Source organism: Acartia tonsa, chromosome 5 (genome assembly GCF_053477335.1).
Source record: "Acartia tonsa isolate MP-2025a chromosome 5, ASM5347733v1, whole genome shotgun sequence".
Classification (NCBI taxonomy): domain Eukaryota; kingdom Metazoa; phylum Arthropoda; class Copepoda; order Calanoida; family Acartiidae; genus Acartia; species Acartia tonsa.
The window spans coordinates 35,987,788-36,112,833 of record NC_137264.1 but is presented as its reverse complement, the minus strand read 5'-3'; the positions used below and the strand labels follow the sequence as shown (position 1 = coordinate 36,112,833).

At 32.4% G+C, this 125,046-nt stretch overlaps 2 protein-coding genes across 2 annotated transcripts; one reads left to right on the top strand and one right to left on the bottom strand.

Moving 5' to 3' along the window:
* The first annotated feature begins 27,595 nt into the window (after positions 1-27,595).
* Positions 27,596-66,357, top strand: LOC145319389 (uncharacterized). Its single transcript, XM_080161506.1, has 10 exons — positions 27,596-27,648; positions 30,768-30,956; positions 31,322-31,397; positions 32,188-32,259; positions 32,749-32,854; positions 33,410-33,474; positions 63,489-63,591; positions 64,398-64,550; positions 65,604-65,752; positions 66,233-66,357. Exons 1-10 carry the CDS (start codon positions 27,599-27,601, stop codon positions 66,278-66,280), a joined length of 1,011 nt encoding a protein of 336 aa, XP_080017632.1. The 5' UTR covers positions 27,596-27,598; the 3' UTR covers positions 66,281-66,357.
* On the bottom strand, positions 66,291-69,779 carry LOC145319388 (uncharacterized). The gene is made up of 5 exons (XM_080161505.1): positions 69,666-69,779; positions 68,861-68,904; positions 68,039-68,110; positions 67,277-67,388; positions 66,291-66,915 (listed from the first exon to the last, which is right to left on the bottom strand). Exons 1-5 carry the CDS (start codon positions 69,748-69,750, stop codon positions 66,785-66,787), a joined length of 444 nt encoding a protein of 147 aa, XP_080017631.1. The 5' UTR covers positions 69,751-69,779; the 3' UTR covers positions 66,291-66,784.
* Positions 69,780-125,046: the final 55,267 nt, after the last annotated feature.

Sequence of the window (125,046 nt, the reverse complement as noted above, 5' to 3'; positions counted from 1 at the left end):
GTATAAATTTATAAAATTCCTTTAAATAGATATTTTTTACTGCTTATAATGTCCTGATAATTGTAATCAGAAATTCTGCGTTATTTGATTTGTTAATGAAATAAAAAAGAAATAATTTGAGTGTCCTTTTAATCCTTGTATCCAAGTAATAAGGAAAAATATGAATAAAAATTTATCATTCATTGACCCCTTCAAAACTAGATCTGCCCTAGAATCAGGGAATAAAGGGATAGGACAATATTTTTTGCAATACATTTGTGAAGAATTATTTTTTTGAGGGGGGGGGGGGTAACAGGGTACATTCATTATAGAGCCAATGTTTTCTCCATATATGCAAAAAATCACAAAGTTATTTTAAGAATGATTACTAAAAAAACAACTTATATAACCAAAAAAAAAATATTAACATTAATATTGAAAAAGTGTTTTATGAAATTTAGAATTGCATATCAGCCTTAAAAAAGCATTTTTATTAAATTCATGAAATTTTGTTTAATTTTCACTCCCACCTTATGACCTAATTTTTAAAATATGGTAGGGTGCAATTTTACGCATTTTTGTACATTTCCCCCCCTTTTTTGCAAACAATAGCAAAATAGAGGGCAGGTACTCAGGGATCTAGGTATATGTAAATAACTTTTTCCACCAGCAAAGCTCTTTAAAATGAGTTTTCGTCCGTTCAGGGCTGTTAAAAGACTAGCTTTTACTTCCTTGCATTCTGTTGGATTTTAGAAATTTTAGAAATTGTTTGAAATTAAACCTGACATATTGTCATATTTAGTGTTTATCTTAAAAAATTAATATTATAATATTAATATAACAACAATAACAATAATAAAAACAAGTTTACAAATCCTTTAAGCATGAAAATACAAAAAGAAGGTATTGCAAAACACAGCTTCTCTTATTTTCTTCATGTATTCTCGTCATCAATGTGCATACATTTCAGGACAAAAATATAAACCTTACACAAATATCAATTTCTTGAGCCTCCCTGAAAATAAATCCATTAACTATAAATTCAAAGTAGTACGATGTCCGTCTGTCTAAAGCTTAAGATCTCGATATTAAAAATTCATTTATGCTAAATTTAGTTTTATTAAATAACTTATTTCCAATGAATATAAAAAAATACTGACAAACATGCAAAATGATTGAAAGACATATCGTGTCATCGATTTCTTCACATAAAATTATAATTGTATATCTCAGCAATCCGAGATCACATTTACTGGAAAGCATTATGGACGGATTGACAGACATACAGAGCAGTAAGTAATGCATATTTATCACTGGGAATTTATTAATCAAATCTATCAATTAAAACATCTATCTTGGATAGATGTTCAAAAAACCAAATAAAAATGTCATTTCTGACAAATAATAAAAAAACCGACTATATGGACAAAGTGAGTTATAAGGTAGATGCTCAGAAGACAAGAAATTCATGACATTTTTTCCACCAACTATTTTATTTTCACAAAGGCAATAAATTTAAATTATATATTGAATAAATGTTTTTTAGTCTTTACATGAACCGCAATTTAATGCATTAAGTAATGTTTTCGATTTTTAATATCATCCTAAAAGAGCAAAAATTTAAGCATTAAGTTTTAAAGAAGCTGCACTACTAAAACACGAATATTTTGCTGCATTGAAGAAACAATTTGGAAAGAGCCTAAAATGCTGAGCCCTTGAACCCTTCAAAATTTTTCAAAAGTTCATCCTTAAAATTAGCTACTATAATTTCCATGCGGCCTACTAGAGTGCAGTTTTTTCTTTGAATTTGCAATATTTTGTACATTTTACACTTTATAAGAAAACTAGCAGCATCGCCCCCCTAGCCTCTAGGGGCTTTGCCCCAAGAGGAAATTTAAAGAAATTAAGTACCTCTGGTGCTGCAACCAATACATTTTAAATTAACTATCTAATAAAAAAAATTAAAGGGGATTTTTTTGGTTTTACTTTGTATTATAGAAGGTATACATATACATATATTATACAATGGCTATGATGCCTGCCAGTCTGCATCACCAGAGCTCACTAACAGTAACCGCTTGACCAAAAGATTCTTTTATCTTTAATGAGAGCTCTTTTTAGGTCCTTAAGAGGTTTTTGTCTATTTTTGGAAAGGCTAGATTTAAGGTACCCCTACTGGACTTTAGGGGACAAACCACTAGTCTTTATGATAACATAAAAAGATGTTTGTGTGGTTATGTGTGTTTGTTTGTACATCTCGCTAACCACTGAACTCATATGTTTCTCATTTACAGGGTAGATTCCCATAGGTCTTAGGAAGGTTTTTACCTAATCCAAAAAAATGTTTTTAAAGAGAAGTTTGAGATCCTGATGATATTTCTCCCTCGCTTAACTGAATGGCATCTATTTTAATATTTTGATTTTTAAAAGCGAAGCTTTTCTATAATTACGGTCGGTCCGTCGTTAATTTAGGCATGTTAGAATTGTCCTATCGATTTCAAACTTTGCATGATGATTCCTATAGTAGTTAGGTTCGATTTAAAAAGCGTAGCAATTCTATAATTATTATCAGAATGTCCGTACGTCCATTTTAAACATGTCGATTTTTCTACTTTTTTAACAAAAAAATTTTATGTGATGCAATTATCCGTTTGATCTGATTTTTGGTATATTGATTCCTGGGACAACAAAGAACCATATTATAAGCGAAGCAACTCTATAATCAAGTCCTAAAAATGTAAGTATGTCCATAAACATTATCCCGTATCAAGCAGTTTTTCAACAAATTTACTTACAATTTTGCTTCGACTCATATTTTTACATTCTGACTATTCAGTTCAGACACTATAAAATGTTAATGTCCGTTAGTCCTACCGTTTCAGTGCTTCGCTTTTATGAATGTTGTCATCCTTGTTATTGACTTACCATGTATATAGCTAGAACCCAAGAACCCAATGTCTTACAAGAAACAATGTCCTATAAGTAATAAAGGACAGGTATAACTGAATATGTAAATGAAAAATGAATCGTAAATTTTTCTTTATTTCTTTTTTAAGTCATAATCATAATATGTTTAAAGTGTTCAAGCGGCTGCGCACCTAACAGTTTAAAGACTAAGACTTATACCTAAAAATAATCTTGTGATCTATTAGATGCTTTCCTAAAAAAGAGAAACCAAAAATGTTTATAAAATAGGATAAATTTATAGAGGATTAATTCATCATCATCATTTATGCATATCTTTACCCCTGAATAAAAGAGAAACTGTATCATGTATTTGTACATATAAAAGTGTCCTTCCTTCATGATTTATTGTTCACATACAATTGTTCTTGTTTAAATAAAACCATTGTTACAATTATATTGTTTTTTTTTCATACCAAGATCAATCAACCGCAAGGGATCAGTGGCAGCCGCGAAATGCAGCTGCGGATCACAAATATCAGACACCTATCCAACAAGGCATCAAAGGAATTTCAAATATGCGAAAATAGTTAGTGTTCTTTCTCTTTTTGCATATTGTCAACATACAAACTTTTGATTTCATCTTTGAAATATTTACAAAAACCACTAAGCCTTATATGCGGCTAACGATCCACATTTTTTACGGTGTAATTAAAAGTAAAACCAATAAACACATGCATTCATAAAATATATTATAACCTAAACTCTAAGCTGTAAATTTTTAATGAATTAGTTTGAACTCCTTTGCTTTCTTCCGTTCTTGTTAACTTTAGCACTTCCCTGAAAATAAACAATAAATAAGATTTACGGAAAAAGTGGATGGTTAAATTAGCTAAAATTCAACTTGTATTTATAATTAATTACAAGTAAAGTAGAAAATCCCATTATTTTGATTTGAATGGTCACTTGAAATATCATATTTTGTGATTTATATTACCATTACCTCATAAGGGCAGGATTCTCCTTCGATGTTTAAGTGAACATCTAGAGAATCCAGAGCATCATCCGCGCGTGTAATACGATACTCTAACACCAAAGGACATCAGGTTTTAGTAACATCCATCAGAAAACCAAACCTTTGATTGCACGACCTTTTTCTGAGAAGTCCTAACTGTGCATGGTAATGAGTTGCGCCTGTTTTGGACCAAAGCATTACCCCTACTCTAACTATTAATGTCGCGCACCTGACATAGAAGCAGTAGGAACCATTTTTTAACGTCTTTAGTTATGACGCGGTGTTGGGTCGAGATTCGAACATGTCACCTTCCAAACGACGAGCGGATGCGCTACGTGTTAGGCTCCGGTCGCGGGTTTGTGATATATATAGTTTATACATTGAACTCTCAATGTCTATGTTATAAGTGAATTATCTCTAAAATAAAGTTCTAAAAATAAAAGTATGTCCTTAAACAGTATCCTGTATTTATGCATTTTACAACATATTATCTACTTACAATATCTTTAGACTTAATCTTAGACTATTCTGCTTATTCAGTTCTGACACTCTACAAGTGTTAATGTTAGTTTGTACCACCCGTTCAGAGCTTCCCTTTATGGATGTTGTAATCCTTGTTTTTCGATTAAAATAAACTGTGCTCCTTATAAACATATGATTTTTGTTTTATTATCATTTGGAAAAGAATAGTTATTTCTCGCATCGTATTATAAACAGCTTTCAGTGGATATAAAAATAACCATTATAAGATCAAAATCAGTTTTTTAGCCCCGAGATGCCGAAGGCACGGGCTAAAAAACAGGATTTTATCTTATGATTGTACTTTTTATATTCGTAGAAAACTGAATATAATACGATGCTAGACATTGGCTTTTCGTATTGATGAGAACTGGTTCTAATTACTGGTTTCGAATGAATACGAGAAAATAACTTAAACTTTATAAACCTGTCCCCAAATCCTAATTTTAGCCAATTTACCAATCCTTAAACAAAGCCACTTCAAATTCCCATGATCTTTTGTCACTCATTTCCAAACAATATAAATACTGCTGCTGCTCTACTTTTATTTGTCAACTATTATTTTAGATCATAGCAACTCTATAATAATCTATCTGTATTCTCATTTCCAAACAATATAAATACTGCTGCTGCTCTACTTTTATTTGTTAACTTTTATTTTAGAGCGTAGCAACACTGTAATAATCTATCTGTATTCTCATTTCCAAACAATATAAATACTGCTGCAGCTCTACTTTTATTTGTCAACTTTTATTTTAGAGCCTAGCAACTCTATAATAATATGTCTGTATTCTCATTTACAAACAATATAATTACTACTGCTGCAGCTCTACTTTTATTTGTCAACTTTTATTTTAGACAACACAGTAATAGTGTCTGACTGATTATGAAGTAACAAAAAAAAATCAGCCAATGAGAGGCCGTTATTGACCAATGGTAAAATTTATAGTGGCCTCTCATTGGCTATTTTTTTGTTACATCATAATCAGTCAGACACTATTACTGTGTTCATTTTAGAGCATGACAACTCTATAATAATCTATCTGTATTCTCATTTCCAAACAATATAAATACTGCTGCTGTCCTACTTTTATTTGTCAACTTTTATTTTAGAGCATAGCAACTCTATAATAATCTGTCTGTATTCTCATTTCCAAACAATATAAATACTGCTGCTGCTCTACTTTTATTTGTCAACTTTTATTTTAGAGCTTAGCAACTATATGATAATCTATCTGTATTCTCATTTCCAAACAATATAAATACTGCTGCTGCTCTACTTTTATTTGTCAACTATTATTTTAGAACGTAGCAACTATATGATAATCTATCTGTATTCTCATTTCCAAACAATATAAATACTGCTGCTGCTCTACTTTTATTTGTCAACTATTATTTTAGATCATAGCAACTCTATAATAATCTATCTGTATTCTCATTTCCAAACAATATAAATACTGCTGCAGCTCTACTTTTATTTGTCAACTATTATTTTAGATCATAGCAACTCTATAATAATCTATCTGTATTCTCATTTCCAAACAATATAAATACTGCTGCTGTCCTACTTTTATTTGTCAACTTTTATTTTAGAGCATAGCAACTCTATAATAATCTGTCTGTATTCTCATTTCCAAACAATATAAATACTGCTGCTGCTCTACTTTTATTTGTCAACTTTTATTTTAGAGCTTAGCAACTATATGATAATCTATCTGTATTCTCATTTCCAAACAATATAAATACTGCTGCTGCTCTACTTTTATTTGTCAACTATTATTTTAGAACGTAGCAACTATATGATAATCTATCTGTATTCTCATTTCCAAACAATATAAATACTGCTGCTGCTCTACTTTTATTTGTCAACTATTATTTTAGATCATAGCAACTCTATAATAATCTATCTGTATTCTCATTTCCAAACAATATAAATACTGCTGCAGCTCTACTTTTATTTGTCAACTATTATTTTAGATCATAGCAACTCTATAATAATCTATCTGTATTCTCATTTCCAAACAATATAAATACTGCTGCTGCCCTACTTTTATTTGTCAATTTTTATTTTAGAGCGTAGCAACTCTATAATAATCTGTCTGTATTCTCAATTACAACCAATATAAATTCTGCTGCTGCTCTACTTTTGTTTGTCAACTTTTATTTTAGAACGTAGCAACTCTATAGTCTATAATAAAATGTCTGTATATTCTCATTTAAAAATAATATAAATATTGCTGCTGCCCTACTTTTATTTGTCAACTATTATTTTTCAGCCCCCTAGAGGCTTCAGGAAACGCTACTTGTGCATTTTATCTATTTTCCATAAATAACCAAAAGGGTCAATTTTATATAGAATTTCAAAATCAAATTAGGGCTGTTGCGAATCAATTTAGTGCGAATATCCTTTACACTGACTTAACACAAATTAGTATGCTGTGTTATTCGCATATCATCACATTCTCGTCGTTTTTATAATCGCTAAATTACTAAGAATAATATAAGCTTCTAAATAGAGTAAACTAGAAGGGAAAAGTCAGTTTGTATTTAGATATGTAGTAATGGATATATTATTACTGGTTTCTTTCATGTGAACCTAGTAATAGTGTCTAACTTTTTATCTTTGTGACAAAAATCCATCTCTTCTTAAGGGGTTTCCTTTCCCATCTCCCCTCCCATCCTTCGATTTTTGTTACGTCACAAAGATAAAAAGTTAGACACTATTACTAGGTTCCTTTCATGTTCTCTAATAAAGTGAAACTTGCAACGAGCTACTATAACGATATCTCCATTTCACCCCACCCCATCCCCTCCTGAAAGAACTGACGAGTTCCATGTTATCAAGCTAAATTGACAACTATTTTTTTCTTGTCATAATATCTACGTGTATTCTATATTCATTTATTTTCTTCTGAGGATTTACTAGTGCGGAAATGAGTGCACTCCTCGCCATGACAATAAAAAGTCGTAGAGTAACTTTGGTTGTCTATTCACTAAGAAATTTTAATAGAGTTTGAACTCAAAATAAAAAAATATTTTCTTCACAATTATAAATTTTAATAATTTTAAAAGTAATAACCATGTAAAATTTATAGATATTAACTGAATGAATTGTTTGAAAAGTATTTTTATTAATCTAAATAAAAGTTTAGTCGTCAATACCATAAAATGTCTTTTTCTTTCCCATAGTGCGTGGTAAGGTGAAAATACAGAAAGTAAAACCACTTTCAGTTTTGTTCACACTATGTCAAACAAGGAGCTCTTTAGCTGCGCAGCCTCGCTATAGCAAGACGATGTCTGTCCGTCAGTCTGTCACTAGCTACATGTCTTGCTATCTCTTGTCTTGTATAAAAGTTAAAATTCATATTTAGTGATTTATTGACACTTCCTGCAAAAAAAATAGATTAATCATCTGATCGTTATTGCTTTTTTTATTTCATAAATAACGTTGTTTTTCCTTACCAATGCTGGGCTACCTTTGACTAGACTTTTCCTTGTTTTGCTCACACATTTTCACGCTCATGACAAAATACTCGTTTTCTCTCTTTCTATCTATCCACTCTATAATTTGCTATCTACTTAATCTTAATTCTTCTTGTAAAACGTGTATATAACCAAAACAAAGCTTCACTAAATAGCAGAAAATGGATCCTTTTTTATCCACCTCTATCTATGACTGCATATATAGTGTTATCTCTCTCTCTCTCTCTCTCTCTCTCTCTCTCCTTCTACCTCCCTCTCTTTCCCTATCTCTCCCTTTCTCTCTCTATCTCTCTCTATCTAACTTTCACTCACTTTCTCTCTCTCTCTTTCTCTCTCTCTCTCTCTCTCTTTCTCTCTCTCTCTCTCTCTCTTTCTCTCTCTCTCTCTCTCTCTCTCTCTCTCTCACTCTCTCTCTCTCTTTCTCTTTCTCTCTCTCTTATTCTATATATAATTTTTTTATCTCTTTTATCTCTTTTTAACACCTTTTAATACTCACTAAGATTTTACTCAATAAATGTTTTAGGAAATCAATTGCTTTCCTGTAAACACACTTTCTTGCTTTTCCCTACATTTAATAGGGAGGATAAGACATCGAAATACAAACTTTAGTCTTAAATACGATTACATGGGTATAATGAAATCTTTACAGTTTATTCCTGTAATAAAAAAAAAATAATTTACAGTTTAATGTCCCCTCCCTCCCTGCTTAGAACCAACTATCATTAAGCTTTTTATATGCAGATATTATCCCTCCGATATTTAGTGAACCAAGCCATACCCCGTCTCAATTTTACGTTTCAAAGAAAAGATAGAAGAGGAAAGTGGATGGAATGGGCAGGACCAGGGCAAGGTGTTCGTTTTCAGCCCAGCTAAATTCTCAACAAAATCTCGTAAAATCTCAAAAAACATTAAGGGAAAGAAAATGTGTAAGATACCCATTCTGTCTTCTGTCAATAATACAACTTGGTGGGTTATCTTTTATTCAACTTAACCTAACCTAAAACCTAGAACACTAAAACAAAAAAGCAAAATAATATAAATATATTTACATGCAATGGCGTCCAGAGGGTTTTTTTCAAGACAATTTTCTCTTCCGAAAAATTTGACACAAAAATTTGTAGAGGTTGAACACCAAGAGTAGTGAAATCCATCCCCCTTAATTTTGCTTAATTTTGACAGAGGTTGAATAAACCCCCCAGCTGTAATACATGTTCTATAGAAACGAAGTCGGCGGTCGGGCTAAATGGTCCAATGAATGGAAGTGGAAATTGCGAATAAGCCTTTAAAGTATTTTATTACAGCCGCTTTTGGTTACTACTAAAGAAATCTTACGTGTGTGTATTTACAAGCCGTTAGTTTTACAGCATTGCATGTTTTGGTCAATTTTACTTTTTAGTTTTTAAAAGCGAAGCTGTTCTATAAATAGGGTAGTTTCGTCCGTCCGTAACGTGTATTCGTTAGTTTTAGCTTGTTAGGTTCAACTTTATAATCATTACCAGAAAGGCCTTTCGTACATTTGAAATATGTTGATTATTAATGATATAATTAATTATCTTAATCATCTAATTTTTGGAATATTGATGATTCCTAGGACAACAAAATAAATAATAATATTATAAGAGAAGATTCTCTATAATAAAGTCCTAAAAATGTAAGAAGAACAGTTACTAATTAATTGGAGCCTAGCTGTAAGTACTTATTTTCGACATTGTTTCTATATGTCATTGTCCAGTTCATATCTCTTCTTACCCCCACTCACACACATACAAATGAAAACACGCTTGCAGCAGTGACAACTGTAAAAAGATATTAATCGCACCGTATTATAGATTAGTTTCCGCAGATGTTAAAATGAAAAGTTTTAAGATGAAGAACTATTTTGTTACCCCGAGTGCCCGGGCTAATAAAAACTGGTTTGACACTCCAGTATAACATTTTATAACATTAATTTTAATATTTGTGGAATATTTTTAAAGCATTACATTTACTGCATAAAAATATAATAAGACAGCTATGTGTTTTCTGTACCTAAATTATGCAATCAATGATATTTTGATTTTAAAGAAATCTTTTTGTAACTAAATGTATTTTTTTCTGGAAAATTTTTTATTTATCTGGTTCAGGTTCATTTGATTGCTCACAAAACCATGAACTCATGAAAAAGGATTAAAAGACAGAGTAAAACTTAGAAACAAAACATTAAAAGATTAGTCTTTATGTTTAATTTTTTAGTGGCACTATAATAAAAGATTAGAATCATATATAACAGAATGACTGTTTGTCTGTTCTTAAGTCAGCTAATATCTAGTATACGGCTTAGCCACAAATTTACAAGGAAGGTTTAAGGCTATTTGAAGGGAAAGGGGGGGGGGGGGCGGTACGACAAAGATTCGAATCATTAAAGTCAATGTTTTAAATATTGTTTTTAAAAATTTCCTTTGGGATTTGGGTTATAATAAAATCTATAATAAAGGACCATAAAAGAAAAAAATGAAAAATAGAAGAGAAGGGGAAAAAAGAGAAGGGTAAAATTCGACGAACCAAAATTTCTTAACCCCCCACTCCCCCTCTCCCCTCACCATACTACTCTTTTTTTCTTCCGTTCGCAATTTTATCGCTAAGGGCTGCGTAGGATACGGTATACTAATAAAACAGAAAAAAATATTAAAAGAATAGCAAATGTGCAAATAACAAGACGAAAAAAATATCATGTTTCAGACGTTTACTATATTTTGTTTTCTAATATTTTATCTTATTTTCTTTTATAATTTAAAACACAGAAAAAAAGATTATCCAAAAAATATCCAAGTTTTATTCCACTATATAAAGTAGCAAGGTTTTTTTCCGAAGCTTTAGGGTTTAATAAAAACGGAACGGATATGAGCTTTTTGGTCCTTGAATGATTTTTGGCTATTTCAGTTTCAAATTGAAGCCTTGAAGTGGTTTTAGGCTATTTATCTACACATTCCTTATTTCTTAGATTACTAAAATATTAGCCGCGCCCCTATATGCTAGGGAAGGACAACTAAATTCATAAAAAGTAACAAATTACTTTTTTTACATCGAAAATAATTTACAGTTTTATTTGCGCTTCTTTGCGCGAAGGCGAGCGTAAATGAAGAAAACTCACCCTTATACTCCTTCTCTTATATGCCGCGCTTTTTCATCATCTCTCTCTCTCTCTCTCTCTCGCTGTCTCTCTCTTTGTATATGTCCTATATCTCTCCTTTACTCTCTATTTATGATATTGCTCAGTACTAAACTGTACTTGACATGGTAAAAACTCTAAAGTGCCGCTAGGGAAGAAATCCATATAGCTGTTTTTTTTCTTTCTCTCGGTGTTTGTGTGTGTTTTTGATTTCTCTAAAATGCATTAAATAGTTTAAAGGAACTTGGAAGGAAAATTAATTTCTAGTTATATTATTTATTTATATGTAATTCTAAGTGAGACTGTTCTATGCTATCTATAAGATGTGATTGTCCAAGGCTTTTTATTATTTTATCAAGAGTCTGCGCCACTAATATCTAGAGGCTTTTTATTCTAGACAAATAGACTAAGTCCATCACAAAACAACTTAGGGTAATGAAATGGCTTAATGCCATTTTGTAGCCCATGTCAAGCTTTCTCTAAAGAGTGAACCTTAATAGTTATGAAACTTTATATCCTTGTTTTATGTTCTTCTCAGTAACAAGGTGAATGAAGGGGTTTATGTTTTTAAATATTAAAAAAATTACTATTTGATTATATAAACAATACTGTTTTTAGATATAAAATGCTGTTCAATGTATTTTCTGTTGTTTGTTGTGTTTTTGTCAGTTGAATTTGAAGTGACCACTGCCAAAAGTGAAACTTTCAGCGAAGACATTCTATTCAGGTAGTCAAACTAGAATCTTTACGTTCGTATATACTATTTTTAACAATTTTCTAAAGTAGCAAAACTTCTTTATAACTATTATTGTCTGTATATCGTTTGTCCTTTACCCTGTATGTCCCTAATGCTCTAGTTAGAATATGATTTATTAAGCTGCTGTTTAAGATACGACACTTAATTTTTTTGAAGTTTCCACTGATCAATGCGCATATATGTCGATTAGTGTATCAATTGCGCTAGAGTGATAATAGAATAGGTAATGTATGTAGAACTAGCTGCTTTTAAGACAGATTTTTTTGTTAAAAATGCCTTACAGGAGAATATTCACATGACATTCTAAAACATTAATACTTCTGACTCTAAATTGACAAAAATGGCATAATGCTCTTTAAATTGTGGATTTATGACTGAAATAAAAATCTTAGAAACAGACAATTATACTCTATAAGTGTTATTTCTTTAGACAAAAGCTTGAACACGCACTAAACAGTTACCTTCCAAAACAAATAATCCAGGTAATTTTTTTTTCAAATCGTATTAGTAGCGAAGCTATTCTATAATTTGAAATTCCCGTATTATGTCCGTCCATTGGTGTTTTGTGAATATAAATTGATATAAAAGAAAAAATAAATAATTTTTTTTCATTTCTCTAAATTTTGAGGGAAGAAGCTCATTTTGGAAGACAGGCTTTGAATATTTTAATAACTTGTGACTTTTTCCATAGCCTTAAGGGCTTCAATAACAGAGGAAAGATTGTGTGATTGTATTTTCCCGCCCGGGCTATATGTTAACATGGGGGTTTGATCAATCCTCACTCTTTTAAAATAGATAACCTAAAATCTTATTACGACCAATATTAAGATTTCCTAAAAACGTATCAAAAAATTTTATGACAAAGTTGAATTTATAAAGAGATATTAAAATTTCCTATTGTCCATTCATTGAATTCCTGCATATAACAGCAGACCATCTTCTGTAATTATTTTCTCATTTGCCTTCAATGTCAAATATAAAATCACTGAGAGCAAAACGTTTACAAAGTCAGTGCCTGTACTTCTTACCGGTATGTTTAGAAAAATCTTATTTTGATTAAGTATCTTTTTTTACTTTGGAAGTCTGGCTGTAATTTCTTATGATTCAAACAATTTAAATTGATTAAATGGATTAATTTATGCTACCTATCATAGTACTAAAATCTAATTGCTGTCTTACAATTGCACATGAGTAGTCTAGTCTATTCTAGATCTTTTTTTCTAGTAAGTCTTATATATGAAATCTTTGTATAAATATTGCAAGAATATATATGGGACGTTAAGCCTTGCGTAATAAGGGTGTTGTCATCCTTGTTTTCCTAAGATTTCTCCCATGTGAATCTAATGATACAAGAAACTCCCCTTGATTAGATATTCAAGGATAAAATAAAACAGAGTATTTTAAAAGCGAAGCTTTTCTACAATGAGAGTCGGACAGATTGTCCGGAACTGATAGCTTTTTTCGTTAATTTTTATCTTTGCATAGGGATTTTCCTGTGGTAGTTAGGTAAGATTTTAAAAAGCATATCAACTTTATAACTGTTACCAGAATGTCCTTACGTCCATTTTTAGCTTTTTTTACCAACATTTTTTTGTGATATGATAATCCGATTAATCAGATTTTTGGAATACTGATTACTGGGACAACAAATTACAATATTATAAACGAGGTATCTCTATAATCAAGTCCTAAAAATGTAAGTATGACCTTAAACATAATCCTGTATTCAACAAATCTACTTACAATTTTGTTTCCACTTTTACACATTTATATTTTAATCATTCAGTTCTGACACTCTATAATTGTTAATGTTTGTTTATCCTACCGTTTCAAAGCTTCAATTTTATGGTCATCCTTGTTCATTAACTTTTTCGCATGTATATCAGAATGTAGTTGGTTCGATTCCCTATTTTGAAATCTATAATATCTATATTTATTCAGAAAGGCAATTATTAGAAGAAAATTTAACATATTTTTAAAGATTGGGGTTACTCTAACAAAATCTACAAATAGCCTAAAGCCTGTCCTCCATGAATTTTAAAATAACTTACTGAAAAATCTGAAAATTACTAAAAAATTGAAATTATACAAGAAATTCCTACTACTTAAATATAAACACATCACTATATAGTCATTCTAAAATTGAAAGGCATTTATTTCCAATTTGTTTTTGTCATTCAAAAAGTAAAGAAAATATAATTAAAAAGAAAGTCTTTACAATTTTCTTTTTATATTATAGACAGAACTACAACTATTTGATGGTATGATTTTTAATAGATTTTTAAAAAGAGAAAATAAATTATGGCTTTTATTTATTTTGATTTTCTTTAAATTTGCAATGTTCAAATTTCTAATGTAAGCACATATAAAATATATTTGCTTATGTGTGTGTGTGTATATATGTATCGGTGTGGGGTGTTTGTAACTCCAAAGCTATTATAGGTGTTTTACTTTTTAAACTCAGATTTCAATATCTAACAAATCATTGCAATCAAATCATTTTTACTTAGTATTAAAACTAGAATAATTATATTCTTAAGGAGTGCAGGAATATATCAATATTTTAATGAAGAATAACTTTAAACTGTAATCAGTTAAGTTTAAAACAAAAATAGTCTTATTATGATAATGAGCGAACATACACTATTTTTTCCTAGCTACTATACTGAACTCATTTATTTGCGGCAATGATGGGACACAGCTATTATTTTGTACCAACCAATATTAGGATGAAACTTTGACCTATGCAATAGACATAGGAGTTATAGAGTAACAAAGACAATCATGTCCATAGGTAGCACAACAAACATTATGTATGAAAATAGAATTAAAATTCTTTTATGAGTCTGTATGGATAAATATTGAAATGATTATAAGAGAGAGTTGTACTTTGTAAACCAAGTAATTTTACTTGTACAAATACAGTAGATACTGACTAATTATGTAAAACAACGAGGGAAGGGGACCAAGGGCTGTCTATTGTATAGTTGCCCAAAGTTTTCTAATAATATTTTCTTATTCGATGGCGTAACAATTTTAGGGACTTCATTTTTGATTGGTTCCGAACGTTCTAACCACTAATTACAATCTACAGAGGGGTAATTTTGTGTATCATCATTGGGGATGTACATCAATTTATCGGCAATTGTATTATCCCTTTATATCCGTGTATATAAACGGAATCATAGACTGTGACTATATTGTAGTTGCACCACTAATAACTAAATAGATATAGTTAGAGACGACATAAAATATAAATAGGCAATCTCTATTACACATAAGTCTATTGTAAGTGAATTATTATAATAACCGCAGCACGAATTTCCTTTGCCCTGCATTCTTCTCTTTCTGCGCTATTTATTATACCCAGGGAAAAGGTATAATTTCCTTTGCCCTGCATTCCTTTATTTCTGCCTAGGCAGGCAAGGAACCTAGCGCTGCGGCTAGGAAGGCAAGGGGGCCGAGCGCTGCGGCAAGGCAGGCAAGGGTGCCGAGCGCCGCGGCCAGAGTTCATAGTTCTGTCGTGCCCTGCATTATTCTATTTCTGTGCTATTTATTAATACTTTTAACCAATTCTAAAAGTAGAACTTTTCTATGATTAGGGTCGTTCATCTTTAACAGATAGCTTTGTTAATTCAAACTTGTGAGAATTGCCTTATCAATTCAATCCAGGCAACTTAACTTATTCTTTACCTAGTATATATGGATGGTCCAATGAAATGCTGAATATCAATCCATTTCTATCCTTGTATTGATATATATAATCGTTTAAATCTTGGTGTATCAATTCTTCTTCAAATACATTATCTCTTATCCCTGATTATAGCTTTTTTTCAACCAATATTATCATTAATTGGGAAGGATACAGCTGAGGTTTTAATAGAGAAACTTTTTTACATGTAGGATGTTTCTGTAAGTTTTGTAATCTTGCCAAATAAATTTTGTAATTATATTTTTCAGACGGACTTTAAAACAAAAATTTAAGAAATTTATTAATTTCTTTGGTGAATTATGATTGACAAATCATTTGCTGAATATGGTTCATTTCTATAGAGTTTGATTATATCTAGATTCCCACCCTCCCCTTTCCCCCTTTCTGGAAGTCCTGAAAAGCCAATTTAGAACAAAGAAGAAATTGAGGATGGATTAATAGGGCACTTCCCATAAATATCTAAGAATTTTTTTTTTAGATATTTTGCTTCAACGGACGAATAGATACGAAACTAATTTGTATTATTTTTTACTTTTTTTTCCATTCTAAAAATGAATGGGTTGTAATTATATATGAAATTAGTGCTCAGAGGTTAGATTCAGGAATATAGGAATGGGACAAAGTAAGATTCATTACAGTATAATTTAATAATTCTTATCCTCCTTCCTACCAAGTGATAGGACATTGGACAATAAGTTTTATAACCAAATATTCTTATTCATTGGCTAAAAAACTTAAAGTTTTTGTTCCATTCTAGAAGTGTCCAAACTTGTAATCTACTGTTAAGAAGTAAATTTGTTTTTCATAATTTGGTATGAGTGAGATTATTTGTGTTATTTATGTGTTATTTATCCTCCATTGTCTTATTCCTTAAGATCCCTGGCTTGATGAGACCTAATTTGTTTTAATATTTCATATAGTGAACTTGATAACCTTATTTTCTGCACGACGCATATGTATAGTAGCGCAGCTACATCATATCTAGGGTATGTCCGTATGTCCGACGGACATTAAATCTTGAAGCTGCAAGTTGGCCGCACAGCGGCCGATTTCAATAGGATGATCAAACGATAGTCATTTAGGGAACAGGTTAAGACATCCAAAAAAAGATACTATTTAATTCATCATCTATGATGTGAAACAATAACAATAGCAATGCATAATATTTAACTGTTTTATTATTACATATCAGACATTATAAAAAATCTGAATTTCTCAACCATATGGTGAAAAAAATACATCGCAGTGTCATGTCAGTCATTGCAGGCACAAAAATTAAGGTAAATAAACAAAATAAATTCTAGAATGAAAATCTTATGTGCACATTACATGGGACTGTTAGTTGCACAATAAACTAGTACCCAAAACAGGCTCTCTAATTCGTTGGCTTAAAAAAGGATACTTTATAATAAATAAGGGATAATTTTATATTATCATTGGGTTTTTACTTTTACATAAATTTATCGTCCAATGTCTTATCCCTTGAGATCCACGAAAAGACACAACATATTGAAATTTATTTGAAATTTATTTTGTTAATAAGTTGTTATTAAATGTGGACATCATTTTCCTTGATAAACCGTCTAGTGTAGAATTTTTTCTTTCAAAACCTCTTTTAAATTTACGTATCAATTTCAATAATTTTAGCAAAGTACCCCCTAGATTATGCCTTAAAGGGACTGTTCAAATTTTCAATAAAGCAAGTCAATGTTCTAACCCATCGTAAAGTTTTTTTTAAAAATTATCCCCAGCCTCTTACTTTTCCCGTTATAGTTATTATTATTTTTTTTTTGTGAAAAAATATTTTATTTACTTTTCATGACTTTGTAATGCAGCGGTGAAATTTTACTTTGGCTTTTTTTTCTTTTGAATAGAAGCTACTTTATAAGTATTCGTAACTTTCTTTTTATATTGATAGAGTTGAGGGCGCAGCTATAATTTTAAGTTTAAAAGAATTAGTAAATAATTGCATAATAAAATTTAAGTTTAATTAAAACCAGTGGCGTGCACAGCAATTTGCCAGGGGAAAGGGGACCGCGAGTAAGTAAAAAGAGGAAGGTAATTTTTGCAATTTCTTATCTTATCCCCTTCCACAAACAAATGAATAAAACACCAGAAATTTAAAATTACTTTAAATGAACATTAAAATTAAAGAGCTGACTAAAATTTTGCTGACCGTCAGCAGACAGTTTGATCATCTGGAATGCGGAGATACCTAGTTTTAGAGTAGCTTACACAAATAAAGTCTATCAAGAGATAAATTGATGTACTTTCCCAGTGATGACAAACTGAATAACCCCTTTTGAATATTGAAATAATCAGCTGAAGAGTTTGGATGCAGCTAATTTAAAACAGAATAAATTACAGTCAATATCTCCTCTCTCCCTTTGTACTTCTGATATGTATTACAGGTTTTTAAATAGCAGGAAATTAAACATTACAAACAGATTAGGATTACATTCAGATTATGTATTGTCAAGTTTACTATTCAAAGGGATTAATTTAATTCAATTTCAATCGTGTATAATTTATTTTGGGATAAAGCTTCTTAACAAACCAAATTGTTAGTTTATCTTCAATATAATTAAAACAAAAAAAGCTTGTAATCATAATGGCTCGATAAAAGGAAAATACAGTCATAGTAAATTGAAGAAATAAAAACAAAATTTTATTTTATTCCAAAATGATTTTTGCATTAAAGTCATAAAAAAGCACTTAGAATTATCAATATAATGAATCTGTTTTAAAAGTCTTTCTAACCAATGAATGTAATCCTCCCCGAATAGAAGAATGTATTTTAAATCCCAATTTTGTACTTCCTTAAGATTTCTAATAGGATTTTTAAGTTTTAATCATATATTCGCTCCATACCTATATATGTAGCTTTTAATTAATGTAGTCTTGTTGTTTATGGACGTTATAAAGCTCTATTTAAAGTAGCTGTGCTTCTAAAAATATGACCAAGGGACGAATATTATAAATGATATACAAATGAAAGAAATTGGCTGAGTCATATTTAGTAATCAAAGTGGTATTCATACTTTATTGACCACATTTTTTTCATCAAGTAATTTGACATCTTGTAACATTTAAAAGTCCACATCATTTAGCAGTAAAAAATGATTCCACACTCTAAAAAATACAATAGTCTGCATTACGTTGGTTGAATGAAATTCAAATACTGTATTAACATCTATTCAGGGATAAGGGATAGGAAACGTAGGAAAATATTATTTCAGGCTTATTTCAAGCCTAGGCCTAAAAAACTAGTTTTGGGATGGCGCAGTAGTTCGTTATAAACAGTAATGAAATAGCTGTGTGTGTGTGTGTAGATAAAGTATAGAATAAAATTCAGGTAGCTAGTCTATATATTAATGGCTTTTGTTAAAATCACATAATGATATTTTTTTTTGTCTCTTGCATTTTTATTAAAGAGTAAAAATTTTATTTAAAAATATTATTTTATCATTTCTTATTAAGATTCGAAATAAATAAATAAATTTAGTACAATAAGTAAATAAGTACTTGGGTAACCTTCTATCAATAATCTTGTTCTATGTTAGTAGAATAATGTTTTTTTTGTACTTTTTAGCATTTAATAGTACATTAGTTGTTTCATTCAATTCCGTATACAGTTTTAAAATTTAAAATACAACATTTCATTTATAAACTACCAAATGAATAAATTCGTAGCTACCTACTTTCCAAAAATTATTACTCTATATTTGTTTTTTATATATGGTATTTTTTAATGTATTCTCTGGGCAGATTTGATATCTAAGTTGAAGTGATCGAACACCTTTTCTAATTAATTCCTATATTTATTTCTTAGCAGACAAGATAATTTTTTTTATTGCCGCGTTTTATTATATTCTCATCCGCCAATTGGTGATTGGTTGATACAAAACAGGCCGATTCTTATTGGTTTAGAGCAATAGCTACTTGGGAGCGTCCGCCAGTTTGATAGGAATTTGTAAAAGTTGCAATATCCTTTTAGAATCTAGGCCGGGACCTAATTAATGGCCAGGTTTCCTATCCCTTATCCCTGCATCTATTAAACCAAAAGGCAAAAATATAGAATAACCATTTCCTCTATGACGGAATGAAGGCAGATGGACAAACAGACAGACAGACATGTAGAAGCATCGCCTTCTGATTATTATGCTTTATTTAATCATGTAATTGGCACAGTTACAATTAGAATTCAACTCCATTAGAATGCTAAGTTAAAATAAAAAGTTAAGATATCTCTTCCGCATTATCAACCGTTTTGCGATTGCCATAATTAAAATAGAAATGAATGAAGTTCTCGCTGAATTGTCAAAATAATGTAGTAGATGTTTACAATAATGGATCATATAACATAACTGTCTTTTGAAATTAAAAAAATGCATGTTTGATCCATTACCATTTTTAACAATTGACTGCAAGAATAAGTTGGTTTAAAATACACTGTACAATGATCATTTGCTATTCTAATTTTGTTAGATTTACGCAGAATTGTGGCACACCATAGGACAATCATGTGCAAATTTCTGGAATTAGGGATCAGTAAAATAAACTAAACTAAAATATGTCCTAAATTATTAATTACTAGTTGCTTCCATCTAGCCTCAAAGGGAGGATAGGAGAGGTCAAGAAAACAGCATAAAGGGGACAATTATGCTCATAGTAAGAAAAATAGCAACTTATTAACTATTTATTTGAACCATAGATTACAAAGTAATTGTTTGAAAAGATTTTTAAACATGCAGTTATAATGAGTAAATTTTCAAAAACCTTTTGGTTGTTCCTTTCCCCTAATTTTGTATACATATTCTATTACCCAATTAAGTAGATCAAAGCCTAGTTACTTGCTGGGTGTCAAAGTTCTTCTGTCATGGAACAAAACATCAAATTTTGTGGCTGTGGCTTATATTTTAGTGTAAATTCACGATATTATTTAATTATAAAACCCGCCAATTAACTGCAGTGTTCTGAATTGTACTCGAACAATAATATTTGTACTAATTACCAGCTTATTGACCTAGTGCTTCTTTTAAACAATAAATATGTCCTTTTTATACTTTACTAGTTGATGTGCTCCTAGCATCTAGGGGCTCTTTATTCCAAGGGTTAAAAAGGTAGCAAAAAAGTAGACTAAACAATACTAAGGCTTAAATCTAAAAATAAAAGTTATCTAAAACCATCCCGTGACCTAAAAGGGAGAACTAATTAAGTTCAGTAGTTTTTGTAATCTCAAGATTCAGGCAAAAAAAAACTTACTAATATTTTTTTTCTTCTTCGTAGATCTATTGTTTTTCATATTTCCATTTCAATTCAACTAAAAGTCAGTTGGACATACCCTGAATAAATGGAAGTGGAGCTCCTAAAAATCGTGTCTTTTACAACCTTATAAAAAGCATTATAAACTATTTTCAATTTCAGGAGGCACATATCAAACAGCAGGAGGCGCCACTAGTTCCCCATAGCCAGAGTCGTCAACTTGTCCTACCAATTCGTCAGGGTCGTCAAATTCAGAGCAGTGATGGCGGTGCAACTATGTACCTTCCCCTCGGGGGTCAAGGACATGTGAGGTAACTACTTCATTTTACACAAAATTTGCATTTTTACACATTAAAACAAAATTTTACATCATTAAAGCATATAAGAAGGGAAGGGGGGGGGGGAAAGAATCTAGGCCCCAGGTCTAGGAAATAAGATACAAATTAAGATTTCAAGTCTGATAAATAGTCAAAACTATGCAATTATACAATATATTTATTAGTAAAGTTTTTTGTTATATAACAAAACACAAGATTAAAATAACAAACTGACGTTGTACACTAATTGTACATAAAAGCCACAATCAAACAATGTATGCAAAACTTAACTACTGCAAAAGGACACACCATACCACAACACACACACACACATTATCAAACGTCAGGGTTGAAAAATTGTTAACAACTAAGCATGTAATTTGTAATAATGGAAAGTATGCATATTAATAGAATTAATCTAAAGAGTAGCTGCTCTTCTAAAAGGGTCAAAAAGTGGTTAAAAAGGGGTTGTTATTGGGAATAGGAATAGTGGTGGTGGGGTAAATTTATATGTATTGATTTGAAATTGCTTGTTTAAAAACTTTACCATCGAGGTACAAAACTTGAGGCTTTTAAGATTTTTTAACGAATATTTTGTTGAAAAGTAAATTTTTGGGCACTACAGGCTGGTAGCTTTTAATAATAACTAATTAAAATATTAAAAGAGACTCTCAAACTAAATTTATAAAGAATTCACGGGGAAAAAAAGATGTTTCAATTCCGTTGTTTTTCCTTGAACCATGCTTGGCAGGGTGAAACACACAGAAATTTGCACACAACAAATCAACATTCACATTATCCTTTCACTAATTAGCTACATCCACACACACACACACACACTCATTGACACAAGATACATCAAATATGCATGAATTCAGGGAGAAAGGAGGTGTAGCCTTGGAGTTTATTGGAACGTCATACCTAAAATCGAAGCAAATTTGTTTTATGAATTTTTTTTTGGATTTTATAAAGGAGTGGGGACAAAATACCTTGTTTAAAAATAGCTTTAAAAGTTTTAAAATAGCTGATATTAAAAACATCTACTATAAAAATACCTAGTTTAAAAAAACCTAATTTAAAAACACTTAGGTAATTAAAAATGTCTAACTAAAAATACCTAATTTTAAATTAGGTGTTTTGACATATTAGGCATTTTTAAAATTAGATATTTTTAAATTAGGTATTCATAAATTAGATATTTTGTCACATTAGACATTTTTAAAATTTGGCATTTTTAAATTAGGTATTTTTAAATTAGGTGTTTTGTCCCCACTCCTTTATAAATGCCATTATTACTGAGCAACGGTATTTATGTATGAAACAAGGCTGTAACTCCGTTCTCCTTGAGATGAATGCAAAGTTGTGTAAGCGGTTTAACCTTGTTTATCTATCTGCTCTGATCTGACTTTACAAGAGTTAATTGGTATCTCAAGGTTTTTTAGATGCAAAAGTTAATTAATCAATATTCATGTTAATTAAACTAATCTTTCAATCTTAAAGAAATTTTTTTCCTCTTTTGAATGACTGCTTTGGTAGTTTTTGAATTAGATAGAGTTATTTTATGTACTCGTTCATTCTTTACAGTTAAATTACTATATATAAAAAAAATATTATATCTATCATATAGTCTTTTTTAAGATGACAATTATATAATACTCCACTTGAAATATGTCAGATTTTATCCCCCGCCCTCTTTCTTGACAAATTTATTCCCCCAAGTTGGTATATCATAAATCCCTGAAAACTAAAAAAAAAATTTTCTTTGATAATATAATATTGGATATAGGATATACGTGGATAAATTAACAGGAAAAAAATTTGGCTGCACTCATTTATTGATCAGTACGCCCATCCAGTAGTAAGGGAGGGGATGGGGTAAAATGGTGGATGGGAGGTGTCGTTATTTTAGCCAGCTAGGGATATTTTTTTATCAGAGTACATGAAAATCTGGTATAAATCCAAGTAGTAATATATCGATATGTACAGTGCAGTGTGAGTATTTTTTTCTAACAATTTTTTTTGTTGCAGGTGCCCTACTGCTGCGGATGCTGCTGCTGTCAGGTAGAACAACTTTTTAGCTGCCGCAGCTGCTCTTTAGTCAGGGTATGTCTGTACGTCTGTCCCTCACTTCGGCTCAGTTTGCTTTAGGTTGCTGATTTACGATAAAATCATGACCATAATCAAACCCCCAAAAATAATATTTTAGAAAAAGTAAAATCGAACATATATCTAACTTACTTAAATTAGTTTAATATATAAGTAAAATGTTTTGATTCGAGGATATACAATGTTATTATACTAAAAGTCATCATATCTTATTTAGTAAATTATAGACGAAATTAGGGGCAGCGGTTGGAAGTGTTGACACCCCGCTGAAAAAAATATATTAAGACATATATGCTATGTGTTTACGATAATGTCGACGCAAAGAAAATGGTGTTAGGATTTAACACTTAAACCAATTATATCCGTATTCTCTTAGATCTTAAGCATCAGAAAAGAAACCTACAGGATATATGACATAAATTCTTTTATGTTATTTTACGATATAAATTCAAGTGGTGCTTTTTGTATTAAAAAACTTTTAAAATTATCTTGGCCCTAAATCAATTATGGATCAATTACACATTAATTTTGGTTTCAATTTGATTTAATCCCCCAACCCCCCCTATCCCCATCCGCCCAATTTTTCCTCTTTCTCACATTTCCTCTATTTTCTAGAATTAAGAAGAAGTAAAATAGTCATTTTCGTTTTAAGTAGAATTACGTTCAAGTTAAATATATCTTTGTACAATTTATGTATTCCTATTTTGAGATAGGTGTGTTTCCAGCATCATATAAGTATAAATATTTAGTTTGAATAACAAGATTTTTATTCAAAGCAATAATTAACCCCTTCTAATCAAATATTTTAATTTGCTTTTACTCCATATTTTACCAGAAAGGTGGGGACATTTGACTATAAAGAATTATGTTACCCAACATGTACACGTTCACTCACAAGGTTTCTCGAAATCTTTGGATACGTAGTCATTTTTTTACATTTTTTTGATAAACTTTAAATTTCTTTATCCTAGCAATAACAGAGCTCTAATTTCCAAGAAATTGAATCCAATCTTTCTAAATACATGTCTTCGTGTTACCACTAAGTCATGACTTTCAGTGGCCAATGAAAATATCTTTTATCATAAAAACTTAAATGACTATTTTATAAATAGCACAACAAAAACAAAGTAATACTATTATTTGTGAATGTTTTCAAAAATTGTGAATAAATTTCAAATCCTTATTCGATTTTTATCAATTATTCAGATTTTCAAAATTTATAAATAAAAATGGAGTGGTAATACTTAAAAAATTTGTATGTAACTAGTGACTTGCGGGCATGTTTTATTTATAGCGCTACTTATAACTCCTCTATCAAGTTGCTAAATTGTAAAGACTCTTTCTCTGGGTAAAATGAAAGTGAGATATCACCAAAGAATAAAAATAGATGAAACAGACGTGTCAAGAAAGTTTGGCATACCACCCGAAACAAATTGACCTCCACTAACGTAACTGGACTCAAGTGTTCTAGGACAAACGCAGGAGTCCCAAACGTCGGAGTGGACAAACGCAGGAGTGTTAAAATATTAATTTAAGTTAGTATTTCTATATAGGTTAGGTTAGGTTAAGATATGAACATACAAATAAGCCCCCCGCATGGGTTAGGCATTTAAAAACCTAAAATATGGTTTAGAATAGGTTAGGTTAGGTTAGTTTGTCCACTCTGACGTTTGTGACTCCTGTGTTTGTCATAGGACCGACTCAAGGACGTCAAGAGGGGTGGAATGGCCGGGGCAAAGTTATTTAGATTATTCCCCCTTCCTCCCAAACTTAAAAAACCGTCATTTTCACACCCCTCCGAAAAAATAGACATCCTTGATTATCCTTTTTTTATATTTCATCTCAACTACCCCTCAACCCCTCAAAAAAAAACCTGATTATTAATGTATATATTAACTTATAGACATAGTCTTATATACCTAACTTCTTTTCTATTTGAAATTATTCCCTGTTATCAGAAGCCAAGAGACACAAAACCAATTTGCAGAGATTTAAAAAGAATTTCTCTTCGCTTTTTTTTCACTTTTGGGGGTTCTGTGAATAGAAAGGATGTTAGCTTTAATGTGTCAATACATGAATAGAGAGAAAATAGAATTTGGGCGTCCGAGCTTCTTTTCAAGTAAAATTGTATTCATGATTTCTTATAACTGCAAAAGGGGAGCGTGAATCCATGAGAAAAAAAGAAGGCAGTTCATCCTAATACATGTATTAAGGAGGTGTCAACTCCCCCTTACACCACCTTCAGTAAACCACGGGCTTAATTTATCCCTATGTTAACATAAAAAATACTAGCCCGTGCACAGGAATTTGTCAAAGGGGGAAAAAGGTGGAAGGATTCTTCTGATCAATGCCTTATCTATGAAGAGTGTTAACATCCCAACCACTAACACAAATAGATTATGAAATCCTTTTATACTTTTTGAATGGCTTTCAATGAGATCCGGACAGGGTTTAATCTATTTTTGGTATGGGTATATTATCTACTCCAAAAGAATTAACAATCAGGATAACATAATTTAAAAATAACTTTTTTATTCTATTTTTATTTCTTAACGTTTTAATACTTTTTAATTATGAAATTTAATTGATGAAATAAAACTCACAACCATGACTATCTTGAGTTTTAAGATTACGTAGATTATTAAAATATTAAACTTACTGAAAACCATCAAGGCATATAATATCATAAATCTTTTTAAAAGCAAAGTTAATCTATAATTCACTTTGTCTGTCAGACTGCAATGATATTGGTGAAAATTGATTTACTCGGCTGGTTTATAAGATCTTACATTGGTCTGTCAATCATGCTCTTAAAAACATTGAACTTCATATGTGGTTTACTTAAATAGTTGTTATCAGGGAATCAAAGCTGGCCATCAAATTTCGCATTGGAAATGTATATTTCTTGGCTGTTATTTAAGATTATTTTAATTTGATAATGTTGAATAAAATTACTTATTTTCTGTGTTATTTTAGATAACTTTTAATGTATGATCTGCTCTAGTTATTAATGCTTTCATACTTTTTCAAAAATTCTAAATAAAGTTTAAGTAAATCAAAACAAAGGGTTCAAACTCGATAATGCTAGGTATAATGAAAATTATATTAGTGTCCAATTAACTGTTTTTAAATTGTAAGATTCTTCATATTATGTACATAATTGTCTAATTGTAATTAAAACACTTGGAGGATTTATCTTAAGAATACCCGATACAGGCCATAACTGCACAAATGCCTGTTGTTTAAATCTATCAGAATAAAGTTTTAAATAACAAATAGCTAGTACGATTTTGTGGAATTTAAAAAGTTGAATTCAATTATAAAATCTAACAGAAATATATTTTATATTTCAGTATAGCTCAGATGACATTTCTGTCGACGACACTGAATATTCTGTCGATAGTTATCAACGTGAACAACAACATCAACAACAACAACAATAATAATAACAAGTTGAACATCAACGCTCAGAGTAATAACAACATTGTGACCAATACTAATGTCAACAATGGAAACCAAGTAAGGATTAAATAGGATGCTTTCCTTAAAAGTATAAAAAAGTAACAGGATCTGTGTCTGTGTGTACTAAAGGATCTCGCAAACCACTGGACCGATATTGTTCTCCTTTGCTTTTCATAGGTCCTGTGAGGGTTTTAACTTATTTTGGAAGATAAATCGCCCCAAAAAACAAAAAAAAATCCCTTCTCCATCAAGTACCCCTGACAGCATTATTGATCGTTCTAAATTATTAGAAAGATAATTTTTGGTCCAATGCATGTTTTAAGCTATTTTTTGATGGAATACATCAATTGTCCCCCTCCTCAAAAGAAACATTGCCAAAAGAACCCCCTCCAAAAAAGTTTTTTTAGGTACTTTTAAGATTCTGAAATACTCGTTAATCTATCATTGGACATCGAAATCCTTGTTGTTTTTTATAATAGGAAATGCCAATTGAATTTATCAAAGTATTTTTTTGCGATTTCCTTTTAATATATTTACAAATTACTCAACTGCAGAGTGATTCATTTTTTATTTGGTTTCATGGTTTGTTAATTTCATGTTAGAGCCTATCTTTTCTAAAGATTTCTTTTTTTTATATGAAATTATAACTACATACCGAATCATTGTTTGTAAGAAACTGTTCTATATATTTGGATACATAACTCAATTTGTCGTAGATTTATTTTGAAAAAAAGATTATGATTTTCAGGCGGACGGAAATAAATTTTTCTTATGGTCTAGAAGATCTTTGTTAACTCAATAAGTTCAATAGTTATTGATACCTTAAGCCCCGGACAAATAAAAACCTTACTAATTTATATAATAGGATTTTACTAATCATAATATGTTATTTTACCATTGAACCTAATTATTGTTGTTTATTTCTAGGTTAATGTTATGGTGCCTGTGCTTAATCCTTAATGGATACACTACATACGCAAGGTAAGTTGTAAACTTTTTTATCGATTTCTTTAGCGTTCATGGCATTTTCCCCCGTATTAGGCTAAGATAAACTGACATTTAAACCTTATATGACAATCCGTTCATTCGGTAAAAACCGTTGTCGAGCTGCCATTAGCATATAAATAAATCCTGTATGTCATTACTGGCAAAACTCGCTACATGTAACTTTTGTAACTATTAATAAATTGAAAATAGATCTCCTCTCAAAATTTTAAAGTATTGAAAAATTGAATTGGAAGTTGAATAATTTATCTACCATTGTCCATTCCCTGCCTGTATAAGACAGTTATTATTCTGTGAAGGTCAAGCATAATACAATATTATCATCTGAATTTTGCACCATATCAAAAATATATAAAAATCGCAATTCCCCTCAAATTAAATAGTGTAGCATCCCCCCCCCCCCCTGAAAAATAGAATATTTGTTAAGCTCAATATTATTGCTTAATTTGGGTTTACGGTAGACTCGCAGTGTTAAATCTCAATACAGTTATAGGGATATCCTCAGAGACTCTTAACTATGATAAACAAAATAACCACTTCTGTAGATTAAAACTATTGATGGAAAGGTTTGGACACTACTAGTTTAAAACTAAAGTAACCTCTAAATGGACATAAACCAGACCTTACCTCTAATTTTTATCATCCTCCATATTTTTCAAGCTATCTATTTTTATTTAAAATATAGCTCTGAGTTGGTTCGTGTGGTCCAGTATCGTTTTGAGGAAAAGTCCTTAAAATTGTTTCCCCTAAAATTGCAAATCCACTCGCAAACCGCCATGCACGGTGTTCACAAAACTAAGCAAATTTTTTTTTTGGTTTACTTATTTCCATGGATATTGATAAAATTTTAGGTGGAATGTTTTTTTTCAAAAATAAATTAGAACGACATAAAAGATTTAAAAGTGTTATCTTAAAATCATCTTTTCTTATCTAATAAATTTTCTTCAAATATTAAACTATGAAAAAAAAGAATAAATAAAGTATAAATTTTGCATTAATTTATTCTAACCGCCATGCACATTGCATTTTATATAAAAACTTTCACTTTCTAATACACATCCAAAACAGGGAAATTGCAGGGCTCGGCAGCCGTACTTTAATCACCTGTAAACCGAAAGAGAATCGACTTTTTATAACTTAAAAATCAGATTATATTATGGAAATCTTTGTGTCCATTACAAAGCCCTCAAAAAATTAAGTTTTTTTATCCTAAAAGCCAAAATTTAAATGTGGTTTCACCAAATCTTCGTATAAGAACGAAGCCTATAGAGCAAGAAGGGGTTGAGGTGTGTTAATCCCCCCCCCCCCGCATAAAAAAATGGAAATACATTAGATTCCAAACCTATAATCCCCAGGGAGTAAGGGAGGGGACAATGGATCGAATATTCAATTTTTAGGAGTCTCAGACTTTGGGGACTGGCTTAAAGGGAATGTGCAAGAATTTAGCAGTTTCTGACTGAGTTTGGGGACTTGCGCATAGAATGCCGCTACTCGTTATGTATGTTTTGAATATTGCAGACGGGGAGAAGGGATAAGGGAAGTGAGGGGAAGGGAAATAAACACTCGTTGTGTTAGTTTGGAATGTAGCAGACGGGGAGAAGGGAGAAGGGAGGTGGGGAAAGGGGCAAGGGAAATAAACGGAATAAAAAGGGGCAGTCATATTCTTGCTAGCAGCTGGCAGGGTCCAATAATATTTTAATATAAAAATCACACCAAAAAACCTCAATATATTTCATCAAAAACAAGTTGTGATTTCACTTTTCATGACGCTATGGAAATCTATTATTCAATTAACAATCCCTTTATAATTTCCTACAAATTTATTGGATTAAACTGGATTTCATGCCCTTTCTTTGATAACTCTTATATTGAATTAATTGCCCATTGTCCCCTCCCTTACTCCCTGTATAATCCCTCATTTTATCCTTCACCCCCCACTTAAAAAATCTTGGACGTCCTTGCTTTAGCAGTCATAGGCAATGGTACTAGTACCTAAATAGGGAAGTATGTTTAACTTTATCACCCCCAAAAAAGGTTAAAGGGTCGCTCATGCTTCCCCTAGGGTCAAAGCCTCTAGAGGCAGAAGCTGAAAGTAAAGTAATTATTAGCTAAAATGTAGTAAAGATTTTAATAATACAACAAAAAAGAAAAAAAATAATGTTTAAAAAAGGGTTTTATAAATAAAATAGAACAAAAGAAGTCTTGAGAATGAGTCGTAGAATTATTTAAAACAATAAAACTAAGACGTGTATACATGATAATGACTCTACAAAACTGTGTTTAATTAACTATCTCAGCTTCTACAGTAAGAGCCGTGAACTCATAAGTGTTTACTACTGGCATTGTAAGATTTCTATTCGTAGCTCTGTAAATGTGTTTTATTGGCTAGAGATCATATAGTTAAAGCTGTGTACGCATTACTGTATTGAGAAACTTCATTATTTAGACTTCAAAATGTCTTTTTAATATTTTATGAAAACATGATATTCTTTACCGCCGACTATATTCACACCTAAAAAATACTTAGAAATTAAGAAAGAAAAAAAAAATTTCCTTTCGAAGTTTTGAATAATATACAGGTTGGTAAACAACTGCAACGGTCCAGAGGAAACAAAAAAATGTATGTTCTTTACGAAATCATATCGTTTGTGGCTCTAACTGTAGTAATTAAAGCATGTATTACATACATAAAAGTCTTCCTAGAAATTTCTTAAAAACATGACAACTAATGTACATACATTGTTCTTATATAATTTTCTTGTACAACCCTTCTTGAGGGTATAAGAAAGATGTCTAACCCTTTTCAATACACTAGCCTCTAGAGATTTTTCCCCAAAAATTATAAACAAAATTTTTAGAACAACGCTTGGTTGAGCCCCCCCCCCCCCCGCCTACCCCTCCTCCCCCCATTGACAGTGGTGGGCATAGAAAAAATTGGGCTCCTTTTTCAGTAACTGATATGCACTTTTGGGAAAGCACCAGAGTTTATTTTTGAAAAAGAAGGAACACAACAGCAACAAATAGTATTTGTGTCATAATAATACAACCGTAATACAATTAAGATATTTAAAATAAACGTTTAAAAAATGTTTTAGATTTGAAATCATCAATGCGGAAGGCAAATACCCAACCATTGTTATGTCTCCATCCGCAGCCGCACCCGCGCTCACCGACGAGACGGACAAATCATCTGGTGGCAGTGCTGCAAGCGCCAGAAACCTGCAGCTGGCCTCCAGTATTGGTTCCAGGCATTTTGATCTGACTGGAGCTAATGGCAGAACAGGAAAGTGCAACATTATTCAAAATTACTTATTTTGCTTTCTTTCTTAATTTGATTTTTTTCCAATAAGCGAAACTAGTCTGTCAGAATGGTGTCAACATGTCACTGATGAATGTCGCATTAAAATTTTGTATCTAGAAAGGAGAGGGAGAAGTTGACCCTTCATTTTCAAACTTAGTTTTGAAATAAAAAGCAGAAGAAACCCTTTTTAGAGGGAATCTATTTTCAAGGGCGATTTTTTTGTGAAAGTAAAGATACCCATCCCAAAATAGAACCTTCCCTAAACCTTCTACAGACAGACAAACGGTTGCACAAACATCATGTTACTTTTATATATCTATAAGTATAAAAATGTTGAACTGGCCCAGGTTCTACTCGTAACCTGGCGGAAGGAGGAAGAGGTTCAACAAAAGTACAGAAAACTGCCCAACAAAAACAGGAAGAGGTAATAGATATAGAAAGTCTAGATGATCATTCTCTTAATTGAAACACAGTGAAAGGACAATCTGACAACCTTTTTGGTCAGAAAAAGTACTTATTTCGGTATGAAAAGGCAGGTATTTTTTTGCATTTCATATTGAAATTAATAAGTCAGTTAAAAAAGTTATTTTTCTGAGGATAAAGCTTTGCTGGGAGAAATTAATTTTTAGAAATTTTTGTTTGAAAGTCCTAACTATGCATGACGTTTCTTACTACAACGTTAAGCTCCATACATACCAGCAATATAAATTATTATCAATGTTGTATGTATACATCAGATTTTATCGAGGCTACGTTTTACTTTTGAGTAACATATGTAGGTCTTTTAACCTACTCCATAACTGCAATACACAGTAAATTATGGCCGACTAATTGATGTACATCGCCAAATGTTAATACACAAAATTAATCCCTTCTGTAGATTACAATTAGTGGTTGGAAGTGGACACTCAATGTAATAAACCAACCAAACAAAATTCATTAAAAGTACCCAAAATACTTAAGCCTATGAATAAGAAAACGTTGTTTTAAAACTTTGGGGCTAGTGTAATAAACAGACCATTGTCCCCTTTCTCTTTGATTAAGATACATCGGATTTTCATAGGGACTGCGTTGTACTACGTTAAACAAATGTGGGTTTTAGAATGTTAAATAAACAGCTAATCCATAACTGGGGTACATAGTAGTTTACTTGCAAATTACTGTCTGATTATGTAAATAATTATTCTTGTTAACACAATCTTGTTGTAATTTAGGATGATTTTATCAAGACTCTGCAGTCAATGGTCACTGGAGATATAGTCAAGCAACATTCCAAGGCTCTCAAGGTAAAGTACAGGGATAAGACAGTGGATTAAAAATTAATATACAAACCAAATTAAATTTTCATACGCTTACAAAATTACTCCTTCTGTTTAAATTTCAATTTCTGGTGAAAGGTATGGATACCGCTAGTTAGGAATCTAACCAATCAAAATTCAGAAATGGTACCCAATGTTTTTAGAACCAACGATTAAGATTAAGCAATAATAACACTTTTGGGTACCGGTGAAATTTACAAAACTGGTTTTAATCTTGTAGTTTTTCCTTTTAATATCCGCAGAAAACTGCGATAAAATTGCATTATCCATTTTTTATTGATTTCTCTTATATTGCAAATGAATTAAACAAACTTCATAGGATTAGAGCCTTCTTTAGGATAGAAATAGGTTATTGCAAAAAAAAATATAATAAGGGGATGTAAGGGGCTCGGTGGTTCATTTTTATGTATAGGAAAAGCACCTCTCTTTGTACATTTGATGTTATTTTTTTTCTAGGAGTCAAAGTACAGAAAACTGGAAACTACAGAGGAAGATCCCTTTGTCTGGAAGTTCTTCATCCGTCCTACAGATCTTGAGTCACTTCTACAAGACAAATCAAGGAAGAAATATTTTTCTACATAAACTATTTTTTTAAATTTTTGAGTAAATTTTTGTATATAAGACAGTCTCAGTCTTTTCTATTTTATAAACAACTTAATGAATAATAATTAAACTATTGAAAGTCTAAGACTTAGGCTGTTAACCAAATAATGATGTAGTTATTACAAATTATTATGATTCAGAGTGTTAAAATAAAAATATTATCTAATTCAGGTTGAAAAATTTTGTATTTTAAATTATTGTTTGTATTTGTTATATTTGCCATTTTAAAAGATTTAGAATAGATTTTAGACTAGTTATAAGTATCATGTTAATCTCATTTTTATTTAATTAAATTTAGTTTTAGTTTTAAGAAGTGAATCTACCCATAATGATTTTTCATCAAAACCTAGTAAAAATAAACCTAAAATATTGTAATCTTAGCCTTTAGTAAAACTATTTAAACAAGCTTAGACTCATAATAGTGTAATGTAAAATGTAATAGAAAATAAAGTTTAGAAGTAAAGTTTTTGTTGTTTGTTGAATTAAAATTGAAATGAAAAATATTTGTGCAGGATTACTGGGTTAGTAAACAATGCTGTAGATGCAGATATTAAACAAGTTACAAAAAATAAAATTCAGGTACAAAATAAAAAGTTGAAACTGGTGGCTTCGCCCATAGTGAGAAATTAGATGGAATAATAATTTTCAAATGTCAGTTTCTTTAGAAACTCTCCCCCAAAAAAACGTCTTAAAAGCTTCCCTGACTAAGATAATTTAATCGGTTCATTGATTACCAAAATTAATATAATTGAAAAAGAACAAATATATCCAAAACAAAATGTATCACTTCTAAAAATAGTTGTTAAAAAAAATAATCTGTATTGAAACGGTGCAGTGGTAAATAAATAAGACCGAGGATTAACGAAGTCGAAAAAAATTCTCATACAAAATTATTGTTTTTTGTTTCATAAATTAATTTCAAACAACGCTAAATGAAATTTTAAATTAAGGATCGACAGCTGTTCATCTTTAGTGTTGAGACTTCGCTGTTGCAGCAGCTAATTACAAATTTTAGCAGTTAAAAATAAAACTGACAGTGAAATCTCTTAAATTACTCCATATAACATCAACAAAATAATCATAGTTCAATTCAATAGACTTTAATAGGAAGACGATGAAATGGGTTTCTTCGCATTTTGACAGTAGATTTTGATTATTTTAGGTAAGGTCAGGTAAATGTTAATGATTGCCCCGCAGGGTTAGGATGATACCCTAGTAGTTTTTAAATCTGAAAAGTAGTGACAAAACCTTGTCTAATCTGAGTTTTGACAGGTTTTCCTCAGGTTTTAATCTGCCCGCCCCTCATCAATCAACTCTGACATTTGATTACATTTCGTCAGATTGTAATCTGACGAAACCTGTGTTTTTGCGCAAAAAGGTACTAAAACTCAGATTACTCAGGATTTGCCGCCAAATTTTTAATCTGTCAGGGGGGATTTCAGATTATAATCTGACGAATCTGACACAATGTGAGCAAAGTTCAGGTGATTAAGATCGTAATCTGTGATTAAATTGACCCTCAAAATTTGCCCAGTTAATCCCTTATCTGACATATGATGATAAACAGTCATACTCTAACCTGACATTTGATGACAAACAGTCATACTCTAATCTGACAATTGATGACAAACAGACATACTGTAATCTGAAATTTGATGACAAACAGTCATACTGTAATCTGACATTTGATGACAAACAGTCATACTCTAATCTGACATTTGATGACAAACAGTCATACTGTAATCTGACATTTGATAACAAACAGTCCTACTCTAATCTGACATTTGATAACAAATGGTCATACTCCTAACTGACTTTTAGTGACAAACAGTCATACTTTAATCTGACATTTGATGACAAACAGTCATACTCTAATCTGACATTTGATGACAAACAGTCATACTCTAATCTGACAATTGATGACAAACTGACATTTGATGACAAACAGTCATACTCTAATCTGACATTTGATGACAAACAGTCATACTCTAATCTGACATTTGATGACAAACAGTCATACTCTAATCTGACATTTGATGACAAACAGTCATACTCTAATCTGACATTTGATAACAAATGGTCATACTCCTAACTGACTTTTAGTGACAAACAGTCATACTTTTATCTGACATTTGATGACAAACAGTCATACTCTAATCTGACAATTGATGACAAACAGTCATACTCTAATCTGACATTTGAAGACAAACAGTCATACTCTAATCTGACATTTGATTACAAACAGTCATACTCTAATCTGACATTTGATGACAAACAGTCATACTCTAATCTGACAATTGATGACAAACAGTCATACTCTAATCTGACATTTGATGACAAACAGTCATACTCTAATCTGACAATTGATTATAAACAGTCATACTCTAATCTGACATTTGAAGACAATTAGTCATACTCTAATCTGACATATGATGACAAACAGTCATACTCTAATCTGACAATTGATGACAAACAGGCATACTCTAATCTGACATTTGAAGACAAACAGTCATACTCTAATCTGACATTTAATGACAAACAGTCATACTCTAATCTGACATTTGATGACAAACAGTCATACTCTAATCTGACATTTGATGACAAACAGTCATACTCTAACCTGACTTTTGATGACAAACAGTCATACTCTAATCTGATATTTGATGACAAATAGTCATACTCTAAACTGACTTTTAGTGACAAACAGTCATACTTCATACTGACTTTTAGTGACAAACAGTCATACTCTAAACTGCCTTTTAGTGACAAACAGTCATACTCTAATCTGAATTCAAGTGAAAAATAGTCATACTCTAATCTGATTCTTAATGACAAATAGTCATACTCTTTATTTAAACAAATAATAATTCTGATATTTTGATTTTAATAGCAATAAATTTTACAAAATTACAAAATATTTAATTAAAAAATATAAAACTATAAAATTAAATGATGGTACTCTTCAAAAGATTCTGGTTGTTCTAGTTGTGCAAATGGGTCAACAGAAGTAACTATCATAAACGATTTTGTACTTATGTAACAATCTTTTAATTAAGTTATTCTATTGAAAATTGTCTCTTTCTTGGTTTCTCATTTCTTTGTTTGTGTGGTAACTGCATCAAAAACTGCTCATCAACAATTTAAAAATAAGTTATGATGTAGTTTTAAGATTTTCAAAACCACCTCAACACCAGACTAAAAAAAATAACAACCTGACATTGAAGTGATTCTAAAATTTTGTGTTAAATTAATTTTTGACAATAGGTATACTAATTAGAAATGATTACAAATCAACATATAATATCTAAAGGGATAGTTGCATAAAGTGCGTTAGAAAAGTTTGATGGCAAACATAAGTTACAAAAATACCATCTAACATATATAATTTTCAAGTCTTGATATTTTTAAAACTACCTGTTAGAAAATTGAAATTATTACAAATGTATGTCCTCTAGATAAACTATTGAACATAAAAAAATATGCAGTTCACTAAATTCAAGTTGAAATGCAATTCTTGCAACTACCCCTTTGATGCAAAAAATAAGGAAAAATATAATACTATTAATTAGATATCTATGAATATTTGATTTCAACATTCAATTATACAAATTATACATTAAACTAAATAATAATAATATATCAGAAAAAAAAACTAAAAAACACAGAATATGCAACAATATTTTTTGTTTTTGTTAATGTAGCTAAGATCAAGATTTATATTGTGATATATTTTGAAGTAGTTTCTATATTTTTTTAATATCCTCCCCCCCCATAAAGTTTTTTTGTCTCTTATTTTGAATGTTAGATTTACAAAATTTCTTTTTAAATTACACAAATATGCAACCTTTACTGTAATTTTTTTACTCCTAGCTGTCACCAATTTTTTTGCACGAAACACAAAGTAACATTGATTATAATCCTACTAAAACCTTTTTTTAAATGACTCAGTACTTATAATCTAAAGTGTTCTTCTAACTTTTACACAATTTTTAATGAAAATTTTTAAAACTTTCAGTCTGTATGTTTGGCATGTAACATCCAATTAATATTTTTAAATAATATTCAAAGATTTTAAGCCAACAAATTAGAGATTATAGAACCAGTATAATTTCCAGTCCAATGTCCACTCCCTCTGTGGTTTATGCAAATAACTTGATTGTTATATAACACAAAAATTTAACCACAAAAACGATTATCTAGAAAAAAAACTAACCGGAAAGGATATCTAAAAAAGATACAACACAAAATATTTTCTCCAACTATTTAAATTTAATATAGTTTTTTTAATATATTTTTTTTCCTTTTAAAACTTAAACTTTACTATCTATCTATTGAAAGTAACAATTCATATATTTGTTTCTCCTTATATAAAAGTAACAGGATGTCTATATGAAAGTGTCAGTTTGTCTGTTAATACAATGGGATCTCTCTAACTGCTAAACTAGTATGGTTATAATTAACAATGTAGCTTCTCATAGGTCCTGAAAAGATGTTTTTTACCTTTTCTTTATAAAACTAAAATTGAATATTAAGGGGAGTTGATTCGTCCCCCCCCCCCATTAGAGGCTTTTAGGGGTGTACCCGCTAATTAGAAACAAAATACAGGGAGGGTAAAACCATGGGCATTTTAATACACTATTCCCCAAAGTTTTATAATAACCTTTCCTTGTTCTTTGTCTCGCCAGCTCTAGGGATATTTATTGTATTTTTATTGATTGGTTCATAAAGTTGAGTGTTCAAACGTTTCAACCACTTATTTCAATCTACAGATGGGTTAATTTTGTGTATTATCATTGGGGATATACAACAACAATTTATCGGTCCTTGCCTTATCCCTTTAGATCCCTGAAGAAAATAGCAATATCTAATGAAACACAGGGATAAGACAATGGCAGATAAATGGATGTACATATCAATGGCACACAAAATTACATCTTCTGAAGATTAAAATTAGTGGTTGAAACGTTTGAACACTCAATTTAATAAATCAACCAATCATAATTTTGTAAAAGTTATTAAACCAACGAATGAGAATACATTATCATAAAACTTTGGGTACCAGTGTTATAAACAGCCCAATGTCAAAGTAGGGAATAAGAAAGTACCCAAAGTTTTATCACCACATTGTCCAGAGAGAGAGGAAACAATGAGCTATTTATTACACTGCACTGGTCCCCAAAGTTTTTTAATAACGTTTACTCATTCGCTGATTTAACAACGTTGGGGACTTTTACTAAAAAAATTGTGTAAACAAAAAAGTGGAAAATCAACCCGCCTTAACATACATCTCCAATGATGATGCACAAAATTACCCCTTCTGTAAATTATAATTAGTAGTTAAAACATTTGGAGACTCAAAATGAGTAAAAAAGTCCCTAAAGTTGTTGTGCCAATGAATGAAAAAACGTTAAAGATTTAACAGGAATTCAAGGGATAAACCAATGGACAAAACATTTATTCATATCCCAAATGAACAAGATAATCCTACTGTAGAATAAAATTATTGGATGAAAAATTTGCACCCTTCTAATGTAAAAAAAAAAACATTCAAACTTTAATAAGAAAAACCTGTAAGTGTTGTCAACCGAAGATAACTTTGGGTACCAGCGTAATTTAAAGCCCAATGTCCCCTCCCTCCCTGGTCAAAAAGAGAGGGAGGAGACATTGAACTGTATATTACAATAATACCAAAGTTTTAATTCATTCGCTCTACACTTTGGGTACTTTTATTAAATTTGATTAGTCAATTAATATACCAGCAGTGTCCAAACGTTTTAACCAATAATTATAGAATTTAGAAGGGGTATTTTGATGTATCATCCATTGTTTTATCCCTTTTATCACTGACAATGTTATACGTCTCTGAAAAGCAGGTATATTCTAAGCTGTGAAGGATTAATTGTAGTATTAATTATAGACAGTTGACCAATGATATTGGTCATCTATTAGCTAGGCTACTTCAAGTAAGAGCATCATCTAAAAATCAGTCTACTAAAATGAATATCAGAAATGCACCTCAGCCCCCCCCCCCCTTATATTCAACTTTCCAAAATTTCACCTAAACAAACATACCAAAGGACACTTGAACTAATTGATAAAAATAAAATGTTTTAAATGGATGTGTGGACTTTCTGATAACATTTATAAAATAATTATGAAAAGTTTAAAATGGATAGAACATTCTAACATGTAAAATAAATGAAATATAACCATTATGTACGGACAAACAGACCCTAACTATATAAAAAGCTTCTCTTTTGACGAGGAAACATACAAAAGCGAAGCTCCAAAGTAGTAAAACCAGGGAAAAGGGATTGGATACTAACAAACAATTCTAAGTGAAAATTTCCCCACAATCTCCTTCCCCTTTTTCTGAAGTTATTACCCACTTCCCTTCATTTACATCAAGAAACAAGTTTTACGCCAACTCTACGCCAACAACATATTTATAAAAAAAAATGTAATATTTGTTGATTATCAATAGGATAATTCTAGCTAACCGGACCGACCCCAATTATACAAAGTCGCTTTAAAAAAAAACAGGGATCTAAAGGGAAAAGACAAAGGCTGATAAATTGATGTACTTCCCCAATGATTATACACAAAATCACCGTTTCTGTAGAATTAGATTAAAATTATTGGTTGAAGCGTTTGAACTTTCAACTTAATGAAACAACAAATCAAAATTTACTAAAAAGCCCAAAGTTGAAAAGCCAACGAATAAGAAAACATTTTTATAATAATTTGAGGACTAGTGTAATTAACAACCCATTGTCCCCTCTTTCTCTGAAAAAAAACAGTATAGTAGTTGGGGAGGGAGGGGACATTGGGCTGTTTATTACTATAGTCCCTAAAGTCTTATGATAATGTTTTCTTATTCATTGCAAACTTCGTTGAAAACTTTGGGGACTTTCAACCAATAATTGTAATCTACAGAAGAGGTAATTTTGTGTACCATCATTGGGGATGTACATAAAATTATCGGCCATTGTCTTATCCCTTTCGATTCCTGAAAAGAAGTTAGCTATGCAAAAGTAACAATTGTTAAAAGTCTAAGCTTTCCTATAATTCTGGTTGGTCTTTCCATATGTCCGTTCAAAACGCATAGCTCCCCTTGGACGTCTATGCCCCCCCTATCAATAAAAAAGCTTGGACGTCCTTGATACCACGAGTTTTTTGGGAGGTAATTAGGTTAGGTCTGTACATCCGTAATTAATAAATTTTGTCCCATTGCAATGCATTGGTTTCAAGCTTTGCACGATAAATAGTTGGCTGGTTTTGCTGTGCTACTTATTGTTGAAATTGTACTTGGCTAGAATAAGTATAGCTAGTTTGAAGTGCACTCTTATTTCATAGCTGTATTTTATTAAAATAAGAAACATATATTGCTGCGGTATTTCTTCTATTAGAAATAATTAAAGAATGCTATTGTTATGTTAGTATGGATATGATAGTTCTTATTAGACTATCAATTTAAAATATTTTGCTTCGCTAATCATGAACATAATTTTCCCTATTAATATTAAATTGTCAGCTAGATTTTCTGCAAGAGGGGGAGAGGGAGGGAGATAGATAGAAAGAGAGAGAGAGAGAGGAGAGAGACAGAGAGAGACAGAGAGAGACAGAGAGAGAGAGAGAGAGAGAGAGAGAGAGAGAGAGAGAGAGAGATAGAGACAGAGAGAGAGAGACAGAGAGAGAGAGAGGAAAAGAGAGGACAATGAGCTGTTTAAAACACTTGTTCCCAAACTTTTATATTTACGTTTTCTTATTCGTTGGCCAAACAACATTGGGGAATTTAAATGAAATCTGATTGGTTGGTTTATTAAATTAGGGATCTAATGTACTTTCAAAATTTGTTTGGGTGAGGGTATATAATAGTTAGTTCTATGTAGCTGCACATCTTATAGACAAAAAAAAGCTTCACTACATAGAGATAAATTGTTCATGGTAATAAATGTATAGATAGATTTAATTATATCTGCGCTACTTGACTTAATTTTTAAAAGCAAAGCTTTTCTATTATAAATTTCGGTCCGTCCGTACGTAACTGATAGCTTTTTTCGTTAATTTAGGCAAGTTAGAATTGTCCTATTGATTTCAAACTTTGAATGATGATTTCAGTAGTAGTTAGGTAAGATTTAGAAAGCGTAGCAACTTTATAATCGTTACCAGAATGTCCGTAAGTTCATTTTAAACATGTTGATTTTTATCTTTTTTTAACAACATATTTTTATTTGATATAATCATCCGATTGATCTGAAATTTATAGTACTGGTTCCTAATACAATAAAACACAATGTTATAAGCGAAGCATCTCTATAATCAAGTCCTAAAAAAGTCGGAATGTCCTTAGACAGAATTCTGTATTTACAAAAAAAATGCATATAATTTTGTCAAAACTTTTATATTTATATTTTGTAAATTCAGTTCTGATACTCTATAAAAGTTAATGTTCGTCTGTCATACCGTTCCAGAGCTTAGTTTTTATGGATGTTGTCATCCTTGTTCTTAAGTAAAGTGTAGATGTTGTCCTTGTTAAATGCGTCCGTGTGGTTTATTTACATAACAAATCTAAGTTGAGTAGGGATAGATCAATGAAAAAAAAACAATGAATTGAAGTAAAGTGTAAGCTTTTGTGTTCTTATTAAAAGCGAAGCTTTTCTATAATTAGGGTCGGTCCGTCCGTCCGTCCGTAATGGATAGCTTTTTTCGTTAATTTAGGCATGTTAGAATTGTCCTATCGATTTCAAATTTTGCATGGTGATTTAGAAAGCGTAGCAACTCTATAATCATTACCAAAAATTCCGTACGTCCATTTTAAACATGTTGATTTTTAAACTTTTTTAACAACAAATTTTTATATGATCTAATCATCTGATTGATTTGATTTTTGATATATCGATTCCTGGGACAACAAAGTATAATGTTATAAGCGAAGCAACTCTATAATCAAGTCCTAAATATGTAAGTATGTCCATAAACATTATCCTGTATAAAGCAGTTTTTCAACAAATTTACTTACAATTTTGTTTCGACTCTTATACATTTTTATTCTGATTATTCAGTTCTGACACTATATAAGTGTTAATGTCCGTTTGTCTTTCCATTTCAGTGCTTCGCTTTTATGGATGTTGTCATCCTTGTGTTAATCTATTGATTACTTGACACTTGATATACTAGCGGCTGCATACCTAACATTTAGAAGCTTTGTATTTGAAGGGGTAGGGAGGAAACAAAATAGCATAAAACCATCCTAAAATGTAAGACCAATGTGAAGATTCTCTAAAATAAAGAACTCAATCAGTTCGGTAGCTTTCAAAATCTTAGGTTACAAACAAAACAAGGATGACAACATCCACAAAAGTGAAGCTCTGAAACGGTAGGACAAAAGGGCATTAACACTTGTAAGGTTTTTAGAACTGAGTCATCAGAATATAAATGTATAATAGTCGAAGCAAAATTATAAGTAAATTTGTTAAAATTGCTTGATGCGGGATAATGTTTAAGGACATACTTACATTTTTATGACTTGATTATAGAGTTGCTTCGCTTATGATATTGTACTTTGTTGTCCCAGGAATCAGTATACCAAAAATCAGATCAATCAGATAATTAGATCATATTTTGTTGTTAAAAAGTGAAAAAATCAACATGTTGAAAATGGACGTACGGACATTCTGGTAACGATTATAGAGTTGATATGCTTTCTAAATTGTACCTAACTACTACAGGGATCACCATGCAAAATTTGAAGTCGATGGGACAATTCTAACGTGCCTGAATTAACGTAAAAAGCTATCCGTTACGGACGGACGGACCCTAATTATAGAAAAGCTTTGCTTTTAAAAACCTTATTACTATATTTAATACAAAGAGATATATAGAGTAGCCCTGCCCCTGATGATAATAAATGAACAAAGAGGGGAAATTGAACTGTTAATTACACAAGTACCCAAAGTTTTAAGATCATGATTTATATTCATTGGATTAAGAACTTTAGGTACTTTAATTAAATTTAGATAGGTTAGTTCTTTAAAAGCTTGTAAATGTTTCAACTAATAATTTTAATCTATAGTAATGGTAATTTTGTTAATTTCTGTAGAAAAAAAATATTTATTGAAAATTTTGGACCAATCAAAATTCAATAAAACTTTTTGAACAAATAAGATCACAGGGTTTAAAAAAACTTTGGGTACCATCAGGGACGCCCTTGGGTACCAATGTAATTTATGGTCCAATGGCCCCTTCCACTGTGTTAATTATCCCTAACAAACAGCAACCCATTTTAAATATACCCAATATGATTGCACCACCTTTGTCTGGAAGTCCCAACTATGCATGGTACTTAGTTGCGCCTGTTTATAGGCCAAGGCATTCCCACTACGCTCACTATTAGTGTCATGTTTCAGACATAGCAGCAGACTGTAACATTTTTTAAGTCTCTAGTATAACGCGGTGTGACCAGGACTAGAGTAATAAACAGCACATTTTCCCCTCCCTGGATTGTACTATCTCTGTCTTCACTACAGACTAAATTTTCGTTTTTAACAGAAATCTTAAGGAATAAGACAATGGACGATAAAGGGGGGGGGGGCGAAAGTGACACTTTTTGAAACCAAAACTAAAAGTCAAAAAAGGAACTCAACTAAAAAAAGAGTTACAGATCTGAGATTTTGCATGGCAGTTGCTTTATAGGGGTAAAATATGGAACTGTGAAGAAACGGCGGCGCAACCGCCGAAAACCGCCGTTTCCCGCCGAATTTTTTTTTGCCTTTTCTCGGCGGTTTTCGGCGGTTGCGACGCCGTTTCTTCACAGTTCCATATTGTACCCCTATAAAGCAACTGCCATGCAAAGTGTCAGACCTGTAACTCTTTTTTCAGTTGAGTTCCATTGACTTTTAGTTTTGGTTTCAAAAAGTGTCACTTTCGCCCCCCCCCCCTTTATCGTCCATTGTCTTATTCCCCCCCCCCCTTTATTTATGCACCTCAATAAACCTTTTTTTTCAAAGTTAAACTTTTTAGTAGATAGGTTAAGACTGGTTTGTACAACCCAATAAATAATTTTAAAAACAGTTCATGAGCTAACAAACGACAGATTACACAACCTTGGAACAAGTAAAATTTCCAGTCCAATGTCCCCTCCCTACTTGATTTTTACAAAGCTTCATTAAATCGTAACACAGACAAGCGTGTGTACCAGTGTAATTTATGGTCCAATTGGCCCCTTACTCGCTATGTTTGTTAAAAAATATTAATCCTATAAAAATGTTTGGGTATAGTCCCTTTTGTGACAACGCCTCTTAAGGGGCGATTCATTGTATTTTCACATTAGATTTTCTCCTATTTCAAGGTTCTAACCCTGCGGAGCCAATTGCCTAACCCTGTGGGGCAATCACCTAACCTAACCTATAAAAAGCTACTGTAAAAATACGATAAATTGCCCCTTTAGAGTCGTTGTCACGGAAGGGAGTATACCCAAGTGTTTTAGTAATTATGAGACTTTACACTTTAAAGGAGAATCATATCGTTGAAGCGGTTTGGTGGATCTTTCGGTACACACAGACAGACACATAGATATCTTGTTACTTTTACATAAGATAATCAAACTTGTTATTTGTTTACATTCTTATTTAAAGTTTAACTTTTAGTTTTTAGAATGTTTGTCTCTGCAGATATAATTATAATGATAAATGCATATTGTCAAATGGTCACAAATAATGTGACAACCTAACCTAATATTAAAGCAGCTAATTATACCAAAACATGTTATTAAAACATAATCAAAACTGACACATTTATTGCAGATAATCTAAACTAACCTTTATATTTTATTTGTTTAGGGATGGTAATAAATCAAGGATCTTACGGGATAAGACAATAGACGATATATTGATTTACATACCCAATGATGATAATAAAATTAACCCATCAAAAGTACATGAGCAGATGGAAATTTTTTTTAATGTTAAAGCTTTGCTCATAGATATGCATCATTTAAGTTTTAAGCATAAAGCCAGAAAAATGATCTTTGTTTAATCATGATTTTAGACTATTTTTAATTAAATCAATATTGCTATTTTAATTTGCCTAAAAATTATCAGAGTAAAATGTAACAGTCGAAAGGGTCTACCTTCAATCTAGAAAAGGTATGATTTAAAATTAAGATTTGTGACTTTATCTAATTTACTCTAAAACGTTTCTAATAGTTTATGTTTAAGGTAGGGGAAAGACAATGGCATATAAAATTATAAATTATTTTCCAGTATGGTTTCATAACCGATTAATATCCAGTGGATTAGAACTGGTTCTCAACCATACTTAAAAAGCATGTATCATAGCGTATTATATCCAGTTTTCTACGAATATAAAAATGTATAATCATAATATTAAAACCAGTTTTGTTAGCCGGCGTGTTTGGCATCTCAGAGCTAGTTTTAATCATATAATGCATTCAAATGCATTGTAGAACCAGCTTTATATCTATTTCTTATAATACCAGGTTCTTAACAAGCCCCCCCCCCCCCATCCCCACTACTCCATGGTTACGAATTTAATCTTGTAATACTCGTCCCATTTCCTCATAACTATACCCTACTAAATGTTTGGGTTGATATCATATTATAATATAAAAATTCCCGCAAATATAAATATTAAATAAATAAAATAAAACAAAGTAATAAAATTCTAACCTTAGGATTCTTTCAAAAATTGCACTTTGATTTCTTTTTAGTTTGTTTGTTTATTATTATTTTTGATCTTTGGTAAAATGGTGATTTATGATTTAGCATTAAAAACCACGACATTTTTATATTCAAAAAATATTCATTATATTGATCATACAATGTCGAGATTATTATTGCTAAAATATCTTTCATGTAACTGCAAAAAAATCAATTGATAACTTTGTTTTCATATTTTTGTTTAAAATAACATTTACTTTTAACACAAACACATATCACACGGCTCGCTTCGTAGTTCATGCGACGAAGGTCACATATATACTAGAGTCATATTCCTCCCTTTTTTCATTCCCAACCCCCATTTATGAACAAAGGTATATCATAATCAGAGAGAAAATGTCTAAAGGGATAAGTCAATTTAAAATTCAAATATTATATGTTGTTTCAGTTTTATTATTAATTTATTATTACACTAGCGGTTACGCCCCTAGAAGCCTCTAGGGGCACTTAAGTTAGCAGTGGGAAAAGTCAACCTCATCCAATATTAAATATGAGTTTCAAAAGAATAAAAAAATAGTTTAAAACTTTCCCAGGACCTATAAGAAGCTTCACTGTAAAGGAAAACAATATCAGTTCAGCGGTTAGCAAGATCCTTTGGGACAGACAAAAAACGCTTACTACTTAGATAATAGGACTACAATGATGATAAAAACACATATTAAAAGCGAAGCTTTTCTATAATTTGGGTCGGTCCGTCCGTCCGTCACAGAGAGCTAGATCTTTTCGTTAATTTAAACAGGTTAGAATTGTCCTATCGATTCCAAACTTTGCATGATGATTCCTGTAGTAGTTAGGTACAATTTAGAAAGCGTAGCAACTCTATAATCAATACCAGAATGTCCGTACGTCCATTTGAAACATGTCGATTTTTAACTTTTTTGACAACAAATTTTTGTATGTTAAAATTATCCCATTCTTCTGATTTTTTGAAAACTGATTTCTAATACAACATGGTAAAATGTTATAAGCAAAGCATCTCTTTAAACAAGTCCCAAAAATGTAAGAATGTCCTTAAACAGTCTCATCTATTTATGCAGTTTTGCAACAAATTTACTTACAATATTGTTTGTACTGATTCATTAATATTCTGCTAATTTAGTTCTGACAATCTACAAGTGTTAATTGTCGTTTGTCCTTCCATTTCAGAGCTTCGCTTTTATGAATGTTGTCATCCTTGTTTAAGAAATAAACATATCAACAAATTATACAATATCAGGCAAACTTATTGTGTATATGTAAGATATTTGTATAGTAGGACTAGTAAAATACTTTTCAGTATGGATTCGAAACCGATTAATATCCGCTGGATTAGAATCGGTTCTAAATCATACTGAAAAATCATGTATCATATTATAACAAGTATTCTGCATTATTTTTAATTTTACAATTAAACATTTCTAAATCCGCGGAAAGCTGTCTATAATACGATGCGATAAATAACTATTTCAGTGTGGATACGAATCTAATTTTTCCCTCTTGATTTAATAGGTTTTGAGTCATACTGGAAAACAAGGATGACAACATCCATAAGTAGCGAAGCACAAAAATTGTGGATGGGAATACGTAGAAGTAGATTTAAAATCAATAATAGATTTATTGGAGAAAATAGACATGAAACCTTGTTTTATTTTGTATGATGAAGATGGTTAAAGTAAATTACTTACTAGATGCACATAACAATGGGAAAAAATATTTTGAAACTGTTAATGCAAAAAAGTTTTAAAATTGGACCAAAAATGCCAAAGATATGGGGAAATATATCAACATATAAAAATAGCCAAAAACCTGCTAAAAGGCAGTTTGGCCGCCATTGTTTCTTTTCATAAAACGCCAGAAATTTAATTTTAATATCTTTAACTGAAAAATTTATGAAAATTGAACCATAAACACCAAAGATATGGGTAAAAATGTGAAAAATATAAAAATAGCCAAAAACCTGCAAAAAGGCAGTCTGACTGTCATTGTTGTTTTCTTCAAACGACAGGAAATTAAATTTTGATATCTTTAACTGAAAAAATTTCGAAAATCGGACCATAAACACCAAAGATATGGAGAAAAATGTGAAAAATATAAAAATAGCCAAAAACCTGCAAAAAGGCAGTCTGACCGTCATTGTTGTTTTCTTCGAATGACGGGAAATTTAATTTTGATATCTTTAACTGAAAAAAATTTGAAAATCGGACCATAAACACCAAAGATATGGGGAAAATTTGGAAATTTTAAAAAATAGCCTAAAACCTGCTATAAAGCAGTCCGACCGCCATTGATGTTTTATAGTTAATTGTGCTCCTTAATGATGGGAATGTTGTCAAAAAATTTCAGCTCTCTATCTTTTATAGGAGCCGAGAAAATCACGTTTCCCCCAATTCATTAATTACGGACGGACAGACGGACGGACAGACGGACGGACAGACGGACGGACAGACGGACGGACAGACGGACGGACGGACGGACGGACATTGTGAATTATAGAGTAGCTTCGCTACTAAAAATGTATCATATTGTAGACAATTATCAAAAAAAAACAGAACACTTTTTGTAGATGAAAATAATCAGTGGAAAAGTTTTGACACTACATGTTTGTACCAACCAATTCAGATTTAGTAGGCCATATCAGAGAATTCAGGATATAGAACAGGCGCACTCCGAATCCACCTTGTTAAACATGTGCGCGGCCAGCTCGGAATACATGTCCTACATCGTCCAAAAAATTTTATTGGCATAAAGGTCATTACCTAAGCTTTTTAAAGTGGGGTCAAACGTCCTGACTGGTCCTAGGAGCTATGGCCGTGTGAAAAATGTCCGGTTTTATTTGCCCCACCCTGTATATTCAATTTTTTCTTATTTGCTTTTGGTACTTTTATTAAAGTTTTATAATCAACAGGGACAAGACAATGGCTGATAAATTGATGTACATCCCCAATGAAGATATACAAAATACCCTTTCTGTAGATTACAATTAGTGTTTGAAACCTTTGGACACTCAACTAAATGAACCAACCAATCAAAATTTAATAAAAGTCCCTAAGATTGTTTAGCCAACGAATAAGAAAACATTTTTAATGACTTTGGGGACTAGTGTAATAAACATCACAATGTACACTCCCTCTATGAATTATTATACTTGGATTTAAATTAAATAAGAATGACATCATCCATAGTTGACAAAGCACATAAATATAATAAACAAAAGTTGTACATTCTTTAAATATTGAGCAAATCAAACCCATTTCCTCACTAACAACAAGTGGATGTATCATGTTCTTTTTTTGCGTTTGGGCCTGAGTTAATCCTTACATAAAAGTAACAAGATGATTTTCTGTTTGTACCAAAGAATCTAGCTGGCCACTTGACTGATATTATTCTTCTTTAAAATATGGATTCACGTAGGTCCAAGGTCCTTCCAAAAAATCGAACAGATGGACAGACAGACGGACATACAGACAGACATACAGATGGAGAGACAGACAGACATACACATAGATAGACAGACAGACAGACAGATAAATGGAATGACAGACGGATAGACAGACCGACATACGTACATAATGATGGACAGACAGACAGACGGACAGAAAACAGATTGACAGAGAGACGTACAGACAGAGATATGAACAGACAGAAAAATAGATGGACAGACAGACAAACAGAAACACAGACAGATTGACAGACAGACAAACAGAATGACAGGCAGACAAACAGATGGACAGACATACGGACAGACAGAAGGAGATAAAGATAGAAAATGTTTTAAATCTTATAATTTACAAACATATGGACAGATAGACGAACATACAGACGGAGAGACTGACAAAGAAATAGACAGAAACTAGTTTAAATCTTAAAATTTAAAACATATGGACGGACAGACAAACATACGGACAGATGGATGGACAGGTAGACAAACAGACAGATAAATGGATAGACAGACGAACAGACAGACATACATAAGGACAGACATATGGAAAAACATACAGATAGACAGACAGACGGACAGACAGATGAAAACTGGTTTAAATCTTATAATTTTCAATGTTTATATCTGTTGAAAGGTGTAATATGACAGTGTGGTTTGGGGCAAGATTCATATCTAACTCTCTCCTTATTAATGAAAAAAATCGAGAATGTCATATCCTATTTAGTGACAAGCAATTGTCCATTTAAGAATTTTAGACGATTTTTTTTATGGTATGAATGACAGAAAAGACGAATATACAGTGTTTAGATGTACACTTTTTCATTTGAATTATCACTGAAATTTCAGCTGTCTTCATTTAATAACAGCCGAGAAAATCACATTTCCTCACTGTTCAACTGGTGTACAGATATAAAAAGTGAATAATAGAGTAGCTTCCAAACGGATGAATTACTGAGTAGCTTCATTTCTATAAAGGAGATACAATAGCTAGAATAAAGACACATAGGTAAAAATCTTGATCAAACAAACTGACAAAATACCCTTTTTAGTAGCAAGGCTACTGTAAAATTCACTTTATTTGTCTGTTGTCCTGTCCATCATTAAGTCATTATGTAACAGTCACTATGGGAACACTATGATTTTCTCGGCTGTTATTTAAGGTAGACAGCTAAAATTTTTAGTGAAGATTCCAAGGCCTGTGCCCATCTGTATTCATATACATTTTATTTTCGTCTGTCTGTCACTCATGCTTGAAAAGTCAAAAAATACTTATTTTTAACCCTTAACAGTTGGGGGGGGGGGGGCATTCATCACCCACCCCTCCGGTTGATTACGTGGCTTCAAAATTAGATAAAATTGTAAATAAATCTTAATTTATACAATATTTCTTTTGTGTATAAGGTAGTCACCTAATTTTTTTTTTTGGCAAACACTTAGATATCAATGAGCATCTGAGAAAAGTGGTGTGTAAGGTAGTCACCTAATTTTTTTTTGGGCAAACACTTAGATATCAATGAGCTTCTGAGAAAAATGGTGTTATGACTGTTTGACCGCTCCATGACTGTTTTGTAGGACCAGTTTTTTGTCCAGCTTTTACTATAGACATATATCATAAATATCATGGCTTCTATTACAGCTAGAGACCAAAAATTTTTTTTGGTAAATTCTTGAGTAATAATAAAATTCTGTGAATAGTAAGGTCATTATTATTTGACCACTTCTTGATCATTTTTCAATTTCCTACCTGTAATTTTGCTGTTTGTAAGCTGCCAGGTGCCATATTTCAAAATAGCCTTAGACCAGCCCATTTTTTTAAACTAGTCTTTTGTTGTGATAAGATACAGAAAAAAATAATAATAGGTGCCGTCAAACCGCTGTATTCACCAAATATGGCAGTTTCCATTATTTGCTGTTTTTCGGCCATTGTCAAAAAAGTTAATTGTTTGTTAAAAAAATTAAAATTCCACCTAAAATTTGGTATTCCTAGCTTTAAAATTGGCAGCTCTACAGCTGTTTTAATATTTAGCGGCTGGCTGCTAAAAAGCGGCTATGGAGTGGTCGTACCGCTATAACTAGAAAAAGTAATTTTCTTTAAAAATGCACATGAAGCACCAGAATTTTTTTTTTATGTCTCTATCTGTAACAGAAGCCAAGATAGAGGGGGGGGGGCCTTTTAAGGTTAAAATTGGGGCCAATATGTAAGGGTTAACAATGTTTCAGATTTGGTAATTGCCCAGACTCTGACTTTATGTCACAACAAATGTCATATATGACTTTTGGAAACAATGTGTCAGATATGGTGATTGCCCCAACTCTACCTCTATGTCATTAAATGTCATATCTGACTTTTGTTAACAATGTGTCAGATATGGTAATTGCCCCAACTCTGACTCTATGTCACTAAAAGTCATATATGACATTTGGTAACAATGTGTCAGATTATATAATTTCCTCAACTCTGACTCTATGTTACTAAATATCATATATGACTTTTGGTGATATTGTGTCAGATTAGGTAATTTTCTCAACTCTGACTCTATTTCACTAAATGTCATATATGACTTTTGGCAATAATGTGTCAGATTAGGTAATTTCCCTAACTCTGACTCTATGTCACAAAATGTCATATATGACTTTTAGTAATATTGTGTCAGATTAGGTAATTTTCACAACTCTGACTCTATGTCACTAAATGTCATATCTGACTTTTAGCAACAATGTGTCAGATTAGGTAATTTTCTCAACTCTGACTCTATTTCACTAAATGTCATATATGACTTTTGGCAATAATGTGTCAGATTAGGTAATTTCCCTAACTCTGACTCTATGTCACAAAATGTCATATATGACTTTTAGTAATATTGTGTCAGATTAGGTAATTTCCCCAACTCTGACTCTATGTCACTAAATGTCATATATGACTTTATTGATATTGTGTCAGATTAGGTAATTTTCTCAACTCTGACTCTATTTCACTAAATGTCATATATGACTTTTGGCAATAATTTGTCAGATTAGGTAATTTCCCTAACTCTGACTCTATGTCACTAAATGTCATATATGACTTTTAGTGATATTGTGTCAGATTAGGTAATTTCCCCAACTCTGACTCTATGTCACTAAATGTCATATATGACTTTTAGTGATATTGTGTCAGATTAGGTAATTTTCTCAACTCTGACTCTCTTTCACTAAATGTCATATATGACTTTTAGTGATATTGTGTCAGATTAGGTAATTTTCCCAACTCTGACTCTATTTCACTAAATGTCATATATGACTTTTGGCAATAATGTGTCAGATTAGGTAATTTCCCCAACTCTGACTCTATGTCACTAAATGTCATATATGACTTTTAGTAACATTGTGTCAGATTAGGTAATTTTCCCAACTCTGACTCTATTTCACTAAATGTCATATATGACTTTTGGCAATAATGTGTCAGATTAGGTAATTTCCCCAACTCTGACTCTATGTCACTAAATGTCATATATGACTTTTAGTGATATTGTGTCAGATTAGGTAATTTTCTCAAATCTGACTCTATTTCACTAAATGTCATATATGACTTTTGGCAATAATGTGTCAGATTAGGTAATTTCCTCAACTCTGACTCTATTTCACTAAATGTCATATATGACTTTTAGTGATATTGTTTCAGATTAGGTAATTTCCCCAACTCTGACTCTATGTCACTAAATGTCATATTTGACTTTTAGTGATATTGTGTCAGATTAGGTAATTTTCTCAACTCTGACTCTATTTCACTAAATGTCATATATGACTTTTGGCAATAATGTGTCAGATTAGGTAATTTCCCCAACTCTGACTCTATGTCACTAAATGTCATATATGACTTTTAGTAACATTGTGTCAGATTAGGTAATTTCCCCAACTCTGACTCTATGTCACTAAATGTCATATATGACTTTTAGTGATATTGTGTCAGATTAGGTAATTTCCCCAACTCTGACTCTATGTCACTAAATGTCATATATGACTTTTAGTGATATTGTGTCAGATTAGGTAATTTTCTCAACTCTGACTCTATTTCACTAAATGTCATATATGACTTTTGGCAATAATGTGTCAGATTAGGTAATTTCCCCAACTCTGACTCTATGTCACTAAATGTCATATATGACTTTTGGTGATATTGTGTCAGATTTGTTTGCATTGCCAAAAATGAGAAAATAACCTGACATAATGTCACTAAATTTCAGATTGAAATCTGAACTTTGGTCAAATTTTGTCATATCTGAACTTTGGTAACAAAGAGTCATATTGAGACAGATTTAAATCTGAAATCTAGTGACTGTGGATTTCTAATCTGACCGAAAAGGGGTAAAAACTACTAGGGTAGGAGAAAAGCTACTGTGAAAATATAACGAAAACACGCTACGTCGTTTTCCTTCCATGATCAGACTTGAAATTACGGCTGCAAATTCGCAGCAACAGCTAAAAGAAGATTAAAAGTAACAAATCTCGCGGCTAGACTGCCCTTGTTATTTGTTAAATTTAAAAATATGCCTAATTAATATTCTTTAAGAACAGAGATTCCATTATTTTTCTTCAATCTTTCACAAATTAAATTGAATAGACGGATTAAATTTGTGGTGTTACAAAAAAGTTAAGTATTATGATAAAACAGTTATAAACAAATATTGTTCTTTACTAAACCCTGAGTTCAAACATAAATGTTCATCTGCAATTTTATAGCAAATTTGGCTGCAGCTGCAAACAGTTCAACCAATTCAGCAGTTGATTGTACTTAAATGTTACTTGCAAAAAAACTAATTATTGAATAATAACACAATCTTACGCCAATTTGTTAGCGGCCAAGAATAATTCAAGGAGCTATTATCAATATAGCCAGCATATTTATTAAAAATAAATGTTCTAAAATTTTGTATCACCACATTTTGAACAAAATGTTTGTTGCATTAATTATGGTTGATTGGCTCTATTCATATACTCACACACACACACACGCACACACACACACACACTCATAGTCTTATCCTTTAAATCCTTTTAAAGGGGTAGAATTCACAATTTATTAAATTTATTCAAATAGTTATTTATTGCATCCTATAGTAGACAGCTTTCTGCGGATAGTAAAGTTATTAGATTACTTACAGTTTTTATAGCCCCCAGGGGTGGAAGGCCCGTATCAACAAAACTGGTAATATTTTTATGATATTTAATTTAATATTCGTGGAATGTTATCTATAATACGATAGATGATTTTTTTGGGATTGCTCAGAAACGATTAAATCCAGCGGATAATATTTAGTTTCATAGCTGTGCTGGAAAAAGAAATAACTGTTTTCTATTTTAAAACAATGTAAACGGTAAAAAAATATAAAAGTATTTAAAATTTTGTCAAACTACACAAGACTTTGGTTCACCGATTTCCCTCATCCATAATTTTTAAAATTTGTTTCATGAAATAAAAACCGATGGAAGGGGAAATTGATTTTTTAACTGTCGAAAGAAATTACTCTAGCTTTTGGGTATAGTCCCTTTCGTGCCAACGGTTCTTAAGGAGATTTCATATTTTCACAATAGATTTTCTCATATTCTTAGCTCCTGCGGGGGGCTCCAACAATACTGGGCCAATTGCCTAACCCTGCGTGACAATCCAAATACCCAAATATAACCTAAAATAACCTATCAAAAGAATTGTTGTCTCAACCATGACACTTTGGTTGAGCTTGACTTCCGAATTAGCGGGAAGTTCACGAGATCAGTTGGCGAACATACAAACCCCCAATACCAGGAACCATCAAGTTTCAACAGCAGGTTTGAATATAGATTTATTGATGAAATTATTTCAAAGACCTGAAATTACAATATCAATTAGTTCATAATTCCAGTTATTTATAACCACGTAATCTTATTTGCTTTTTAAAATCATTTTTCTCTACAGTAAAAAATCTTTGGAAACTTTGGCTTTAAAGGAAAATTATTTGGTTAAATAAATCATTGTTAAATGCAACAATAAGGCACATACAAATTACTAAAACATATATTAAACATAATTAAGTTTCATGCTTAGCTGGCTAAAGCCTTTTTAAAACTACATATAATCGTCCTATACACCATTCTTCCTTATAAAATTAACAAATTCTACCTGAAGCTCTTATGGTTTCAAATCCCTGGTATACTAGGGTCGTTCACACACTATGAGACCAATGATAGGCCCAATTTTGTTCTCCGAAATCTTCACACACACATGTCTCATTCAAAAGTGAAAAACGTGGGCGCATATAAACAATCCATGCTGCGTCACTTTATGAAGGGAAAGTCAAAAAAGACGACATTTGCGCTTAATTCTAGGATTAATGATAAGGAATTAATTTTGCACTTGATAAACACAAAGCTTCCTCGAAAAGAGGTTAAGACACACCCCCCGTTTGAAAGTCAAATTAACTTCCTTAACGAGATTCAAGGTTTTTTTCGCGCTGAGCATTAGCAACATTTCTCACTAAACTCAACTCACCATAATCACATGAGAATGGCCACATCCCGAAAACGTGACAATTTTGCTCCTAACTAAATGAAACCCCGTGAATGCATACACAATATTATACTCCTCACTAGGACTCATAATACCTCACATTTTAGGATAGAAGGATGGGGATTGGTTTGTACCATACAACATTCCATGCACATGACAATCACAAGATCACATACACAAATCCTAAAATGGATAATCCTATTAATCATGATGTTGTAAATATAACAACTATACTGAATAAAGTCATTTCATAATCAATAGGTAATAAATCATTAATAATAAATCAATAAGTACCTACGAAATCAGGTTGAAATGTAAACAATAATGGTAAAAATAAAACGAAATAAATCTTAGACAAGAAAATTAAGATTTATAGGTACTTAAAACTAAATTTGTTAAGCATCAAAAAGAGTAGTAAGAAAAATATTTCAAAATCCTTGGGCAGAAAGTTTTTCAAACCAAATGAATAAGAACTGTAATATCTTAATCAACAATAAAACTTTTTAATACTTAAAGAATAGCAAATAATATCTTCGTTAGAATTTTCATTGAAATTATGAAAAAAATACCAATTTTTCTTTGTAAAAAAATATGAGACTTTAAATATGAATTTTCAATCATTCCTTGATCTGAATAAACTGTTTTACTTGATTGAAATTCATATTTAATTCAAAAAATCTGCTAAAAATACTTGATTTTTTCTTAGAATAAATATCGAATCACGCAACCTCGACACATTTATTCCTTTTTGTTAAACTTTTCAGGTAAGTTTTATAATGAATTGTACTTTTGAAAAGAATTTAAACTCAATAAAATTAAATTTGAGCATATGAAATAGAATAAACTTTAATCGCATTTCATTTGATTCTTATTTTAGGCATAAAAATAGGCATATGAAAAATGTGGCTTTTTTTTACTAAAAAAAATCTCAATTTCCATAAAATAAGAATCAATTGTTAATCATAATTTTTTATCACCGCTTTTATTTTAATATCTGCGATAAAAATGAAGGAAAGGTTAATTTAAAATATGCATAGTTTATCTTAAATTAATTATGTGATATTCATATAAATAATAATCAATATTTTAATAATATCATACATCGTGTTCATTATTATAAATGCTTAATAGAAAATAGAGTCTACATTTTTAAACATGAACGAAAATATATGTACCTAGGAAAATAAATGCTATAAATACTTCTCAAGGTTTAAAATTGCCCTGTCCGAAATCGCTAGGTACATATATTACTACGAATCTCTGCTCTCGGAATGAAGAAAAATCTTTACGCGTGGATTATTAGGAATCCTTGCCTCCGGAGTGAAAGAAAAAACTTTATTTGCTTACAAATTAAAACAAATATCTTGATTTTTTGCGATAATCTTTTTAAAATAATAATAAGAAATATTTTAAACATTATCATAATAATTTTACATGTTGTGTTCTTTACTTTAATGCATTATCTCATACGAGAATCTGAGAAATAACATTTTTTTTAAGCAAACGTGAACCATGAAAAAAATACCTCGAAAAATAATTCTTAAAAATCTATTTTTCTCAATCTAAAAAAAATCTGCAAAATCATTTGGTAGTTAATACACACAGACTTTTGCTTTTCAAAATCATACTTAAAGAAACAAAATCTTTTAAAATCTGCTTTAAAAGTCTAAACAATTTTGTAGAATTTTTGTGCTTAAATATGAACAATAAAATTAATTGAATAATGAATACTTATTCTTTGCAGAACCTTTTTAGGTTCCCTTCACAAGCTTAATATATAACTTGTAATATTTTTTCTTTAAAGATCATTTTCACATAATAGTTTATGTTGTAGATTAGATATGTGTGATTTGAAATTTTTCAATGACTTTCTGGCGGCAACACCCGCCATATTTCTACCCGCCATTTGCAGGCCTCTTACCCTGTGTCGGGCGGCAAGGTTGGCAGCAGCCAAGTCGATTCTTGATTCATGACAGCACCAGGGCAAGTGATAAAAGTGTGACTGTCATAAAATTTAGAATCATCTACCGGCTTTTGTCCGGCCGGAACCGAAACTCCCGTCGGCTCTTGTCCGGCCAGAACCGAATTTCTTATTGGCTCTTGCCCAGCTGGAACCGAAACTCCCGTCGGCTCTTGTCCAGCTGGAACCAAAACTCTGATCGGCTCTTGTCCAGCCGGAACCGAAACTCCCGTCGGCTCTTGTCCGGCTGGAACCGAATCATTCAGCGGCTCAATACCCGCCGTAACAATATTCTCAACGGCTACAGTATCGTTACCAATATCATCAGGAATAACTGCAGCACAACTAACATCATTATCAATAGCAGCTACGGCAGACCCAACCGGCTCATTATCAACAGCTACGGCAGTACCAACCGGCTCATTATCAACAGCTACGGCAGTACCAACCGGTTCATTATCCACCGCTACGGCAGCTTTATATGCAGATTTCTGCTGACCAGCTCCATAGGCAGCACTTGTACAGATAAAACCACTACCAAAAATGGTTCGCCACAACATAGACTGGCCCACTTTCTGGTAGGTTGATGGAAACACGTCAGGATGTGTATTTCCAATGATGATATCTAAGCCTCCACTAATATATGTAAATCTTTCTGGCGGCATCTTAAATATTTTGGCGGCGGTTTCTGGATGGACCGAGCGCATCTCGTTGCCACCTCCGAGGTTAGGCATAACAGCTGCCTCAAATTCTCTCAAGTTACCATCCCTGTCCTTCAGATAGAACACCACATTGCGGCAGGATGATTCACTACCGTCAGCAACAGAAATGTTTGTATATCTGCCGGTAGATTTCAGCTTCAACTTGTGGGACATCTTCTCAGATATAAGTGGTAGACTCGCACCAGTATCAAACATGACGGCGGCATGGCAGGCGCCGCCGCCAGGTGCTACAACTGGAACTATTTGCAGCAGGAAGGTACAGGTGCTAGGCGCAGAACTTGATTTGTAGACTGTATTCACACTAGCACTAGCCTCATGCAACATACGACTATGATAACCGTCGCAATTATTGGTGCCACAGACACCAAGCTTATCCGATTTATTACAATTGTCAGCAGCATGACCCTCACACAGGCAGAGTTCACACAATTTATTCTGCTGGACAACTTTTTTTCGGTCAACAACATCCATCTTCTTAAATGTGGGACAACGGAAAATAGGATGTTTATCCTCGCAATTTTCAACAGGACATGCACTGTTCCACTTGGAAGCCTTGTCCTTTCCAGCCTTTCCATTCTCATTGTCACTGCGGCCAGACACTTGCGCGGCGGCAGCTCTATCACGATTTCTCTTGCCGGCGCCATTGTCATAGGACATATCACCGGCCAACATGGCACCCCTGGTCCTCTCCAGCAGTTCTACAATCTTCTGGATGTTTGGTTGGTTCATGCTACCTAGCTCCATCATAATTTTGTCTCTCAAATTTTCAGGGCACTTGTCTTTAAAAATATGAATAAGAGTTAGGTGATTGTAATCCTTAGCTGCAGAACCAACGATGGCTTCTACCTCCTGCATCATGCTCTTGAAGGTAGCAATTGCGCTAACCACGTCCACAGGTTTATCCACAGGTTTCATCTTGTTCAACTTAGTTAAAATCCTCATGAACCGGCGAGTGTTTGATAAAAACATCTGATCAAGAAACGCCCATTGTTCATTATGATCTCTAATCGCTGACACTTGCTTGCGTAGTTCCGGGTTGGTTATCACCTTCTCCATACACAACATCAGACTTAACCTCTGGTCAGCAAATCCATAACCAGAGCATAGATCCTTAAAGACCTGTTTAAAGTTTGGGTAATCCGTGTCAGTACCGTCGAACGACGGCAACAAACTGTTGTCCCAGCGCCCATACTGCGGGTTGGAACTCCGAATGTCCACGGCAGACATACTTCTGGAGAGAATGGCAGGTGTCCCACTCTCATCCAAGTTAGATGAACGACGTTCCATCTCTCTAAGCCTTCGGTACATATCACGTACTTCTTGGCGCAACTCCATGGAAATTTTAAGCACTCCCATGTCCATCTTCACCTTCTCAATGACGTCGAGGTTCCTGGCGACAGTGCTTGACCTCGCGTCGTCTGAATCATTGTCAAGCCAGTACAGAATTTTTGTACACTGCTCCAACGACGCATAAACTTTATCTGCAACAGTTTTCTGCTCACTAGCTTCATCCAAATCACGCTTGAACTCGCGCAGCTCACTAGTATCCACGGCAGGTTTTAGACTTTTTATTAGGTCAGATTGGTCCTTGACCTCACTAAAAATGTCACGAATTGATTTTAAATTCACATTTTCACATGAACTAAAACTTTGGCAGGCTTTTAGATTTTCATAAAACACTTTTATCTGTTCGTCAAACACTTCTAGCCTTTCATTGCCAATAGCGATAGCTCGCTCAATTTTCTGCTTTTTAGTGAGCACCATATTGATTCACTAGGTAATTATTTCACAGAAAAATTGTCAATGTTTTTTTTTTTGCATCAATACACTATATGCTATTGATTTATTGAAGAATGCTAACGCCTATTCTTCAGATTCTTTGAAGAATGCTAATGCCTATTCTTCAGAACCATTTGAAATTGCTTGTGCAGCGCCTTCAACCATCAGGTTATTTGAAATTCGCTTGTGCAGCTCCTTCAAACTCCATTCATTTGAAATTGCTTGTGCAGCTCTTTCATTTTTGCATCAATAATCTAGATGCTATTGATCTCTTGATGAATGCTAACGCCTATTCATCAGATACTTTGAAATTGTCTCAACCATGACACTTTGGTTGAGCTTGACTTCCGAATTAGCGGGAAGTTCACGAGATCAGTTGGCGAACATACAAACCCCCAATACCAGGAACCATCAAGTTTCAACAGCAGGTTTGAATATAGATTTATTGATGAAATTATTTCAAAGACCTGAAATTACAATATCAATTAGTTCATAATTCCAGTTATTTATAACCACGTAATCTTATTTGCTTTTTAAAATCATTTTTCTCTACAGTAAAAAATCTTTGGAAACTTTGGCTTTAAAGGAAAATTATTTGGTTAAATAAATCATTGTTAAATGCAACAATAAGGCACATACAAATTACTAAAACATATATTAAACATAATTAAGTTTCATGCTTAGCTGGCTAAAGCCTTTTTAAAACTACATATAATCGTCCTATACACCATTCTTCCTTATAAAATTAACAAATTCTACCTGAAGCTCTTATGGTTTCAAATCCCTGGTATACTAGGGTCGTTCACACACTATGAGACCAATGATAGGCCCAATTTTGTTCTCCGAAATCTTCACACACACATGTCTCATTCAAAAGTGAAAAACGTGGGCGCATATAAACAATCCATGCTGCGTCACTTTATGAAGGGAAAGTCAAAAAAAGACGACATTTGCGCTTAATTCTAGGATTAATGATAAGGAATTAATTTTGCACTTGATAAACACAAAGCTTCCTCGAAAAGAGGTTAAGACAATTGTAAAAATACGACGAAACACCCATTAAGAGGCGTCGACACGAAAAGGACTATACCCAATTTTTTTAAAAAAATTTCATGAGTTAGTCCCCAGGTATTCAAGAAGAATTTTAATTAGATTTAAAAATTGAGAAACTGAAAAACAATTTCAAGGACGTTTTTATTTAATATTATATGTATAATATTGTTCACTTGAATTAATTCATTATAAGTTTAGGATTAAAACAGGGATGATTACGTTCAATAATAGTGTAGCTAAAATAAAATAATAACATGAAAAAATAAGAATGTCGGAAATTGGAATGCTAAAAATCAATATATATATAAAGGGTGTGCAAAAAAAAATGCGGACTTTTTTAAAATTAAAATTGCGCGGCTTGTGTTAATAGTAGAAAAATGTTATGCATATCGTTAGAACCGCTATGAACTCTATTTTTTGGAAATATAATAACGGATCCTTTGCTACGTATAGTTTGGGAGCTACGTGTTAAAATGTCCCAACTGACGTAAAACTTGACTTGCGAGTAAATTTTAAAATATAACTAAAAATCAGAGAAGATATTTTGCAAAAATTGATGCGTACATTTTTAAATTTCAAATTGCGCGGCTTGTGTTAATAGTAGAAAAATGTTACGCATACCGTTAGAACCGCTATGAACTGTATTTTTTGGAAATATAAGAACGGTTCCTGTGCTACAAATAATCTAGGAGCTAGGGGGTAAAAGTCAAATTTTAAGTCAGTTGGGACATTTAACATATAGCTCCTAAACTATTCGTAGCAGAGGAATCGTTCTTATATTTCTAAAAAATAGACTTCTTAGCAATTCTAACGATATGCATAACATTTTTCTACTATTAACACAAGCTGCGCAATTTTAATTTTAAAAATAGTCCGCATTTTTTTTGCACACCCTTTATATATCTAATCGTCATGTTACCATAAAAAAATGGACAATCAAAACATTGCTATGGAATAGAAAATTTATTTTAACTATGTAACTACAGTCGGACACTGATTAATTAAAGCTGAGTACTGCTTCAAAAAAATATAAACACGCATATAAATATTATAAATTTTAGAATTAAAGATAATTACATTATTTAGGGATCTAAAGGGATAAGACAATGGGCGATAAATTGATATACAATATACATCCCCAATGATGCAACACAAAATTATGGACACTCAACTAAATCAACCAACCTATTAAAAACAATAAAGTCACCAAAGTTGTTAAGCCAACAAATAAGAAAACATTATTTAAAAACTTTGGGGACTAGTGTGATAAACAGCTCAATGGCCCCTGCCCTCCCTTCCTGTACATTATTACATATTGGACAGGAACTACTATAACAATATATCTAATACTACGCCCCTAGAGGCACTTAAGTGAGAAGTTGAATTCGATAACCCATTTTTGTTTGGGGGGGAGGGTATTTTTCATTTTTGGGGGGGGGGTTGGGGGTGTACCATCCCCCCACCCAAAAAAAAATATAGTTATAAACCTTCCTGGGGACTTATGAGAAGCTACCCTGTAAAGGAGAACCCGATCGTTTCAGCGGCTAGCTAGATCCTTCGGTACAGACAGAAAGACATCGTTCTACTTTGTATTATAGATAACTAATTCTGAAATCAATGTTTTTGCTTGGTATTATTTTATTCTTGTTAGAGAACCATTATATTGCTGATTCCAGCTTAAAGAGAAGAAAAGAGTTCTTATAAATTAATTTTTAAAAGCTCAGCAATATTATTTACTATTTACTTCTCTTTGTTATAATAGTTTCATGGCAGGGATTGGATTATAAACAATTATATTTAAGAACAAAATGTCTGTTATTTGTAGGATATGGATTGTGGGTGGAAGAAAGGGTTGTATATTAATTGAAACATAATTATTCCCTACATCCCTGATTTAATATGGTATTGCTTATTTAGCAATAAATATTATTTACTTCTTATTTGATACCAGTGGCTTCGCCCCTAGAGCCCTCTAGAGAGATAGGGTGTTGGTACCCATCCCCAAGGTTCACCGGTTAGCAAGATACTTCTGTACAGACAGACACACAGACAGTCACAGATCCTGTTACTTTATCATAAGGATTGAAATATTGACCCCATTGTAAAAGGCAAAGTTACATAATGTTATTCTGTTGATAAAAAAAAAAGAATCCAGATAATCGTTATGATAACAATTGTTTATTGACTGATAAAAAATCTTGATGTACATGAGCTATCTTACTAAAACAGATCCTCCTCATTCATTGGTTGAAAATTTCTTCTAAACACTGAAAGTATCTTTACCACAAAATAGAACATTTAAGTATCCTCTTTTCGCAAAAATAGAATAATTTATTTGTAATTGCTGCTATTCTTTATCTTATGGATATGATATTTTGTGTAAATCCTTATTTTTTAGACTGTATCTGAAACTCGAGTGAAGCGTTCTTATGGTAAAGAATCTCCAGCTATTATGTATCTACCTCTTGGTGGCGCTATTACAAATGAATGCGCTCCCGCAGGTGTTTATTTATGTTTTACGTTTTACTGTACCTTTGTTTACTGTTCTTGTTTATATTTATAATACTGTTATTATCCCATTGCTATGCTGCTTATGGTCGGAATTATTGCTCCTGGGCGACAACTAAACTTTTTGGAGAGAAAAAATGTATTTTTATGTATATTTTAGGTTAGGTAAGGTTAAGTAAAGCACAGTAGAGATAGTAGGGAGCCAAGAATAAGGTGCAGGCAACAAGCAAAATAAAACTTAAATAATATTTGAGGAGTTGGTAAAAAGATCACCAATTCTACTATGTGTTGCCCCCCAACCACTAATGAAATAGGTGTATAGGTGTCGTGATTATTTTTCCGAATTAATTTTGTTGTTGGCATAAGCTGATAGGGAGCCCCCGCAGTAGTTTTAGAGAAAACACATAAACTTGATCTTATAAACTTGATCTTATCATAAACATTTATTAATTCTTAAATTAAATAAAATAGCAGTGCAAAATGTTACATTGTCAAAAACTTAGTGTTATCAAACGCTTTGGTGAAGTATCAACTACAATATTATCATTTATTTGTAAAAGTTAGGTTACTGTATCAGCCAGCCATTCAAACCTTTGAACATTTCTATATAAAAGTAGAAGGATGATTGTTAGTCTGATATGAGGGATCTTGCTAACTGCTGAAATGATATGGATCATCTTTACAGTAAAGCGTTTTATATAGTACAAGGGAGGGTTTATCAATAATTTAGGGGAGCCGATTGTGTTTACAAATTTGCTTCAAAAGGTTTCCCATTAACTGATATTCGTCTTTGTTTTAGCTGGTTCCAGGTTGAATCAGCTGGTCCCCCTAATGTTTGCTGGTATGACCTTCACCGTATTCGATGCTGTGGCCAACATCAACAACAACATCAATTCGAACAACAACAATAATAACAATCAGAATGTTAACTTCCAACAGTCAGTCAATACAGGTAAGTAAAGGAGAGGAATATGGCAGATACATTAATTTTTTTACATTACAATAGAGGAAATATTTACTTATCGTCCATTGTCCCATTCCTAATATTCCTTTTTAGTAGCGAAGCTACTCTATAATTCACAATGTCCATCCGTCTGTCCGTCCGTCTGTCCGTAATTAATGAATTGGGGGAAACTTTATTTTCTCGGCTCCTATTCAAGATAGACAGCTGAAATTTTTAGTGAAGATTCCCACTATATATGCCCATCTATTGTTTTGTCCGTCTGTTTGTTATTTGGGGTGCTACATCGATTCCTAATTTTTACGTTTTCGTGATTTTCATAACGCCTTTTCAAGATAAAGGGCTGAAATTTTCAGGGATTAATTAATTTTATATTCTACATATTTTCACCAAGTTTTATTAATATTTTTTTTATTAATTGGGGTGCTAGATCAATTCCTAGATTTTTTAGGTTTTCATAGTTTTCTCAATTCCTATTCGGGAATGACGGTTAAAATTATCAGGGATTGAGTATGCTCATGTTCTACATATTTCCATCAAGTTTCATTAAGATTTGTCTATTAGTTGCAGTGCTAGGTCGATTCCTAGATTTTTAAGTTTTCATGATTATAAGGTTGCGTGATTTTAAAGGTGTGATGATTTCCCTATTTTACTAATATTAATATTTTTTTATATGACACCGCTTTATAGTATTTTTTCCTGATATACAATCATAATTTTTGAGCTTCGCTACTTATGGATGTTGTTATCCTTGTTTAAAAGATATTTATATTTATACTATTGGTTTCCAATATTAAACAAAATTGTTTTAAATTATTGGTAGTATTGTTATGGATACAATTGTCCTTGAAGACAAAGACGTCCAATGTGGGGGATAAAGGGGCGTTTACCCCCCTCAAATTTTGAAACATCTCATTACCCCCTTAAAAATGTTTTTTTTTAAATATATTAGATTAACCCCCTTTAACTTTTGAAACCTCTCACCATTTAACCCCCCCTCCCCCTAAAAAAATATACAACTTTTCAGACAATAAAATATTTTAGTTGTGACTGGCAATATAAACGTTGGTAACAACATCAACGTGATGAATGCTGCCGGTAGAAAGAAACGTAGCAACAAAAATTATGTCATCAACAAAAATTCAACAAATTTCCAAGAAGATTTCCACGAAAGAAAAAAGAAGGCAGCGAAGGTAAGCATATAAAATCTTTCAAGACACTAGTTTTTTATGTTCAAATATGATAGACAAAGATTTCTGCAAAATTAGGGGTCAATAAAAATCATTGAGATAGTTGTATGCTTAAAGGGGGGAGGCGGTTGTGACACTTTTCGAAACCAAAACTAAAAGTCAAAGGAACTCAACTAAACAAAAGATTTACAGCACTGAAATTTGTTTTTAGGCGGGAAACGACGATAGCGGCGATTTTACCAACTTTTCTTCACAGTTCCACATTGTACCTCTTTAAAGCGACTAACATTCCAAATTTCAGTGATGTAACTCTTTTTTAAGTTGAATTCCTGTAGTTTTGGTTTCTAAAAGTGTCACAACCGCCCCCTCCCTTTATAATTATAAATTTATTGGCATTTCATACTAGTGCATGTAACAGTTTAAATTTCTTTTTCAATGTTTTATTTAATAAATTTGTATGTTGTTATTCTTGTTTTATTTCAGATTGCTATGGCTGCTGTGAATGAACTTAGACTTGCCTACAGTATGTGATAGTTACCTCTTTGTTTGTTAAAAGTTAAATATATTTTTATCATTTCATTTTTACTTTAATAAAGGTACATACATAATTTGGTTTACAATTTATACTTATTTCAAATAATGGTTTTAATACATAAAGGAAGACAATTTATATACAATTAAAAAGGCAATTTAGTTTTAATTTTTTTTTATACATTGCATTGCATTGTAAATTAAATATCAATCTTACATTCGAAGCTTTTTAACATTTAGACACGTAAATCAAATATTTCTTTCAAAATCGATTATTAGCTTCAATTCAAACTAATTTGGATTTTGACATGTTTATAGTCTTCCATCAATTTAGCAACTCTGAAACTATAATTTAAAAGGAAAACATGTCCATTTAAGTATTTTTTTATTTTTATGGATGCTGTCATCCTTGTTGTGCTTTGCATTTTTAATACTGCAATTTACTTGTTTATTTTGTACATATTCTAAATACAATGCATATAAACTATTAATGAATGTAAATTCTTATTCTTGTTCACAAATGAACCTTGCTTTTAGTCCAGGAATTCTACACGGTATCTTTAATTCTTCTTCATCTATAGGAGACCATTGGTAGCAGTAACCATCTCTAGCTATTAAACTAGGAGCACACCCTCCTATAAATATAATAAACTTATAGTCCACCTATACCTATGTAACTATTAGTAATCATTTCTAGTAAAAGGAACTGTGTGTTTCTGTCGGTACCGAAGGATCTTTGTATCTGCTGAACCAATATGGTTTTCCTTTGTAGCATTGTAGGTCTGTTTATTTTTAACTATTTTGGTGGAGGGTACCACCAAACTCCCAAGAAAAATGTTCCCTATAAAAAAAATTATCCTCCCCCCCCCCCCTCAAAAAAATAAAGTTTTTAAATAATAACCCTTCTAAATATTAAACTAGGGGCGGGTACATCCCTTTACAAATGTAATAAAATTAAATTATGAATAGTCGCCTCAACAAATAAATATCTTTTACCTTTAATACTTTTGCAATGTTGAAGTGCATATTTAAAACTTGATACTCGCGAGGCCAGCTGTCCTCCATGTTCCATGCAAAATATAGCGGCATCGTACACGTTTTTGTACGCCTAAATGAAAAATATTTCTGGCACCTTGTTTTGTTACATAAATGCAGAGTAAGATATTGGGATGAATCTGCTTCGTTGTGACAGTTCGTGAAAACCTATAGTTTGTCTTTTACAATTACTATTGGATATCCTATTCCTTGTATGCTTGTATACATTTGTTATGAAGACGAAGAAAGTCCCTAAAAAAAATCAGCATTTTTCGTCATAAAAAAGGGATTATCCATCTCTTTTTTAGGGGTTTTCTTTCCCACTCCTCCTCTCCTCATCCCTCATTTTTATGACGTCATTGAGGGACTTTATCCGTCTTCATTTGTTATTGCATCAATTTAAGGTAATCAGGCATTAAACCTGACATGGACCTATACCAATTTAGTAGAAATCAAGTCTTTATGTGGACAAACACTAACAATTCAGTGCACCCCACAGAATGTGGTGCAACATTTTAAAACATGGTGCTTTCACACACAGTGCTTGTTGAACACTGATGATTCCCCCCTACAGTGCCCCAATCCAATAAACTTTGCACGACCTAAAGTAATTATTAGACAAATAAAAAAAACGCACCTCTTATCTTTAAAAAAAAAGTAGGTTGGTATCATTGCTCAATAAGTTACATTGTGTGAAATAGAAATTAAGAAATTATCAATTACCTCCGCCCAAGAGTCTGTGATACCCCAAGCAGGATGGGGCCGGGAAAAGAACAGGCATTGACGTCCAACTTTCTAAAAAAGATATAGTTTTATGTAGTTAAACTTTTATGACTTTGATTCGTCTTTTTGCACATTCTAGAAGGGAAGTTCTGAGTACGCAGCTTCTAAAAGAAATACGAGTTTGAATTATTTTGTGAAACTTGATTTGGTAAACAAGAATCTACGATAGTTAGAGAAAGAAATAAATTTATCTTTAACGTCGGAGAAAGTGTCATGTGTGACGTCATAAAAATACGTCTACAAAGGAAGGACGAGAGAAAATGTTGTACAGGAAACCTCCAAAAGAGAGATTGATAATAGGAGTATTTCTATGACTTCTCTCATGACACTTTCAGCTCTCCCTCACGTCGGTAATTATAACCAATTGGCTGGGCCTACAAATCAGATATCAAGAATAATAGGATGTGTTTTTTATGGACAATTTATAAGAAAAACTGAAAATTTGATATGTTACTGCTTTGGAAACGGATCGATATTAGAAGAAGCAGGTTTGTGGAGGAATAGTTATTTATCGCATTGTATTATAAACAGCTTTCCGCAGACATAAAAATGTATAATTATAAGATTAAAACCAATTTTGTTAGCCCTGAGATACCGAAGGGATGTGCTAACAAAACTGGTTTTAATATTATAATTGTACATTTTTATAATACGATAAGATACATGATTTTTCATTATGGTTTAGAACCGGTTCTAATCCAGCGAATATTAATCAGTTTCAAAGCCATACTGGAATATTATTTTTCAGATCAGTTATGTTACCTCATATGGTGGAATACATTCAATATTACTCGTCCTTACAACAACTGAAATAAAAGTAGGGACAATAGTGATATCATGGTTGCTTTATTACAGGGCTAGCCGGTTGTAGAGAGGTTATTAAGAGAAAAAAAATGAAACAGGTAAACTTAAACGTTGCTTTCCCTCAAAATACCCAGCGAGCAAACATCCCCCCTTCCTACCTCTTAAAAAATTGAAAATACGAGTGGGGTTGTTTTTTTCTTTCTACCTAACCCTTGGGGCCTTCGGTATCCTATCAATACGGTGCTACCCTGTACCCAATATAACCTAACCTAATCTTATATAAAGTAAAAAACATAAACGCAACTCCCCTCCCCCCCCTTCCAAGCAACTAATTTACAATGGGAGGGGGTTCTGTGTTCGACTAGTCACTTTAAGGGAAACAATCTCTTAATCTTTCAGTTGTGAGAAAAGCTGACAGTAGCTGCGGATTGTCAACATGCTTTAATTATGACTGCCTGTAAATATCTCGCTAGCCATTACAGCGAACTATGAACTCTAGCCGCAGCGCTCGGCTCCCTAGCCTGCCTAGCCGCAGCGCTCGGCCCCCTTGCCTGCCTAGCCGCAGCGCTCGGCACAAAATTGAAAAAAATTGAAGAAAAAAATTCTAAGAGGATAACGCCTTTTATTTCTAAAAAAAGGTCATTCCCCCCACCCCAACCCCTGTCTTTAAAAAGAGCCCATAACAGTAAAAAAAATTAATAAACGTTGGACGAAAAAGCGACAAAGTGAGTCATAGATAACTAATTAATTAAACAATACCTACCATAATTATCAAAATCTTGTGCAAAAATGGAGTGTGCTAAATTGATGAGTACAAAACTAAATGTATAAAAGCCGTACATTATCATATATTATTACAACTGTTTTTACATAATCTGAAAAAAAGTTATTAAGATTAAAACAAGGTTGAACTTGTTTATAGGAGTAGCATTAAAAAAGACCAACTTCACTATAAATAAGGCTTTCGGCCAAAAAATCGACGGTTTCTAAAGGTTTGTATTATTTTTCGTGTTTATTGGTGGATTTTAATAATTTAAAACAAATATTCGAAAATCATAAATTTATTAAACTTTCTGAATTTTTAGATACAACATTTAAAACTAAAAATTTCTAATATATTTCTGTATTCTTAGTGTTGTATTTAAATCTTGTTATAACTGCACTATTCATATAGAAAATTGTTAGTATAATTTTCAACAAGAAAAAAAATGCTGTAGTTTCCCTCTTATCGTTTTTGGACCAAATACAAAAAAATTTCATGATTATTTTATGTTAGGTTTAGTAGAAAATTAAGGGGAGAGGGGTCTGGTCGTTTGTCCACATGAGCTTTTGTTTAATCATCAATAAAACATATTAATCAATAACCCAAATGATTTTATTCTGATTAGAATGTAACATAATATAAAGAAATTTCTTGTTGTCAATACAATAAATTTTACAGTTTCACTTTCAATTGTTTTCACTGAAAAACTTTCTATGTTGTTTCATTGTATGTTGTCAAACCATCAAGTAATCAAACCTTTCACATACAAAGTTAAAAACTAAAGATTTCTCCCAGCACATTATATACAGACAAACACGCTCTTCGTGGTTTAATTTGCTGCTTTCTTAAGGGCTTCGCGCACACAAACACACACACTTAAACACGCAAAAGGGACACCTTAAAGTTAAATGATATATTATAATTGTAGTTGTATATTAACAATTGTTTTTTTTATTTCTAAGCTATAGATGCTTAACAGGTTTTTTTTTGCTATTTTCATCGATAGTATTTGTAGGCCACCCAAAAAAATCACTTGTGTTTTTAAATAAAACAAAGTTTGAGAGCACCCATTAAAAGTTATGAAAGTGCACGCAAAACTATTTCTTATGAGGCCTATATTGGGAAACAAGTAGCAAGGATTAGGTAATTAAAGCTACAATGTTTCTTTTGTATTTTTAAAGCAAAGCTTCTCTACACTTGGTATGGTTTTTCGTTCGTAAAACATATATCCCTTGTCCTTATTTAAGAAATGTTATATAAAGTCAAATTTTTCGAATTTGGAATTATGATTCCTGTAATTTGATATATTTGTAAATGTTTGTTTTTCTGACCTTGTGATTACATGAGCTTTGCTTTTATCGATATTGTCATCCATGTTAATCAATGGCTCATGAGGAAAGGATTTTAACAAATACAAGTAGATACAAATTATAATGATAAAATATGATAAATGCAATGTAATGATGATTAAGTCAATAAAAAGGATATGTATTTTTTATCATTAAAGAGTCAACAAGGAAGACCTATTATAATTTAAACGAAATATAATTCAAAATTTGTCTTTTCATTAAATAGTACCTTCAACCCCCCTAGCATTTATCGAATCTCTATTATCCAATAAGAGGAGGTTATATTTTTCTCACCAAATTTGTTTGGAATTAAACATTTTTTTAAAAGTAGTAACCCCATTTTATGTAAAAACAAGGATGACAACATCCATATAAGCGAAGCTACAAAATCGCAAGGACAAACGAACATTAACACTTGTATGTACAGTGTCTGTACCTATTAAGCAGAATATTAATTTTTAAGTCTGAACAAAAATCTGTTACAAAATTTAAGTAAGTACAGGAGACTGTCTGAGGACATACTTAAATTTTTATATCTTTATTATACAGGTGCTTAAAATATTGTACCGTAACCTTGTTGTCCTCGGAATCTTTTTTTTTTTTTTATATTTTTAATTCTTTGGATCCGTCGCATTTATTACTGTCCTTTGTTCCAAAATCAGATTAATAGAATAGCGTCACTTAGGCTAAAGAGGGAGGGGGGAGGTAACCCACAACTTTTAATTTTAGTTTTAGAAAGAAAACTTTCTATTGTAAGGAAATGGTTATCCTAATATATAAAGTAATAAGCTTTTTTGTCTGTACCGAAGGATCTTGCTAACTGCTGAACTGATCGGGTACTCCTTAACAGGGTAGCTTCTCATAGGTCCTGGGAAGGTTATTAACTATTTTTGGGGAGGGTACAGCCACCCTCCCAAGAGTAATCGCCCCTAGAAAAAAATTAGCGCCCCTCCGCAAAAATTAAATTTAAAAAAATGGGATTTTTTTGGGATTCAACTCCCCCCTCCTTAAGTGCTCCTAGAGGCCTCTAGGAGCGTAGCCGCTAGTTAAATTTATATGGAACTAAAAGAATATCACTGCCAAGGAGGAGAACCATCCATATCGGTTTAGCGGTTAGCATGATCCGTCAGTAAAGACAGACAACAAACATGGATACTTTAACTTTCTATAAATATTTATTATACTTTTTTAAAAGCGAAGCTTTTCTAGAATTAGGGTCGGGCCATCCGTACGTCCGTAACGGATAGCTTTTTCGTTAATTTAGGCATGTTAGAATTGTCCTATCGATTTCAAACTTTGCATGGTGATTACTTTAGTAGTTAGGTACGATTTATATAGCGTAGCAACTCTATAATCATTACCAGAATGTCCGTACGTCCATTTTAAACATGTTGAGTTTTTTTGCTTTTTTAACAACGAATTTCTATGTGATCTAATTATCCGATTCATCTGATTTTTTCTGTATTGATTCCTGGCACAACAAAGTATAATGATATAAGCGAAGCAACTCTAAATTCAAGTCTTATAAATGTAAGTATGTCCATAAACATTATCCTGCATCAAGCAGCTTTTCAACAAATTTACTTAAAATTTTGCTTCGACTCTTATACATTTATATTCTGATTATTCAGTTCTGACACTATACAAGTGTTATGTCCGTTTTTCCTACCGTTTCAGTGCTTCGCTTTTATGGATGTTGTCATCCTTGTTAAGATCTAAAAAAGATGTATGTTGACAAATACAAGCCAGTTATTATTGACAAAGCGAAGTAAGTTAATAATTTAAGGAAAATTTGGTGGTGTTCCATTGATTCATTAATTAACGCTTTCTTTAAACTTAGAATAGGCAGGGAGGAAGTGGATATTTTGAATGTAAATTATTATTATACAAAGTTTTGTAAACATGCTACCTCATTCATTAGTTTAAAAAGTTTGGGCGGTCTAAATCTACTGAAGGGGTAATATTGTTTACATATGTACATCAATATTGGAGGTGTACATCAATTTACCGTCCATTGTCTTAACCCTTGAACCCTTTGCAAAAAGGAGACTTCTACGGAGAATATAGTTAAAAGAAGTGACAAAACAAATTAGTAGGAGAGAGATAGTTAAAAATTTGAAATCAAATAAAGTTATCAGTAAAGCTACCATCCCTGAAATGTATTTCACTAGATTTTTCTTTTTTAAAGGCGAAGTTTTTCTATAATTAGGGTAGGTCCGTCCGTTTGTCCGTAATCGTTAACTTAGGCAAGTAAGAATTTAACAATCGAATTCAAACTTGGGATGGTGATTCATGTACAATTTAGAAAGCTTCTGAAAATCTACAATTGTTAATGTTTTAGAGCTTCGTTTTAATGAATGTTGTCATCCTTGTTTCTTAATATTTTTTTTGCATGTTTTACTTATCTATTCAGAGAGGTGTTCCAGCATTAAACTTAATCATTTTTCATCTTTATTTATCTGGAAGTCCTTTGTGGAGGGTGTCCCCTATCCCCTCTTGTGCCGAAGCTCCTAAAGGCTGGTGACGGAGCCACAAGTTTTATATATAACAAAAACTCTTTTGTCGACAACAGAGTAACAGCTTGAAAACTATAGTCTACATGGGCAAAGTACTAACTGGTATACAACAATAATTTATTCATCACAAAAATTATTCTATCCTAATTACAGTGGAGTTAAGAATAAACTGACAATTATTTAATTATTTTACCAGAATATATTTTTAGAACAAGTATGACAACATCCATAAAAGCGAAGCTCTGAAACGATATGACAGACGAACATTAACTTTTGTTGAGTGTCAGAACTGAATACACAAAATATGAAAATAAAAGGTTTAACAAAATTATACGTAAATTTGTTGCAAAACTTCTTAAATACAGAATTCTGTTTGAGGACATACTGACATTTTTAATACTTGATTATAGAGATGCTTTGCTCATAATATTGTACCTTATTGTAATAGGAATCAGTAATAAAAAAATCAGATCGATCGGATGATTTTATAACATAAAAAATTGTGATTAAAAAAGTACAAAAATCAACATGTTTAAAATGGACGAACGGACATTCTGGTAACGATTATAGAGTTGCTACGCTTTCTAAGTCGTACCTAACTACTACAGGAATCACCATGCAAAGTTTGAAATCGATAGGACAATTTTAACATGCCTAAATTAACGAATAATAGCTAGCTATCTCGGACGGACGTACGGACGAACGGACGGACCGACCCTAATTATAGAAAAGCTTCGCTTTAAAAAGTATGTATAATATATTCATTTTTTGTTGATAAGCCCATAGACAAGAAAGTTATATCTACTTAAAATGTACATAGATATGTAATATGCCTAATCATATACTGTTAAATAAAATGAGATCAGTATAAATTGTATGTGATTCTACCTAATTGTGACTCTAAAATAGATGAACGCGATTGTTAACATTGCTTCCTCCCAGAAATTTTCTTAGTCCAAACCAAGCATCTACTCCTAAACATGGATGCAGACAAATTCAGTTATAGATGAGATAATAAGTTGTCATGAAAAAGAAAAATATATAGAAAGAATATGCTGAAATTATAAGAAAATTTGTAAAAAAAAATGTTTAGGTCTTCTAAAGCATGAAGGAGAGACATGCAGACAAGACAATATTTTGATTAAACGCGCATATACGTCTTAAAAATCTTAATTAAAAATTACAACTCTTTATCTATATTAGAAGCAGAGAAAATCACAACTCCCCGAGTCCATATAGCAATCTGGACTGATTGACTTAAGTATGGACAGACAACGTGAATTATAGAGTAGCTTCGCTACCAAAAAGTATATTTCATCATAGGTTGAAGCACAGAATGGTTGAATTATAGCACAATTATAATCCCTAAGTTTTAAAAATTTTGTTGTAAACAATACCATTAGCGAGAAGCTTATTTTCTGTACTGGGTAAAAAATTTGGCACAAGAGGCCTACAATATCCAAAAAAAAGTTCCTATCCTACATTATTACTAAATTAGGAAATACACTTCTTTGCTTTTTTTGGCACATTTGATAGGATTTTTCAATTGTTGCTTAATCATAACTAAATTGGAACTGAAAATTGGCTGCTGCATAGACAAAATAATGTTCAGTAGTAATTAGTTATACATGAATAAAGAACAAGACATACCCATATCATAAAAGCTGATGGCTGAAAATCCTAACCACAAACTAAGTGCACTTCCTGAAAAATATATAAATATGTTTATCTCTAATAACTCATCTTATTTGGTGTACTTTAATTGATGTGGATAAAAAGATGACTAAATAAAATATATGAACTTTAATTTCTATGTAAAAAATGTTTAAAAAATTAGATGAATAAACTTTTTAGACAAATACCTAAAGACTTTTTAAAAATAATGATATTTTTTAAAAAGAAGCTTTTCTATAATTAGGGTCGGTCCGTCCGTCCGAGACGGATGGCTTTTTTCGTTAATTTAGGCATATTAGAATTGTCTTATCAATTTCAGTAGAATGGTTAAGTTAAGTACGGTTTAGAAAGCGTGGCAACTCTATAATCATTACCAGAATGTCCGTAAGTCCATTTTAAACATGTTGATTTTTCTACTTTTTTAACAACAAATTTTTATGTGATCTAATTATCCCATTGATCTGATTTTTTTATATTGATTCCTGGGAAAACAAAGTACAATGTTAAAAGCGAAGCAACTCTATAATCAAGCCTTAAAAAATGTAAGTATGTCCATTAACATTATAATATATCAAGCAGTTTTTCACAAATTTACTTACAATTTTGCTTAAACTCTTATACATTTATATTCTGATTATTCAATTCTGACACTATACAATTGTTAATGTCCGTTTGTCCTACCGTTTCAGTGCTTCGCTTTTATGGATGTTGTCATCTTTGTTTTCTTATCAACCTTTTCATTATTTCTGAGATGAAAAAAGGTTTAGATAGTAAAAACATTAGATATATAAAAAAAATTGTTGATACCTAGTTCCACTATGAGAGTAAAAAATGGGAAGCTGTATGTTGCCTAAAATATACAGTTTTTGATTAATAAATTCTTAGGTCAGCACTTAATCTAGGAATCTTTATTGAATCATTCAACAAACAACTTACAAAAAAGCACTCACAAATCACTCAATATTTTTTTTAAAGCAAAAAAATACAACATATCACATTAAATTAATAGCGTACTAAAAAATGTAATTAATATGTGCTTTGATCAGGGAGAGAGGGGACATTGGAATGTAAATTACACTTATTTACAAGAAGTTTTATTAATCATTCTCTCATTCCTTGGCTTCAAAACTTAAGAACATTTTTTGTAAAAGTTTTGATTAATTGGTTTACTCTTTTTAGGAATAATTTTGAACTAGAGAAGGGGTGATTTTTATCATCATTGAGAATGTAATTGTGCATACATAAATTCATTTTCCATAGTCCTATCCCTTAAGATCCTTTGTAAGATAAAAATGAAATTATTTCTTACCGTTTGCACCACTACAGTTTCATCATTCATTAGAAGGGTTAGACGTGGATCTAACTTGTAAAAAGGCCAATCACCTCTCTTGATCTTGCTGATTTTTAACCTTATTTTATATCTTTATGATTATCTAATAATTATGATTTAATTGAATATGGAGGGGGTGAACATTTGTATTTACCCACCTTGTTGTTGCTTTAACTTTAAAATTTTGATAAAAATTAAATAAGGAAATGAATTTGATTTACAACCTTAAAGGAAGTCTGCGAGAAATACACCACTCTAACTGCTGAAAGACTGTCACAATTAGACCCAATACCCCAAATTTGAAGCCTTATTCTATGTAAGGCCAAGGGAATCTAATTTCTATGCTAGAATAGGAAATATTTTAGGATTTAACCTAAAGTAATTAACATTATAGTTAAGAGTTACCTCTTGCATGGTTGTTTACATTTCTTCATTACTTCTATAGGCAATCCATCAGTCAGTTTGTCTATGTCTCTCCATACTTTATCCAGGAGTGAGGTATCTTTATATTCCTTATTTGTTTCACCAGACGAAGTGCAGTGGCCTTCTATCCATGGTGGAAAATGTTGGCAACCATAAGTGGTGCTCAATTCTTCTCTATAATGCTTAACTAAACAATCTTCATAGTTTGAGTCATACTTTGCATAGTCAGTGCATGTATCTCCATCAAGGATAGTATCATCAACAATGCTAAATGAGAGATCATCAACCTTGTAGTCTGAGTTGTCTTTATCATGTTTCTCAATTATGAAAGATGTAAGAGGACTTCTATCCATGGTTAGAGCATTAGCATACACTTTATCTAAATATTAAAACGTATTATCAGTATAATGACAGTATAAAAGCCTTTTACATTCCCTTGTTTGTGTTCTTTTAAAACAATAATTTTAAATCAAGTTACTTTTAGGGTAATTCATTACCTGTTGCTAGAAAAACTCTAATTTTCTTATCCTTTGTCCTGATATTAATATCTGAACCAAGTTTGTAATCTTCATAATAATTTCAACCTTTCTTATCATTGCATTAAATAATTAGGAAAAAGGATTAATTTAAAATTAATACAGAAAATTCAATATTATGAATAAAATCTGAATTTAAGTAATTGTTGAAAGATCCTGTAACATTGAGACAGTAACCATAGTGAGGAAAGAATATCAATTTAGGGTCACCATTTGAAACTTCAACCTTATATAAATTTTTGTAGAATTTTATAATCATATGACAAACATAATTTTTTCTTGCACCTGTGTAAAGTTTTTTTCAAAGAATTTTTCTACTAAATCAGCATATGATGAATCTTTCTTGTTGCCTGTGAAAAAAGAAAGTATTGTAAAAATTTCATTAAAAATCAGTTATACATTAATTAAATTAGAATAAAGGAAAACCTTTTCATCTTCAAAAATGTATGTGCAAAAGTAAAGGGGTTGGTTAAAACAAAGATGACATTTTCTATTTACCTGTCCAGGAAGCAGGAAACCTATTGCCATTCAATCTTCCAGCAAGGAAATTGGACAAAGAACTATATCCATATTCTCTGGCTAGTCCATAGTCAAATTTACTGATGTAACAAATGTAGATAAGAGGCGGAGGCAAAGATAATTGGCTCAAATGAAAAGATGATGTTTGCATCACAACTGGATATTGAAAATACTTCCAGATAGACTCCTGAATTAAACATTTCATACATTCATAGTGTTATAGACAGTTTTCCTTGGATATTAAATGAAAATTTCAAATATTGAAACCAGTTTTGTCAGCATTGAAGGACCCAGGGTTACAAAACTGGCATTAGTATTATTAATTTTTTTAGTTTTTGTGGAAAATTGTCTTTAATACAATGTTTTACATAATTCTTAATCATGACTGAAAACCGGTCCTAATCCAGCAGATATTTTCAGTTTTGAAGCCATACTGAAATATATATTTCTTGCAATGTATAATAAACAGCTTAAACTGAATATGAAAAGATGCTAAACATAATTTTTCTGTATGGCTGAGGACTTTTGTTAATCCACCAAATATTTGAAAACAAATAATCAGTTATCTTTTTAAATTCAATTGTGATTCTTAGTTTTACAAAATACCCATTATCCCCTCTCACTCATTACTTCCTTAATCCCTTTGAGTATAGCCCCTTTCGTGGCAACGCCTCATATGGAAAGTTTCATCGTACTTTCACATAGTTTTTTTCCTATTTCTGGCCCCTGCTTCTTTTTAAAGGTATAGAAATTAAATTAACAGCGACTTATTTTATATATCAATGTGCACAGTATTAAAAAAGATTTTTAATAAAAAATGACTTTGAGAGAAAAAAATTCTCAAGAACATAAAAAATTTTTTGCATGTAGCCGAAAAGAAAACATTGATTTAAACTTACCTATTTCGATAGTATACTTTTCAACCAAAATATTGCAAAATGAAAAAGTTAATTAAATATAATTATTATTATTGATCATTATTTTTCCCCTATATGTACTTATCAGTACAACATTATTTTTAGAGTTAGTTAATACAACTTAATTAAATTTGCTGTATATTCTTACAGAGACCTGTAATTATTTTTTCATGCTCCTTTTGGTTGAATCTTAAAATTGGAATAAATTGTACTTTTCAACTACTTAACCTTTGTAAACACCTGAGCTCAAACCTTACAATTAATTTATGAAAGTAAACTTTGCTTATTGGACATTAATTGCAACATTATTAGACATAAAATAAACTACTTCATACATATAATTATAGAAAATATGAAGAAACTTTAACGTTGACAGTGATGTTGTTGCTTGTAGCCCTGATTCTCTGAAGTTAGGATTTAGATGCACAAGGAGACTGGATCTTCCTAGATTTCCTCGTACGGGCGGGATTGCAGTACAGGACCTTATCGACTTGATGTACTGTCCAGGTCCTGGTCCAGCAATCCAGGAGAACTAAGGATGACTAATGCACCCTTCTCTGTCCAAACACCCAAGGATATTAGGCTAAGTAACATCCATCAGACAACCAACTCTCTGTGATGCACGACCTTTGTCTGAGAAGTCCCAACTGTGCATGGTAACGAGTTGCGTCTGTTTTGGGCCAAGGCATTCCTCCTACTCTAACTATTTATGTCGCGCATCTGACATAGCAGCAGTAGGAACCATTTTTAACGTCTTTAGTTATGACGCGGTGTCGGCCCGAGATTCGAACCTATCACCTTCCCGACGACGAGCGGATGCGCTACGTGTTGAGCCACGGTCGCGGGTATAAGAGACTGGAAGTGAGATTCCTTTGGTCGATTTTAGATTGGTAGGCTTCGTGTACAGCTGTAACATGTTACAGTACAAGCTGACGCGCAATTCTCGTGGAAACTACTTGATAATTATATAACCCTGGCCTTTAGTTTTGGCAGGTGTTACTTCCATATTGAGCCTACCTATTAATGACACTCGCACTCTCATGTAAATAAGGAGCATGTACGAGAGAAAGCATGATTTAATTGCTTGATAGGTAGAATATTAACTTTCTACAAATCTCTCTCCTTACAACCCGAGTTAATCTTAGGGAAGGTTGTATGAATACATATTTTGACAAAGTGCGACTACATTTGTCAGCCAAGTGCAAAGTCTATTAATGGACTTCAACTCGGATTTTCCCAGCAATATGATAGTGCGCTAACCACTATATACTATGGGACAAAGTGATGTCATCCTGAGTCTCATTAGTTACAAGAAATAAGTAACTTAAAATTAATAGGAAATAATTTTACACTTCTTCCTAAAAAATGGAAACCTTAGAGACATCTAAACCTGAAAAAAATGGAATGTAACAAATTCTTCCTACACTTTTGTTTGAATAAACTTAAGTTTATCATATTTGTTGGCTCAAAACTTTGGTAGTTTTATTGAATTTTGATTGGTTGGTTCCAAACTATTTGTGTCTAAAATGTTCAACCAATAATCTACAAATTGGGTAATATTGTTTAGGATTTATATTAATTTTTATTAAATTTATGAATTTTTCATTAAAATAAACAACATGAAAAATTTTATGCGGCATTTCTAGTCTTTGGTCACACATAAGTTTCATTTGGTGCGCAAATCTGTTAAATAATTACTTTCTCCTATGATACTGCAAATTATTCATTATTATGCTTTATTCAAAAGCAAATTTTGTTTTTATCTGAACAACGTTTATAAAGAATATAAATGCATCAGTCTAAACAAAATTTTTGCAAAACTACTTAAATGGAGGGTACTATTTTCAGACATACTAACATTTTTAGAACTGGATTACAGTTAATTAACATTCTTAAAATAAGAGGAACATGATTTTATATCATATGGAAATTTTTTTATAAAGGTAAATATAAACATATTTTAAATAGACGTACGTACATTCTAGTAACGACTATAGAGTTGTAATGATTTCTAAATCGTACCTAATGCTCCAGGAATCACCATACCAATTTAAATCGATAGGACAAATATCCGCTCCCCCCCCTAAAAAAAAAAAAAAATTCTTGGCTTAGGGAGATCAAATAGCTAAACTTTACCTGTGCTTGAAAAACAAAAATTACAGCAGCCACAATCTGAAAAAATATCCTGTACCATTTCGCCAACATTGTTAAGTGCCAACTAAATATTTTTTTGTAATTTTTATTTAAAGTAATGATTATAGTACGATATATTTTTTTCCGATATTGTATGTTTAACCATCCTAATAAAAAAGGAGTAAGTTTTTTTTGGCGGAAGCTTAAGATTTTAATGACTACTGAACCTATTGAGTTCTACTTTTCTTTGAAGCTTAACATGGGTACTTGGATGAATTTAGGGTCTTTCAATTCTAAATTTTAATCTTTTTTTAGCTATTTTGTACCCCTTTTCTTACCCCTTAGAAAACACAGCCACTATATTATAGGGGAGCAGCCTCTAGTCGATATATATTGTGCTAGGGGCTTCGCAAAATCAAGTGCTTGGCGCCTAAAAATAAGAAATTGCTTCGGTGTATATCCTAATGAATGTTTTTAAAAATTTTGTCTGTTATTATTCGTTGGTTCCATAACAGATGGGTCATTAGATCAAATGGGCAAATAAGTCCTTACTAATGAGGTCTACTCGAAGATAAGCTTCGCTACTAAAAATAATTCTCTAACTGCCAGACATATATGCAGGGAGTAAGGGAGGGGACAATGGATTGAATATTCAATATTTAGGAGTCTCAGACTTTGGATACTGGCTTAAAGGGAATGTGCAAGAATTTAGCAGGTTCTGACTGATTTTGGGTATTATGCTGCTAACTCGCAACGTTAGTTTTGCAGACGAGTATCAATAAACTTAATTTGTTATAAGATAGCTCTTTGTAACATTTTTTTCTCCAGAAAATATCATCTGATAGATAAAAATTTCAATCTGATCTTTGTGTAATAAACAATTTTAGAACCCTTACAATTTGGGGTTATTGGGCTATGGATTGAACGGGTTCCATGGACAATTTTTATAGTAATTAATTACAGAATGGTTACGTCAGTCTGATTTGCTGGTAATTTCATTTTCAAATGAATGCTTTTTTTCTTGGAACTTTTTTCTTATTTTATAGTTTTTTAAATTCTATTACCACACCCTTTAACATTTTCTGGATAAATCTGTATTTCATGGTCTTTCAGCAAAAACTCTTAAATTGAATTAATTGCCTCTCCCTTACTCCTTGCACATATGACCTCTTCTTCACAAGGAAATTAGGTATAATCCTCTTAGGTTTTTTTTTTCTATTTTGAAAATTTTTATATTTTAATTATTTTGGAGGTAGAATATTTTATTTCCCATTGTGATTATGATATGATATGTTGTTATAGGAACAAAGTTCAGCAGAGTCAATGAACTGTACAATAGAAGGAGGTTTTACTTAATAGATGTCCCTTTAGGACGTTTGTCTTTATTAGGTTTGTCCCATTAGGAGGTTTGTGTTTACAAAATAATGTTTAATGTACTATTAGAGGTGCTTATTTGAAGATCGCTCTTATAAATTTGCATACAAAGAAAGAGACCTCCTGTTACTTTTTAAAATTCTAGTTGCTTTGAGCTTTGACCCTAGCCTCTAGCTTTGACCACCCCTAATACATTTATAAAGTTTTCCTGAAAAGAACAAACAATTTAGACAAGCATTTTTCGAGATCTTCAGCTTCAGATAAAAAAAACTTATTGCTTTATATTATAGGATATTTGATTTGTAAAGAATAGAATTAAGCAAAATACAAATGATGAAATAGGTCATTGGATGCGTTATATAGACGTCCAATGCATATTTACTACATTCGAAAAATGTTCTACAGTAGAGATGAATTCAATCTTATTAGACGTTCACTCAAAGCCCAAAAATAATGGACTTAAAAGTGTATTAAACTGTATATGAGACATCTGCGAATATATTGATACCATTAATTTGCCTCTTAGATAAAAAAGTATGTTTTTTTTTAATATTTTTCTCTAGCTACAAATCAAATTTCAAATTTGAGTCACCAAAAATGCTAAACTAATTTTTGCTCTAGAAGAATCATTTTTTGGAGTTAGAAAGTGCTTAATACCTCATTTTAATCGTCTGGCATTGCTTTATAATGTACAGGTAATGACTTGGTTGTTTATAGAACAGTTGACTAAAAAATCGAGGTTTTGTGATAAACCCACTTTTGTTGTTGCTCCATAAATGATATTTTTTCCCCAATTTTTTGGCTGTAAAAAAGCTTTATATATTCATATAACATGCAACTAAATTTGACTTTTGATATATTATTTATAACATCACCAGAAGGAATTGAATTTTGGAGAAAAAAAAATATCAATTTATATTTTACACTGCTATGCATTGTTCTCGTTCTTGTTTCTAAATAATATTCATATTATTAAAAAGAGAATTATTTAACCCTTCTGTAGGTATGTTTATCATTTTTCTAGGCTTTATATAACTATAATTACACCATTTTAAAGTTAAACATCATAACATATTAATGCAATTATTAAATCGGTCTGTATTATTAACCCATTAGTGCCGAACCAGTTTTTGTCACCTGGTTCCAGAAAATTGCAAAAATAATCAGTTTCCAGTTTCATAATTGCATAATTCTCAGTATGAATCCCCCCTCTACTACCCTGGTTTTCATTTCCCCCTGGAGCAGGCAGTTTTGCTTACTTCCGTTTGCTGGTATAGCTCAACAAAATTGGAAAATCAAGAAAAACAAGGTGATTTTAAAATACTGCAGGCCTCCAGGTGGATCCTGGACAGGTAATAATTGAAAATTTTTACTTTAAAAGTTAGAACAAAACTTATTTAACAAAAGTGGATTCTTTATACATGGTATTAACTAATTTGAAGAAAATTTTGAAATCGAGCTCCAGGTTCAGGTACTGCAGGCCTCCAGGTAGATCCTGGACAGGTAAAAATTTTAATTTTTTACTTTAAAAGTTAGAACAAAACTTATTTAACAAAAGTGGCTTCTTTATGGATGGTATGAACTAATTTGAAGAAAATTTTGAAATCGGGCAGGTAAAAAATAAATTTCAAGTTAGAACAAAACTTATTTAATAAAAGTTGCTACTTTATGGATGGTATGAACTAATTTAAAGAAAATTTTGAAATCGGGCTCCAGGTTCAGGTACTGCAGGCTGGTATAGCTCAACAAAATTGGAAAATCAAGAAAAATAAGGTGATTTTAAAATACTGCAGGCCTCCAGGTGGATCCTGGACAGGTAAAAATTAAAAATTTTTACGTTAAAAGTTAGAACAAAACTTATTGTACAAAAGTAGCTTTTTTATAGATGGTATTAACTAATTTCAAGAAAATTTTGAAATCAGGCTCCAGGTTCAGGTATTTCAGGCCTCCAGGTAGATCCTGGACAGGTAAAAATTTTAATTTTTTACTTTAAAAGTTAGAACAAAACTTACTTTAAAGAAAATTTTAAAATCGGGCTCCAGGTTCAGGTACTGCAGGCCCCCAGGTGAATCCTGGACAGGTAAAAACGGAAATTCTTTACTATTTAAGTTTTTCCCCTTTAACCTGTCCCCTCCCAGCTACTGGAAGAATGAACTGACCAATAAATGAGTTTCATTTTGGCAAGCTAAATTGACGACAATTTTTCCCCTCTCATTATATCCAATATATTCTACATCCATTGGAAAAGTGTTCTTTAAGAAAGTTTTCATATATTTTTATACCTACTTGATAATTGAAGAAAGCCTCCAGGAAATACGCCACTCTAATTGCTTAAAGACTGATAGAGAATTACAGCAGGTAGAGCAGTGAATTTCCTTCAGACTTCCTTTAATGACTGACCTGTTGACAATATGTTATTGTTTTTTATTTTATTCTAGTCAATTGTTAGTATTTTTTTCAGATATAATTTAAAATTTAATAAAATGGTTGGTTTTATCAGGGCCAGTAAGAAGTAAAAGTAGCATTTATTTTAGTAAAAAAGTTTTGTTCTAACTGAAAAGGTAAATATTTTCATTTTATACCTGTCCAGAATCCATCTGGAGTTCAACAGAACTTGAACCTTGTGTCTGATTTCAAATTTCTTTTTATTAACAAAGTAGCAGTTTATTTCAATATATATAGTTATAACTTAAAAGGAAAATATTTTCATTTTTACTTGTTCATTATCAATCTGGAGGCCTGCAGTACCTGATTTGGGAGCATGATTTCATCTTTTTCTTCAAATTAGGTAATACTAGCTTAAAAGTAACAACTTTTGTTGAATAAGTTTTGTCCTAACTTAAATAGAAAAAAATTTCCGTTTTTACCTGTCCAGGATCCACCTGGAGGCCTGCAGTACCTGAACCTGGAGCCCGATTTCAAAGTTTTCTTTGAATTAGTTAATATTATCCATAAAGTACCAACTTCTGTAAAATAAGTTTTGTTATAACTTTTAAAGTAAAAAAATAAATTTTTACCTGTCCAGGATCTACCTGGAGTCCTGCAGTACCTGAACCTGGAGCCCAATTTCAAAATTTTCTTCAAATTAGTTAATACCATCCATAAAGTATCAACTTTTGTTAAATAAGTTTTGTTCTGACTTGAAATTTTTTTTTACCTGTCCAGGATCCACCTGGAGGCCTGCACTCCCTGGACCTGGAGCCCAAGTTCAAAATTTTCTTCGAATTAGTTCCTACCATCCATAAAGAAGTCACTTTTGTTAGATAAGTTTTGTTCTAGCTTTTAAAGTAAAAAATTTCAATTTTTACCTGTCCAGGATCTACCTGGAGGCCTGCAATACCTGAACCTGGAGCCCGATTTCAAAATTTTCTTTAAACCAGTTAATACCATCTATAAAGAAGCTACTTTTGTTAAATAAGTTTTGTTCTAACTTTAAAAGTAAAAATTTTTAATTTTTACCTGTCCAGGATCCACCTGTAGGCCTGCAGTACCAGAACCTGGAGCCCAATTTAAAAATTTTCTTCAAATTAGTTAATACCATCTACAAAGAAGCCACTTTTGTTAAATAAGTTTTGTTCTAACTTTTAACGTAAAAATTTTTAATTTTTACCTGTCCAGGATCCACCTGGAGGCCTGCAGTACCTGAACCTGGAGCCCAATTTCAAAATTTTCTTCAAATTAGTTCATACCATCCATAAAGTAGCAACTTTTGATCCCCCCCCCCTTGATTTACTATTTTAAAAAGCAAAACATTTTTATAATTAGGATGTGTATATCCGTATGTACCTATGTAGGTTACAATCAGTCAATATGCTATTTAAAGGGCGAATATAGGTTGAATATGATATGGGCTATATTCCATAGATTATAAATAACTTAAAGATATTGACATATCCAATTGTATAAGTCTGTTTATAGCTTAAAACCTGTCTATCTCAAGATAATATTATGTAAATAGTGTGGTTCCCTAAGAACTCAAACACCCTAGCATCACACAAGGCTTCATAGCAAGGTTGAATTAAAAAGCTTTCGTTAAATGATAGTTGTAATAACATGGAAACCAGTTATCAATGTATTTTTTTTGTATCTTGGAAGTTTTCTTCCTTAACAATTATTCCCCAACACAGTATAAAGTATATGAATTTTATTTTTTTTTTAAAACCTTTACAGGAGAAATTTTATTTCATGTAAGTATTAAAATTATATGGTAATTGTTATAATTAATTTAAAGGGGACAAAAAAAGTAGGCGAACATTGTTTCTTTTTTCTTATATTTTTTTCTGGAGAAAATTTTGCATTCGATTAGTGTGTCTTTGTGTGTTGAAAAATGCGTACTTTAGGGTATTTATATCATCCAGAATTAATCAATGTTCTTTGTACAGAAAATAAACTTTAAGACGTATTATTTTCCCTAGTCAATACTCTTGACGCACTTTTACGCAAATTATTTTTACGCTTTTTAAAAATTTAATAAAATAGTATAAAATCTAAAAAAATAAATATTTAAACTATCATTTAAGATGCGTGCCAATGTAATAGTCAATCAAACTTAAGCAAAATAGTCAAGAAAAAGTCTTATAAAGGATAAAAAAGCCGATTTTGTTGGTTATCTCATTTTCTATATGTTGAAGTGAACATGAAAATTCCAATATCTACTTAAGGTTTTTTTGATTTTTAAAATTTGGCATAGATATTCTAAAAGTGTAGAATTGCACCTAAATTGTAAGCCCATATCATATTCAACCTATTCGCCCTTTAAGGGGGCACAGTGGTTTTTTGGCTGTTTTGGTGATTTTTTAACTTTACCAGTCACAAATGCCAACCAAAGCTTATTTTATCAAAAAATACAGTTGAAGCCTTTCACATACAGGTTATGGCTTATGTAATATAACAGATTATATACATATCATTGTCCTTTTAGATATGAAAAATGTCCCTAGAACTACTCTACTCATATGATAAAAAATTCAAAATTTCTGATAAAAAATGTTGTGAAACAAAAATGATTTTATGCACTCACTTAAGACTTAAGACCTAATTAACACTTATTGAAAGCTTTTTATTGTGTATTTTATATAATAGATTATTTAAAAGCAATATAACTTCCTTAGTTGACTTCATAATAGTGTTTAATTTATATGAATAAAACTATGAACTGTCTGTTTTCAAAGCTAAATTGTTACTTTGGGGAGCCAAATTTCCAAGAGATATTAACTAACCTTGAATTATGTATATTTGAATTTAATCAGGGCATAAATAACTTTTGGAAAATCCGCTCCCCAAGTTAGAAAATCCTTTAAACGTAAATAATACATGTTTTTCAAAGATGCTATTTGAGGCGCTCATTGATTTTAAATAAGATTTATCACAACTTTTCAAATTTTTCTTGGTGTTTTAAAGTAGCAAAATCTGTCTATATCAATGAAATATTGTTACATATCATTTAATCAGCTTTTCACACTAATTTATTCTAGGAAAAAGTAGAAAAAGCAATGTATGATGATTTTAAGGATAAAATTCACTTTGTTAAAATATTTCTTTGACCATGTTCAGCTAAATGGCTGTATTTTGCCTTATTTTGTAGTATAACAATAAATCTTTTGTATGGCAACTTTTAAATGGTAATGTTAGCCTTTGGGACATTCCACTCAAAATAGATGATGGATAAAAATGACCAAAAAATTCTACTGTGGGGGGGGGGGGAGTTATGACACATGCAGCACCTTAACCTGGAGGCCGATTGTAATGATTGTAATTTTTTCTTCAGTATGTGCATAAGATTTAACAAGAATGACAACATCCATAAAAGCAAAGGACATACTAACATTAGCACTTGTAGAGTGTAAGAACTGAATAAGCAGAATGTCAATACATAAGTCTTGCAACTAAATTTGTTACTTACAGATGCTTCACTTATAACATTGAAGCTTGTTGTAATTCGAATCAGTATTCCAAATTGATGTTAACATACAAAAATTTGTTGTTAAAACAGTAAAAAGTCAGTTTGTTTAAAATAGACATGCGGACCTTCTGGTATGGATTATAGAGTTGCTCCACTTTCTAAGTCGTACCTAGCTATCATCAAAGTTTTATATCGATAGTGTTTTGGTAGCTAGTTATAGAAAAGCTTTGCAATGAAAAAAATAACAAATAAACAGAACGATTCTCGATATACCCCAACTTTATTGGTCAAGGTTATTCAAACAGTTCAAATTCCTGAAATTACATGCATACATTAAACAAAATGTTTAAATTAACATCTTAAATTCAAATGTAAAAGTTCAGTTTTTAACAAAGAAGATAAAGTATAGAATAGAAAACCCTAAATATTTTTTGGAAACTTGAAAGAAAGATTGACATGCGCAGTGAAGAAAATTATACCAAAGTACATATCACAGTGACTAGTTGATCAAAACTAGAATAATTTATTTTTGATTAAAATCTAATGAACATAAGTTTTATTTTCATGCCTTTACATATAAAAAAGGGATTGCATTTAAATTATTTGTTCTTGAGTCCTTCACCAACATTAAATCTTATATGAAAAGAAGGTACTCTTTGACCCTTTGAAATAATAGTGTCATTGACACCACTGAAAATTACCTCTTAAGGAAGTGATCAGAGCAAAAGTTGCTTGGTCGTTTAAGACAAAGATAAAAAAGTACATATAAATGTAAATACAGTTGTTTTGATTTTTATTAGTATGATTGACCACATTTACAATATTCAAGGGTCAGCTTAATGTGTCCAATCCCTTCTTCCACCACCCCCCTCCCCTACCTCAATGTATAGATGTAGTTGCTAGTATGTATAAATCAGCTGTTTGAAAACAAACTTAGTAGTGCATTATATAATAAAAATTCTGAGACCAATATTTATGTAAAATTTAGTAAAAGTAATTTTCTTACTCTATCAAAATTTTAAAGGCTTTGCACATAAAATTAGATTTTAATCCATTGTGAATAGGATAAAGAAAACTGAATGATTGTCTATATGTCTGTTAGTAAATTATTGCAAAAGGTATTTATTTTAAATATTTTCAGAATAATTACTGAAATCATGTGATTTACCAACAGCCATATAGACATTTTGGTCTTTCAAAAGTTCCAATTTTACTTCAGGCTAGCCAGGCAGAATCTTCTACCTGGATTATATTCTATACTTTATCTTACTTTAAGACTTACTTTTTATTATTAGTTTTTATTTTATTATCAACAAAATCTGAGAGTAGCTATGCTCCTGGCTGTTTTAGGTTTGAAGGAATACACTAGGGTTGGGCCAGATATTTTTTTGGCCGGATACCGGATACCGGATATCCGGCTAATTTCAAATGCCGGATATCCGGTATCCGGCAAATATCCGGTTATCCGGCCAAATTAGCGGATATCTGGCCGGATAACCGGCCAAATTACTACATATTAAAGTATCAAAAAAGGATATAGTCCCTTTCGTGGCAATGCACTTTAAGGGGCGATTCGTTTTATTTTTTTTATTGCTTTTAATAGGTTATTTTAGGTTAGGTTAGGTTATATTTGGTAAGGTGATTTTCCCGCAGGGTAAGGCAATTGGCCCTGCAAGGTTAGAGTCCCCCGCGAGGGGCTAGAAATAGGAGATTCGCTACTGTGAAAATACGAATAATTGCTCCTTAAGGGGCATTGCCACGAAAGGGACTATTCCCGCAAAAAATATTTCTTCATAAACTGGTGTTTTATTTTATAACTAGCGGCTTCGCCCCTAGCCTCTAGGGGCTTTGCCCTAAGAGGTGATAAAAAAAATTTATATTTATTGTTTTTAGTGAGAGAATGTTGCTATTCTTACATTCAAAATAAATGCTGGAATAAAAAATAAGGGGGGGATTTTTTTGTTTTTAGGGGGGTTAGGGGTGTCCCACCCCCAAGAAAATAGCTTAAAACCACGACAGGACCAATAGGTATATACCCTCAAGAGTAGAGCCTAATCGGTTCAGCGGTTACTGAGATCTTAAGCTTCAGACAGACAGACAGACGGACAGACGGACAGACATCGTTCTACTTTGTATTATAGATAGCGTCTGCGTCCCTAGTATCTAGGAATATATATTAGAAGGGACATGAAAGTGCAGAAAAATAACTTAAAACAACAACTTTTTTATAAAAATTAAACAGCCTAAAACCACCCTAGGACTTATAAGAAGCTTCACTCTAAAGGAGAACCATATCAGTTCAGCAGTCAGCAAGATCCTTTGCTACAGACAAAAAAAGCTTAGTAAATAAATCTAATTAACTATTACTACTCTCAATCTGTAATATCAATCTCTAACGGTTGGAGGATTGGCGGGTTTCTGTGTATAAAAGGTAGAGGGCTATAACTGAGTGACTTTCGAAATATGGGTATGACACATAACTGAGAGTTGAAATTTTTTTAATACCTCCTTCCTGGCGGGCACAGGATACCAGCAAATCTGGTAAGGTCATTTAGGTAAAAAGTAAAAATATTTTTTTACTTAAACAAAGCATTTCATGTTATCTAATACTAAAATATCCTATAGTCGTACATCCTCATATGTAATATAGGTGTTCAAGTCGATTTCAGGTTCCAGGTATAATCCTGCAAGTCCTGAACCTCCAGGTCTCCAGATATCTTTAAACGGTTCCTGTGACCGCAAATTTTTACTTGAAGATTTCAAATTTTAAACTTAGGCTTTTTTATATATCTTCATGACATATTACAATTTCATAAAATCTGTTGCCGTTTGTTTACCTGCCAACCGTCGGTTTGCGGCTGGCAGCTGCCAAGTACTGCTGCCACCGCCAAAATTTATGTTTTGAGATTTCTAATATAAAATTTACATAAACATAAACATATACAGAAAAAATTGTTCTTCTAGCTTCAATAATAAGAAAATTAATAAAATAATAAGAGATTTTTGTTGTAAAATATAAAAGATTATATTGCCGGATATCCGGCCGGATAGTTTCAATATCCGGTATCCGGCCGGATATCCGGCCACACCGGATATCCGGCCCAACCCTAGAATACACATTACTGCTGCTAAAAAGACATGTGGTGGGGGAGAAAAAAACATCGTAGACGGCGGAAAAGGAACTTTTGAAGCCAATTTGTGTGAAAGAAAGGTCGTCTTGAAGACTTTTTTGAATAAGGAATTGTAAAGCATTTTTAAAAACTATATAACATAACATTATTTTATATTTTTTTCCAAATTTTCTTATTGAAACAGATAGTACGATTCTGACCTGTTAAAATTAATGAAAAGAGCTAACCGTTACGGACAGATGGAGGGACGGACCCTTATTATAGAAAAGCTTCGCTTAATACATAAAACATTTACGATATCCGATGCTGTCTAAAATGGTGCAAAAAATGGGGACAAATTTCAAATTGATTTGACGGGGCTGTTTATTTACGTCACAAGTGAGGGGAAAGAAAAGGGAAGGAGGAAAGAAACCCCTCAGAAAAGAGATGGGGGTATGACGTCACACGCCAAAACAATTTGAAATTTGTCCCCATTTTTTGCACCATTTTAGACAGCATCCGATATCCTAAAGGACATAAAATCACGAGTAATTTAACGAGAAGCTTTGCCACTTATGATTGTTAGATAGTTAGTGTGGTTATAATTGACAGATCTAAAAGAATGGTTTGTCAGCACTTTTTAACCTCTTCTAACTATATTTAATACTAAAAGAATAGAAATTGATGTATTACCCTAGATGGTTGGTCAGTCATTCACATTAATCCGTTAAACATAAAAATAAATTTCTAGCATATTTTTGTATGTATTATTATTAGGTCATACATGACTTATCCAAAAATACGAGAGAACAAACTTCTTGACGATATATTGACGAAAAGCCCCAATCAAATAGACTAAACCCTGCAAGGAGGCAAAATTTAAGAAACGATAATGCAGCCGATTGAGTGATCTTATTGAACATAGAGAAAACATACTAATTTTTAATAGGATATCAGATAATATGTAATATTATAGTTTAAATAAAAAGAGATCATATTGAATTTAAAACGAATTCTTAAATTAAAAATATCTTTCTGGTGAATAAAAAAGTAAGAATAAACTTGATAGTACTGGACATTGAAAATTCATAGCATACATTATATTTTCTTGAAAAATATATAATTGTATTTTTTCTCTCTATTTAGATGTGTACCTAGCATTTCGTATTTCCTCGGTGACTCACTTATTTATTGTGTTAGATAAATTATTCAGTAGCGAAGCTACTCTGAAAATGATTGTGTGTCTCTGTCTGTCTTTCTGTAACACACGGTGAATGTTTGTTAAATAGAGTATTACGAGGCAAATACTGACGCAGTACAGATTTCTCCCTTTATGCGATGTTTTTTTAATATAATATTTCATAAAATTGTGAAAGAACTTTAAAAAGAAATGTTGACTGTCCATATCTATTTTCCGTTTCTTCACACTTACCATATTATCTGAATAAACTGAATATGATATACGCTGAAAAAAAGTATGAAAGAACATATAAAGTAATTTTTAATTGAGCAGCTACTTTATATTTATGTTATGTCCATCCTTCCATCAATATACAAGGTGTCCCTCGGAAACTGTTTTTTTTTAAGCGCCTATTACTCCCTTAATATTTTAGCTATCTTAGAGAAATAAAAAGAATTTAGCTGCCTATTACTGACCGTTTTAAGGGAAAATAATGAAAAATCCACAAAATTAACAGAAGAAAATCTACGAGACGTTGATTTTATTAATTTCAGACTAACCCAGAAGAAAACATTTGCTTTGTGAACTTTGACAATTTGAGGATTCCCAAAAAAGGAGAAACTAATCAGTTGAATAGTTATTGAAATGAAAATGAAATCTAAAAATACAGACAAAAAAAACTTATTACTTAACGTAATAGCATTAGTTTTCTTTTAAATGTACATACATAATTCCCTATTAAACAATCCCCCTATTATAGTTTAATTTCACATTTGTAATAGAGTTTTCCGTATGCTATAAATAACTATTATTCTACATGAAAATCATTAAAAAATTTGCCAATTTAAAAATCCCTCTTTCCACTGAAAAATCGCCACACTCGCGTTGCAAAATATATTCAATTTATTTCAAACAAACATATCAAAAGTAAATTCAAATGAAGGTAAACAGATTCCCCACATGGTGTTATATCTATTCCGCCAAATGTTTAACATTGTCAAAGGATCTAGTCGCAAATGATTATTACAGCAAACACTGCACTTTCCCCGTTAAACACTTTCCGTGGAACACTTTAATAAAAAAAAAACCTAAAGAAAAACTATCTATTATGTGTGAAAACGTCTAATAAACAAATATAACACCTTTCATTGTCCATCCTTTGCTAGAAGTCCTTCAAGTGGAAGGGGTAATGTATAAAGTGCTAAAATAAATATGAGACACCCCTAATAAGTAAGGGAAACACCGTAAAGTGCCGCCAAAAAAATGATGTCATACATACAATACAAGTGACCAATGAGAGGCCAGTATAAATTTTACCATTGGTCAATTACAATTTATACTGGCCTATCATTGGTACTTTGTATTTTACGACATCATTTTTTAGGCACTTTACGCCGCTTTCAAGTAAGGTAACATGGGGTAGCAATGAGGGGAGGAGAGGAGTTTAACTAATTTTCTCGTATTCATACGAATCCAGTGGATAGGAACCGGTTCTCATCCATACGAAAAAACTATGTCTAGCATCGTATTATATCCGCGGAAAGCCGTTTATAATACGATGCGAGAAATAACTATACGTTACCTTCTACCACCTTCCAGGTACTAATGACAAAATTTTTCAAATAAAAGTTGGGGGAAGATTAAATTATTGTCCATTGACCACTCCTTGTATCCCTGAAAGGTAGCCACGTCTTTTTTGTGTTGAAATGTCCAGGGAATTTGCATTTTCAATTTCAACAATTCTATACAAATGTAGATATTCATACACAAGAACTATGATATTTATTCAAGCATAGCTGTCAAGTTTTAGTAGAGAAGCTACTCTATAACCATCAGTTCATGTCTGTCTGGCCTTTATTCTGTAATGCTCCTTTCTATTAGGTTCTCTCTTCCGTATAAATATGCCGTACTTGCTTTTCAATGCAGCAATTCTTCAATATTCTTTCTCTCCCTCTCTCTCCCATTTTTCAAATAATTTTCAAAAATTGGGGTGGGGGTTCCCTTGCCCAACTAGGCACTTTGAGGGAAACCGCCCACTTACGTCAATTTGATCATTTCAAGCAGCTTCATTTTTAATAGAATTATTAATTCTTATTTTTCATTATGTTGTTAAAAACTAATTTTTATCTCTTTTCATATTTTCTACCCTCAACTTTTAATTACTAGAATTGCTAGAATTGAACTTTATTAACGACTGACCAACTAGTACGGCTTCTAGAGTAGCTTTAACTCATAAAAAAAAGAAAAATCTCTTGTGGCTTCTAGTCTCCTGAGATCTTGTGAATTGAAATGTATTCTAATTCATGTATTTTAGATACTCTTGGCTATACTATTACTCCGGGGAGGGATAGGATAATGACAATTAAAGCAATATACCCCCTCAATTTTCTTTTCCACCAAGGAATATTTGTACCCATAACAATTTATTGAAGTATCATCGATTGTCCTATCCATGTTTCCTTGAATATATAAGTATATCAGCATAACAAGGGAATTGATAATACCCAAACAATCTTCTAAAAAGACAGACAGTTCCACAACTTTACCTTAGAAACTTACACAAATAAGAAAACAGACGAATTAAAACAGGATTGATATTAAACACATTAGCAGCGCTTTCAAAAACAAGGATTAGTGCAGTAACAGCAAGGATGTGCAAATAGGAGAGGAGAAATTACGTGGTGAATGTATTCTTACCAGTATTTGATAAGGGCTGCAATTAGGGAGATATTATAAAGGGGCTTCGCTTATAAACAAAATTGAAATAAAGAATAAAAAAACAATTGTTAAAACGACATGTCTTTTTAAAACTTTATGGTTGTGCTCAGTGGTCTTTGGAATCTTATTATGCATTTCAGACGTTTATCTTTAAAAGCAATAGAGAAAATCAAATTTCTTTCAGAATCGCCATAAAATGAATAGCTTGAAAAGTATGTAACTCATTGTTTACAAATTTTTGGACTTTAGAATGTTTAAAACACAAATCAGACATATATCTTTAATGGCAGGCTAAAAATCACCTTTTCCATTTAATGTGGCCTAAGAAAATGGACGGACATTTATTAGAATCGCTGTATCTAAACATATACTGGCATAGTACAAGAAAAATGAAAAATCTTAATATAAATAGATGGGAATATAAGAATAGTGGGGTAGATGCTTGAAACTTTGGAAAAAATAAGCTGCTTTGCAAAACTTTAATATTAAAAGTAATTAATTTAAAGGATTTGGGGAGGCGAGGGAAGAATTAGGGGGGCGTACATTTGAGAAGTTGAGTGGAGTTTGTGGATATAAGAATAAGACAATAGTCTAAAAGTTGTTTATGCTTTTCTATTATCAATGTGTTTTTTTTTTCAAATACAATATTAACAACCAGACAAAAAAAAACTTGCTACTTTATATAAATGGTTTGCATATAAAGCAAATGGAATATCTTATTTTTGGTTTAAATTTTTGATAATAACACTTTTGCAATGAATTTATCAGAACTGCAAATTATTACTATAGGACAAACTATTTCCCCTCCACTATTAAGCACTTTAATTTTTACACGCCACTATAGCTTTCAGCTTGATACTAGCGTTTACGCACCCAGCACATTTGGGACATCTTAGATTTTAAAGTATCAAACAAACAAAAAATGCCCAAAACCTATTTAAATCTCACTGAAATTATGACGACTTATTTACTGCAGTTGGATTGCTGACCTACGGTTGAAAAACTGATGCTTAGCAAAAAGTTAAGGATAAGCAACGGCGATGGTTAAAAAAATTGTAATTTGTAGGGCAAATATTGTTTTTATGTAATTATCTTTATATCCCTGAAGAAGAGTTTTATTTATATTGAGAAAAGAAGATGAAAAAGTTTAGCAATTAATTCCTAACACACAGAATATTAGTCCAACACAAGGAGAGACCGACAAAATTAGAAATAGCAAAAAGAAAGAAAAAAAGAGAAAGATAGAAAATTAAGATAATTAAATAAGGAAATTAAAAGATATTAGAAAAAAGTTGAAAAATTAGGTACGTACATAAGTAATGTAGCATGAACAAGAGAGAAAGAGAAAGAGTTAGCACCATAAGGAAAAAGGATAAGAGGATGAATACTCACCCCTTTTTCATGGTAAAATACTACTTCCCCATCCCTAAATCTAGAAGCAGACGAAAATCAAAAGCCGCCCAGGGCTTTTTGTAAGTCATAAATAATAATGTGAATAAAAAGAAAAGCGATATTTAGCAAACAGCCGTGGGCGGTCAGAATCAGCTGAATGTTCATTATGAAAAACTTTCCCCCTTTTTAGAAATAGAAGGATTCATCTTTCATGAACAAATTTTTTTAAATAAAAATAAAATTCTATGAAATTTAATTAAAACATTAAAACAAAAATATTTAATCTAATATTCTTGCCCTAAATATGGAAATAGTAAAAAGTAAAAAAATATTTTTTTAATAATTTTTAATCCTCCCATTTGAAAAGTAGTGGAATAGCAATAAATTTTAGCGCGGCAACAGCGCTGAGTAGGCCTCTAGGCCCACTGCCTATTTTCGCCTTCTAGTTGCTTCGATTCCTCTCTTTTATTTTTTTCTCTATGGTTAGCACCAAAAAGATACGTTTGCTTTTATAGTAGCTTCGCTTCTAGAGGGGGGGGGGGAGATGGAGTGTTTAAACCCCTGAAACTTTAAAACCCCTAAATTTATCATATCAAAATTCCATAAAATACATTAGATTACCTTAATCAACTTCCAAAACAAAAGCTTGGACGTCCTTATTTGCTACTAAATCCAAACGTTCGGGATGGAAAGAGTTGGCAGTGTATTTATAATGAAAGTAATGCCTATGACAAAGGACGGACAAGATCAATTTTAGATTATCTTTGCAGCTAAAAATATAATAAGTGTAAGAGGAATCCAATTAATTTTAATCTTTCAAATAAAAGCCAAAATTACATTTTCATTAAATATAATTATATTATTTTCTAAACATTAGATGCATTTTTAGCTAAAACTTAGGTGACGGTTTCTCTTAAAGTGCCAAGTAGAGCACATAGCTCCTTAAAGCTTATTACGAAATAAAATGAAAATTAAGGGAGGAGAAAAAAATCTTTTCAAAATTTTCAATTTATTTAAAAATAGCGATGGGGTTGCTGTGTCCGCTGGGCACTTTGAGAGAAAGCACCTCTTATCTCCTTATCCAAATCCTTCGTAGGCCCTTCTACCATAACGCATTGCCTAAACTTACCTAACCCGAAAAAAGTTTCATTGTGTTACACACTATTTGGTGGATAGAAAACACCTCATTTGTATTTTTGAACGCTAATCCAAGCTCCATTTATTTACTGTAGGCTATGATGGTTTGTTTGTGTAATTAGAATTTAAATCCCATCATTTTTATTCGCAATATAAATTGCATTACCGACAGACAAACAAATAGTGCATTTTAATCGAAGAGTATCTTTACTATTACAAACCATCTAAACAGTATTAAATTTTAGTTTTTCCAGGGATTTATTTATTGCAACCTAGCATTGTCTAATTTTTGAACCAATAATTTCAATCTGCAGAAGGGGTAATTGTTTTCCATCTAAACCTAATTAGGTGTACCCAAATTTATCGTTTATTGTCTTATCCCTTGAGATCCCTGCGGATAACCCCTTGGGACCTGTAAAGAACCGCTATCAGTTTATATATTTTACTTAGTGTACTATCTCTTCCGCGTAGTAGTTTTTTCGCCAATAATTACATATTCATGAAAAGAACGAAATAACAAATAAATTAGAGCATGTGTTTATTATTAATTAAAGATCATGTGAAGAAAACCTCTTCAGTATTAGATCGAGTAAAAGATACTCAACTGGGTCTTTGAAAATTAGTCAATTGTAACGGGAATATTAACACAGCCAAGTAGCAGAAAACAAATTGCTAGCAGACAAAAAAGGTCATTGAAAAAGTAACCTGTAAATACATCTATGCTATAGATCTGTTTCTTTAATAATGAATTGGTATTATGATAATTTGATAATCTGATGCATTTTGTGGAAGTGATTGATTATAATTTTCCTCTGCAGTAAGAAGTAAGGCAAAAAGCACAAGCAATATTTTAAATTCTATAGTAGCATAAACATTTATACTAAATTTATAAATTGGCAATTTTTTTAAGTATCATTGTTTTTTTTCTTTTTATATAAATCTGTCTATTACTTTCTTTTTCTCTCTCTTTCTCGTTCTAAGTGTGTTGATTTTTCTTGGTCAAAAATTTAAATCTATGTCACTTGATTATACATCTATTATATAGCAATAATTATCTTCTGAGGAATACTTCATTATTAAACCATTTTATCTCTTGCTGCATATATAATATAGTTATTGATCGTATCGTATTATAGACATAGAAAAACTATTTACATAGAAAAATTGTCTTTAAAACGATACGATACATAATTTTACAGTTATTATCCAGCGGTTTGGAAGCCATACGAAAAAGACCTTTATTCTTGTCTGTAGCCTCTAGGGGCTTTGCCCCAAGTGGTAATGATCTGGGTTTGATCAATTTATCTGTAGGAAATTAAGAGGGGTGGTCCTCCCCCCCCCCCCCTTAAAAAATAGCTTAAAACCACCACAAGACCAGTAATTTATTCTCTGAAGAGCAGAGCCCGATTGGTTCAGCGATTACCGAGATCTTAAGCTTCAGACAGACAGACAATAGGCTACTTTGAATTGTAGATGATAAGTATAGGCCTAGCAACTGTTGGACGTGAGCGTCCTTGTCCAGTTATCTTTCTATCAACCTCTTCCTCCCATCCATTTGTAATTGATATTGGAAAACAATATTGATGCTTCTCACACTCAAACTTAACCCTTGCCCATGCTAGCCTAACCCCAACCCATCCTTGCCTAACCCAACCCCATTTGCCCTTTCCTATACCAGAGATTAGGGAGAAGTTGGTTAACGATCAAAACAAAAAAGAAATAGTCCACAAAATTCATCTTGACCATGAAATATTAAACGAAAAGTTTGTCTTTACTGCCCTCTCTGGTTGATGCTTTCATAGCAGACTGTTAACCCTATTCCTGAGGGCGTCCAAATAATTACTTTTTCCGAGGGGAAGTGGGCAAATTAAAATTAAAATAAAACAAAATGTGCAAAAAATAGTTTTTAACCGAGTTGTAAACGTGCCGTAATATTGTAGCGAAGCGCCCTATCTTTTGTATGAGAAAAGTTTGAGGTTTGAGATAAATTTCTATGAATCCGGTATTATCTTTAATCCTTTATTCCTGAATGAATTCCCTAATCTATATAAAGAACTTTATTCTACAAGTTTATCTCTCTGAATATGTAACTATCAAGTATCTATTATATAGGGATTATAAGGGATAAGACAATGGATGTAGAATATATATGTGGATTTTATAATAGGGGAAAAATTGTAGTCTTTGGTAGCTATTTCCCCTGCAATTTATTGGTCAGTTTGTTCATCAAAGTAGGAGGGGATGGGGTAAAGGAGGGGGAGGGGGATCGTTATTTTAGCCCTATAAAGTATTACTTTATTTGAGTACATGAGAAACTGGTGTAGAACCAATTAAGTAATGATAATACCATTGAATAAACAATGATAAGCGATAAATTTCTGTACTCACATCCCCTAATATTTGAAACACTTTTACCCCTTATGTAGATAAATTATTATCAATATAGCAATGATGACAACATCCACAAAAGCGAAGCGTTGAAACGGTAGGACAAACGAGCATTAACACTTGTATAGTGTCAGAACTGAATGATTAGAATATATCGCATAAGCCTAAAAAAATTCAAGTAGAGGACTATAGAGGATTATAGAGTTGTTTTGAATATGACATTGTACCTTCTTGTAATGATTTTGCCACACTTTCCAAATCGTACCTATCTACTATAAGATTCACCATGACAAGTTTAACATCGATAGGACAAGTTTAACATGTTTAAAATAACGAAAAGAGCAATTTATAAGAGTACCCAAAGTGTATGTACTAACGAATGATATATCTTTCGGTACCATTATAATTTACATTTATAAATGAATCTTAACCAGGTCAATTTTACCCATAATTAGAGCTGTAATGATATAGTAAGGACATTAGACAACCTTGTTTCATATGATGAAAATGACAATTATAAATTGGATTTTTAGCTGGTCCATAATGGCTTTAATATTAAGTATTGGTTTAGGGAGTGAGGGGTCATTAGACTGTAAATTATACTAGTCCCCAAAGTTTTGTTAATGCCTTATTCCATTCATTGGATTAATGTATCAAACCTTGAGATTAATTGCGTTGTCCAAATTTTCTACAGAATTTGAACATTTGAATGTGTGTGCGAATGGGGCGTTTGTCCATATTTAAGTATGGAGACCGCTCTTCTATGAGTACTACTAAAACCTAATTTTAATGCAATACACATAGACATTCTCATCGTCGGTTCGCTTATTTAGAATGCTTAACCCTCTATTCCCACAAGTATAATACGAATTTGGTTGAGCTGGTGGAAGCTCAACAAAAGACCCACGCGAAGTATTATGTTGCTTTAACCTAAGAATAAATGGTTGGTTTTGATATTCGATTAGAATCATATAAGTATATTAAGTATTAAGGAAGGAAAATGTTTTTATAAAGTGTATTTATATCACAAGTGCATAAGTTAAGTATGGAAATATTTACAGGATAAGTGTTAAAATTATAAGTAGAGTAGGACAGAAATGTGCCCTAAGTCCCAAGCAGTGAATTGTGCTAAGTGTTAGAGTTCTAACATAAGGCCTGAGCTCAATTCATGCTAAGTACTAAGGGGCCTAAATTTAAACTACAATGCATGCCAAACAACTAAGTCATTACCTTTTTAAAGCCAGAAAGAGAAGTTGACGGTAGGAGAGTTAGTAAATAACTGAATAAATTCAAGAGGTACATGCTATAACATTAGCTCTGGACCAGGATTTTAGTGTTTGTCTGTGCAATTAAATATCTGTGTGTTAATATGTGACGTAAATCAGGCATAGTTGTAGGCATACATATATGTACTGGTTGTTTATATGATTACATTAACTATAAACATAATATCTTTAATAAACATATACTATTAGCAAATCACATACAGATTACCATGAATAGGCTTTCGTTACCCATATATGGTGTCATATAGGTAGAAACAGGCCTATGAATGCATAAATTGATACAAATAATGCCTTGGGCCTAGCTAAAGTAATTGTGTCTTGCCCCTGAGTGCTACTAGTTAATTGCAGGGCACGTGTCAATCAAAGGTTCATAATATGATCTATATAGTGTTGATTTTATATCAAGCATAGATAGATAATTGTGGATGCGAAGCATTTCTGTAAAAGTCTCATATGTACGTTCAAAGAATTTGAAAATTGAGGATCGCATCTCCAATGGGGGTAAGTTGTTAAAAAAGAAAAAAGAGAAAAAGAAAAAAATTTAGTAGTCCCAGTATATAGGCATATATAATAAACTATAAATGTATTCCAAGCTAAGTTAAATACGCTTTCCATTAAGAAAGTATGATTTGCGTATCTTCATAGCTGGGTATACAAGATGATAAACCTCCCAAATAGAATACATTCTTTTCTTGAGGGGTTTAGTTTTATCTAACTTTGTCACATCAATAAATGTTTTTGCGTTGGTAGTTCTGGATAGTTCAGCTTCTTCTGATGATGAACTAGGTGGTGAAGTGCTCTCGTTCGAAGTGTAGGTTGAGGTTGGGGGTGAGGTAGATATGTAGCCAAGGGCGTCCACTTGTGCTACCTCGTTTCCATTCTCGTCCAAGGTGATTGAGTGATTTTCCAGGTCATAGTAGAGTTGGTTGAGGTCATCGGTAGAGAGGGACAGTGTGCTGCTGGAGCTGGTGTTACTATCGGTCTCCACTCTACTATCTTCTCTGGTAGTCAGGGCTGTATTTAACAAGAAATTCCTGATGGTGATGGACAGGTTCTCTGAGAATCCATCGTACTCAGGTGTGGTGGTGATGTTGTTGTTCTCGTCTATTGTGTCAAGGTGTTGACAGGAACACAACCGCAATCCGTCCAAGGTAGGGTGGTGGTAGGGCTCCAATACTCCATGATCATCTAGGTTATCTCCAGGCTGGTCCATGGTAGATCCTAAAAAGAGTTAGTGCGCGTGCTCCAACCGGTTCCTTGGGGTATCCTGGCTATGGTAATCTAAACAAAAGAAGTTTTAATAATCTTTTATTAATCCTTTTATCCCTGGGATATTCTAGAAATTCTTTCGTTACAGATAGACCTATAATGGATTGGTTAGTTATCTCTATTTCTGTTAAATATAACTGTTTCCTGAATATAAACAATATTATATATAAAAATGTATAAGTACAATTAGTATTTACATATCGTATTATTTTCTTTGGTTACATTACTCGTATATATGTAAAAATATAAGATTTTACTAACAAAAGTTGGTAACCCTTTGTTTGTATATTTTGTATATGTACATATGGTTTATACCATTGTTGGTATTAGCTGTATTTATGTTATTTTTAACATGAATAAATTTTAATCATTTTAAAGACTAATATCTTACATTACGTCGCTATCAAGTGTACCTTTTAAACTTAATATCTATAAAATATATCGTTCGACGTCCGTAATTAAATTTTACGTAACAATAAGTTGTCAACCCTTTGTTTATGTTTGGGCGGTCAAAAGTGATAGGGGTTGGCTTTGAGCGAGGTTATAAAAAGCTGGCGGCCCAGTAATTATGCTCATTTATATAATAATTGTCCTTGCGAGCGGAGCTTGCGTTCGAGTGTTTAATTTTACCGCTAAATTCCAAGAGAATTTATATAAAAGTGATAAAATATAGTAACCCGTTTGTTTTATATGAATGTTTTTATGTTATAGATTGTTGATGTGCCCATTATTGCATTCGTTAGCCATTATTTAAGACCTAAGAATCTTATTTTCCTTCGTCGATAAGACCTTTATCACTGTATTTTAAACGAAAGTGGGTTTGAAGCAGTATGGGTACATCTTCGATATATGACAATTTTGTTTTATCTAATATTTGTAGTTTTGATAGGACATATCTGAGTCAGCAAGTAAATTGACGTACCTTGTTTTGTTTACGTTTTCCGTCTGCAAAAGTTAAATTCGTTCATCGTAAACAAAACTTATAATGACACAGATATATTCCATCATTCTACTCGTTTTAACTTTTGATTATAGGGTTCCCTTTGTATAATCAAAACTTATTTGAGTCCTGATTCAAATCTTCTAAAACAATTTTACTATAGGTTTAAAAATAAGATTTTCTTTTTACGTAATTCAATTATAATGACGTTAATTGATAGATTATTTACGTTACGAATAACTCAACCATATTATATAAAAAAAAATGGTCGCTTACAAAAATTATATTTAGCTAGCTTTATCTAAAGTGTTTTTAAAACATCATTGAAGATATTCAGATTTAGCTAGTACATAAGTTTTAACTGCTTGATACATCATAATGAATATGTTTTTGATAGCTCAGCGATAGCTATTTTTAAGCGTTGAATCATGTAAAACTAATTACATATTCTTTAACTTAATTGAGTCTAATAAAACAAAGTTTTAATGTTTAAATAGCTTAACGATAGCTATTTTTAAGCGTTGAATCATGTAAGATTAATTACATATTCTTTAACTTAATTGAATCTAATAAAATAAAGTTTTTAATGTTTGAATAGCTTAACGATAGCTATTTTCAAGCATTGAATCATGTAAAATTAATTACATATTCTTTAATTTAAAGAATTTTACTTTTAGATGATAAATCAAAGTTTTAATGGTTAGGAGGTTCAACCATAGTTGCTTAAAATACAAAAGAATTCGTGTGTACAGTCTTTTTCATAAAATTAACTTTACTATATTGCCTTTCAGAATCACTAGTCCTCTTATTTTAAATTTACATTCGCTCATAATGTATGTGCCTGACAGCCTGGACGCGCATCAGAATATTAAGGAAAGATTCGAGGAATCAATGAGGGCGGCTGCGGCCACTCTCGCCAATTCCTCGTTTCTTGAAAATTCCTTAGACGACTCGAGTTCAGTGTACAGCGACCAGTCTGGGATGCCAAGCCTTGCTGATGTCGATGACTATGGGGGCACAAGTACTGTAGAGTCCGAAAGGGATCAAGGGGAGATGTTCGGCAACGAGCATCTCTCACTGATGCTTAGTAGAACGATACAAATCATCTGGTCTCTCCTCAATTCGGTGATGCAGAACTCCTGCGGTGACATTGGTGACGATGTTGCCGGAGGTGATTCTGGGTCTGCCGAGTTGGGGAGAGACCAGAAGACGAGTCTGGACACCTTCAACATGGATGGCTTAATTAACATGTTGTTGGGGTTTGGCTTGTTTTCATGTGCTCTTATAGTGGTCTTCTTCGGCGCTGTAGGGCTTGAGACTCTCACACGTGTTGACAACACCTCAGACAGGTCGCTGGCTCGCTGGATAAGAGATGTATGTACGCGCCTCCGAAACATAGGCGTCAGGACCATTGAGCTTCTCCACTGCAGTAACAGGACTAACAGGACTAGAGCTGGGGCTATGTCGCCAACTGCGGAGCCGTCGGGCACCATGTATGAAGCCGCGTCCTCTGAGATTGATGATATTCTGTCGGATACACAGGTGAGTTTTCTTCTGTTGTATATTTCTTTTTTTTTGTTTTGTATAATTTTTTTTTTTTTTCTAGCCACCCGGTTTGTATAATTAAGCATCATGTTGGTGTATGGTTGTTCTGTCCTATTCTCACTTCCTCAACGTTGACTTTCGGCTCTTCCATATATATCGCTCACCGTTTGTCATCGTTTTATGTCGCCAGAGAAATCTGCTCGGTTACCGCAATTAAGTTGAGATACCAGTTAACATTTACTAAAATCTTAAGTAACAACCTAATATTATTTCCCTCTGGGAAAGTTAAGAGTTTGCTCGTGCCGTACGCTTCTTATTGGGGTTTAAATGTTAGATCAAGACTTTAATGTTTTCCTTTTGTTTTAGGCTCCCTCTGCTAGTCCATCGACTCCAGCAGAAGTGAGGTCCAGAATTGGCCTGTTTGCTGTACACTGTTTGTCTGCCCCTGAGGATCGGATTACTGGAAGAAGTGTGCCTGTGGGCTTGGAAACCTCGACGGGAAGTCCTGGCTTCCGTCCGTTGATTGTGGATCAAACAGAGCGTTTACATGTAAGTGTCCATGCTTTAGTTTTCTATTAATTTTCAGAAAGAGGCTGTATATTTGTACACGTATCTAGAGGTATTTGCAACTAAAATTCTTTTATTGGTAGAATATTAATCTTAAAATGTATGGTTGCATAAGCATTTTTGAACCGATCTAAGATTTTAATTCTAGTATACAGTGGGTTGACTTGCTACCTAATCATATAGCTTTACAGGATTTTAGGCATTCTCATTTCCTGATTTTCCTAGACTCATTGTTGGTATTGCGATTAAACTAATAAGATCTATTATATTTTAGGCGACCAACTCCATCCCCCTGGCACAATTTTACACCAATATGGGGAGGTGTAATCGAGTCAGCTCTGAGAGGACAGCTGAGGTATCCAGCGACAGCTCTTCCTTGAGCTCTATTATGTGTTTAAGTCGCATTGAATCTCCTTCTGCAGCTGATTTGTCTGTGGTAAGTTTGATAAGCTCTTATAATATTTCTTCGTTGCAAAAATTACGTAACTTAGACTAGGCTATTTAGCTCAGCTAGCTATGCTTTTAGACAATAACTTTACTTTAACTATGGTGTATTTTCTTCCTAATAGTTAATAGCAAGATTCTAGATAAAGTATTAGTAAAATTGACTCATAATCGTATATGGATTAACGTTGATAAATTTTCTTGTGAACATTTTATTAATATGGTTGTCTAATAACGTCCCTTTTCTTAATTTTAGGATGCGGCCAGTTTAGTCCCACTGGTTGACGATATCGAGGACCCCGATCTTCCGCCGATTCGATTTAATGCGGTGACTGATGAAATCGAGTATCCCACTCCACTGCGGGTCCTCAGTTTAGAACGTTTGCGCCGCTCCATGCGTACTCCAACGCCTGCTATCTTGGAAGAGATAACATCAGCGGAGAGTAGCTTCAACTCAGCTACGCATTCCTCAGATAACAACAGGACAGAGGATTCCGGCGTCGAGGGAGTCCCTCGACGTCGGGGTCCCATGTTCCCTAAACGCACGCCGTGAAGTGGCGCTGTTAGCTTGGTTGAAACTATGACATACAAATTTTAAGACAATGACCAGTTTTAGACAACATGTGACTAAATTTACAGATTTTCTATTCTTATGTAACTAGTCAAAATAGTAATCACTATGAATTAAAGACTTTTGTTATTAGACATTATGACTCTTTATACTGTACAAAACCAAACATTAATTTACACTTCTGCCATTATATTATGTACATATATGTTTAGTCTGTAAGGATATTTAGTATGTAAGGAAATGATTATAAGGTTGTATTTTCTTTATGCCCATAATTTTTAAAACTTCATTCAATTCTTAATTACTGTCTTCGTAAATGAACTAATCCTTTTTCTTTCTCAATAGTATATTAACAACTGTAATTGCAGCCTTATATCGCAGTATATTCATTCTTGTTAGCTTGTAAGGGTCATGTATATATAGATATTTAATCGAACTCGCAACTCAGTACCTTTTCTCTAAATTTCATTTATATCCATCCCTGTGCATTAATCGTGAATTTTAATTGTGCTGTGATATAGAGAGGACTTGTAAATAGCATATATATTTTTTTTGTAGAACAATATCTAAGTAGACCGAAGGACTGACGTTTAGACAAAATCATTTACATACGCTTATTCAAGTATTTTTAAGAAAACTCATGTAAAGGCTGTTTGTAATTCAAGTAATTAAAGTAATATCATTGATTGGATGATCTCATTAAGGAAGTTTTATTTAATTAGTAAGGCTTAGAATAAAAGGTTTTCCCCTTTTAAATTTCAATACAATAGTCATAAAGTTTAAAGTCTCAAGGTAAAATGTTCTTATGTCCCTTTGGATTTAAAACTAAGTCTTAATTCCAACAAGTAGAGCTAAAAAAAATTTTTTTTTGTGCTCACGTTGGCTTGTTGTTAGGCTATGCGCTTTTTATATGAACAAATTCAACATTTAGCGTTTGATTAATCGTATTAGCAATCTCGAAGTTTTATTATGTGCCAATGTACAGCTTATGTCCAAATTATATTAACTAAGATGTTAAATTGTCAGAAAACTTCTTACTATCATAATGTTTTCCCAATACTGTAAAAATAAAAATTTATGTTCTGTTTTCAAAATTGATTTAAATTTTAGTTTTCACCAAAGAAAAATATTTGTCAAAATTTTTATACCATTCTAAAGATTATTTACTTTTGTTTAAATAAATATAGCAATTTTAAGTAGCGTATACACTGTTATTTACTGATTTAGTATTTATTGTGTACAACTCCCGTTTACGTAGCTATTCTATAAGTATTATTGTCTGTTCCTTAATTTAGTTAGATACATAATTAAAGTTTATTTTTGCAAGGTGCTTAGTTTAGCTTACATTCACTTGGTTTATGATAACTTGTATAAATAACAAACTTTCTTGTTATGTTCTTTTTGATATCTCTACTATGATTTATGCGATTAATTTCCTATCGTTTTCAATAATTACATAGAGATATATGAGAATATAAATATTTTACATCAATACACATATGTACAAGAGGTTTTATCATATGCAAAACTTTTATATCGTTAGGATACGTCCGTACGTCTTTGTTTAGAACTCAGATTATAAGAATCAGTTGTAATCTAGTTTACTCTTCGTGGATAGTGGGGAGAGTACAATGACCAGAAATAAGAAGGACTGTGTCTCTCAGATTCTCTATTTGGCGTGCTACTGCCCGTAATTCGTTTGTTATAGTCTGTCGGTTTCTATACTCTTGCTGTCTATACCGTATAACCAAACGGTTGTATGCGTCTCTATAAGTGTTTCTAAGTATACGACAGTGCAAGTATCGTACAATACGACTAGGTTGGCTGATTCCACAACTAATTTTAAACGCTAACATTTCTTTAATCATCGTAAGCAAGTTATAACAATATTCTACTAGGTTTGCGAAGGTCTCATGTAGAACCCGTTGTGATCTAGGCATAGGCTTTCGGAATCTAGTTTGCATTTTATAACTTTTGTAAAATATTCTGTTAAGACTTACGTGTTATGTGATAACTGTAGTACTTCACAAGGTTGGTGATTTCCTCACTTGTGGATATGTTATAGTAAACTGACTCAATTTCAGGGTAAAATTTAAGTTATCGTTATTGTTTACTACTACTAAAATTCTGAGTGGGCGTTTCCTGTCCGAAGTTATAATTAAAGTTTTTGACATATTTTTTTTGTATGTAGAGTGGTTATAGTTTCTAATAACTAATCAACTCATCATAATTCAAGGCGTATATATATAGGTTGCCTATTAGTACTGCTATGTTTGTACACTTTGTACAATTTGTATTAAATGTTTTAAATAGTTTTTGTGTATATTTTAGGGTGCGTATTTAACATTTGTAATATTCGCATTTATGTACAATCTGTATCAATTGTTTGACTCTGTTTGCCTATACAGATTCAAAACTCTCTATATGCAAAAATTTGTTTTATGTAAGTGTTTTTGAAGGGATCGACTCTTTAGTCGACGTATATTGCATATAGTTGGTCTCCCCGTTGAAGAGAAAAGATGTATATTTTACCACTGAATATATAACCTTGAGTGGGAAAATTTACATGAATATGATAACTTAGTTATCAGATTAAAATAACATATTATCATATTGTTCACAAGTTTACAGGGTAAATGGAAATGTAAATTATGGTTGTGAACTTGTGCCATTCCGAAATCTGACATGTCTATCATTTATTTTCCTAAGTCGTCGACCTCCGGTAATAAATACGGAATCGAGTGTCATGTCCTCGTCGTCACTTGAGTCCTCTATGTCCGAATCAGAATCTAATGGTTTCTTATTTTGTGACGCTTCTTTTCGTGTTTCTAAGGGTGAGTGTGCGCGTATTCCTGGTTGTGGATCTTTTGAATTAACCGGAAATATAAGCGGAAGTGTGTCATTTTTAACTAATGTGGCTATCTCTTGATTTGTGAGTTTATTATAAGGCTTTGTGATAATATCCCTTATTTCCTCTGGGAGGGTGTCAAAATGTTCGTCAATTGGCTTGAACTTTTTGATTTCGTTGAAAGAGTATTTAAATATTTCAGTCTTCTTGTCAGAAATTCTTTCAAGCGTGCAACTGTTAGGGCTTACATCTAAAACTCTATAGGGTGAAATATGATAGATAGGTCTAAGATTGGGGTTAACACCAGGTGTAATAGTGTTATTTCTAACCAAGACAAGATCTCCTATATCAAATTGTTTGTGTATGCGGGTTTTGTTAATATACTTTAGTCTTGCCTCCCTTCCCTTTTCAATAGCTTTTGCTGAAATGTCCAAGTTTTCTTGTATACCGTCTGAGAGGTCTTGCACATAAGCTTCTGTGCGTGCTATTTCAGGGTGATATTCATCCGGTTTTATTGCTCCAAAGAACAATTTAGACAGGGAGCTACGTGTCCCGAATAATAATTCCATGGGTGAGAATCCAGTTTTTGGTATTTTAGTGCAATTATATTGTCGGACTATTAACGGTAGTAGATATACCCATGAGGTTTTTTGAGTCTTGCGCCAAAATTTTAATGATTGGCCATTTTATTACTTTGTTGCTAGCTTCCACCAATCCTTTAGAGGGTGAAAAGTACGCAGTAGAATACAAAACTCGGATGCCAATAGAAGCAAAGAATATTAAATTTTGCTTATCTAAGAATGATTTTGCATTGTCGCACAATATTTGTCTGGGGGAGAAATTAGGATAGAAATAAAACATGAATTTGTTTATAAATTCACGGGATGTGAGTGATTTCATGGGATATGCAAGAATCATTCCTGTTAGTTGGCAGACTATAGTGAGGATATGGTTATAACTACGATATGGTGGCAAGGATTGTATATAGTCAATACTTACACATTCAAAAGGTCTTGAAATTGTACTATAAGTTCCTACTTGTTCTAGTTTTGTAGATGAATTTTGAAGTTGACAATTTAAACAAGATCTAGTGTAATTTCTAACATATTTCTTAAGGTTAGGGTGGAAGAAATTTTGCATATTCAAAAGCATTTTAATTTCTCCACTATGTACTAACAAAAGATGAGTATAGCATACTAATACTGGTAATAGTTTGGTTGGGAGACAAACCTTTAAATCTCCTTTTACTTTTGTGAACAAAATCGTGTCCTTAAGTTCGTAGTTCTGTCTTTTATAAGTGTAGGTATTTGATTTAGAGGTTAGACAACGTGTGTAAATATCAGAGTATTCCTCCTTTTGGTTTGCAATTATATTTTCTATACTAATCTTTTCTTTTAGGATTTCCAAAGGTCTTAGTACTTTGCCTATAACTCTATGTTCTGCAGCAAGTGAATTTATGGTGATTTTGGGTTTTTGTTGCTTTGGCTGTGGGGGTTGTTCATCATAACCCAAATAGTCGGGGTTATCCATAATGAACTGTGTCCATTCCTCAATAGTCCAAACTTTATATTGGGGTAAGTTATCTTCAAACCCAGATTTAACAAACTTAGGTAGGGCTACCTTTTTAATGCTTGGTAAAGTAGCCTTATATGCCCTTGTTAAGAAATCTGCCAAATTGTCTTCTCCTCTTAAGAAAGACATTGTTAGCTTCGGTATTAGAGTCAACAGAGTGGTATTCCATCTCTTCAATTTATTAACGGCTGTTAATGCTTTAGGATTAAAGAGATAATAAGCACACTTTGCGTCTGTTAACAAAGTACATTCACAGCTTGGACCTATTAGAGTTCTAAACGAGTTTGCTGCATAAATAATTCCTAGGATTTCAATGTCTATGATATGTAATCTTGACTCAGCAACGGTAATTTTCTTTGAGGTGTATGCGATAATTTCAAACATAGACGCTAAAGATTTTAAATTAAAGCTATTGGTTGATGAAACCATTGCGGGTCTTACTATGTGTTGCTCTTTGTGTCCATATAGTAAAAATACAAAAGGGGGTTTTGTTTTGTCTGAACAGTGTTGAGTGACAGGTTTGACACCCTCTATATTTGTGATAACTATCACAGGACGGTACATAGCTACACTAAGAGCTTCAAATATGAGTTGTTGCGGATCTAGATATACATATCCATGCTCTAGTTTGCGAATAAATTCTAAGAATCTATCCCTATCATTATTAAATACAAATTGAATATACTTTTGTCTCAACATCGTAGAACGTATAATTTTTGATGCTCTTTGCAGGATAGTGGTCAAAGGTGTTTGAACTTTATTTAGTTCTAGAAGCAATTGTAAAGATATCCCGAGACTATTGTGTACAGTGTCTTCAGGATAGCCCAAAGTTTTACTAGCCAAATATTCAAACTCAGGTGGTCCATCTTCAGACATACGCTTCGCATAATCCTTAATGCTTTCACCTTCATTCTGCAAAGGTAGGGGTAAAATTGGTAACCTATTATCATAAATAACATGGTGTACAGGGTCATCGAAATTTAGCCCAGGGGGTAGGGTTTTAGCCTGTAATTCTGGTGTCACTATTTGCGCTAAGACTGCCGAATATGAGCCAGTTGAGGTGCCGGCTGCGTCTGATAAGATAATCTTAGGTGCAGATAAGTTAACTAATTTGCTAAAAATTGGTCCTGAAGCTAAAGCTTTCTTAATGTCTTCGAATGCTTGTCTTTGTTCTGGAGTTGGGACAAAAGTTTTACCTATTCTAGTAGAAGTAAGTGAAGTTAGAATATGTGTAGGAGCCATAATATCAAATCTTAAATGTTTATGCATACTTTGTAGTACTCCCATAAAAGATCTCATTATAGTAATATCAGTAGGCATGGGAATATTTAGAAGTTTTTGTACTCGCCTTTGATCTACACAGCAATAATTATGTGAAATGAAGAACCCAAAGAAATTTACCCTACTTTTAAAAAGTTGTGATTTCTTTAAACTAATCTTTCCTTTATGCGTGTGTATTCTCCCCATAACTTTCTTCAAAATCTTAAAATGTATATTCAATGATTCTGATCTAGTTTTAGCTAGTTCAGTTGAGACAATGAAATCATCGTAAATGTGTTGGACTTCTGGGATAGGTGAGTATACCATCTTGGCTAAATCACCTTCCATTACAACATTACCACTATCATCATAAACCAATTCCCAGTGTAATATCTTTTCCATAAAGCGTGATAGACTTTCAGGTGAAGTCTTAATGCCGGTTGGTAAGGATGCATGTCTAAAAGCTCCTAAGGGGGTTGCAAACAATGTTAGGTCTCTGCAAGAAGGTTCTAGCGTTATACTATGAAAGGCGTTAGCCATGTCACTACTACTGTGCACAAATTTGTCCCTTAGAGACTGAATCAAATTTTCTGCTGTGGGTAGCAGTGCAGGTTCAGATTGCAGACATGGATTCAATTGTTGAAAATTTACAATTAAACGAGGACAGCTCCCCTGATCCGACTTTGGAATCAGATATGCTGGGCTTGCATAGTTGTTATAGGAATCCCCATCCAAATTAGCTCTTTCAATGGTGCCGTTCTTTAACAAAAACTCTAAGATAGATTGCATTTGCATTTTCTCTACGGGTGATAAATAATATAATTTCTTATGCTGGGGTAAAGTTTGACCAGGTTTTAGTCTAATTGTATAATTGCCTAGATATTTACTCATGTTACCTCTGTCAGTAGAATGTGTAGATATGATATCAGGGTAAGATTTTAGGAATATGTCCTCTATATAATGTCTTACCTCTGGTGGATAGTCTGACAGCACCACAAGATCCTCTGGTTTAACAAACTGATCCTTAGGCACACTGTAGCCAGTAGGTTCTGTTACATAGTCCATGAGGTTATCAGATTCAGCTATATGTTTTAAGCCAAGTTCAATAACGTCATCACTATTCTCAAAGAGTTTATTCTTTTCAGGATCTGGTGTAGTTAGAATTTCATCAATATTAGAACGGTAGTCAGATAAGGCTACTCCTGGTACTGGAGTGTCATTGTTTATAGCTGTAGGATTCGGTATATATCCATCAGCTAAAGGAAAAGATCGTTCTACCAGATTGATGGCGCTGTATTTTGGTAGCTACAAGAGTTGAACTGAATGGTTTCTGGTGTCTAGTGAGATCTGATTGATGGCTGGAGCCGTATCTTTTTCTGCATGTCGCTCCAGGGCTTGTACAATCTCATCTAGCTCAGTTGTCACAGATACATTGTGTAGGAATGATTGCGTAAAATCAAAGTCTGTGGTGATCTCCTTGACTACAAATTGGTTGCTTGGTTCCAAGTATCCGGTGATAACAGTGTTAGTGATTGCATGTTCAGTGACATTTGTTATCATTGCTCTTCCACTAAGTTGTCCTCGGTTGTTGACAGTCAGTTGCGTTTGTCCAGGTTGAATTTTAATTCCTCCATTTCTATCATTTGCAATGTGGTCATCGCTGAGAATGACTTTTGTTCCAGGAGCTAAGTTGAAGAAATGGTTGATGTTCATTTCTATAGTCTGAGTTTCATTAGGGTCAATTTTGTCTATTGTCCCTGTGCAGAGTTGTAACTCATAATCAGAACAGAACAGGCTATCTAGTACTCTCCCAGGATGGAACATAGAGTATAGATATGGTGCCGGCGGGTGGTTATCCGCAACGAAAGTCAACCCTAATTGGAGATCTCTAATGCCGTTCATTCCAATGATCATAGGTGTGACATTCTTGTGTTCCTCAGGTACAATCATAAATGGTACTGGTCTATAGATGCCTGAGAATTGTGTGAGACGAATCATGAGAGTTATCTCTCCAGCTACTGGGATTTTGTGTCCAGAATAGCTGACAAGAACCATGTCACTCTTTTCCAGATGGTTCTTAACCTCATTTTGTTGTACTCCAAATAACATACCAAAATAGCTGGTTGACATGATATTTCTGTCTGCTGCTGAGTCAAACAAAGCTGTCATGTATACATCGTAGTTTCCATTTGACATACAGCCAGAACAGTTCAGGTACATTTTCCTATTTTCATCCATGATGGCTGCAGAACTATCGACCGCTAAAATCTTGGGGTCGTTTGGATCCATTCGAACGGTGATAGCGTTAACTCTACCTGTTCTGCCACGCTCCTTGGATTGTCCATTGGCTTTGGCCTCAACCCATTCTTCATATGCCTGTCTAAACACACCACCAGGTCTTACTTTACCACTATGGTACAGTTCCATCATTGCTGGTCGTCCAGGGCATAGGTGTTGCGCGTGGTATAGGTCTTTGCCATACTTCTTGTGACAGCTTGGGCAGTATCCGGATGTTAGTGCTGTTTGATATTGTCGTCCTTGGTCATCACACAGTAGTCTGCATCCATCGGATATTTTGTGGGAGTTTTGACCACATGCACCGCAGTAGCGCTTATTGGATGTACCATAGGAGATATGATAATCTTGTTTAGTGTTCTTTTGTGGTTGCCTATCTCTATTATCCCTGTTTTCTCTGTTGTAGGTTTTAGGATAGGCTGGTTTAGCAGTAACTTCTCTAACTGTTGGCCTTTTATAATAGCTTGACGTAGCGGCAACTTTAGCAGGTTGTTTGTCTCTGTTCATTCTTGTATCCCTGTCATGTGAGTAGTTGGTGTTGTTCGTCTTTTTATGAAGCGATAAATCTCCATTGTAACTGGCTGATACACCATTCTGCTGTAGGTCCAGATCTAGGTCTTCAGTTCTAGGATACATGGAAGCGGTCAACTCATGATATGTAGGGGATCTTCCAAGATCATGTGTGAGATTGTGATGGTTTTCAGATGCTATATTGCGGCTATTTGTTGGTAAGCTACGTTTAAGTGCCTCCACTGCAGTTATGTTGAATACATTCTGTCTTTCCTTCTTGTCTGTATAATGAACAGCGGCTCTGCTGGCAAGATTCTGAATTGTACTGACAAGCTTAGGGAATGACATGGCTTTTGTTCCCTTAAAGGCTATCAGCTTAGCTTGAGCTTCCTGTGGGCTGATGAGTATATCATACTGTAGCAGTAAGCTATTGTAGACACTTTCAATGGATAGTCCAAGATTGAAACTCTGCTGGATAGTAGTATATGCTTCGCCAGTTGTGGTTCTAAGCATAAAGGTTTCAAATTCTGATCTTGAGAGGTTACATAACTCCTGAGCAGTGTTCATCTCTGATAGGTAATCAGTAATGTAGGGTGGTTTACCATCTCCTTTGAAGCAATGCTTGAGAGGGAAGGTTCCATTGGCTAACTTAAGCTTTTGATCGTTGCTTAGGGTGCTCTTACTTGCATAGCTGCTTGGTGGTTTAATTCCAGTTTGGTTGGTGAAGTTACTGAAGTGTCGTTGAGTGCGTTTGTCATTCTCCACTTGTACAATACGCTGGGCTTCTAACTCAACTTCACGTCTTTGTTCCTCTTTGTATTCCCTCATACTCTGTGTGTAGTTGGTACAGAAGTTCCTCATCATTTCTGAGTCCACACGTAGGTTGGGGTTACAAAGTCTTATTGTATCCAGGAATTGTGGGAACAGGAAATTTCCCAGAGGATCTGCTAGTGTTGCTCTAACATATCGGTCTCTGATCAGTGCGTCTGGTGAGTCCTCTCGCATGGGTATGGATCTTACAGATTCCCTGTCTGGTTCTGGCGTCTGGGTTCTCTCACCATTCTGTTCTGGTTCCTCCTGGTTGGGCATTGGTTCCTCTCTTCGTGTATCATCTCCTGCAGAAGCTGCATCAGCTGACGGAGTTCTTCTTCCAGGCGTCGTCGAGCGTCCTCGACGTGGAGTGTTCGCCTTTTCAGCGTTGTCATCTTTCTTACTTTTATTAAATAATGGCATTACAGCTAGCTTAAAGCTTTTAAACTTTCTATGAGTTCTTTAAAGAAGCTTATGAGATGTTGTACTATTTTAGGATTTAAATAGCAGAGGTACAAGAAGAAACCGACTAATGCACTTAACGTTAAAACAATCAGGAATTGTTTACAATAACAAATTTTTCTTTTAAAATTGTTAAATATAGATGAGTATGTATTGTCTACTTCACCTACAGTTGTTTCTACGTCGTGAATGCTTGCGTGTGAGCTTGGAATCTTATTCTGGAGTGTGCGCTAATGCACTCTTATCCTTAATTAAGCTCAACTGTAGAAGCACTTTTACTTAGATTTATTCTATATTTGCTTACAAAGCTAATGTGGGTTAGTTAGCTATACAAATTAGCTATAAGGTTAGATAGAATGTTAAAGTTTGCAGCGAAGTTAATTTGGGTATGCTAATATACTATCACAAATTAACTGTTATTTGCTTAGGCGTCGACTTTTCCTAGCAAATGTTATTGTTGAGAAAAACAGCAATTTATAATCCTTGTTGAATTCTTACTTCACTCTAAGGATATGTAGCTTACAATCTGCTTATTCCTGTAAGGCTTTATGAATATAACTTACTAAGGTTCACTCCCAAAGGATCGTCTATATTCTAATAGTATTGCAACTGTTTTGCCTGAATATCAAAGATCTCGCACCCAATACTTATAGTTGTATTAGGGTATGCCTACCAATCCTACTAAGTATTATTCGCGAATTATTACGGGGCTTCACTTGTGATTTCAATCCTTATAACTATATTAATGAAACTCAATTTAGATTATCCTATATATATGAATATAATCAGTCTGTTTTCAAGGTTATTATAGACCGGATGTGCTCTACTTAATTAGTGAGAACACAATATTCTATGTGTCTTACTGAAGTGTGATATCCTACGCAAGGTGATCAATCTATACGCTGGAAGTTGTCAATCAAACTCTTTAAAGTAGACTACAAGGTTGGTGTTATTGCTTGGTCAAATATTATTGAAAATCAAATTAGCTGAATTAGTGCACTTTTTTTTTTCTAAAAAGGTAACAATTTTAGATTATAAAGACTATGAACTATATGTACACACTTTATTTTACTTGGTTATAGATTTTATACTAATAATCCTAAGTAAAATTAAATTTTCTCAATGGTATAAAAGAAAATATTCTTTCTTTGTTTTAATCCGGATGTTTTATAAAGACAGTAGAGTACTTCCAATATTACTTGCTACTTCTTTTAGAGACGTCCCAAGACTCCCAAGATAGGCTGCTGCAACCTTTTGCTGCGTTTGGTTACTAGAACTTTGTCTCTTATAAGTGTGCTTTTAAATTACATATAGGGCTTAGGTTGTTGACTATACTTTTAAATCACTAATATTCACTATCACTAATGATTGATGGTTTATAACTCTTCTCAAGTTGTCTGTTGAATTCTGGCGGCACATGAAATAGAAATTTTAGCATTAGCAAAGCAAGTAAAAATTTAGTTTTCATGTCCTACTTATTGTTGAGTGAACTGTTTATTGTATCTATGTATGTGTTTGTAAGGAACATACAAACAAAAGATTTTCTAAGTTAAGATTGAATTAAAAACTTTCTAAGTCAAAATAAAATAGAATCACTCTAAGTCCAAAGTTGGAAAATTTTGACTAAGTCCAAAAAGTTTCCAATGAAAATATTCTAAGTACAAAATCAATAAATTTTGGCCCAGAAAAAAAATCAAAAATTATCTTAAGTACAAAAAGTTAGCAAATTTTGACTAAGTAAAAAGATTTTTTTTTTTTTGAAATTATACCAAGTACAAAATTAGTGAATTTTGACTAAGTCCAAAAATCTTTCAATGAAATTATGCTAAGTACAAAAATAGTGAAATTTTCTTGGGACAAAAGAAATAGAATTACTCTAAGTCCAGACGTGGAATATTTTGTCCGAGATGAAATTTCCTAACAGTTCATTCACAAAGCTACTTTAGAGATTGCCTATAAGTCAAAAGAAATAGAATCACTCTAAGTCCACTATTGGAATATTTTGACTAGATGCAAATCTCGCTAAGTTAAGGATTTTAAAATTATAAAGTATTAGAGTGTTAGAATTATCCTTCACCAAAAGAAGTAGAATCTCTCTAAGTCCATAATCGGAATATTTTGGCTAAGACAAAAATACTCTAAGACAAAATTTTCTTTTAAGTGTGGAAAATGAAATTTGTTAATCTAGTTGAAAAAAAATCGTAATTATTACAAGTCCGAATTTTGGTAAATTTCCAACCAAGTTCCCAATTTCATAAAAATTACTATAAGTCCAGAAATTCGAGATTCTCTCTGTAACAAAAGAAATAGAAACGGTGCTAAGTCCAAAAGTGGAATATTTTGCTCAGAGTCTCAGGAAGTCTCTGATTGCATACAGCAATTTGTCTACACTTATATCATTCCAACCGATCGATGTTGAGAATATCTTTGAGACTTTGAAATATTTTGTTTAACTCAAAATTTTAGAGGCAATAGTTTTATTTTGATACATCCGCGTATAAATCAGAATTGCATTAAGAATATAAGTCCTAGGCATGTATAAGTAAGTGCAAATCTCAGAAAATCGGTTCTAACGGCACCAAAGTATTAGTACAGTTTAACTTGTGTATAAATGCTACAAGTTTGTAATAATCTTTTGGCCCTTTACTACGACTCAAGAGTACTAACTGCTTTCGGCATATTGTTTCAGAAACATGGCTCCAAAGACAATATGTATCCCAACTAACAGCGTTTCCCGTGTTCTATAGGATTTGCTCCTAAGTTTTCATTTAATAAGGCAGTTCAAAATGGTCCTTTACAAATAGTATTTTGATAGCTTATAAATGAAAAGTTACTCCATGCTTGATTCTTAATAAGTTCTGGCTTAAGTATCAAAGATTCAAGTATTTCAACACTTAGAGAATTTTCGAATAAGTAAAAATCATACTAAGCCCGAAGATTTATATATATACTCCGCCACCTAGTACAACTCCTAAATTTCAAAATTCTGACTAAGTCCAGAAATCAAAATTTTGCACATAGCTCAATCATAGATTATTCCAACCCAAGTGTTTTACTAAAGAGAGGCGGACATGGAGGTGCCGGTGTGCTGGTATTCTCTAGGGCCTCTAGAGTGTCAACCAGTGCGAGTGTCCTTATAGGGCGGCGACCAATGGCCACAAATATGCTAGCATTCTCTAGGGCCTCTAGAGTGTCGGCTAGTGCAACTGCTCGTACACGAGGCTCTCAATTGCATTTGTGTCGTGCCTTTCAGTCCCTATCTCTTCAAACGCCTCATAGTCCTAACCTTGCTCTCAAATAGTATCACAGGTTTTGGTAAATCCGATTTTGCCATAGCTACAATTATTCGATTTTGGTAAAAATACCTGCCTTAGGCGGTTCGGGTACGGTAAGGAAAAAAAAGAAAAAAAAATTTATGAAGTAAAATTTTTCTAAGATACAACCGGTAAGTTGCACCATTGTGTGTGCGAATGGGGCGTTTGTCCATATTTAAGTATGGAGACCGCTCTTCTATGAGTACTACTAAAACCTAATTTTAATGCAATACACATAGACATTCTCATCGTCGGTTCGCTTATTTAGAATGCTTAACCCTCTATTCCCACAAGTATAATACGAATTTGGTTGAGCTGGTGGAAGCTCAACAAAAGACCCACACGAAGTATTATGTTGCTTTAACCTAAGAATAAATGGTTGGTTTTGATATTCGATTAGAATCATATAAGTATATTAAGTATTAAGGAAGGAAAATGTTTTTATAAAGTGTATTTATATCACAAGTGCATAAGTTAAGTATGGAAATATTTACAGGATAAGTGTTAAAATTATAAGTAGAGTAGGACAGAAATGTGCCCTAAGTCCCAAGCAGTGAATTGTGCTAAGTGTTAGAGTTCTAACATAAGGCCTGAGCTCAATTCATGCTAAGTACTAAGGGGCCTAAATTTAAACTACAATGCATGCCAAACAACTAAGTCATTACCTTTTTAAAGCCAGAAAGAGAAGTTGACGGTAGGAGAGTTAGTAAATAACTGAATAAATTCAAGAGGTACATGCTATAACATTAGCTCTGGACCAGGATTTTAGTGTTTGTCTGTGCAATTAAATATCTGTGTGTTAATATGTGACGTAAATCAGGCATAGTTGTAGGCATACATATATGTACTGGTTGTTTATATGATTACATTAACTATAAACATAATATCTTTAATAAACATATACTATTAGCAAATCACATACAGATTACCATGAATAGGCTTTCGTTACCCATATATGGTGTCATATAGGTAGAAACAGGCCTATGAATGCATAAATTGATACAAATAATGCCTTGGGCCTAGCTAAAGTAATTGTGTCTTGCCCCTGAGTGCTACTAGTTAATTGCAGGGCACGTGTCAATCAAAGGTTCATAATATGATCTATATAGTGTTGATTTTATATCAAGCATAGATAGATAATTGTGGATGCGAAGCATTTCTGTAAAAGTCTCATATGTACGTTCAAAGAATTTGAAAATTGAGGATCGCATCTCCATGAATGTACATTCAATTCCGACCAGAATTTTAGTTACAAACAAAAGAACCTTACTACTCTATAATATAGGATGAGCCATATTCATGAAATAATGCAGATAAAATTTAATAAAGTAAATGTAGGTATGTACAATATTTCATCAAATTATTGGTCGATGAGGTAAAAAGTATCATCTTGTTATCATTTTTTAAATCCATTAATCACTACATAAATCCTAAATTAAAATTCTTTACAGTCAGACAAATGGTCAGAAGGACAAAATTAGTTATAGAGTAGATGCTAATTAGCTAGTGGAATCTTCACCAAAATTGTATAAGCTGCTGCAATTAATTTCTCATAAAGATTTACTTTTTTATATTGTATTATCGTTTATTCTTCTTTTTTTATTTTAAATATTATGCCATTGCGCTACTGAAGAACCTAATAGTTTTTGTCTTGTTTAAACTTAATGATATTATAAGTTAAGACATCTATTTATATTGGTAAAGTTATCTAATATTAAATTATAGAATTCAGCATACTGACCATACCAAAACATGTAAAGTTAGTGTTTAGCAAACTTAATAACATAGTTCCCCTCTATTCGCTATATTTGAATAAGACACTCTTTAACTCATTTACCATTACTTCGAAAAATCAGTTTCTTTTAACAGATCTTGCTATTCAAATTCAACGTATATATTATCAGATACGCCCGATGAGGTGTCAAGCATAACGTAAAATGTTTTCTTTTTAATGTATGTTAAGATCACGTGTTTGCCAAAAACATATGAAAATGACTTTTTTATGAGGGTGGTGGTACCTACTAAAAAAGCTACTCTATAAAGGAGAACAGTATCGGGTTCAGCGTTTAGAGAGATCCTTCGGTACAAACAGACAGACAGGCACACAAATATATAATTAAACTTTCATAATAATTAATAATGTTAATAATTAATCAACAACAAGTCTACAAATATTAAAATAGTAAACAACCCTTGTGTAATGATGTCTTAAGGCCATGCATGATAACCTTCACAGAACTCAATAATTACTAAATTAATTTATTAATTCCGACGTCTTTGATCACTAATTTACTTGTTCTCTATACTTTGAATTTACCAATGGATGTAAAAATACGTGGATATTATGGCAGGGGGAAAATTGTCGTCAATTTAGAATGCAATTTCTCCTCTCATTTATTGGTTTGGCCGTTTATCCAGCAGGGGGGCTGGGTAATATCGTTATTTTAGTTAATTTCAATTAATTATTGAACATGAAAATCTGGTGTACGATCCAAGTAATAACAAATCTATTAATTTACCATATTGTATCGTTTTCCTATCTTAAACTATATACATACTAAGGATAGCTGATCATATTTAGTTTAATATCTAAAGTATGAGATATTGCTAATATTGATAACAAAGTTTATATAGATATATACAAGATACCTATGGTACTAATATTAATCAAATAGATGCTGGCGTAGTTAGATAGGTATATATCTGCACCAATCGCTTTAAAATATTTAGGAAAGCTTTGTTGTGGTTATTGGGCATGTTATCAGTTATTTTTTGGGGTGTTAAATATACTGCCCTAAGATATATGGCCCCTAGATTATTAACAAACAAACAAATTTCTTTTATTAAACTACCACTTGTAAAGACCATAGGGAAAGCCACAATCCTATATATATAAAAGCAATCATTGGACTGATATGGTTCTCCTTCATACTTAAGCTTTAGATTAGTCCAAATATCTTTAAACTATTTTGGAGGAGGGTACCTCCAACTTCTCAAGAAAAATCGCTCCTGGAAAAATATCCCCTCCCCCACAAATAAAAATTTTCTTTCTTTTCTTTCTAAAACTAAAATTGAAAGTATTGGGTCAACTTGCCCCCTCTCCCCTATTTTCTCGATTGCCTTAGGGGACTATAGATAGAGCGTAGCCGCTAGTTATACAATAAGTCAATACTAAATAATCTATAATTAGGAATTAGTACAAGTACATAAGCTGACCGCAATATCCCTACCGAATTAATATAATCCTATAACGTGGGGCCACTTTGTAGCTGTGAAGTTAAAATGTGAAATAAGGTCTGTCTGTCTTTCACTCCGTCCAATTAAGACATATATTTTAAGAATGACACATCACTTGCCAAAAGCGTAAGTTCTATATTTACAAAAATTCATTTGACAAAACAATTTGAAACTATTGACTAACTATACTTTACTTTTACAGCATAAATGTCCTTGTTCATAATGAAATATTTAGCTTCTTATCGCAGCTCTGTTAATTAAAGTATGTGAAATGCTAGAGTTTTTGGAAAAATGAAAAGAACCCCAGCAGAATGATACCAATTAGTAATGTGTAAAGGCGCCAGATTAAGTTAAAACAAAGCAAACCATATTTGGAGGGAGGAGGGGGGGTGTCCACTTTTCATCTCTCTTTATGTCTCTCTATCATGCTATCTCTTTCTCTATCCTCTCTAATATGCCTAATTTCTCATCTCAATATTGGATTTAGTGGGATGACAGGGATAAATATAAACAACGACCTTCAACAAGAAAAACCCGCGAATTTTCGTTTTAATTTTCTGCCCTTCCAAAACTTTAAATGATTTTAGACTTGGCAAAAGCTTTTGATTGTGATGTATAATTTGCCCTGTATGGGAAGAATTTAATTAAGGATTAGTGAAGATATATTCTAGAGAGGCAAGAAGTTACACAAGAGAAATAGAATGATGAGGGTTGGGGGGGGGGGGGGGTTTCTCCCAAGGGAAAGAAATGGGAGAAGATCCCATTAGTGGGAAGGAATTTAACTGTTGTTAATCAATATTAGCCAAATCTATTTTGACCATTCTATAATCTTGATTAGCTTATCTCTCTCTTGCATTAAAGAATATATAAGAATTAACTAAAGCAAGTGATATGTATGTATATTGTATATCAAGTAATATATCAAAAACAGCCTAAAATATTTGTCTATTATAATATAGGCAAGCTTTGCATTGGTCTAGGGCAGTATTTAAGCTATTCATTTCTCCCAAAATATGTGACCTAAAGTTTTAAAATTACACCCCAGCATCCAGCGACTTACAAGTAAAAATAGAAGACAAATCGTCGGTTATTTTGTAGATGATTAATTTTGCTTGAACACCCTGCTAATTAAAAGCAAATTATTTGGTCTCCAAGTTGGGAAGTTGAGAAGATAGATTAGCATAAATCTTACAACATATATTAACTATATACATACTCTGCTAAACTATATTGCTTGTATTACATTATTAATAGGTTAGTAAAACTGTCATTTTATTTCTTTATTCTATGGCAACCCGGTCCCATAGGTTTCTAGTTGTAAACTTTGATAATGATGATGACCATCCATAAGAAATTAGCATCTAAATAACTAAGTTAGTTAAACTAAAATTTTAATGTTAGGAGACGAAAAAGACACCTAAAAACTAGAGTTTTTATTAAATCATAGTTTTAATAAAAATAATATCTCTCTCTATCTCTCTCTCTCTCTCTCTCTCTCTCTCTCTCTCTCTCTCTCTCTCTCTCTCTCTCTCTCTCTCTCTCTCTCTCTCTCTCTCTCTCTCTCTCTCTCTCTCTCTCTCTCTCTCTCTCTCTCTCTCTCTCTCTCTCTCTCTCTCTCTCTCTCTCTCTCTGAGAAAAGTCTGTAGTTTAATAATTGACATCAATCTTCCTTCACAAAAACTAATTTATAGTTGTCCGAACTTTTTAATTATTGATTTTTAAATTTAATTATTATATCTGTCTATTTATAAGTCTATTTTTAGTAGCGAAGCTACTCTATAATTTGAAATGTCCGTCTGTATGTCTGTCTGTCTGAAACGTTTTGGGGGAAACGCTTTTATTTTTCAAAACTG

Coding starts and splice junctions, on each gene's coding strand:
- LOC145319389 (XM_080161506.1), top strand. CDS start 27,599: ATGTTATGGTGCCTGTGCTTAATCCTTAATGGATACACTACATACGCA. Junction 30,957..31,321: donor GGAGCTAATGGCAGAACAGG/AAAGTGCAACAT, acceptor AACTGGCCCAGG/TTCTACTCGTAACCTGGCGG. Junction 33,475..63,488: donor TTACAAAAAATAAAATTCAG/GTACAAAATAAA, acceptor CTTATTTTTTAG/ACTGTATCTGAAACTCGAGT.
- LOC145319388 (XM_080161505.1), bottom strand. CDS start 69,750: ATGATAATGTACGGCTTTTATACATTTAGTTTTGTACTCATCAATTTA. Junction 67,389..68,038: donor TCACAGACTCTTGGGCGGAG/GTAATTGATAAT, acceptor TTTTTCATTTAG/GCGTACAAAAACGTGTACGA. Junction 66,916..67,276: donor ACATTGCAAAAGTATTAAAG/GTAAAAGATATT, acceptor TTATATTTATAG/GAGGGTGTGCTCCTAGTTTA.